Raw genomic sequence first — 144,179 nt, 5'->3', positions numbered from 1 at the left:
AGAAGAGCCCCACTATCCCCTTTAAGGGTACCCCCAAACTTCTATCCAGGAAGTTTTACCTCTTAGAGGTTCCGCCATTGCCCCACAACATGGATCTGAAGACCAAGCCTTTAATATGGGCTGTGGGGGAATATTCTAGACCTTAACAACAGCAAGCACAGCAGCCAGTGTGATAATAAACCTCTTTAGTTTATTTTCATAAGTAGACTCATTTTACCAAGGAGATACTGAAGATTATAATTAAGTATTTCATCCCAATTTTTAGACTTTAGCAACTGCAATTGTTGACTTGTATCAGTGGGCCACAGACCTGGTGACTGAAACAACAGAAGCTTATTTCTTTTAACGGTAGAGGTGCCAAATCCAAGGTCAAGGTGGCAGCATGGCTGGTTTGTCCTAAGTCCCCACCTGGTATCCTGAAACCAGCTGATATCATCTCGTCTTCCTGCAGGGTGTGTGTGTGTGTGTGTGTGTGTGTGTGTGTGTGTGTGTGTATGTATCCCAGCTTCCTTTCCTTTAGGGTAGAATTAGGGTCCATCCTAATAACCTAATTTTTGCTTAACTATCATTTTAAAGATCCAAATATGAGGTACTGGGGTTAGGACTTCAACATGTGAACATGAGGGAATACGTTTCTTTCCATTATGGGAATTCTTCTGTGTTTGTTACGGGAATTCCATTATGGGAATTTCCCATTACGGGAATTCTTTTGTGTTTGTTAACTATGGATATCATAATTGAGTGACAATAGCAAATTACTGTATTGACCACTGAAATAGAAGCCACCCTAGGTACCTCAAAATAAGAAATTTGTTTCAAGGAGATGGTTCCAAGGGGCAATGGAAGAATTAAGAGACTAACAGAAATAACTCAGCAATAACTTCACGGAGAAAGACATTATTATCCTGTGACCTATGGGAATGAGAGGAAGGTGGTGGTGTCTCTGGGACAGCTTGGGGCTTGGGGCCAGACAGTGGGTCAGTTACTGTGGTCCATGCTTCAAAAGCTATTGTACAAGGGATGAAGCCATACAGGGAAAGGGTGGCAAGGGGGTGCCTCTGAAATAGCCAGTCTAGCATCTGAATCTCTCTTTGTGTATTGTCTGCTTCTGGCTGGACTGCCCCCCAAGAATGAGGGCTAAGGATCTCATAAAAGTGGTCCCCAATATTTCCCTCTCACAAGGAACCAAGCAGGCTCAGAGCTATCAGTCAAGGGCCAACACACCCGCTGCTTAAGGAGTGTTTATTTCACGACTTGCACATTGTATCTTTGCATAGCTGTTTCAAGGGCCTTGTTCCATCAGCAGTTAAATCCCTTTAAGAACTGCGGAATAGCGACATCTGAATTGTTTACAGCTGGTTTAAAGCTGGGACATGGGTGCTCGCGTGTGTAAATCCAGCGCTCCCAATCACAACACACACTCCACTCCGTGCTGCTGGACTTGATTTCCTTTGCAGCATTGTTTGGATGTGCTTAGCCCTGGAGATTGTTCTCCAAATGAGCCAAGGCTTGTAAGCAGCTTTGAGGCTGCAAAACTATGACTTCCCTGACAGCTGCTTGCTTCACTTGTTACCTGTCTTCTGCATATTTTCCCCCTCCTATCCGCAGCTTTTGGAGGGAGGAACAGATCCTTGCAGAAATCAGTGCCTCCTAGCAGCATCAGGGCCGCTCCCGGAGTGTAAGTGGCGCCCTTGGTAAAAGCAGGGGGCGGAGGGAGACCCAGAGTTCAGACTTCACATGGTTCAAGTCCTCTGCAGCAAAGAGCAAAGGAGAGCCCTGGGATGTCAGCACTGCTAACAGAATCGTTTAGAGTGACTTGTTTTCCATGCAGAGTTTCCCAGGACCCGGCTGTTTTGGTTTGCTTAATGTGCTTTGCATTTTCTGCCGTCAGACCCCACTGCATGGTTAATGGCACAAGTTCCAGGAAGCTTGGGGATTTTGCCAGAAGACATCAGAGACACTAACCTTGTCAGAGCAGAAAAAGACGACATACTTACAGTACAGTGAGACTCTCAGTTCCTAAGCCCCTAAAGCAACTGGGAAGCAAGAGACTTGACGTGGACACTCTAATCACGCAGCCAGGCTTCTCCCAGGGCAGTGTCTACCAACCCTCTCCTAAAAGCTCGGATCAACAGAGGACTAATTTCAAGTAATTGAATAAACTACAGGTAATAGCAGCAATTATCCTAGGGATGGAGCAAGCAAGTAGCTGTGTGCACAGACAGAAAGGCACCCAGTCTGCTTTTCCACAGGCACTCTGGAGTACGGCAACCATGTCCAAAGGATGGCTAGCCGATAAAAACCCTTCAGGGTATTTTAATTAGTAAACATAATTCAGTTGCCATGCCCTCAGAGAAATATTATTCTCATAGGATCAGCGTTTGTGAGTCTAAAACAAGATGAGTTCAAACAAGTTATCCGGCCCTCACGTGTGCAGCTTTTCGCTGATCAGGAGCCAAGGCTGGCCAAGAGCTCATCCCACCCCCTGGTTGGTCCCTGGGAAGTGGTGTGTCTTGCTGTCATCACTGATTGCTAAGGGTGACATGTATAGTTGTGGAAGTTTACTTCAGCTTTCTATACGATGCCTGGCGCAGGGCAGGGGAGAGTGATTTCTAGGAAGACCTTTGAATTTGCAAATAAAAATGTTTGAAATATGTTGCCATCCATTTTAACGAATACTGTGTTGAATTTTTTTTAAACTTCCCATCTTAATAAAATCATAATGCGAATAATGATCTTTTGTCCAATCTATTTGCTAATGCTGTCCTAGACTCTTTGGGGAAGGAGAAATTTAATCATAAACAGGAGACAGGATACAGGACTTTGCATTTGGAATGCCCCAGGGCTCTGTGGAGGTTGCAACATCTTCTTTCCAGTTTAGGGATCCCACAAACGGCTGGCATTTAAGATAGATTTCCAATTGGCTACTCTTTGGAGTCAACTGCATGGCTTAATTTTCTGGTCACCTTGGTGTGAGGTGCAGCTTCTGCCCTGGAAATTTTTTCGATCCCTCCAGATGATTCACGTGTGCAGTCAGGGTTTGAGGGCCGGCGATCACTCTCAGGTGAGTAGATGCTGAGGTGTTTTCATCTTTATGTGACTAACAGAGGGGACAGGTTTCACACTTTCTGAGGGTACAAGTGGACCACACGGATCCACACAGCTAACCTTCCTCCATTTCCCACTCACACTTGACGATTTTCCTCCCTGTGCCTTTATCCCAAGTCCTCTCCTAGCCTCTGAGTGAAATGCTCCCCATCCCATCCCCTGCTCTTTCCCATTCCTTGTGGGCTCTCAAGAGCAATTGGTTTTAAAGAGTATCCCTTATAATTAGTATGAGCATACCAGCATAAAGTAATGCAAATATCGAGACGTTTCAGACATGTCTAACGATCTTGTTAGAGATGGTATCCCTGCCTTTTGTCTAAGCTGGCACCAGATTCTGGGGTCTATCAGCCTCTCCCATGACTTTCAGTTCTGTTCCCCTCTTAGATGAAGAGCACATAAAGACTCTGAGACCTCAATCAGTGTCTTGGACTGGGGAGATAAAACCCTGTTGATAAAGTTCTGGAGAAACATGAGGACCGGGGTTTGATTCCCAGAAACTATGTAGAAATAATTGGTCACGGGTCTGGGGAGATGACTCAGTTGGTAAAGGGCTTGCTAGGCAGCCATTAGGACCTGAGTTCACATTCCCAGCACTGCTTACGATGGTATGTGGTTGCCATCAGAGGCGGGGAAGTGGAGACCGAGGTTAGCCGGGGCTTGCTAGCTGAACTAGTAAGCTTCAGATTCAGTGAGAGACCAGGCCTCAAAAATTAAGGTGGAGACTGATGGGAGGAGGTATCCAACACTGACCTCTGGCCTTCACACACACACACACACACACACACACACACACACACTGTATACCCTTAGGGCACAGATGCTCACTTCACGACCTTTTGTGTGTGTCTGCCTGACACCGAACTCCTTTCCAAACATTACCTCTACTGAAAACTGTATTTGAGATTGTGAACAATTCAAATCTAAATGAACTTTTGGGGGTCTAGCCTACGTGCAAGTCATAGGAAGCCAATACTCACTGTGCAGTGCAACTTTTTCAGAAGAAAGAACCCATAATATGGATCAATCTCCTATTCTGAACCTGAACAACAAGCCATGAAATCAATAAATCAAGGTACCAGGAGTACTACTCTGAGCATAATTCATAATATCTAGTTCCAGCATGAGTATTAATATTCTATAGATTTCTAGGAGCTGAGGAGGTAACGTGAATTTGGAGTAATACTGACTTATAAGGCTAGAACCCCCAGACAAAAACACTAAATAAAATGTAATCTTTTCAATAACTCAACAGGATGACTATTACTCTCATCTGACAGATGGGTAAACTGAGGCAGAGGATAGCAAACTGCTTTTCTACAGCATAGCATTGGGCTTACAAACATCTAAGCTGTGGTTTTCTGTGGACACTGAGACCCTTTGTGTCAGCCACAGGACACAAGAGTAAGCAATGGCTGCTGAGTCCAATGTTACAGCTGCAGGTTGAGAAAAGAGAAGCGCTGGCCTCGCCATAGACGTTCCTAGTGAGAACTTTGTCAGAAGGTGCAAAGCCTTGTGTATGTGGTGTGTGTGTGTGTGTGCATGTGTGTGTGTGTGTTATGGTGTGTGTATATATGTGGTGTGTGCATGTGTTTGTGTGTGCTGTGGTGTGTGTATATATGTGGTGTGTGCATGTGTTTGTGTGTGCTGTGGTGTGTGTATGTGTGTGTGGTGTGTGCATGTGTTTGTGTGTGCTGTGGTATATGTGTATGTATGTGGTGTGTGCATGTGTTTGTGTGTGCTGTGGCGTGTGTATATATGTGGTGTGTGCATGTGTTTGTGTGTGCTGTGGTGTGTGTATATATGTGGTGTGTGCATGTGTTTGTGTGTGCTGTGGTGTGTGTGTGCATGTGTTTGTGTGTGCTGTGGTGTGTGTGTATATATGTGGTGTGTGCTGTGGTGTGTGTGTGTACGTAGGTGGTGTGTGATGTGTTTGTGAAGTCCTTGGCCATCAGGTACATTTAAATTGAAGCATCTCTGGAGTATGAATGCCGTGCCTGTCTGATTTCCCACTACTAACTTTGCTCATGTTAGATATATCTGTAGAATCATGGCTTTGGAAACAACTAATTTTCCTACCTCCATTGTCATAAGATGCTATGAGCTTTGCTGTTCATGAATTTCAAAAGTCAGCTTTAAAAATCAATTCTCTATCTGAAAAGAACCCCCTTTTAGAAATAGATGACCAGACCCTCAATGTGAATAAAAAATATGTTTTTTAATGATTAGCAATTTTATCCAAGTGAATGACAATTATTTTTAAATGTATTAAATGATAATTTCTGTTCTTATCTTTTCGAGTACAATGATTTGTGTTATTTGTGGAGGGGGTGATAGTAGTTTTTGCATTGCATCACCCCAGGGAAGGAGATAATTCCTGCTCTACTAAAACCAGTCCTATCAAGTCGTGCTGTTTCTTCTGGAGGCCAAGGAGAGCCAGTTAGCGTCACCACATTGCGAAGGGAAGAAATTAGGGACCAATGAGCCATGGATTCAAATTTCTACCCTTGAAAAAAGTATAGGTCAACAATTTTGACCCACAGTCCTATGATCTGGAAATCTCTGAAAACCCATTAGCATTCCTGTAACTCTCAGGGTGAACCTGATCTGACGCCACCCGTGTTATTTGTGATCCTTGAAATTATCCTTCTTGGGTTGGTGCGTCCTGTGGCGAGATAGTAGGTAGCATGCTTGATTGCTGCTTCTGCTCAAACCCTGCTGTGGGTGTCATAGAAAATCCAGTCCACATGGAGCATTCTCAATAACTTTTTAAAAATGAGAAAAATTTCCAAATTCCAAAATTCCCAAACCAGGCTTCAAGTATTTCAGAAAAAAAAAAAAACACTGCATATTAAACCAAATTTCTCCTTATGTCAGTTTATTTTTTTTCTTATCCCCTCCTCTCTCTGTGAGTCTCTCCCTTCATTCTGTAAAATGGGGCTATCGTTATCGACACTTTACAGGCACCCAAAGCACAGAGAGGTCCTATAATCTGCCCAGTTTGCACAGTTCTTAAGTGACTGAGTTCTAGCTTGAACATCCTTCTGTTCTCTGTTCATTTGCCTGTGGAAATGTACTCTGGGTCAATGGGGGCACAAATGGATGTTATGGGGAGACAGTGTGGTTAGGCGGCAAGAACTCTGGGTTCCAATGCTACAGAATTGAATTAAATTCTTATTCCACTGATGGTTTGATTTTTGAGCTTCAATTATAAAGTATGCATGATAATGACTTCTTCTCAGGTGGTGGTTAGGACTAAGTGGATTTCCACTAGACTGACATTTCTAAGTCTGAAGATAAAAATATTCATTTAAAAAAAAAGCAGAATAATGGAGACACTACTCGTATACTTCTGGTGGAGTACACATTGGTTCAGCCTGGCACACAGCTTGGCAGTTTTTTGTGAAGCAAAATACACAGCTACCCAATGACCCACAAATTGGACTCTTTGAGAAACCTGTGCACACGCACACCAATGTCTGTGTGTAAGGATGCTTTCCTCTGAATCATTTGTAATAACTCCAAACTGGAAACAAACTAAATATATACAGTGATTATGGAATAATCATACCACAAAAATACATATAAGAAAATCAAGTGAGTTAATTTCAGACACGCACAAAAATGCACCTAAATTTTAAATTCACTCTGGAGAGAAAAAAGCATGTTTTAGGAGAGTATATAGACAGCATGACATTCTATTTTTAGCATGTGTATGTATACGTGGCACATGTACTTTTGTATAGATGTTCACATGTGTGTGGTTGCACGCGTCTGCACGGAGGCCCGCAGCTGATGTTGGGAACCTCCTTGAGGGCTCTTCACTTTGTTCTTCGAGGCCGAGTCTCTCAGCAGGACACAGAGCTGGCCTGCAGGGCTCCTCTGCTGTCCAGCTTACTCCAGGAATCTGTTCTCTGCCTCCAGAGCACGGAGATTACAGGCAGGCCGCCACGCACAGCTAGCAGTGTGTGAGATCTGGGGATCCAAACTTAGGTCTGCAGACTTGTGAAGCGAGCGCTTTATGAACAGATCCGTCTTCTCAGCCCCGAGGCGCCATTTAAAGAATGGTTTTATGTGTGCAAGCGTTTTGTTTCACGAATGCCCCTGTTACCATGTGCAGACCTGGTGCACACAGAGGTCAGTAGAGTGTGTCAGATCCCTTGGGACTGGAGTTACAGATGGTTGTGAGCCTGCCATGTGGGTGGGTGCTGGGGATTGGACCTGGGTCCTCTGCAAGAGCAGCTAGTGCTCTTAGCCACCAAACCGTCTCTCTAGTTCCTGACACCATTTTTATATAGGAATACAACGAGAAAATTAAAATTTATTTTGCTTATAAATATAGCCACAGGAAGTTAAATTATTTTTTTAATGAGTAAAAGAAGGAGAAATTAAGAATCAAGGATGTAGTTACTTCTGCATGGGGATGGTACAGAAGGATGAAGTGGGGAGCATTAATGCTTTATTTTGTTAGTGGTATAGTTCAGACATTAGCACACAGATAGCATGTTCTAAAAAATGTTACATACAGTCTTTTGGTAACCATCAAATATTACATAATATGAAAGTGCCTTATTTAATAGAACTAAATTTTCTGAAGAATGCCATCTTTGCTCATCCTGTTTCCAGAATCTTGCTCAAAAGTAAGCGCTTGATTTATCAAAATGTTAGTAATAGTTGGTTAAAAAGCAAAGAACGAAAATTTACAGTCTACTATAAAAATTTTCTATGAACAGCAGGTATTATTCATTAATTAAAGAGACACTTTCTCATAAGAAATGTTTTGTTATCACTCCCTCCAGGCTAAAAGGTTTTAACCAGTGTTGTTGTGAGGAAACGCCTGGCACTGAGTTAGTTCTGACCACACATTGGGTCGGTGTCCCCACACCTGAGTTCTCTCCGCCATGTTTCTTCTTCGGGTTTTAGGAGAACTTGTTCTCCTTGGTAATATCTGACGATGCTCACAATGCAAGAAACTCTCGTCAATCTGCAAACCCTGAAAATGATGAAGAAAAAAAAAAAAGGAAAAAGAAAAGGAACAGGCCCTCTTAAAACACCGTTTCCTCCATTCCTCTGGGAAACACCGGAGGCGGCTGTTAACACTTCACCACCTCTAGAGACAAGGAGGGGAAATCGTGAGTGTGCAAAGGCAAACAACACGCGTTTGTTTATGGTTTATAGTCAGTGCCAAAGCTATGCCTTTCACCTGCTACCGTGGAGGCCCGCGAGACAGTGGCCCTGAACTTGCTTTCAGGTGGCCTGCTTTGACAGTCTTTGCTGTGGCTTTTGCTAAAGGGGCTGATCATCCTTTTAGGCCAATTTCTGTATCTTTCACAATCTCTTCCTGTGCATCCAGGCATCGGGTCTTTTCTCAGTGATAGAAAGGACGAGGTATGATAGAAATGCTTTGTGTAACTATCAAACAATAATTAGGATTTAGTGTGTGTGTGTGTGTGTGTGTGTGTGTGTGTGCCTTTCACGACTCTACTCTTTTTCTTCCTCCAAACAGAGGCAGTTCTGAAGTGTGGTCTGTTTACACCACCCAGATATCAAATTGACTTGCTAATGGTAACTCTTACTTGGTATCCATGGGTTACTGTGTCATGTGATTTGACATCAAGTACAGACAGCGCTGATTAGGAGCATCCAGCTCTGTCCGACTCCGTGCATCACTGAACCATCTGGTCATTTATTCACTAATAAGCCCCTAATGGCCCAAATATTCACCGGCCTGTCATTGTGACATGGCATAAAATGCCTACATCTTTCAACTCGCTTTGACATGTTTCTTGTTTCACATCAAAACCCGTCATTTACAGGAAAAGAGCTCAGAGGGGTAAAAACTTGACCTAATCTACAGTGTTAACACAAAGACAGGGGCTTGGCGATCTGGTACCCTGACTGAAAGCATGTAAATGGGCAGGAATTCATTTTGTACATTTTTTCCACTCTCATTTTACAACATTCTTTAAGTTTGGTATCATCCCTAATATGGGATTTTATGTGGGCTCTGCCTCGAAATCGCGAACCTGTGTCTGTTTAAATAAGAACGAGCGCTTTAAAAGGAAAAGCCTTCTAGGAGACACCAGGCTTGCCTGTTTACATTTAAATGTAGGGGGGGGGAAATACAGCGTGGCAGGGGGAGCAGCTCTGCCTAGTCCTCAGAAGACTCGGTGTGTTGTTCTGAGCACCATTCTCGTCTGCAGACAAAGCTGCCTTTTCTCCTCTGTTATCTTTGCAGGTTAGAGAAATGAGAGATTATTCACGTGTGGGTCATTTGACATTACTGCCATAGCAACAACGAGAAGGGGGGGAGGGTTCCCTACTTCCAGTTAGCAACAAAGCAGGGCCCAAGTTCTGCACATGGACAGACAGAGACCAACAGAAACCAGACGAAAACCTGAAGAGACGACGAAGTGGGTGGAGTGAGGCGTGCTGCCACGTGCATCAAGGTGGAAACCTTCCTCCTTAATTGGGATTAAAATACAGTTTAACTCAGCATCACTAATTGGTTTTAAATCTATAGCTGTTGCCAAACTGAGATTTTTTTTTATGCTAAACCTGTGCTCTACCCCCCATTCTTTGTCTTAAAAAACAAGCTCTAAACACCATGCTGGCCTAATCTTCCTTTGACTTCCTCTACAGTACACCCCATTCCCCCGTTTTCTCTTCAAGTGAGAAGGCTAGAGGAACACGCAAACCTCAATGAGAGTATTCTCTAAATTTATACCACAGCCGCGGAAACTGAAGAAGAGGTGGTGGTGATGGAGAGGGCCGATGAAGGCTTGCCAATTTGGCGTGAAAGATAGCAGAGAGCTGGGTATGGTATGGTATGGTATGGTATGGTATGGTATGGTATGGTATGGTATGGTACGGTATGGTGTGCTGTGGTGTGGTACGGCATGGTACGGTATGGTATGGTATGGTATGGTATTTCACTTCTGTAGTCCCAGGAATGGGTAGAGTAGAACAGGAAAATTGCCATGAGTTTGGGGGGCAGCCTGAGCTACAGCGAGGAATTGCCTAAAACAAACAAACACACAACATCAGCAACAACAATAAACAACCAAAACCCAAACAACAACAACAACAACAACAAAACCTACAGCTGTCTGGTTTCTTGGTAACTGTGGAGCCTAGAACTGCTGTGGAGCCTGGTTCAGATGAGGACCACTTTGGGCTCCACTGTCACACCTGTCAAGGACAGCCCGCCTTGAGTTGAACCCAAACTGGAGCCTCCATCTCCCTCTTGCTCCAAATGAGATGAGCTAGAAGTGGAGCATCCACTGAGGGGAACAAGGAGACTCATAAGCGCACCTTCCTACTCTGCTTTCCTGACTCATGGCTGTTAGCGTTGGCCTTTCAGATTTTCACGGCTGTCTTCATTTGTCTTTCTCCTGGTCTCCCTGCCCCCTGCCTTTTAAAGATCTGATGATAGCCTTTGCTTTCCTTATTACAGTTTAATTTTAGTTTGGGGCGCTGTGGCACAGGAACGAGTGTCATGCTGTGTGTGTGGATAGAGAGGACAACTTGTAGGAATTGGGTCCGGAGGTGGAATGCAGGTTCTTAGGCATGGTGACAGTCACAGTTACCCACAGAGCAACCTTGCCAGCCCTCGTGGCTGGTCCTTATCTCCTCTCTGAGATGGGGGAGCGCCAGGAATGAGGAGTGGTTTTGTCTTCATCTCTGTTCCTGCAGAATCGTGAAAGGGACGGGGAGTTGTTGGCTGATGTGAGCCCTGCACTCTGCAGAGCTTGCAAGGTGCGGTGTAGATGGTAAGACGGGAAAGGTGAATGGGTAAGAACTTATGACTTTCTTATATGCAGACGGTTTGCCACCCCAGTGGGTGTGGCTAGAGTAAGTAGTCTCTGTATGCTACACTCTCAAGACTCTACACTGCCTACCGACACCACCTGAGAGTCAGCATGAGGGGAACCCTATGCAGGAGACCGCAGAGCTTCAGAGGATTGGCATGGCTTGCCGGCAGCCGTGGAAACCCACTGTGGTAGTTCTCTCTACCCCATGTTAGGACTGAGAAAAATCAAGATTATTAAAATAAATTGGCCGAGGATAATTGTTCTTGAAATTTCCTGGGTTATCAAGGTCACCTGGAGGGCTTGTAACAGATTTCTGGGGTTACTGATGAGGTGCAGGGTGAGAATTAAGACTCTGCATGTTTAACAGGTTTGTAGGGGCTGTTGGTGGCGGTTCTGGGATCACACCATGGGTGGGCCTTTCCTTTCTTGTCCTCTTGAAGGAGATGGAGACAGTTTGAGCAGTTTGTTTATTTGACAAAGCATCCAACCAATCTACATTCAGTTTCTCTAAGAAGAATCACACACTCTGTGGCCTTTCCATGAAGAGCCATAAACTAGATGTTTCATCATTGCATCTCCTTATAGTCTGCCGCTCACACAAAACCTAGACGGGGTAGTGGGAGGAGACGGAAGCGGGAAACACTTTAGGGAGCTATGGAAGCCAGCGCACGAGAGGATTTGGCAGTGTTACTCAGGCGGTAGTTACAAACTGCTGGAAAGAGCATGGCTTGAAGACATGCTGAGGATGTGGTCTCAGTGACACGGTGGGTGGCTCAGTAATACACAGATGTGACACATGAGGGGGACTGGCAGGGAAGGATGGGCCTTAAGGGTCCCCCTTAGCTATGATATCTGGGACCGGCCATGGGAAGATGAGGTCTATGATGAGACGGAGAAGGCGTGAGGTCAGTTTTGTGATGTGACTGCTGAGCATCAGCAAGCTACGACCGTGGTGACGTGGACCTTAGAAAAAGATGAAGACGGAATTATTTTCTAGTCTTTCCAAAGGTCTTAAGAACACCAAAGCAACATGAGCACAGATCTCATACTTATTCAATAAAAAGTTTATTTAAATTTTAGTAAAAGTACATTAGTATCAAAGGGGAAAATTTAACTGTGTTGCCTTGAATAATTTTACTGTTTCAATAATCTTTTATTTTTCTAAGTTGTGACCAAAAGTCCCTTTAGGTGACACAGGCTTCCATAAAGCCACTAAGTACATTCCCCTGCACCTGCTGAGATGTGCACCTGAATTAAATCAAAGAAATGGGGATTGATTACGGAGTCAATTTTCAATTACCCATACTAATAGAGCAGTGGTCTGGGTAATCCCAAACTGTGGTTCAACTAAATCGCTTACATTTGCTTTTGGATTACATTATTTAATCCATTTATAACACTTTGATTTCTAACTGCATTTTTCTTTTGTGATCCTAGCATTAATTTTTACCCTCTGGGACAGAGATACAGCTCAGTGAATGAAGGTGCTCACCACCAAGCCTGATGATCCAAGTTTGAACCCAGAAACTCTCAAGGTAGAAGGAGGAAACCAGCTCCAGACATTGTCTTCTGACCTCCACAATGCTCCATGGGACATCACACACACACACACACACACACACACACACACACACACACACACCACACACACGCACACAAAATCATATACATATACACACAAACACAATCATATACACATACACTCACAAACACATACACATGTGCTCATACACACAATTATATACACATGCATGCACATACACAATCATATGCACACAAAATAAATTAATATATAATAATCTGTACCCTCTGGGTTCACACTAAGCTTTGGGAAAGAAAATGGCCCAAATATGCAAAAGGTGAAGTGCACAGCACTTGTGAGTTTTATAGATTTTATCTATCATGTACACATTTAACAATTCAGATGCATAGGCTTTTTACAAGATCATCGAGGCTGGAGATCACAAGTCACCGTCAGTAACTCACTTCCCTAAGATTTCACCGCTAGAAAATGAATTTCCTGTCTGACTTCAATCCTTCTGCTGAAATACAGAGTGCTGTCTCCCTCTTCCCTTGTTAGGAATCATAAATAAAGAGAGCACGCCTCTCCGCGGACTTCATCTCAGCACACTGATGCCTCCTCTGGGTTTCAGGTGGGTCCTGTGCCTTCCTGTGTGAGAGGAAGCAAAATGTACCATCTTTTCTATCAAAGGATTAAGTAAGACTCCTTTAAAAGAAAAAGCTGCAAAGAGGTCACTTGGCAAAAATTCAAATTTTTCCAGGGTTGGCACTTCTTAGAATCAAAATAGGTGCTCAGGTCTCATTTTTCTCTAAAAACTGGGCCACTTTGGTGTCAGGTGATCACATAAGTCTGTGAGATGTCATTCTTCCTGGCTGGTCACCAATGATCTCAGCTTCTTGCTGTTGGCTGCAGGCCTCTGTCATTCCTTTGGCCTGAGTCTGTCCACAGGGCTCTTAACATGAAAATTGGCTTTCATCAGAGCAAGCAAGAAGAATAAGAAAGCTAGAAGTCAGAGGTTGTTTCTTTAACATAATCTTGGAAGTGACACCCATCACCTTTGTCATTGCTTATACGTGAAAGCTGAGTCACTAGGGTCAGTTCCTTATCAAGAGGACATCATGGAGACAGTAAGGCAGGGGTTATTAGGAGCTAATCTACACATTACCTCATTAATACCTTTTGATACTCATTGATACCCTTTGGAAGGAGATAAGAGTTAATCCCATTTACAGATAAGGACACAGATGCTCACTCTCCATACATAGCAAACTTGGGGCTCAGCTTGTTTCTCTGACTTCATCACACACATGCTGGATCGGTACCCCATGCTATCTTCAGGGAATGGCACTTGTAAAGTCTGTTGGTGCAGTGAATTTCATAGCAGAGATCTGAGTCAACCCAGCCCATGGCTATGCTGAGATAGAGCTTCATCTCTCCCTCACCTCTCTCCCTCTTCCCACGTTTAGGTGAAATGTCTCTCAGTTTATGCTTGTGAGAGAAGGTGTTAAGCTGGAGGTAGACGATTCTGGACTGTTCGGGTGCCTACACATTTTTGTTTGTTTGTTTGTTCTTGTGAAAGTTAACTAGCTCCTAAATCACTATCCAGAATTCTTATTTTTTACTGGTCTTTCCTATTCTTATCTCACATTGCATATTAGCACTGAAGATCATCTGTAAGATAAATATACTGGGGCAGGGAACCCACATGGTTAAGAATCACACACACACACACACACACACACACACACACACACAGATGGAGAAGGGAGGAAGGGAGTGAGGGAGGGAGAGGGAAAGAGAGAGAGAGTTCTTGACATGTTCTCTAGGAGCTAGCCATTCATTTTCCCTAACCAACAGAGCTATAAATCTGATCTGTGCTCGGCTCACTGTATGTATTTTGCTTTATGAAGGCATAAATCACCAAGATACAATTTGTGTTTGATTTTTTTGGACACTTAATTTGCTTAAATGTTCAGCAGTTCATAGACATAAATTGTGCTGGGCATAGCTCCAAGTGGAATGAGCTGGGAGTAAGAAAGCTATACATATTAGGATGTAATTCAGAAGAAAAATCATCCTGGCCAGTCGAGTGAGTCCTCTTTAGAAGTTACTTATAAATAACTTTGCTCCATAGGCAGAGTAAACACTTAGTACATACTTCTAGAACTGGGAACTCGGAAGTAAGCTTAAAGATCCTGGCATAGAATATGCTTCTCTGTATGTGTATAATGCGTGGAGGATAGATGTTACATGTTTGAAAATGCTACATTGATTTATTTTACATATATGGGTGCTGTGTGTGCAGGCACATCTGTGTACCATGCATGTTTCTGGTAAGCGAGGAGGCCAGAAGACAGAGTCAGTTCTTCTGGACCTGGAGTTACAGATGGTTGTAAGCCACTATGCAGATACCCAAAGTCTGGAGTTCTCCAAAGCATGCCAGACATGCTTCTGGTATATCCCCTGAGCAGGAGTTCAAAAAAAAAAGTGATGCTGGAAGGATCTAGAACCTAGAATAAGTCAGCCACGACTGTGGGGGTCCTTCCCAATCTTTGTGAAAGGCACTGTTCCCAAGCTTCTTAGTATCCTGTAGCCAAGGTGGCCCCTCAAAGCAGGAGCGGATACATGATGGCAGCTGGTGTCTCTGGACAGCTTCTGAAAATAATGAGCACCCAAACCCAGGCTGCATTGTCTTCGTGTTGACCATTCCTGTTGGGAGCAGTGAGACCCCAAATCCTGAATTTCTTGTAATCCCCTGATCTGAGTGCCTATAGCTGCTCTGAGCATGAGACCTTAAGAAGTTCCTGATGGCAGGAGAGTGGTTTCTGGTGGGTTTGGCTGGGGCGTGGCTATCTCTATATAATCTGCCCCTGAACACAATAAAGGAGGCATTCCTGGGGAATTCAAGGATGACCCGTGTCGTTGTCTCTCTGTCTGTGTGTGTCTGTGTATTTTAACCTCCAGCTCCTTGCCCTAATCTTGCGAACTGGGTGCCTGTGCACAGAGCGCAGACACGGGGCGCGGTGCGCGGCACATTCCACTCCTGCTTGCCTTTTGTAAGGGAAGGGAAAAGAGGGGTCTCCCTCTGTGAACCTGACTGTGTGCGTGTCTCTGTGAGATGGTAGGCATTTCTCTGGCTTCCAAGCTGTGAATTTTTCTGATAAAATTCATCCCTTAACTCAGCTGTTCTCACATTTTTCCTGTCATCGGAATCGTTTGAAAGACTTGCTAGCACACCACTGTTGGGTCCCTTCTCTAGAGTTTCTGATCCAACTGAGAACTGACCTTTCTGAGGAATTCCCACGTGCAGCCAGTGCTCTTGGTCCAAGGTCCTTACTTTCAGGAAATGTAGAACGAGTAGTAAAAGCCCAGAGACAGAAATTGGGGTTCAACCCGAAAGCCCGAAAAGCAAAGCAGCCAAGACACTAGGGAAGTCTTACCTCTACCAAGGCTGGGTGCCCGCAAACTAAGCAGACTAAGACTCTCTCTTCTCCCATTTTATATTCCCTCTAGTGCTGGGATTAAAGGCGTAACTCCCTAGGACTGGGATTAAAGGTGTGAGTCACCACTACCACCTGGATTTGTTTCTGAATTGATCTTGTGTATCCCAGGGTGGCCTTGAACTAACAGAGATCCCTCTGTCTCTGTCTCCCAAATCCTGGGATTAAAGGTGTGTGTCACCACTGCCTGACCTCTGGTCTTCAGGCAAGATTTATTTCTCAAAATACAAATAATATACCACCACATTTCCCCCTTTTTGTCTAAAACAAAAAGTATAGTATTTCTTATAAATAATATAAGAAAAACTACATATAATAATGTTACATTATTATAAAAATCATATTACAGGGGCAAGAGATACAGAGTAATGGCTAAGAAGGCTTGCTACACTATCATAAGGACTCAAGTTCCATTCCATACACCCACACTGGGTGGCTCTCAGCTGCCTATAACTCCATCTCCTAGAGATCTGACCACCTCTCTGGTCCTTATGGGCACCTGCACATGTGTGACCCAAATTCACACAGGCATATGCACATATACATGAATAAAAAGTAAAATCTTTAAAAAGAATGCATACTTATTACATTATTATGAACTTTGCCCTATGACAAGGCAACGGACACAGTGCCAGGTAAATTTAATCCCTCTCGGAGGAACTACTTTCGCCTTGATGCATTTATTTTTAATATGCATTAAATGGGGGCCAATTACCTTTTAGCAAGTTCTGGCTTTCTATATATATAGAACAATATCAAGTTAACTTAGGAAGGAAGTCAAAAGAAATGTTCCAAGTAGTCAACAAAACTGTAGAGCCAGGACATGTCATGACAATGCATGTTAGGGCAGTGATAGGAATGTGGCCGACGTTGGGGAAATACTCGCATATTTCCTGGCATATACAGTGAATGTAATAAATTCTTAAGATGCAGCTGTTGGGTCTTGCTGGCTAGTAGGAGTGTTCTCTAGTATTAAGAACTTGGGAAGCAGACAGCTAGAGTCTGGTCACTATGAAGGACTGTGTCTGTGTGGATATAACTGGTGGGAGCCATAATCAACTTCCCCTTAAAGAGGATAGAGTCTTAACAATATTTTGTCTCCCCCTTTTTCCCTTCTGCCATTTGGTCATCTTCACTGGCAGTCTTAAAAGGCAGAGTTGTTTGTTTGGTTTTTACTGTTCTTGTTTACACATTAGGTCATCCTTTAGGGCTAACATGCCAAATGCAGATGCTCAGACCAATGCATCTGTACAGCCAGAGCTGTAAACCACCAGACGCTGGTCCACAGATCTTACAAAAAATAACCCTACTCTTCAGTCTTCAATTAGCTGAGCTCACACATTTAAAAATTGCTACTAGAAGATGCTTCTGTGCGGAAGTGACCACACAGCCCATTTCGTCTTGCTACACAGTAATTTAATCTCTAGAAATAATCAGTTGTTGTTATAGCTGAATATAAACTAAAAGTATCATTTGCCATTTTCCACAAACTTGTCATATAGAGAGCAATAAAACTATTCGACCGCTTATGCAGCTTACAAATTCATTCTCTTCCATAATGTCTCACAACGAGATGGTATTTTCAGGTCCCGTGCAGGTCACAAGTGGAGGTCTGGAAATCATTCATTCTGCTATAATTTATACATGTTGCCAAATTGCTACTTTCAAAAACAAATATAGAACAGTAAAAACCTAGTTAGAACATTTCTGGAATTGTCTTTATGAAAATGCCTATCCCCTGACAACCCGCAATAATTTTCTCTAATGAGATAGCATTGTTAAGAAACACTGTAGAGCCTTGCAATGGACGCTGGTTTTTGATTCAAAGTTTTAGATCAGGCTTAGCTGCAGGGCTTATATGAACACCCATCACTAGGCCCATTCCGAATCAGTGGACCTGGATCAGGAACAAGAGCTTGAATTTCTTTTATGTTCTGGAAGCTCATGCTGCAGATCTTCTGATCACACAGGAAACACCTGTCTTCGGCTACTCTTTTTGGCTTTTTCCCTTCCTCTTTCCTGTTCCAAATCATCCAATACATCTGTGCCTCAGGTTTGTGGCCTGTGAGCTATCTTTTGTTCTTGTTCCTTTTCATGTTGGCTTTTCTATGGGTGTGAAAACCCATTTCTCAGAATGCCTGAGAAAACTCTTGCAAAGGAGGAAATGTTGAATTCAGCTCATGGTTTCAAGATTGTGATCACGGTCTTGTTGCCTTTGGGCATGTGACAGCACAGTTGACGGTGGTGGGCATGTATGGCTAAGGAAGGTGGTCGCCTCGTGGTGGCTTGTAAGTGACAGGGAGAAAGAGACATGATCCCAGTGATCCAACTTCCTCCCGTTAGGTCCCATTTCCTGAAAGTCCCACCACTTCCTGATAGCGCCATGGGCTGGTAACCAAGCCTTTACAATAGAGCCCGCTAGGTAGATTTAAAGTTAAAACCATAACAATGACCCTTCCCAGCATAATCTGCATGTCCTACCTAGTCATCCAGTCTAGGTACAGAGTCGTATCCACTGGGAACTCCCTCCCAACCTCCAGTTAGAACAAACCACCTTCCTGTGACTCCCGAATCTATCACAGGCATGTCTGCTGAACACTTTTGATGATTTCCTTCAAGGTGTAGGCTTTCTTGCAGTTTTCAAGTTTCCTGAAGACTCTTATCTTAATTTTTAAAACCCATAATTCCTGACAGTTTCTCCAAGAAATGAACAAATATGAAATCTTTAACAGTGCATTCGAGTCAACGAAAACACAACTTACGGGACAATACCGCCCTTGGTCCTGGGGCCTTTGCGGTAAAGCAGACCTAGGCAGAGGAAAGAGCCTGCAAGTCATGACACAAGTTACTTCACTGTTGGACGCCATGATGGTCTCATCTGTTAAAATAACTCGAGGACAATCCTATGTTCACTGTAGAATTCAGAGAGATGACACAGGTGACAAGAGTCACTCAAGAGTCACGTTGATAATTTCAGTGCTTGGTATATATAAATGGAATTCACATGTTCAACTCAAGACTAAAACCTGTAATATTGTTACCATCCCATTGAAGAGTACACCTAGTATGTGTAGGGATTTTTAATGTGCTTTTCCTGGTAACTTAAGTAACTAGAGAGCCATTCTTACATGAACTTGCATGCTTGACATCATTATGGCCAAATTGCTCATTCATTGGGTAAATTTTAGTGCCTCAATGTGCCCAGCACTTTGTGCTATACATAGGCAACACCTAGCCTCTGTCCCCATGAAGTGTAAGGTTCCATAGGGAGCCTGGCATTACGCACACCATCAGTGAATGACGGTCAGTGTGTGTGCTGCCTCGTGAATGCTCCCTCCTTATGAATTGTGCACTTGAAGCTTCTCCGAAGACTGCACACAGTTGATTTCATTGCCAGAATCTCCCAGTTGCTGCAGGCTTCCTCTGGGAAGCCCTTTCCATAATGAAGGCTGATGTGTTTGACTCGGTTGATTCCTGAAGAATACAGCCCCATCCTTCCTTCCACCCCTGCATCTCCCTTCCACTCTGGCCCTTTCTGACTTGTTCTTTCCTAAGTCTTCCCTGGATGGTCCCTTGAATGGGGGTGCCAGCACATTAAGAACCCAAGCAAAGCATTATCTGTGTTCTGCTCTGTGACATTCATGTCTAAGGAGACTTACCTTCAGCAGGTCTACATGGCCCCTTTCATAAGCAGTGCCAGTGCTTGCATAGGGGTTGTAACCCTTTTATAACTTTTGTGGATATGACTTATCATATTTGACAGTGATCCTTAGTACTTTCCAGGATTCCGGATTACAAATAAAACTGAATAACTATATTGGTATTGAGTTTCCCGATAATATTTTTAAAGATTTATTTCTTTAATTGTGTATGTATACCCGCACATGAGTTCAGGTGTTCATAGAGGCCAGAGGTGTCAGATTTCTGGAACTGGAGTTACAGGTGACTGTGAGCCACTTGAAATGGGTGCTGGGAATCAAACTCAGGTCCTCTGAAAGAGCAGGACATTCTGCGATCTTAATAACTGAGCCATCTTTCTCACACCTGCAAAAATTTTTTAAATCATAACTTTTTTTATATGTTTCATGGAATTATGGGGAAAAAGAAAATTAAAACTTTAAAACTTATCTCCAATCCATCTTTTAGGTCTAACCACTAAAATTAATTCAGTTTTTGTTGAAATTAACTTAACCATTTTTTTTACATTGACTTTCTATAACACCATAGATTCTATAAGACATGCATTTGTATGAGGTTACTATTTTTCTTTGTTCTTACCTTCTTAAAAGACTTCTAATTTTAATGTCTAAAAATATTCTACTGAATGAGAAGAAGTGTATTTAAAAGTAAAAAGAAGCTCGGAGCTACTAGCAGGGGAAGTACTGCAGGTACTGTTCACTGTGGAATGCTGGACTCGTGGAGGAGGGACAGAGCTCCAGGTTCATGAATTAACAAGAGGAGACTCCTGAGGACTCGTGAATTAGTTACAGGTTTCTCCGCAGTATAACCATTACAGCAACCAGCTTTATTTGAGAACATAAGGGAATCGAGCATGGCTTTCGCCATGATTCTTTCTGTGGTTTGGGTGATGGGCAGCTGATTTTTTAACAAACGCACATTCATCCCAGAGAGAAGCCTCATTTTAAACTCTTCCTTGCGAAGCTCGCGTTTGTGAACACTTTACAGGGAAGCAATTACTGTGAAACAGTGGAAGAGGGGCCAGGGGTTATTTCTCCTTAGACTTTCCCTTCAAACGTAGACATATTTGATTTTGTGTCAAAATTCAAGCAGGGAAGTGCTTGCCAGCATCAGCAGTTTCTTCCTCCGTCCCCATAGGAACTCTCTGAAACTTGGTTTGTCGCAAATATGGTAATGATTCTCTATTATCCCACACACTTAGTATGATCACTGTATACTCACTGCTGTGACCAAGTACCTGGCAAACAGCCAATGCAGGGAGGATTAATTTTGACTCACGGTTTGAGGGGCTACAGTCCAGCATCACAGAGAGGGCATAGTGGCAGCTGGCTCCATGGTATTGAGAACATGTGGCAGCTGCTTGTCACATGATGCCAGCCAAGAAGCAGACAGACTTAGCTGGAACGCATCAGGCTTTGAACCGTAAGCCCTTGTCCTAAGGCCTCGTGGTCTTGCACCTCCTGTCTAGGTCTCATGCCCAAAATTGTCTGCAGCCTCTCTAAAGGATGCCACCAGCTAGGGTCAAAGTGCTCAAACACATAAGCCTAAAGGGATACATTCCACATTCAAGTCATGACACGTGGTATTTTATACATATCTATACGTACATTTTATACATATCTACGGTGTTCTGAGAGAAAGAAAAAACAATAGAAGCAATTTCCATTTAATCTTGTGAATCAAGTCTATTTTGACCTCTGTGAAATTCGACCACTGTAGAAAATGACACAGGTCAAGAAAAATTTAAAAAAAAAAGCTGTTTGGATCTATGTACGTGCCGTGATGTGCCATTGCCATTGATAGTGCTAGCTGGAGCAGTGTTAAGCTTCTTAATTAAAATTTTAACAGACAATGGGTTGACACAAATGGCAATAAATGAGAATCTGCACAGCAATACCATCTCTTTTTTTGCACTCTACGTTTTTCTCTGCTCCCCTCCCTTCCTCCCCTCTTCCCTTCTACCCTCTCCTGTGACCCTCACACTCCCAATTTATTCAGGAGTTCTTGTCTTTTTCTCCTTCCTATTTAGATCCATGTGTGTCTCTCTTAGGGTCCTCTTTGTTGTCTAGGTTCTCTGGTTTTTCTTTGCTTTATGTCTAAAAGCCACTCATGAGTGAGTACATATTATATTTGCCTTTGTGGGTCTGGTTTATCTCACTCAATATGTTCTTTTCTAGAGTCATCTATTTGCCTACAAATTTCAAGATGTCATTATTTTTACTGCTGAGGAGTACTTCATTGTGTAAATGTACCACATTTTCTTTATCCATTCTTTGGTTGAAGGGCATCTAGGTTGTTTCTAGGTTCTGGCTATTACAAATAGTGCTGCTGTGAACATAGTTGAGCACATGTCCTTGTGGTGTGAATGAACTTTTTTTAGGTATATACCCAAAAGTGGTATTGGTGGGTCTTGAGGTAGATTGTTTCCTAATTTTCTAAGAAATTGTCATATTGATTTCCAAAATGACTGTACAGGTCTGTACTCCCACCAGCAATGGAGGAGGATTTCCCTTACCCCATATCCTTTCCGGCGTAAGCTGTCATCAGTGTTTTTGATCTTGGCCATTCTGACAGGTACAAGATGGAATCTCAGAGTTGTTTTGGTTTACATTTCTCTGATGGCTAAGGATGTTGAGCATTTCCTTAAGTGTCTTTCAGCCATTTTAGATTTTTCTGTTGATAGTTTTCTGTTTAGGTCTGTACCCTATTTTTATTGAATTATTTGTTCTTTAATGTCAAGTTTCTTGAGTTTTTTTTTTTTTTTTGTATATTTTGGAAATCAGTCATCTGTCCCATGTGGGGTTGGCGAAGATCTTTTTCCATTTTGTAGGCTGCCGTTTTGTCTTGTTGACCATGTCCTTTGCTTTACAGAAGCTTCTTAGTTTCAGGTGGTTCCATTTATTAATTGTTTCTCTCAGTGTCTGTGCTACTGGTGTTATATTTAGGAAGTTGTCTCCTGTGCCAATGCGATCAAGTATACTTCCCACTTTTTCTTCTATGAGGTCAGTGTGGTTGGTTTTATGTTGAGATCTCTGATCCATTTGGACTTGAGTTTTGTGCATGGTGATAGAGATGCAGGGATGGTTCAACATAAGAAAATCTGTCAATGTAATCTATCATTTAAACAAACTGAAAGAAAAAACCCCACATGATCATCTCATTAGATGCTGAAAAAAATCTTCAATAAAATTCAACACCCATTTATGATAAAAGTCTTGGAGTCATCAGGGATACAAGGAACATTCCTAAACATATTAAAAGCAGTATACAGCAAGCCAACAGCCAACAACAAAGTAAATGGAGAGAAACTCACAGATATCCCAATGAAATTAGGAAAAAACAAGGTTGTCCACTCTCCCAATATCTATTCAATATAGTACTTAAAGTTTTAGCTAGAGTAATAAGATAACAAAAGGAGATCAAGGGGAAATAAACAGAAAAAAGAAGAAATCAAACTCTCACTATTTGCTGATGATATGATAGTTTACATAAGTGACCCCTAAAATTCTACAAAATTAACTAAAAAAAATCAGTAGCCCTCCTTTATACAGATGATAAATGAGCTGAGAAAGAAATCAGAGAAACATCATCCTTCAAAATAGCCACAAATAACATAAAATATTTTGAAGTAACTCTAACAAAACAAGTGAAAGACCTGTATGACAAGAACTTTAAGTCTTTGAAGAAAGAAATTGAAGAAGATACCATAAAATGGAAAAATTTTTCAAACTGTTGGGTAGATAGAATAAACATAGTAAAAATGGCAATCTTACCAAAAGCAATCTAAAGATTCAGTGCAATGCCCATCAAAATCCCAGCAAAATTCTTCACAGAGCTTGAAAGAACAATACTCAACTTGATATGGAAAAGCCAAAAACCCAAGATAGCCAGAACAATCTGTACAATAAAGGAACTTCTGGAGGCATCACAATCCCTGACTTCAAACTCTACTACAGAGCTACAGTACTGAAAATAGCCTGGTATTGGCATAAAAATAGACAGGAGGACCAATGGAACCGAACTGAAGACCTGGATGTCAGTCCACACACCTACGATAACCTGATTTTTGACAAAGAAGCTAAAGATATAAAATGAAAAAAAACATATTCAACAATTGGTGCTGGCATAACTGGATATCAACATGTAGAAGAATGCAAATAATACCATTTTTGATCATTCTAAATGTTACGTTTACTGTCACACCAACTAGCAGGATCTGGAATTTATGTCCAAATATTTATAAAGAAAGTTGAGACAAAGAAGTAAAGTTTTGGATACGTTTGCTGGAGGTTTTCTAAAGATTTATTTTAAATGTGTGGTTATGAGTATTTAGCTGCACATTTGTATGTACACCACATGCATGCAGAGGTGTGGAGGCCAGAAGACGTACATATGGTTGTGAGCCACATGTAAGTTCTGGGAACCAAAACCAAGTACTCAAAAGCAGCAAGTGCTCTTAGCTGTGGAGCCATCTCTTCAGCCCTTGCTGAAGGTCTTGCCAAGAAAACATCACTTTCCCAAACTTGGCTGCCATTTTCATGAGATCTCACTGATGTGAACAATTGGAACTTTTGCTCCAGGGCACAAAATTTACTCAAGATTGTCATTCGAAAACTTTGCTCACTAAAATAGGCAATTGGTTATCAACCACAGAGGATGTAGTTTTATCTTTCTTGCCATGAGATGAGGCAGGTGGTACAGTCATATGTCCCTCCTTTCCTTTTTTCTTTCTTTTCTGAGCTCTGCTAGCATCTTTTAGAGATTAATGATCCTTTAATGTTAGTGATGCAAAATTAACCTCTGAACCCTCTCTCCATCTTCCCACACCCCCCCCATTTATGTGAGAGCATTATTTTTTGGTAGGGTTTCACTATGTATCCATAGCTAGCTAGAACTCATAGAACTGTACCTTCCCATGCCTTCTAAATGCTGGGATTACAGATATGTGCCATCATAGCTGGCAAAACTGTGTTCATTTCAAATGTTTACCTAGAGTGTAGAGCTTACCCCAGCACTTCCAATCCGTATTTCCAAAACTGAACTTCTTCTTTATTAAGCATGCTCATCCTTCTAACATTCTGTCCCTTTGAATGGCAGTGTCACCTGCCTTGAAGAAGGTGATTCCCTCCTCCGTTCTCTCCACTGCTTCCTGCACCCCGATTAGCAAGCATATACACCTCTCCCATGATGTGATTTCTCCTAGTCGGCCCCTTCTGTGCTTTGCTGCCGTTTCAGGACCACAGGCTCACAACAGGGGTTTGCACCTCACATGATATGGTGATCTTGAACAATAAAACCAAACACAACCAAACCCATTTGAGGTCACACTTCCCAACTGACTAAATCAGCAACCTAAGGAGAAATCAAGACTTCAGACATTTAAAAATCTCCCCAAGGGACTATAACCCTGCTGCCATACTTGAAGACTCCTGATCAGATTATTTCTAGCAACAGCTCCGTGTGTTTTCTCTGCCTCTATCTCTCTCCAGCCCAAGCCTTCATCTCCATCTCTGCCCCTCCACAGACTTTCACTTTTCAGTGCTTTGATCAGGGCAATGCCATGGCCAGTGTCCTCACTGTCTCTCCATCAGTGCTTTCAGGATAAAGTCAAGTTCTTTACTCAAGTCACGAATCCTTTTAGAACCAGGACCCACATCCCCTGCCTTGTTTCCTGTTAGCTGTCCGTGTTTGTTGTAGTCATATTCTGGGCACAGTCTATGTGGTCCTGCCTCGTGGCTTAGCTTCTTCTGTTCTCATCTGATAGGTTTCCTTCATCTTTGTATATGACCCAGGATGCACTTGGCTGCAGGTCACAGTGGGTAGGGGCTCTGTTGACGGAGCTGGTTTCTCTGTGATTCTCTTACTAGATGTCAAGACAGCAGCCGTTACTCAAAGTACCATACCTGTGGGTCCATGCATAAAGCAGAAAAAAGACACAGTATGTAGACATAAATCAAGACTCGGAGCCAGGCAGTGGTGACACATTCCCTTAATTCCAGCATTCGAGAAGCAGAGGCGGAAGGAGCTCTGTGAATTCAAGGCCAGCCTGGCCTGCAAAGTGAGTTCCAGGTCAGTCAAGACTGTTACACAGAGAAGCCCTGTGTTGAAAAACAAAAACAAACAAACAAGACTCATAAATCCCAAACATCCCCTGGTGGAGCTCCCTTCAGTATCCTGAAGAAAGGCTGGATAGGGCAGCGTGATATTAGCAGGTTCTAGATTGGGAGACAGGCTCTTTCTCAAAAGCAGAGGGGATGCAGGAGGGCAGGGATTGCCAGGAGGAACCCAGGGAAGTCCTACATTTTTGTCCTTTCCTCCAAAATTTCCTTTAAGTGCCTTTTTTTGTAAGAATAATTGCCCGAGCTGCACCAGGCAGAAGTCACATCTGCCCAGATGTTTCTGCTCATACCTCTCACGGTTCATTGCGAACTTCCGCTTTCCATGCTGTTTCTCGTGCACACGGCTTCCTTCTCGTATTGAATTATATTGAGAGCAGGGCGTCTTGTTCAGTCATCTTTATATATCCCGTACCATCGAAGTGACTTCAAAATATTCTGTTGTAAGAATGATATTCTGGCATTTATTACTCTCGTAACGTTTGTTTGGCTGGTGCCGTTTCGAGCTTGCTTACAATATTTGTTTTAAGTGGCTATTAGCCAACAAAGGCTGCTTCATGGTGAAGGCAAGGGTTGGGTTTCTGCGGCTCCCTGGCTGTGGCCCCCAGTCATCTGCTGGGAAGTCCAGCCAGCCCTCCCACTTCTGCCGGCCTTAGAACCATGCCCGGGACAACAAACGAGCTGTCACATCTGATTACCTTTAATATATCTCTCAAAATAGTTGGGGTTCTCTGCCTAGACGGTAAGGCTGGCCTGGCTCTGATGCTGGCTGCCTGCAGGGCTAATGAGAAAAGTCCCACCAGGGGTAGCTCACCCCTACCAGGTCCCTCCAGGGAGGGTCAGTCAGGCGGAGAAGGTGCTACATCTTCCCCTGCTCAGGGAGACATGGTTTCAAAGACCTGGCCCCCACAGGAAAACAAATGGGAACAGGTGGGAGGGGGCACTGGGGCAAGGCAGACTTATTAAAAAAACCAGTAATAACAATAATTTTCAAAGCATTATTTATTTGTGACTGAGAGGACTGGGTTTTTGTTGGCCCGAAGTGCCAGAGGGTGGGTTCTTTCCACAGCGCTGTGTTGTGGAGCAGAGCCCACCTGGAGGTTATGTGGTGGCAGCCTTGAGGCCTAGAGAAGCACTTTAGGTACTTGGTGTGCTTGCCTAGTGAGCACTGGTTTGAGCACACGCAGCCCTTGAGAATTGTGGCTTCTTTGTTGCTTATAGACACGAGAGAATGAACTGTAGTCATGTGTGTGTGTGTGTGTGTGTGTGTTTGCAGGTAGGGGGATGTAGCTCTCAGGTAAAAGTAAATGAACAAGTGATCTGGTTTGTTGAAAAAATTAAAATATTGTGACTATGTTAAGAGGATATCAACTGGAAAACTTTAAATGACTTAATTGGCTTTTGGAAGATGAGGCCTCAGAAATGCATGATTTCTCTACATTCTTGATAGAGGGCTTTTCCTCTTCAGCCTTCTCCTCAGCTGCTATGCTTAGAGGAGCTTTCCTGCCAGCTTGCTGAGGGCCACGATTGCTCCCTGTCGTCCGCAGAGCCTGCCGTGGGAGGGAAAGAACAAGCCCTTGTAGTAAAGGGGGGATTTGATTAGTGCCTGGCTTCTACTCACTTCCAGGGACTCTGTAAGCATAGGGTTCACCTGGTTCAGTCTGGGAACACAAATAAACCATGGGATGAAGCCAGTATTGGAAATACCCCAAATCCAAAATATAGCATTCGCAGAGTGATTAATATGTATGAGGTCTGGAGTAAACAATGCTGTGTCCTCTAGTGCACACTGTGACCAGCCCTCTGAGCTGTTACTATTTATTTTGCAGGTGAGGTTGAGACAATTAGGTCCTGAGTTTTGAACATTTTCTGTAGGATGCATGTGTGTTGAGACAGGGTAGTTCAAGCTGATTTCTAATTTGCAATGTGGCTAAGCATAGCTTTGAACTCCTGCTTCTCCTGCCTCCACTTCCAAGTGCTGAGATCACAAGCACGGGCCACCATACCCAGTAATGACTGGACTTTAATGTACCTCAGAACGACCAGAAAGGTTTGTTAAAATGCAAATTGTTGGTGCTCCTTCCAGCTTGTCATTCAGCCGAGACACTGCATGTTCCATGTTGAGCTAATATATCCGCTCTTCCTGAGTCCCTAGCCTGCCCACCTCTATACCGGAAGGACAGCATCGCACCCCTGGGTTTCCAGTTTGCCTACTCACCCTTCAAGGCAGGTTCCCATCGAGCGATACTAATGCTGCCGTCTAGGGAGCACATTTGTGAGCAGCTGTGTCCAGACTCTGGACACTCGGCCTTCCTCGGTAACTTCTCCAAATCAGAGCCTGCCGCGTGAAGCCTGTATCTAATGTGACAAAGAGAAGATGAAGAAAATAAGGTCATGTTTTTTTTGTTTTTCAAGGAAGGAGTTCAACAAGTGAAGAAATAATGGCGCTTGAGTGTGATAAGCATCCACAGAAAGTTCAGTGGAAACTAAAAGAGAACGTGACCAGGCTTTCTATTGCGTAGAGCGTATCTGTAGACTCGTCAGCACAAAGGTGTGGGCTGATGAGCTACACGAGGGGGCGGGGCCGGAGCTGGGAGAGAGCAGCCGACCTTCTTCGTGAGCCCTTCTTTGCTTTTGTTTCGGCCTGGTTTCTAGCTCAGCTCGGGGCCAGATCCCTCTGGTTGGTGACTGTGATTGTTTCTGGCCTTTGCTAACTGGATCCCTTCCTGCACACTCTCTCCCCCACACCTGGTTTGTTCAGGCCAATCCTGGAGACGCTGGGAGGAAGGCTAGCTCGCTAGACCCCTTCCTCCGCAATTGTTCTGGAGATTGAAAGAGGCTCCCGAACTTTACAACCAGTGAAAACTGTCGCCAGCTTTGCAATTCTGGCCAACATGTCTATGCTTTGAAGTCTGGTCCCTGCCTTTTACAGTTCTATTTTTAAAATGTATTAAAGATGTTTAAACGTGGCAGAGACTTCCAATAAAAGCCGTGCGGCTTGAGAATCAGGATGCTGGTCTCAATTTAAAGTGCCTGTTAAATAATAGGATACCCATGTAAAAGGGGCTCTCAAGGACTGACTACAGCTCTCATGGAAATCAGGCCCACTCACCAATGTCTCTGATAGGATTTCAGAGCCAGCATGAGCCCCCCCCCCCCAGCCCTCCCCTGTTTATGCCACGAAAGTGCTTTTTCATGTAAAGTGATGGAATGTTTTGTTTGACTTGATACTAGCAAAAGAAAAAAAAAAAGAATGGGACAAAACCAGGAAAAATCTCAAATAAAATATTTTGACAAATTTTTTGAGTGAAAATCACTCCAGGGCTCAGCGAGTTCTTACTCTGCCAGTCTAAGGTCAGAGACAGGTTCACAGAATCATAACTCTGAGTATTATTTGGGGACTTGTCACTCTTGACAGTCGGTCTATTTTGTCTTGTGAAGTTTATTGGCCCTTTTAGGAGGCTACTAAAAGGATGAGCTGTGGCTCCTGACCTGTGCCCCTCCATCGCGGCCCTCTCTGAAAGAGCGTGGCGGATTCTGTTTCCGCCTTGCCGGCTTTCATCCTCATTGTGGCCGCCTTTGTCCCGTCTGTACCTGTCTGCTCCAGCTGGATTCAGCCAGTAATTGTCTCCACAGCCTCGCCCAGCTTCTCCTGGAATTTAAAATCTAGATTGTCGACATACTTCAGAGTCTCAGACTCTCACCCACGGACTATAAACCGGCATCGGCCGAGGGTGTCTGGAACTGTACACGTTTCCCAAAATAAGCACCGGCACTTCCTTCTTCCGGCTGTTTCCTTCTTTGCTTTTCTTCTAGTGATATAGCAACTAGCTATGCAGCTACCACCTGTGACTAGGAGACAAACACCAAGAGAAGTTAGTCCTTGGTTCAGTCACATTGTTACATTTTTGTATGTATGTATGTGTGTGTGTATGTATGTATGTATGTATGTATGTATGTGTGTATATGTATGGGCGTATGTATGTATGTATGTGTGCATGTATGTATGTGTTTATGTATGTGTGTATGTATGTGTGTGTATGTATGTAATGTTTTGATGTATGTGTGTATGTATGTGTATGTATGTATGTGTTTATGTATGTGTATATGTATGTATGTGTGTGTATGTATGTGTGTGTATGTATGTATGTGGGGGATGGGGGTGCATGTGTGCTATGGCCCTCATATGGAGGTCAGAGAACAGTTGCAGGAGTGGGTTCTCTTCTACTGCGGGTCCGGAGATCTACCCCAGGCCGCCAGGCTTGCAGCAGGCGCCTTTACCCCCTGAGCCATCTCCCTAACCCTGATCTGCCTTTTTGACCTATTAAACGAGTATCTGCCAACTACAATTTCTAGACTTCTCATTACAGAAGAAAACAAAATTCGTTTAAGCCGTTTTCCCTTCTTATTTATTATATGACACAATCTGCACAATTTGTGGTAGCTGCTCAAAGTGGTTATTTGCTTGGGCACAGAACCAGGCTTGGGCACAGAACCAGGGTTAATCCCACAGATAGGGGCTAACAGTAACCTTGTCTCGTGGGACTTTCTGCTGTGAGTCCTGTGCGGCTACTTTTATGCCAACTTGGATACAAGATAAAGTCATTTAGGAAAAGGAAACCACAGTTGGAAACAAAAAGGTTTCCACAAGTTTAGAATGTGGCGCATTTTCTTGACGGATGATTCCTGTGGGAGACCGTCTTATTATGGGTGTTGTCACCCCGGGGCTGGCAGTCCCGGGTTGTATAAGGAAGCAGGTTGAGCAAGCCATGAGGAAAAAACCAGCACACAGCACTCTTCAATGGCCTCGAAAGCAGCTCCCAGCTCCAGGTTCCCACCCTGTTTGAGTTACTTCCGTCAGTGGTGAGGGACTTTTTACTGTAGGCTGAGATAAATCGTTTCCTCCACTGGTCGCTTTTGATCATTCTGCTTTCTCATAGGAGTAGAATCTCTAACTAAGGGGTCTGCAGATCACAGCGTCGAATTGAACTATTCATGCGCTTTTCTTGAGAAGATGCCCTTCTAAAATCTTCTACAGCATCCATGTCCTAGTGCGCAGGTGGCCCCTTCACAGTGTTATGTTTGGGGAGGATTCCCTGGCAAGACTTCTCATTACGTACCTGTCACTCAACTGGGCCTTTGCTGTATTATGACCTTTGTGTGGCTTGACGGATAACCTCCTCCAAGTAACAACTTGTGCATAGATCTGATCACTGTGAGGAAAACGAAGAGGGCTTTTTTTTGTAGTCATGGAAAGGGCTTCTGGGAAAAAACAATGGAATTCCGCCCTAGTCACTCCACCCCTACACCCGTTTTAGTCTTAGAATCTTTAGGCGATGCCTCTGCTGGACTCAGTCTCAACCAAGGTCTAACAGTAGGAAAAGAAAATTAATATACACACGAGGGAATTCTCCATAAAGAAAAGCGGCCTCAAGTGGACCTCTTGTTTAATAACAACACCTAGGCCAACCTAAAGAACTGCTGGATCTGATGCAGTGTGGAACGGCTTTGAGACTAAACCCTGAATACGTCAGTGTGAAGCAGTGTCCACAAAACCAGATCAGCAAGGGAGCCGCTGTCCATTCAAGAACCAGCAGGCCGGGTGGCACCTACAACAGCTGGCATCTTGTGGCTTCTTCTCCGCGAGTCAACTAGAATCAGGTCTGGGCTTCTCTAGAATGAGGGAGTGATGGGGCTCTAGAAGGATACCCTTGAAAACACCCTGGATTCCTGCCGTCCTGGTGGATGGGAAATCAAGAGAATGTAATTCGAAGAGTGAAGAATGGGGCCAGGTTTGTCTCCAGAGCTGGTGAAACAGCTTTGCAATAGAGCAAAAGCCAGGGACAAGGTCATGACTGAAATGATCAAAATAGAAGCAACAGGGATTGACCTTGAAATGCAATAGCATATTGTACCAACTCAGATGCCACAGGATCTTTTTCTCCCTAGAAGTGGAGACTCTGGGATAGAAAATTATATTACAGATAGGGTGGGATACTGAGAGAATTTGTATTATCTTTAGTTCTGTGTCATTCGGTCTGACTTTATGTGCCAATAAATATTCATAGTGGCTAGAAGCAAAGATAGTATTAACCTCCTGGCACTGTGAGAGAGAGACGCTTCAGCCAAAACGCTAATGAATTTTGCATTATTTTCCAAGGGTCCATGGACCTTGGATCACTCTGATTCCGGTACTGGAAGAATCAACATCATTATGCTGAAAATCTAAATTGCACACAGAAGATGGTAAAAAAGTGAACTCAGTGAAAATAGATCTGATGGTTTAATTGATATTTGATTTAATAGGCAACACTGATAAATATCAAAGTTTTAGGGTTCTAGTAACATTGCAGTACTTTGAGTTACTCATCTAAATCCACTCCAGATTTGTTTAAAAAAATTAAATTATGACTATCTAAAAACTCTTCAAAATTCAAAAGACATTTAGGTTTTTATTATTTTTTGGTATAAACAAAATAATTTAATTCATCAGAATGCCTCCAGAATTAATTGGGGGAGGAGGGACTAATGGATTTGAGCAGTTATAAAGCTATTCCAAGCACTCTGCTGAGAACTTCATTTTCCTTCTTTTAATCTCCATAGTAATTACACGAAGTAGGTATTATTATCACCATTAAAATTACTATTCATATTTTAATCGATGAATCAGAACTGTACACATTTCTGAGGTACTACGTGGTGTTCTGATGCATGCCTACTCTCTGATGTGGAATTATTCGTCCATCACCTCGCTCGCGCCTGGAATTTGCCCTCTCAGTTGTTTGGAGATGTGCGCAGACTGTTATCGAGTATCTTACTCTACTCTGCGATGCGTACCAAGCCTTTTCATCTGGAGCTTTGGGTCTTTGGCCAGTGCTGGGTGTCTCGCCCAGCCTCTGGTGACCATCATTCGTTCTGCTTCTGGGAGCGCAGTTTTACTGGATTCCGCACGCTAGTGAGATCACGTGGCACTTTCCTTTTGGTGCCTGGCTTATTTTACACAGCACGATGTCCTCCATATTTATCCTCATTGCCACATATGGCAGGATATCTCTTTCTCTAAAGACTGAATAATATTCCCTTGTTCGGGCAAACAACATTTCCTTCCTGACCGCCGTTAGAGGACACAGGTTGGTTCGGTGGCTATCGTGGATGGTGCTCCAATCAACGAGAGAGCTGTCTTTCAGGTGTACTCTACCCTGCCTCTCCCATTCTTGCAGAAAATTTTCAGTTGGGATTAAAGAATCATCCACAATCTGCACTTTCAAAGTTCTATCAGAAAGAATAATTTCCAGACATACATGGTTTCATGACATTCTTATTATAGAGTTTTAAAGGAAATATCTTGAAACTTTAATGGTTGCCCTTTATCACGGGAAGAAAAATCTATATCCATCTCACCTACTATGGCAAGCCCCTCAAAGCTTTCTAACTTTGATTCTCTCTAGGATCTGACAAAAATCTTCTAGGCCTTTCTGGAAGACACTTGACAAATGTGCTGAGTATCTGGTAGAAAGCAGAATGTTAAACTCACTGGAGTATGGCCAGGCCCCTTCTCAGGCTGAAGCTCGCACCTAAAGTATGCAGGCCTTGGCTGCCTTGAAAACTGCTGACAGCCACTGCTGCGTTCTCATGGTATGAAGTCCGCCATACGGTCATCGTGATTTGTAGCATGTGTAAATAAGAGCTTGAAAGTCTCTAAAGAGAATGCATACTACCCTAGAAAGGGTTTCTCAACCACAGTAATATACTGAGCTTTAAATTCTCGAGTAAAAAGGTATTCAGGCTTAGAAGGGTTATTAACTATAACAAAGCTGTTTTTGTAAAATAGAATTATAGAAATGTAGTATTTACCAGCTTATTTTACTTAGCATTTCAAGTTTCATCCATGTATTAATAGTTCACTTTTTATGGCTATTGTATGACTAGACAACACTTTATTTATTTATCTATTAAGTGGACATTTGGGCTGTTGCCATTGGCCACTGATAAGGATAAAGTCATTGTGGCGAGGACTATGAAGATATTTTTATGTGAATGCGTGGTTCTCCTGGGTATGTGGTAGCTGTGTTTAACCTTTTGAGGAATTGCCAAATATTTTCTCCAGCAACTACACCATTTTATCCTCACCAGCAGTACGCGAAGGTGACAATTTCTGCGCACCCTTGCCAGTACTAACTTCTCTTGTATTCCCAGAAGAATTTTAGAATCAGCATGAGCATTTCAACTTCTGCAAACAAAAATCTTAGAAGAGATTACATTGAATCTATAGATTAGATTGGAAAGTATTGCTTCTAGACATTACTAAATCCTTTTAAAAATTACTCAATATTTTGATCCATGAACATGGGATGCCTTTCCATTTATTTAGGTCTTATTTAACTTTATTAAATGATGTTTAAGTATATAAATCTCAAGTTATTAAAAATCATTTTGTTTGATACTATTAATGCCAGACAGGTTTCTTAATTTCATGTTTCAGATTATTTGTTAATAATGTATAGAAATGCAATTAATTTTCATCATCCTATTGTGTTTTATAAGCATATCTTGGAGGCAGGAAAAGTTGTCAATCAAAGGTTAAGTGGCTGGACTGGGGTCCCAAACCCTCCACTGGAAGTCTTGCTGGTTACAGGAGATGGCCAGTTCAGACTCAGTATCCCCCATTGCTAGGAGTCTTAGCTAGGGTCACCCTCATAGATTCCTGGGAGTTTCCATTGCACTAGGCTTCTAGCTCATCCCAGAGATGCCCCCTCTTCGAGTGGTCTTTCCCAGTACTCTCTCCCTCCATCCTCCCCCACCCTGATCTCTCCTGCTCTCACGCCCACCCCCACCCAGACCCCCACCCCTGTCCACCTGTGATGTCTATTCTATTTCTCCTTTACAGTGAGATTCAATTGTGTCCTCTCTTGAACTTTCCTTGTTACTTAGTTTTTTGGATCTGTGGACTAGAGCATGGTTATTCTTTAGTTTATGACTAATATCAACCTATAAGTGAGTACCTACCATGTTTGTCTTTCTTATTTGGGAGTGCACATCCTAACCTGTGTGTGGAAGTCAGGAGACAGCTTGAACTAATTGTTTCTCTTTTTCTACCATGCAGGTCCTGGGGTTGAACTTGTGTCATCAGGCTTGGCAGCAGGTGCTTTTGCCTGCTGAGCCACATCTGGTGAGACATTGTTCACACATTTTCCTTTAGCTTTTAAGTTATGTGTCTGTTAATTTATCTAGTATGTTTAAAACATGCAGCTTAAAGCTCGGTCTAGAGAAGACAATATCTGAATTTTATTGGGGACAGTGATGATTACCTAGTGATGGCTGTTTTGTTGGGGTCGTGTTTTGTTTCTGTGCATGGCTGTTTTGTTGGGGTCGTGTTTTGTTTCTGTGCATGGCTGTTTTGTTGGGGTCGTGTTTTGTTTCTGTGCATGGCTGTTTTGTTGGGGTCGTGTTTTGTTTCTGTGCATGGCTGTTTTGTTGGGGTTGTGTTTTGTTTCTGTGCATGGCTGTTTTGTTGGGGTTGTGTTTTGTTTCTGTGCATGGTCATCATCTTGTTTTCCAGTGCGCAGGTCATTGTTTCATGTTTGTTCTTTACATGTTGTGCAAGTCTCAGCTGAACACTGCCTAGACATTTTATCTGAGACCCTATAACAATTCTACTTCTACTCTTTCCCCTCTTTCCAGTTCTGTTGATGCTTTTATTTGCCATTGGCTGGTATTATCTCCTCAACAGCATCTGAATTAATTCTGTAAAATCTGTGTTCCTTGTCAGGTGCGGTCGTTGAAATCTCTGTTTGGTTGGCTCAGTGGTCAGCTATTATGGGACAGATTTTCTTAATTAGAAGAATTGATAGCCCCTTGGTCCTTTCCAGGGATCTCTGTGTGTCTTTGTGACCACATTTCCAACACCGACTCGGCAATTGACGGATTACCTTCATTTTTGCCAGGTGTTTCTGTAGACAGACCAATGGAAGCCAGGGAAGACAGTGTAGCATGGTCCTATAAGTGGATTTCAGATCCCCAGAAATATATGGGGACATTAAAAGTTCCTACTAATATTTAATTCTCCAGTATTTTTCCTTTTAGCTTTTGGTTAGCCTGTTGCTTATAGTAACTGTAGCCCATCTCCCTAAGCACTTAGGAACTGAACCGGTAGCCTGTCACTATTTTCAGTAATCATTTTTTCCAGGGGAAAAACTGGGCACTGGACGTACCTTGAGGCAGGTCAGACTAAGGTAGTTTTGCAAATGTGGTTTTCCAGGGGCCATCAACATGGGAAGTAGCTACCATGCTTTAGGAGCAGCGGTTTGAAGATCGTGAGGCCAAGGGCTGCCGAGCTGATGGTTTTCACCATGATTATGGGCTGAACGTTTCCACAGCTACCATGAAGAAATAGACAGGCAATTGTGATGTCCTCTTTCTTAGCTGCTTTGCTCATTTCCGTGTGTCTCACATTCTGAATGTGTCTTTCCCTTGATGTTGCCTCTGCCTTCCTGTCTCTAGGGTCATTAATGTACATCACTGTCACCTTCATTTGGTTCTCTGGGTCTTGAAGTCCAGAATTCTCTTTCCTCTTTCTGGATCATTCTTTTTTTTTTTTTTTTTTTGGTTTTTCGAGACAGGGTTTCCCTGTAGTTTCTAGAGCCTGTCCTGGAGCTAGCTCTTGTAGACCAGGCTGTCTGGATCATTCTTTTATGGTTTGGCATCACATCTTCAGTCCAGTAGTGTTTGCCATTGAGGTTGTCTGCTTATTCGGGGGTATAAGGTCTCCTGCCTTCTTGACATCATGCCTGGCAACTTGTACTTTCCTGCTGCTGACTGCATTGTGTTTTTGCCTGGGGTTTCTCTGCAGATGGTCACTATGCTTGTGACATTTCTGTGTCTTGTGCATTTACCAATAGTCATCTGTTGTTGCTGTTTGGGATGTTACTAGAGAATAAGAGAGACAAAAGATGAGCAATGTCCCACTAAAAGGAAGAGGTTTGCGTTTTGGGGGTTTGTCTCTTAACACCAGCCAGCGGTTTAATGCTCTGTAGCCTGTTAATTTTGGTACTGATATTTTCATTTCCATTATGTCCGTTCTTACTTCATCATCTTCCTTTTGAGCTTTCTTTCTCTTTTACAGAACCTATTCCTTCTTCTCTTCCCTCATCTTCTCTCCCTTTTTATTTTCTTTCCTTCCTGGTCCTCCTCATTTTCTTTTATTAAAAAAAAAAAATAAAGGTGAAGAGAGTTTGCTTTGACTCTCAAAGCAAATTGCCTTCACAGACCTGCTCTTTCTCTGCGCTGTCCAGAGAAAATTCCTTGCTTCTGTCACTTAGTGCCCCAAATGCCCCGTTTCTCTGCTCGCGCAATCACGAACAAGCTGTTTCTCAAGAGTTTGGTTATTTTGACTCCTCTTGACCCCACTCCCAGGCCTCTTGAAACTGAATGTCTACTACTCTCGATTGTTTTTAACATCAGCAAGGCTGTGGCTGATCTGGCAATGCTGGGGAACCTCTTCTCTCCATTTCTTAATGCTTTGTGCTCTTTGAAGAAATTTAACACGTTTTCTTTACAGATTAATTTTTTTTTAAGTGTTTGGGTATGTTGTTTGCCTGTGTGCCTGTGCACCAGGTGACTGCGGGGCTGGAGGGGTCCAGAAGAGAGAGTCAGAACCTTTGGGACTGGAGTTACCGAGGGTTGTGAGCCGTCACGTGAGTGCTGGGAATTGAACCCTGGTCCTCTGAGAGAACAAGTGCTCTTAGCTGTTCTTCTCTCCAGCCCCAGCATATTAGTTTTTAAAAACGCCCGTGTGCTTCCCATATTATTTTTGTCCTTGTTTCATGCTGTATACTTCCTGCCTCTGCCTCCCGAGTGCTAGGATTAAAGGCCTGCGCCACCACCGCCCAGCTGCTGAAAGGTGCTTGCCTTGGCGTGACTGCCGTTTTTCTCAATTGTAGGTACATATCTCTCTGTTTCCCTTTTGGCAGGCAGTGTGGTTTGTGGCTGCACTGCACTGTTGGAACTTTGTTTCTGTGTGTCACTGTAGCACCTCAGTGGTGAACGTTATAAAATTAATAATTGTATTTTTTTCTAATATTTGAAGGTACAGTAAATTTAGTCATTTTTGTCTCCATGGATAATCTGAAGCCATTTTCACTGGCAAAAATATAAAAAGACACCAATTTCTCAGAACAAAATTTAGTTAATTGGTAGCATTTCTTAGCCTTTATCTTGTTCTTGCATTTCAAGGAATAAAATTCCCTATGCACACTCAGACTTCAGCCCCCTTTGTGCATAGGGCGTCAAGGAAGCTCTAGTGGGGAAAACTCCAGAAGGTTTCTGTTCAAAGGGACTTTTGGGAGAGTAAAGTTGAAGCTCCAGAAAGAGAGTTGACTTTTTTTTTAAATAAAATTTAAAGCTCTGAGTCCCACTAGGAGAGGTAGACATGAGAGTCACAATGGCCATTCAGAATAGATGGAGATACAATGCTGGGGGTGGGGGTCACTGCTACACCAGGGGCTCAGGCTTTCTGTTGCTGACTTCTGGGGAGCTTAGAGCCACAGGCTCCAGAGGGAGGCCAGGGAAGCCGGGGAGGGAGGGAGAGTGGGGCTCCCTGTGGCACTCTCTCCGGAGTAGGAGCATGTCAGTGTATTAATAGCTGGCACATGGGCAATGGAACATCAGCCTCAGGCCCTGGATTCAAATCCCAGCGTGGATAGGCACTTAGTCACCAACATGTCCCCAAAACTGATCTATGCTCCCATCTGGAATAAGTGGATAAACAGGCAAAAAATAAACACACTTCAGGATAGGCTGAACCCAAATGGCCCTCCGTGTATGATGACACCAGGAGACTCTCAAACAGAACTTACAGTGATTACCCTTGTCCTCTCTCACAGAAAGACAGAAAAAGGCACTTCGGAAAAGTAATTTTGCTCTTGTTAGGAAAAAAAATCTTGCTAAATAAGTCTGGGTGTTTTGGGGAGCTGGTTCAGTCAGGAGTGGGGTGATGACAGCAGCAGCCCTATTGATACAGCCCCTTACTCGCTTAGCTTGAAAACTCCCTATTTCCTGATGGCCAAATGTTTGCAGTGCCCCTTAAGGACTGAAGTGTAAAGCAAAGAGAGGCGAACATTCCTTTTGGGGGGGGGGGGGGCTCCTAGCTAAGACCCAGTTTTCTATCCCTGGTATCCGCCTACCATCCCCTATGCAAATGACACAGTTAATATGCAGCTGTAGGCAACATCCCAGAGCCCAAAGGACCATCCTGCCTAAGGAAGGAAATTCCTTGAACGCTTGCTTGCACCCTGGCCTCGGCAAATCACCCCAGGCATGCTTCCTCTTGCCTTTCCCTACTGCCTCCAGTCTTCCCGGCCTGGAGGGGCAATCATCACCCTTCCTTGTCCAGTACCATCATTACAATATTGTTATCATCTGAGCTGGAGTCTGACACTTTATCTAAGACCTTTCAAATAACCCCTTTACTAGGCTTCGGGACCAAACCATTCAGGGCAACTCTCTGCTCTGTGCTTGTCAGCCTTAATAGACTGGATGTCACTTGAGCCTGTAAAAAGTGCCTGCTTCTCAGCTGTCAGTCAGTCCTGGCGGTGTCAGCCGAGAGCATGGCTGGAGCTGGCTGGATTAGAGGGTAGTTACCATAGCTGTCAGACTCCTGACAGCCTGACACCCACACTCCCAACTTCCTCCTACTGTGTGTGCTTTCTCCCGCGCTCTCTGGACCTTTCTTAAGGTGGATTTTTCTGTTGGAAACAGATCATGATGTGGCCAGCATCTTTAGAAGTTGGGCTCTTTTGTTTCTTGTCCTGATTTTTTTTAAAAGGATTTTTAAATAAAGTCCTTTAAGTAGCATTTGTATTTCAGCAAATGTTTAGAATCTGATTTCAACGGTAATGTCATCTCCCTACACTTTCCAAGTTTACCAGGGCTCTTTGTATATTTGAGCTTTCATTATTCCAATTATTTAACATTGCAGACTGCTCCTCCTCCACGGTGTTTATTTCCTCTGCCCTCTTTGACCATATCTTTGGTTTAGCCTTCTGTGTTAAAGGCGAAGCCCAGTGAGTGCATTTGCATGTGTATGGGGAAACATGTGCGTTATAGAATATGTGTACAGACTAAACACTCTCTTTTCATCTACGAACATTGCATAGACAGACAGACAGACAGACAGACACACACACACACACACACACACACACACGGAGTCATCTAAAAGTCAAGACCGCCAGAATAATTTGGCAACTTTCCAAACCCTGCCCTAGTTGACACACACCTTCAGAGTGGCAGCCAATTAGCGAACAGAATTCAGAATTCAGGCCTCTCTCCCTGTAGACCTTCTTTTGGGTTTTTTTTTTTTTTGCCAGGTCTTTTCTTTCTCTGTTTTGTTTTTCCTCCTCTGCTCCTTTTAACATTAAAGCCTTACCACCTTACAGTCCCCAGGCTGAATACCAGGTACGCAGACGAATGTGACTCCACCCTTGTACACAAATTCAGTTGCCTGCCCGCATTCCTCAGGTATGTTTGAGATTTACAGGCTTGCAGGCCTGGCCAGGGAGCGGAGCTTAATTAACACATTCATTTACTTAGCTAATAGCCAAGGCTGATTTGCTTTTATTAACTCAGGCTCTGGGACCAGAAATGCAGCTTGGGTACAATCTTAAATTTGTACGGTCTCACCTGTTATGGGAATCCAGGCTCTGCTCTGAACCCAGCCTTCCGCTCACACAGGCCGAAAGGGTGGGGGTCTGGTGCTTTGTGAGTTCAGGGAACTTGCTTAGCTCCTAGGAAAGTCATTGCATCTGGCTGAGCCTCAGTTCTCTAGCTTGAAACGATACTTATCTGTCAACCTTATATGTCTGGTCTATGGTCCGAATGCGACTATATGTATGAGCGTATGATTATATCTAATGTTTATGCCTGCATTTAACCTATCTATGTGCCTGTGAGAAGTACTTTCTGGATTGTGAGGCTAATAAGTGGCATGGAGATGATAAGAGGCGCGTTCTGTAAAGTATAAACGGGACCAGCACTTGATATTATTATTATTACTATTATTATATTATTATATTATTATAATATTATTATTATTATTACTATTACTTAGATTATTATCACTTATTATTATCTTCTTTTTTTCTTTCTTTCCCTCTGACTCCCCACGCCTGGGCATTAACCCCATGGCTTCCTTGTGCGTACAGGTCAAGCATTCTCCTACTGAGTTCTACCTATTCTATGCCTTGTTCTTGTTCTTCTAACACAAACCATGGGGTTTCCTTAAAAGAAAAATAAAGGCTTCCTAGTAAAAATAACAGATTATACTTTCATTATACTTATGAACCCACACTCAGACCAAGAGTCTTTAAAATAAATACATTAAAAACAGTCTTTAGTTGTCTACCTCGGTCATCTTTGTCGCTGTAAGAATGCATGATTTCAGACCATACATTTTTTTTTTTTTTTTTGGTGAGCCCAGAAAATGGTCAAATTTAAATTATCTGTCACCTTGCTAGATAATTTTGTACTCCTTGTAATTCCAGAGAGTTGACAAAGTAAAGCTCAAATAAGAGCCTGAAAAATAGTAAACACCCTGGGGAATCAGTGGTAGCAGTGGGGTGGGAGGGACAGAACATACAAGACCTCTATGTTTTCAGTGCCAAAGCTGGGGGGCATGACTTTTCCCCCATACTTCCTCCTTATTCACTCCCCCAAACCCCAAAACTCCAAAATGTTTTTAAAATAAAAAGACCCTTATATTTCACCTAATTAAATGCTGGAAAACAGCCTTCAATATCATTTACAAGCATTTAGAAGTTTTAATTCAACCATGTCTCCCACATCCTCCCTGGCTCCAATACACATTCTTTATTGTGTGCGGCTGAGGCTGCCTGCTCAGTACCACAATGACCCGAGGTGCAAACACTCAGCTCCTCCGGTGGAAAGCACTGCATCTCACAAATAAGTAGGTTGTGAAAATGTTTATTTGCAAACCAAGTTTTCTGGCCACATGTTTCCCCCCCTGAACTTCTCAGGCGAGGATTCCATCCATTCTGCACCAGCAGTCTAAATGCCACCTCAAGATCCCCGCTTTCCGGTGCCTCATGAACGGAGACCTGCATATTACAAGGGAACCTGTCATAGGTGAGGAATTCATGGCTGAGGAACACGAAGAAGCAAAAACCTCCGCACCGTTTAGCACCATCATTAGCCGAGTCAAGTTTGGGTGAAAACCTCCATTTGATTTTAACCATAAAGTAGTAGGAATACTCTTCATACTCTCTCTTGACTTTACTTTGGCCTAAATTGCAAAGCAGAGAAGCCCTGAGACCATGTCTGCGCACAGTGCTGGCAGTGTGACTCGGGTACACAACAGTGATTCTTGGCTTCCCATCCTGACCTTTGAGCCTCGTTTCTTCCTCCATCTGTAAGACATGAAACCGTAAGATTTATACTCATTCACTTATTCTTACATTTGCTCGTTAATTTGTGTGATAGGCATCTAAGGGTCTACTGTGGGCCAAGCTCTCAGCCAAATGAGAAGCTGCAAAGGTAAACATCACTTGGCCTTCTCAAGTGCAATGGACAAATGGGTCCACATTCATGGCTATAGAATCAGATCTATGACAGAAACACGAAAATGTGATGCTGGGATGGGGCTGACGATAGGTTCCGCCATTAAAGAGCACTGGCTGATCTTCCAGAGGACCAGGGTACAGTTTCCAGCACCTATATAATGGCTCATAACCATCTGAAACTCCAGTTCCAGAGGATCTGACACCTTCTTCCAGACCCTGGAAGCACCTGGTGTGTACATGGCGCACAAACATCCCGGCAGACAAAACGCACAAATGTAAAAGAATGTTTTTCAATGTGATCCTGGGAGCACATAGGAAGTAGCATTTTCTTCTGTTAGAAATATGAGGGATGTTGTCCTAGGAAGGCAGTTTGATCTGAGCCTAGAGAAGCAAGGAAGAGCATTCTATGTCTGTGTAAATATTTGTGTGTGATTAGAGGGGTGGTGAGTTGGGGACAAGGGGTAGAGTGTGGGGAGGGAGTCCAGGCAGGTCCAGGGAAGGAAGCTGGCATCCAGTCTAGAGAGCTGTGTGTGTGCTAGGCTTTCCTAGGATCTGGTGAGATGTTTTGCTTGGTTTGGTTTGGGACACGTTCTCCCTTTGTAACCTAATCTGGCCTGGAAATTGCTTATATGATTCAGGTGAGCCTTCTCCTGCCTCAGCCTCTGGAATGCTAGGATTATAGACCTGTGACACCATGCCTAGCTTCTCTGCAAAATTTGAAAAGAAGAAAAAGGGGATTGGCTTTGACTTGTAGAGAGATCAGGCTGATTACAAGATGAAGGACTAATCTGAGACAAGAATTAGCCTGGTAAAGACAGACAAAAACCTTCAGGAAGGCAGAGGTGGAGAGCCGGGGTGAAAAGACAAAGCCGGAGACATGGTTTGAGGGTAAGGTGAGTGGGGTAGGTTCTAGTTTCCGACTTGGATGAGCAAAGTTGAGACCAAAGTCACTGGGTGGCAAGGCCACAGGGACACCATTTTGAGGGGACGCATCTCAGGTAAGAGGCAGGGACACAGGGAAGGCGGGCTCATAGTTGGAGAAAGTTAGGTAGATCTTGCCCATGGAATGTTTTTTATGAAAATGTTGAGTAAATATGGAGCTTCAGAGGGAGCTCTCAAGGTGGGCTTGGTGGGTGGAGCCATGGTGTGGGCGGGGTTGCCTGCTAGGCAGGCATCAGTAGAGGACTTGACTGGATTGGCCAGGAAGCCTCTTCTTCTGTGTTCCTGACAACACCTGATGTGAGAGAGAGAGAGAGAGAGAGAGAGAGAGAGAGAGAGAGAGAGAGAGAGAGAGAGAGAGAGAGAGAGAGAGAGAGAGAGAGAGAGGAGGCCTTGTGGAAGTGGGCATTCTAGCACAGTGGGAGCTGATTCACTCCCCACCCCCCACCCCCGAGAAGTCAAGTTCCTTAGCCCAGAGGATTTCCAGTAACCCCAGGGAGGGGAGTTCGGTTACTGAGTACTGAGTGCAAGATGTCTGAGGGTACGGTGGGGTGGGGCAGGGAGTGGAGGAGGACTTGAGGCTGTTGGGGTGAAGGGAAACGGTGTAGCTGTCTGGGAGGGGGGTAAAGATCACAGGGTTATCGGGTTCCCACATTAGGGCTCAGGTCACACCTCTTGGCATGCGGCTTTATTTTTCTTACCACATCCTTGACTGAAGCTTGTAAATCTGTAGGCCTGTTCCTTCAGCCCACTCAGACACCCATTCAAAAAATCCGTAACGATTTGAAAGAGCTAGCGTTTGTCATCTCCAAGTATCCCAGGTGGAAAAATAGAGGCCCCAAGTAGCTTCAGTTGCCGGGTTTTCGCTCTGAAGTCTCTCCCTTCAAACTGATTGCATCACTGCCTCCTGGAGTGCTCGACAGGTAGGATACCCCTCTTGCCTAACCCCGTTTCTTTCTTTCTGCAGGCAGAAAAATGACGAGCTGCCTGCAAGCAGCAGCTGAGGCACCCGGAGACCCGGAGCTCTGCACAGTTTCTCGCGCCCCCTTCTCTAAGCCACACCCGGCGCCTGCCTGGGCTGAGCCACGAGAGAGGCATCCGTGATACCTGATGACAATCATCTCTGATTAGAGTACCACTGCACAGCCCGGGCGAGCTGGGCCGCAGCTAATTAGGCATGTGAGGTCAGTGTGCTGTTACCGGAACTTGCTAACAATAGTAGCTTTTTCCACCGCGGGAGAGTCATTGTCAGCCAGGAACCCCTCTCTCCATCAGTTTAGGGACAAGGCTGATATTTCTTAAGCACTACCACCACGACACATTAATGCATTGGTGCCGAGAGTCCCTTTCAGTTCATGTTCCCACCTCTGTAAGCTGTCACTTTTAGACATGGTAGTAAAATCTGGTAATATTCTAGGTGGCCTAATCCTTTAAAAGAAATATCTTTGTAAACATTTCTTGGCAATGTTTCCAGTCTAAGAAATGAAGCTAAGATTGGCGTTGGCATCTGAAATAGAGAAGCGCATGACATGATTAAGGTTAATGGAAATAAAGTCCACGAACTCTGCTTATGCCACTAATGTTTGATGTATTGTTCACAAACACAATGAACTTAAAGATACAGATCCAGTTTCTGCTATAAACCACCTGGTTTTGAAATCATTTTCAAAAATTTTTTTTCTAAGATTTCTTTCATTCCTAGAGAGAACGTCCATGTAAATTCTCATTCATCTATTGGGTGAAATTGTCTGACCATTTTAAGATACCACATAAGATTAGCGAATCTTCCTTGTTCTTTATAGGCAAACGTATTTTCTCTCAGGACAGACGACCGGGGATGCTGCGGGGTAGACTGTAGATGGACCTCTGTATCTCGTGCCTACCATTTCAGCATGCCTTGGTTACTGAGAAAACTCTGAGACAGTTTATAAAGCCAGTTCCATCCTGGGGTACTTTTGCCAGAAATCCAAGCCTTTGCAATAGGCTCATTTAAAAAAAAAATGTCAACCTGACCACCTACTTTTCAAAGTTCCCATTCAAGTACTGGTGATGTCAGTGTTACCAAGGTCGTACTCTTTCCTGAGTCAACACCAGTTTCTTGGACTTTCCAAAAGAGAATTTGAAATAATTCTAAAAGCCCAAATATTTTTATATAGTGGATGGCTTTTCACCAACTCTAACATTCAACATTTATAAGCATTTTAATTTATTTCCCAATGAAAATGGAAGGTTATACATCTTGAAAATATGTGCTGTGTTCTTACTACCACCACATACAAGGGACCTCTTTGGGGAATATGGCTATTTTCAATAAAGCCTACTAAGCATGTAGCATTTAATTTGGATGCTACTTAACATTCATTTATTTATATTTAATCATCAAAAACGTTTCATAGTGGGTTTCAACAAACTCTCTGCTCTAGGAACTCAATAATGACTTAAGCCCGTTGGCCCATTTTCGTTTACATTCCTAATTGAAACAAACCCCACTTTGCCTCCTTAACAAAAGTGGGTTTTGTTTTGTTTTGTTTCCACTTCATCATGCAAAAAAAATTCAACAACTACCTCCTGGCCAGGTGAAAAGTGGATTGCCAGTCTCTGGTCTGGAGGTAAATTTTACAGCTCCTTTAAATCCGTGGAAGCGGGTCCCGCTTTGGAAGTGCTGACATAAACCTTACCCGCTATGTTATCGGCATGAACGAGCCGCTGTAATAAGCAGTTATTATGTATGTGTAAAGATAATGAAGAGGCCATGTCTGAAGAGAGCTAATGTAAAATGCTAAGCAATTATAGTTGGTTACACAATACAGGTTAATATTCCTTCATTAGCAGGATGTTTTTTTTTTTCTTTTGTCCTCAGAACTAATGAAAATTTTTGAGACCTGACCATAATGATAAGCAGCTATTCCCACACCTTTGTGTCAAGCTGTTGCATTATGCCATCCCTCATAAACTTTTGCATAGCCTAAAGCATCTATTAAAATCCTTTGTAAATTCATGAAACAAAAGTGGTGGGTTAGGGAGTCTAGGGGGAGGAGAAAGTAAGGCTGCTTATATGCAAAAAGTCAAAAACCACAGGGCCAATACAGATCTTGAACCAAGAAGGGCTTAAGGAAACAGCACGGGGAGTAATTCTTTCTTTCAGCCCAATGGGCTCAAGCGAGGGGCAGGTTTTTGGTAGCGATCTTGAAAACAGAGGCAACAGTGTTGCGCAGAGTAATTAACAGGAACGTTCGTGGTTAGAGGAACATCTCGTCCAATGGATAGGGTCAATGCCCCAAACGTAAAACTAGTCTGATCTCACCAAGATGCTAAATTGGAAGGATTTAGGGGTTGCTCCCTAAAGGAGAGACTGGGGGTAGTGGAGAGGAGTGGGGGCTCAGGAGATATGTAAAGAATCCGTTTGGTATTTCAAATGTTCTAAATTAGCTTTTTAAAAAAGAGAGAGAGAGAGAGAGAGCACGGAAGAGAGACGGCGAGACTTCTTCCAGAAGCGGCCATGGAAAACTGAATAAACCACAATAAGATTGCCCTTTCTCTGTTATAAACTTGGCATTAAGCCTGTCATGTTCAATGACAGCCTACGGGGCCTCATGCTTTACCCTTTGGAATTTGAAAGATTGGCAGGTGTCATGATTTCCTTAACATAAAAGACCTTGCAGATAATGTGCCCCGTGCACACTTAGACTCCGTAACTCCACTTGCTCTGTCTGGGTCTCATCCAGTGAGCTTGCCACTCAGGCTGCAGGCTCTGGAGCTGCCCAGCAAAGGATCTGGCCTGAGGACAGTGTTTCCCGCGAGAGGAGCTTGCGGTGGAGGCTGTACCTTCTATGACTCTCCTTAGCAGTCTAAACATGTCCCACATTTACAATAATGAGCTGCCTTGTAGAGAGGGGCTCTCTGAGAGCATTGCTACTTTCCTTTTGAAATGTTGAATGCAAACAGAATGGCTCTCTCCTGACTTACGGCTACAAACCGGGTCCCGTTTTAAACCATAATCCTCCCTCGTTGCCACCTCCTGCCCCCAGCCAGATCCTTCTAATAACTCCGAAGGGGGAGAACATTATTACGATAGAGGAACACAGCCTCTCATTGTGAGCTGAGGGCTCTGTGGCAGCTGGCACCCTCGATGGCACCTGTGTGCCACCACCTAACCTCACTTGAAAATAAATGTAGGAGCCTCTTCAGGGCACTGCGTTGCCAGAAGAGAAATCTGACGTTTCTCCGCAAACGGCTATGAGTTAGGCACTAACCACTAAAACGTTTTTAAAATGGGATTTCAGCCAAAACTGATCTCACAGATTTTTATTTTTGTTTAAGGAAATCAAACAAAATGAGACAGACTGCTATGATAAATTTTCACATAAACTCATCATCTGACTTGAACGTGTGCCAAGCTCACAGTCAGTCTAGATTTGGCTGTACCTGCTCACTGTTCACTTCCTATGCCCACGGCTCACTACCTGCCCACCCTGTAAGGTGGGAAGGAACCCTCCCCCTTCCTCCCCCCTCCCCCACCTCCACCCCCCTCCTCAGGCATCATTAGGTCACCACACACTGCAACCATTCCATGTGGGCTAGCTCCAAACCATAATAATTTGCCTTATTTTTTTCAACAGCTCTAGGAAGATTTTGAGCTTTAGATCCTTTTAAGTTTTGTGGAGAACCCACGAGCTGAGCACTTGTAAAGCTGAGATCCCACATTCAAGAAAAGTCCCAGGTTGCCTTCGCAGGAATTCGGGAAGCTGGGGTTTCTTCCCGCGAGTTACTCTCCTATCGTTTGTAAGCCTTTGCTTTTGGCATTCAGATAAATGATCTAGTTCAGTAGATTTACAAACCTACTCTGTGCTAATCACCATGGCAGCGAGGGAAACAGGCAGGACCAAGCAAGGAAAAAAAGGTGGAGAAAATTTATCTCCCTTCTCCCACTGGTCCCACCCTTTGCTGTACACTTTGCAAGGACGATGTTTTTCTATTTCCTTTTATATTGTGTTTCATACTATATGTGCAGGAACTTTTCTGTTTCAACTTTGATATCACTACTGTCTATTAATTGCCCTTAAAGATATATTTGCTAGATCTATTATCTTTACATGAACTATGAAGTGCCCCAAAGCCACTGGTAAAGAACACCAGACACTGCAAGGAGAATAAATAGTCCCCATCCTTCAAGACAGGATTTCTATGTGTAACAGCCCTGGCTGTCTTGGAACTAACTCCTGCAGACCAGGCTGGCCTCAAAATCACAGAGATCTGTCTGTCTCTGCCTCCAAGTGCAGGAATGAAAGGCGTGCATATCACTATAGCTATTTAGCTTTGTTTGGGCTTTATAAAATGTTATGTCATATACGCTCTTTGGAGTTGGATTTTCTCATTCAACCCTAAGATTCATTTATCGTGTGTGTGTGTGTGTGTGTGTGTGTGTGTGTGTACCTATGCTGTTACGTCGTTAATTTTCCCTACCACGTAATAGTCCATTTGGTGACCATAACACAATTTCTTATCTACCATTCGGTCAGTGGATATTGGGTATCGAGTATTTCTGCTTGCTTGTTTGCTATCTTTGTAGACACTGAACTTTATCTTTGGTTTCTGGTGCACTTTGAAAGAATTCCTCTACATCTGATAGTTTTCTCCTCCTAAGAACCCCACCAAATAGCACAACAAACCCCACAAACCGTGGAGAATTTTTAAAATTATCTTTTCTACTAACAAGGCCAGTGAGTTCCTTGGACTAAATTAATCTCATGAATTAAACTAAAAAAATAAAGTTAAAAACCATTAACTTTCATGAATGTAGGGCAATGAGGTTTGGTAATGCAACCACAGGAAGATTTTATGCCAGGAAAGTGCAAAGCCCTTGAACCAAGAGAAGGTATCAGAAGTTTCTGATCTGAAAGACCCCAAAACCTGTCAAGGCGCAATGCTGACAGTGACTCAGTTCCATCAGCTGAACTGAGGTTGCCTCAACAGACAGACAGTACAAAAGGAGATGATGTCATTTCAAGCCAATGATTACATGAACTTCAGTGGGATGGAGGCCTTTCCCCCTCCCACAGTGTTGAGATGGAAACCAAATAGAACAAAATAAAACAAAGAGGGAAGAGAGGGAAGATCCCACGCGACTTCTACCTTTGGTAAATAAATGGACATACATGTTTGGGCAACATCCTTCAGAATTTTCTGAACTATTATCTCCTTTCTACTTTGGCTAACATGCTACCTACTTACAGCAATTAGTGCTTCATAGTAAGGCTAACTAACTGTTGCCGGGCCCTGTAATGATTTGCCAGGCTTTCCAGATACAAGCGCATAATCAATGTTTTCCAATTACTTCTATAGTGCAGCCACTATTTCAAATAAACTAGATAATAATACAAACCCATTACTGGAGCTGAAGCAGCAGAGGCATTTAATTGCAAGGCACTTCTTCTCAGCTTTAAAATTTTTCACGCTAATGAAGTGTCATACAAAAAAGTTGTATTGATTTTTCCACCACATGGCTTCAACCACAAATATGTAATTATCCCTTTTATATCTAGCTGGGGGATTAAAATAATCTATAGTATATAGCCTTTGCTTATCCCTGATGGGTTTAGAAGTGCTTTTACCCTTTTCAAAATATGCCAGCCCTTTGATGAATGAACTTTAGGCAAAAATGTTGGCTTGATCTGTTTCCAACCATCTGCTTTTTAAAGTCGGGTTTGTGTGCAGGCTTTAAAGTCTAAAATCACAAGCTTCCAAACTGAAGTGCATTCTAGTAAATTCTCACATAATTCCATTCACCGAGAGCATCATAGATATTTCCTCCACTACAGAAGTCAACACGGGTGTGTGCAACTGCCAGGACTTGCGCCTACATTTGCATTGCCCCGTACTTACATTTTTTATTTCCAGCTAACACTTTATAACCGCATTATATTTTTAACAGGAATACAAGTTGCCTCTGCATTAATTGGAGCCAATTCTTTCCAGGTTTTCAGGTGGGAAAAAAAAAGTAACAATAACCCACCGGCATTAAACTTCTTATTTTCTCATTACAGTTTGGTCAATAAAGGAGAGCGGGAAAGTGTTTTCTTTATGGAAAGAGAAGGTCATTAAAGAATAAAATGAATTTTGCAGAGATCAGGAATTATTGTCAAAGCACAGGGCTTTTTAAAATTACCTCATCTGTCTGATCTTTTTACGTATAAATCAGTCTCTTTAAACTTTTTCTTTTACCTTTCTTAATTTCCTTTTTTTTTTTTTTTTTTGCTGAGAATTCTTTGATTGTACTTTAGCATCATCTCAGCTTTGACTGGTAGATTCAAAGAAAGAAAGATAGCTTAAAATCTTGGGAAGACTGCCCTGTCATGGCCACCTGTCACCAAACTCTCCCAAGGTGCAAGGACATAGGAGCTGGCTCACTGCCCTGAAATTCCAGGGTGTGAGCATTTCCCCCGTGTGTGTCCCATGGTTAGGGAACACCGGTAGTCAGGTTAATACAGTATATTTCAGACACTGAAAATTCTGTCAAGCTGAATGTGGACATTAAAGATGCTAGAAGTCAATACCAGAAGGCCTTGAAGCAACATTTTGGTAACAAAGAGATACAAAATTATCACATTTATTGGCGTTTTCCACCCAGGTCATTGACCTTTCGATTGTGTCCAGCAGAGAGAAAGCACTAACTGAACAGGTGTTCTAGCCCAGGAAGAACCAAAACTAAAAACAAATCCTAAATTGCGGTAGGTGTTTTCAATCTCTGCTACATTTTCTTCATTTTATTTAAAAGAAAAAAAACTTGCAAATAATTCCCTTTTAAAAGTATCAGTTGTTATATATACAAATGTACTATGCCATATAAATTAGAGAGAATGTAACATAATTACATATTTAAAAAATAAAATAATGGATTTTTTAAATCAGTTACGTACACTATTTGGATCCATCCATACTAAACATGATGAAGTTGGACCTGGTATGAAGGGCCAAAGGGAAGTGAAAAAATGGGTACAAGCAGAGCAGTTTGGGGGCCAGCAAAGCTGCCATTTATTTTTAAATTAGCTTACACACAAATGTTATCAATTTCTTTTAAAAGTATGCTTAATCACCTTCCCCCATGCTATTTTTCCTACCTGGAGAATTGGTTTTTTCTGGCTTTGTGTTGCTTATTTTTCTCATATTTAAAACATTGATATAATTGCCATTAGGGAGCCGAGAGGCAGTGGTTATGCCCGTGTGTGAGCTCTTTGGGAAGTGTGCTTACATTCATGCCCATGTGCTCTGTGCAGAAGATGTACATCCTACGTGAGGTAAAATGCAAGAAAGAAATATGGTCTCAAGCCAGATTGTTATCAGGAATTGTCAGGTACACAATAGTGAGATTTCTGTCAGAAGGGAAGGAAGGATGCACCCTACAGTGTGGATTTCAAGTCCGAGTGCGGCTGGGAGAGGTGTGTGTTTCTGAGATGCTAGACACCATTACCTGACAGTCAACACCAAGCGATTAGAGTCATATTTATTGATGAAACTTTCAGCTCCCAACCTGCCTGCCACTGAGTGTGTATCATACAGCTGTCAGCAGAGCCCGGGCACCACGCAGATGAGTGCTTGTGACATTGCTCTTTATAATTTATGAAAACAAAAGGTCTTGAAGTTTGGAGGACACCAGAGTAATTTTAAAGTAGTCCCCAAGCTAAATTATGGTCTTTTTTTTAAAAAAGTATTTCTTTGGCTTCTGTTTTGTTTTGATTTTTGTTTGTTTGTTTGGAAGATCAATTGCAAACCAAATTAGAACCATAAATACAGCTATTATTGACAGGATTCTAATCCTAACATGTGGGTTACATGTATGACCCACTATGGGCTGTGTCTGGAGTGTAATGCTCATAAGGTATGGGGTGGTTACTCCAACATGTGCTTTCTTAAGGGGTTTATAAGTTTGAGGCCATTCAAAATCATTCCATACTTTTCCTTCTCCACAGTAGTGTTTTGCATCTCCAGCCTTGTTTGGTTGCTAGAAGATTTGAACTGAAAACCTAAGCCAAAAGCAAAATGACCTGTGTTCCCTGTGTCAACTCTTGTGGTATTTCTTGATTGGACTAGAAAGTCAGCAATGACCCAGAACTACAACTTAAGGGAGAAACCTGAGCAATAAAAATCAACAAACAAACAAACAAACAAAACAAAATAAAACAAAACAAACCACTGCAGAAACGAAAGCTAAGTCACTCAACACTGTGGGACTTTTCACCCACCCATAACACTTTCAAAAGGTAAAAGTCCTCAGTATGTGGTACACTTGAATCCGAGCATTTTGTCAGAGCGAGCTCTGTACTCAAGTTTTTCAGGAGTTCCAACTTAACCAAGGGAAGGTTCTACAAGGATGCTAACTAATTGCTTATCTTCTGGTGTTTGCTTTGTGATAAATAGATGGATGGAAAAGGGGATGCAGACAGGAGAGAAAGGTCATTGGGCACCCATCAGAGTGAGGATAATGTTTCCCATATCACCTTTTTTGGTCTAGGATGCTATGGACCTACCTTTGAGACAATGTGAACTAATGATACAATGACATCAGACAGCCAGTGTGCACACCAATCATTTCATCATTAAAATTAATGTAGCTTACTGGGGTTTTTTTTTTTTTTTGCACCTTTAATTCTAAACAGGAAGCAGCTTATGTTTCTGTTTTACCTACAAGGTAAAAATAGCCAAGGCAGAACTGCAGTGAAGACTTAAAAAACTAATGACTTAAACCTCTAAGAATTCTCTAAATGGGTGCTCACTCAAATCACTTTTCCTGGATGAATGGGGCTACCCCTCCCTTCATCAAAGCAGCCTGTCTTTACATCAAATGGAGACTAACACAGAAAACCACAACTGGACACAAAGCAGAGACCAACACATCATGGTGAGCCCAGACCCAATGGATACATCTATGTCAGAGCTCCTGCATCCATGGTTCAAGGAACACCACAGCAGAGCAGATGGAAAGATAGCAAGAGCCAGAATGCCAGGATGTCTTCTCTGACACCCTCTCATAAATGAGTGTATAAACAAGACCAGAACAATAGCAATAGTAATGGATGTGCTAACATGGAAGAGGGAACCACCCTCATATATCGATTCCCAAAGAACACCCACAGCACCTCTCCTCCCTCAGCTGCTGTCCCTGACAGGAAGGTCAAACCAAGGCCACAGCCTTTCTCCCTGTAACTAGCCCTGCCCCTCACAGGTAGGGGGAGGTACCTTAAGGAAGTAGTGGCTTTCCAATCCCCGTGTGATGAACTCTGGTCCTCACCCAACAGATACACACCTCCCAAACTCCTGCTGTTGCAAGTTCACATTGAAGGGTGGGACTTGTAGATACAGTTGGGAGATTATGACTTAAAGCAGGGCCATGTGACCCGGGGGACATGTGTCTGTGGAGCGGATCTCTTTCTCCACACAAGTGGTTTATATCAGTTTCCTGTATATATAATATGTAAAATGAGACCCGCAGGTGTGAGGCGAGGACCCACTGGACTCCAGCGGTTGGGGTTTGGAAAGCACAGACCACAGGGCTAGCACCCAGGAAGCCCTCAATGTTGTGATGATTATAAAAACTGTTCAGGGCAAAAGATGTGCGTGCGTATATGCAGGTGTGCACCTTTCCGGGTACCTCCAAGACTCATGGTCTATGTGCCTGGGTCACAAAGAGAGAGGAAGAGGAGAGGGAAGCCGGCATGAAGGTAAGAAAGAAGAAAAAAAAGCAAAATGTCTTAGCATGTGGGCTTCCTCCATTAAGGGTGCATTCCGTGCCCCCACGCCCCTTGACACCCTCTAAACTGTGGTGCCCATTCTCAGGTGGGTTACTTCCACTGTCGGTTCAGCCTCAGGTCTCCCCCCCCCTTGTTCGGATCTCCCAGGGATGAAGCCAGAGAGGAACATGCTGCTCGGGGTTTGAGATGAAGCCTGTCAGCCAGCATCAGAGCTGAAAATTACAGCTGATTAAAGGAATAAAAAACCTCTGGGATCATTCGCTGTTCCTGAAATTGACAAGCGAAGGTGCTACCCCTTTAAACGCCTGGTAGGTCTCTCCACTCGGAGAGGAGCTTTTCGGGAGCCCTGTTTATAACCCCGAGAAGGAGAAAGGAATGAATTCACAACCTTTTATGAAGCTTTAAACGCTTTATTTTCACTCTGCAGCACTTTTTTTTTTCCATCTTAAAAAACAAGAACAACAAAAACACTAAGAAACTTTGGTCAGAGCATAAACCGCATACTTTGCAAATAGCGCCAAAGCTTCCAAGGCGGAGGAAGCAGGTAGCGGCGAGTCCCCACACCTGCAGCTTGTTTTCGGGGCACAGGGTAGAGGCGGTCAGCCTAACAATGCTGCAAAGCCCTGATTCCCTTTCTGAAGGAGCCCAGAAAATGAACTCCTACACAGGGCAAATAAAAGGAAGCCTCATACTACCCGACAGCCACGCTAATATAATATAATGCCCTCTAAAATGTCTCGCGAGAACCAGGTTCTCAATCATTAACCTCAGGGATGCAGCCGAAGCTCGGTACCAGCGGTCTTATGGAGCATGGCGTTTTGGGGACTCAAATCTTCCTACTATACACTACATTTTCTGTTTGCTGCTTTTTATGGGAACACACATTTTTATTCTTTTATGGATGTTAAAACATTTATAAGTGTACAAGGTCAATGCAGAAAGCTTCTGCATCGAAACTGAAACCTTACAAGTAGCCACAAGGGATGGATTAAAACTAGGAGAAGCCAAAGTGAGCGTTGTAAATGTGTGGTCACCATTTTAGGATACTTCCAGAAAAGCAGTGGTCCAGAAGATCAAAGTTGACAGTCCAGAAGAGCGTCACAGGAACTTATTTGGGAATGAATAAATTACCTTTGAAAGCTGAGGGCCCTCTTGGCAATGTTTTCCTTCAAATATCAGAGGACCATCAGCTTACCAGCCCTCTGCAAAGGTTGTCTCTGGTTAGTCTTTTACACTGTTCTATAAGAGATGAGGCTGGGGTGTTTGCAAATATCTCAGAGAAAATCAATAGACTCAGAGAGTTGACTAGCTGGGTTGTTTGGAACCATGAGAACACAGTGAGCAGAAGAAGAGAGAGGAGAGCTGTCTAGTTTAATACAAACCAGCTTTCTGTAGTTGGCTATAGGAAGTTGCACAGGAAGGGGCTCAACATGTCAGCTTTCTGTAGCTCGGTGTGGAAGGTCCTTCTGTTTATGTGTTGCTTTTATTGGTTAATGAATAAAAAACTGCTTTGGCCTACAGCAAGGCAGACCTTAGCTAGGCAGGAAAAACTAAACTAAATGCTGGGAGAAAGAAGGCAGAGTTAGTGAGAAGCCACATAGCCCCGACAGACACCGAACTTTACCCCATGAGCCACAGCCTCATGGTGATATGCTCTCTAAAATCCAGTAATCGGTCAGATACACACATGAATGTTTAACACTTTCCTATGACCTGCCTGGGGTCTCAGAATCTCCTCGTTCATGCACAGACTTCCCCTTTAAAACGGTCCGTTCTCCAGCAGTCTTCTCTCTGTCCGTAGTCACAGATGTTGAGGCAATGCCTAGATCACGTCAACCATTCCCCTAAAAAGGTTGGGGTTCTGATTTGCATCTGTGTGACTAGAAGTTGTGAGTTTGTGCGGGTCTACTAGTGTAGTCGGGTGAGCAAGTGGGCCGGCCCAGAGACTGGTTTGTCTCTTGAAAATAAAAATCTGGGGATCACAAACATGCTCCTGCCTTCAGGGGGAGTCTAGTCTACATAGGATACAGGGACCCAGTTAAAAAAATTTAAATATCTCTATCATGGGTACAAGAGTGGATTTTTGTTGATACTTTACACAAAGCCCTTTCAGAAGGGTCGATTTGTTGCAGCACCCAGGATAACGGCTGACCCACCTCAGATCTCCAGCGTCTACACCTGTTGCATGGCGCATACCTAACGGCTGGAGGATCATAATTTATGCCTAGCAGCTTTCCTCTTTTGACTTTAGTTTTGATATCACATCATGATTCAAAGCTTGGAGCCCCATAAATTTTCTCCAAATGTGTAGTAATTCCTAGGTGCAGTCCAAAGTTATGATTCATTTACACTGGAGTGACAGCATAATACCTAGGTGTCAGGATCCATTAAAACTGTTCAATGTCTTCTGTTTATTTTTAGAACCAATTGAGACTTAACTGATGGTGAAAAATATACAGTCAAGTGTGTTTACTTCACCTTTACAAAGAATCCGTTATAGTCCCAATTAATTTGTTATTCCTGTCACAACAGGTACGAGAAATTTCAAAACTGTCATTATTGCTTCTGCCTTTCCAGGCCTTGTGTTTATTTTTAACCCATTCGGAGGTTTATGTCTATTATGATCTAAGGCTCTCTCTCTCTCTCTCTCTCTCTCTCTCTGTGTGTGTGTGTGTGTGTGTGTGTGTGTGTGTGAGAGAGAGAGAGAGAAAGAGGGAGGGAGAGAGAGAGAGAGAGAGAGAGAGAGAGAGAGAGAGAGAGAGAAGAATATTTAAAATATAGGACAGGTTGCTATTTTCATTTTGTTAAAACAATAGCATACATACTCGAGACAACATAACCTCATTTGGATTCTGCACTTAAATCAGTTTTCTTTTTTTCCAATGTAACATAGTCTCCTTTATTCTACCATAAAAGATTTTTTTAGAGTATATGGGGGCTTGGTCCTGATAGGGTAGGTCAAATAGCCAATAGTAGAATGTGAAATGCTCTAAATGTAATGACCATCACCGAGGTATTTATCTACATGATAAACATGGCTTTTCTTATTGTTTCTGAGCATTTAATATGTGTATCTTCTAGTGTAAAAATCTTCACTGCACAGAGACGAGTGCCTGCTAGCTCTTTCAGCAAAAATCACATGACTCTCTGAAGGCATAAGTGTTTTTCTGTAATCATAAAATATAAACCATATACAATGGCATTTTATGATGCGCAGACAATAGCAGAAGTGAGCATAAGATGGCTTTCATCTCTGAAAACCCTAGTTATACTCTACGCAAACGTGATGAGAAGTCCAGACATAGGCAGGGAACAACCCACCACCCCCTGATACTCTGCAGAGCGGTGGATGAAATCCCTATCGTTGCAAACTGGTGGTCAGTGCAGTGCTAAGCGCGCTTACGTGGTGGTCAGTACTAAGTGCGCTTCTGAAATGTCAGAGTTGGGGTGAAGAAGGATGCTATCTGTTGAGACTCCAGGGTGGGTCTTATTTTTGCTTCCAATGTGTGTTTGAAGTTAGCTATATGTCTTTGGATTGGCATTAGAATCTCTCTGAGTCTCAGACTTTGCTTAAGCAAAACAGAAATGCTGCTGCTGTTCCCCAAACCCCAGGTGTGTGGCCAGAGAGAAATGACACAATACCGCAGAAGCGGCGAGCACAGCCCCAGGCAGAGGACAAGTCTGCATGTTGGTGATTACGCAACAGTTGTCAAGAATACCAACAGGAGGAAGGGAAGGTGAGGCCACGGGTCTGCCACGGTGGGTAGTTCATTGGGTTCGGAGGGAGTCAGTAGTTTCAGCTCTAAAAGAAGTCCAATACTGGAGGGATCCTTGAAGAGAGACACAAAGAACACAATGAAGAGTGCTATGTGCTTAGAGTAGGGGACAGAGGTGCACTCTACTGACTGAGACAGCCAACAAGGCCAGGTAGGTCAGGAAAGGCTTCCAGCCCAAGAACCCAGGGTCCCTGGTAACAGTATATTTCTGCTCCCACATGTACAGGTTTGAAATTCTTCAGCGAAGGAGTTGTAGACAGACTGAATTCGACAGGAAAGCAAGAATCAGAAACCTGATCAGTTGTCCCAGATAATTCAACAGATACTTCTAATTCAACTGAGAAGCGTTTATTAGTAAGAAGTTGCTTATGACTCATTTTTCCTCTGAGAGGACTTGGGATGTCTTACACTTAGGAAAGGGGACTGAAGGAAGCAGGAACGGGTCTGGAGGAAACAAAAGTAAACTCTAGCGTGTGTCTCAGGTAAATGAACCATTTTACTTGAGTGGCGGGACAACCAAACAAGAAGTGAAGCCTAAGAAAGGAGGGAATGAAGGAACTCCCCCAAGGAGCACAGCTATTTAGTCATGAAGTTCAGAAAGCTGTATCTTACCTAAGAAAACCTGGAGATGCTAACTCATTACTGAACAACAACAAGAACCCTGTCTTCTATACAATTTCTTTGAAAATCTCTAACCTTATGCAATCAAGAGGTACCATTAACCTCAAGCCCAGTATAGGAGAGACTGTCCCTGGATGTAGCCAGAGAGGAGGCAAGGGATGCTGAGGGATGCTGGTGAACAGATCCAGGGTGCTGACAGAGACAAGAAGAACCGTGGCTGTGGGACTCCTCCCATCTAGCCTATTCTTGACAATGGCAATAGAGCTAGGAAAAGTCTGAAGAGATACAGGTGAGTCTCAGCTATAATAAAACGTAAATATTCAACCAAGTAACAGTTGTGGTCAGCTCACACTGGCAGCCACAGAGCTCTGGGTGTGACTGTCTGATGTTATAATTGGTGACAGTGAAATACGTGTAAAGAATATCCATTATAAGTTAATACGTGTAAGAATATCCATTATAAGTTATAGTAACGTGTAAGAATATCCATTATAAGTTAATACGTGTAAAGAATATCCATTATAAGTTAATAGGGGAAGATTAGTGTTACCTGTGGTCAGATAACAGGAGCAAGTTGCAGTTTTTCTTTTTCTTTTTTCTTTTCTTTTTTTTTTTTTTGATTTTTCGAGACAGGGTTTCTCTGTGGCTTTGGAGCCTATCCTGGAGCTAGCTCTTGTAGACCAGGCTGGTCTCGAACTCACAGAGATCCGCCTGCCTCTGCCTCCCGAGTGCTGGGATTAAAGGCGTGCGCCACCACCGCCCGGCGCAGTTTTTCTTTTCTCACACTGAGTACCACCAGTGGATGTACTTCCTAGGTCAAGATCAGAAGCATCAAGACTCCACTGTGCCTGCTCTAACTCCACACTCCAACTAAGGCTGCCAGTGGTTTTTGCTGAAATCTACAATTGTCCCTGCTCTTCAACTTACTGATTCAAAATCTGTCTTCCCTGTAATTATCCTTCAGAAACACAAATCTTGTCCTGCTGTGCTGGGTGTAAGACTCTGTACTTTCCAGAAGCAGCAGCAGCAGCAGCCAAAGCAAAAACACTCCTCGGAATAGCACAGAAAATTCTTCCTGCTCTGGGTTTTGGCCTCTTTCCCATATAAGATACCAGGTCCTACCATGCTATTGCTTCTGGTCTGCATCCTTCAACCCATGTGGTACCCCATGTGTAGTGTAGCTTCCAATAGCACCATGCCCTCCCTTGAAAAGGTCTGTGTAGCCATTCTTACAGGAACTCCTGGCCAATTGACTTCTAATGCTCAAGACTCATGCTGGGTGCAACATCTTCTCTGACGGTCTGTGTGACCTGCAGACCAGACCTCTTGTTAGCATCCAAGCTGCAAATAGCCATAGCATATATTATTTTGCATTGTGATTATTTATAGACATTTGATTCATATTCTTTCTGCCTCTCTCCTCCCTCCCTTCCCCTCTTTCTTTCTCTCTAATTCTTTGGGAACAAGGAACTGTCTGAATGTCTGATAAAAAAGTGCAGTCCCCCCAAGAATTGCTTTAATATATAGTTGAAGTAAAACTGGCTGCATGGTATTGAGAACAAACGAGGCTGTGCACTTGGATGGAGCCTTCAGTTGTGAAGGGAGGGTGTGTAAGCACCAAATATTTCCAATATAGCTCTCCTAATCATGGGTGTCAAGGCTCATTAGTTGTTTAGAGTCCCTGAGGGACTTGACACAGCCAAGACTTACTCTACAAGGATCAGGGAAAGTATCAGCAACGCCTTCAGCAGAGCAAACTCTTCATTCACATGAAGTCATCACTTACAGCTGTGCAACTTGGGGAAGGCTGCTGCTCGCATTTTAAGCCTCAGTTTCTTCTTCTATGAAATGGGAATAATGGAATACATTGTTCATTGGATTGAATGGATTATTAAACTACTATATATATATATATATATATATATATATATATATATATATATATATCAACATTTTATAATGCTGGCATACAATTGTTGCAGCTGCATCATGTCTCACCACATTGGCAAAGCCCTAGCCCCCAGGGTTGACTGGAGTTGGAGATGAGGTCTATTACAGAGCACTTAAGACTGTGTCAGGTGAAGAAGCTGAGGCCTGGCCGGACTGGACTAGCGGTCTCTACGAGAGAGAGACACCAGAGTGAAGTGCCTTGCTGTATAAACTCGGGGTTCAATCCCCAGAAGCCACATAAAGGTGCCGAGTGTGGCTGCCAACACTTTTGTCATGGTGCCGGGGAGGCACACAGGGAGGTCCCTGGGGTGTGATCACTGAATGTTCAGCTCAGTGAGAGACTCTATCTCAAAGCCAAGGTGGTGGCGGCACAAGTCTTTAGGCCTAGCACTCGGGAGGAAGAGGGGGCAGATCTCTGAGTTTGAGGCCAGCTTGGTCTAGAAAGGAAAGGAAGTTTCAGGACATCCAGGGCTACACAGAGAGGACTTTGTTTCAAAAAAAAAGCCAGAGAGAAAGAGAGGGAAGGAGAAGAGAGAGAGAGGGATAGGGAAGGAGAGAGAAGAGAGAGAGAGAGAGAGAGAGGAGGAGGCAGAGAGACGGAGAAGAGAAAGAGACGGAGAGAGAGAGAGAGAGAGGAGAGAGAGAGAGAGAGAGAGAGAGGAGAGAGACCAAGGTGAGTTGTTCTCCAGCTTCCACAATTGGACCACATACACCTGCAAAAATGTGTTGTGCTTACACACACACACATACACACACACACACACACAAGTGTGCGCACACCCACAAATATCAAGCTTATTCTTTCTATTTTTCTTTCTTTTCCTCTCTTCCTTTCTCCTCCCTTCTTTGCTTCTCTATTTCATGTGAGGTGACTGTCCTACGAGCCAGAAACAGTTCCTCATCCAAAACCAAATTAGTATTTGATCACACATTTCTCAGCTCCAGCCCTGAGAGAAAGACCTTTCTGTTACTTAAGCTGCCCAGTTTACGGTATTTACTCACGGTGGTTGGAGCAGACTAGGATAATAAACTCAGGGTAAGTTTGGCCACCATGTTAATATTGTCATTAGTTCTCAGCCTGTATTTCCCACCAAAGTGTCTCACACCATTCTACTGGCCTCTAGGTGCTTTGTTTTGATTGAAAAACTGCTTAAGCAAACAAGTCTATGCAGTATTTTTTTTTACTGCTGCCGTTTCAAAGCAAAATTTAACGTTAAGACTTGTGATGGTTGTAATGACCCAATGTGAAGGAAGCCAGTGCTGTGCCCACTTTCTGAGGTTTCCCCCTTGTAGCCATCAGGGGGTGATGAAGGCCTTGGGTTTTCTATGCAGAGCAAAATGCCCCAGCTGACAGCAGACTATCCTTTCAATTTTGAATAAAATGAGGGGAAGATAGCTAGGAAATTCTGCTCTTTCTGCTTGAGTGAATACCTGTCATGCTTCTTACATCTACCGCAGCAATTAACACACACAAAGCTAGATTTGCTAAAGCCTGCGCTCCCCAATGGGGGTGTTAGCTTATACCAGCGCATAGCAAAGACCTCTCTGAATGTTTTTAGTAAGCCCGCTTGTCCCTGAGCTCCTGTCTGCACCGTGATGGGGCAACTTCTGCATATGCACGCAGCTCCCCCAACTCCCATTCGTTTGCTTTTTTATCTCATCCAGGCTTTCTGGGCACTCACCTGTAGACACAGTCAGACCCCGGCCGCCTTGGAAACTGCCCTTCCACAGATGCATTGCTGGCCAGGTTAGTAGACAAGCGCATCTCGGCAGAAATGGGAAGGGTAGCCAGGGCTGTGGACCATTCTTTTGCTTTCTGCTTTCTTTTTCCTTACTGAACCAAAACCAGATCTCCAGACTGCAAACCACCGAGGATGATGATTTCAGTTTTCCCACCTCTATCTAGATGGCAGGTTACTCACCATGGACAGGTCTTGATTCTGGCTCCAGTGTTCCTCTCTCTGCCTCCCAAGGCCGGGGGGCCCCCTTTCTGACCTGGTATCCCCTCACTGCAGCCCAGAATCCCCTTCCCTGTGTTGTAGCCCTTCCTGGATTCATCGTCTTGGGGTCAAGCTCATTTCCAGCATGTAGTCTGTGATCAAATATTAGTAGGGATAGAATTGCTAATAAGATATTGAGTAATACTATAGGGGCCAGAGGTTTTCCCACCAACAGGCACTGGAGAGCCTCTATCTCAAGAGCCATGAAGACCGAGGATTTAGTGGCTCAACGAGTCACAAACAAACTGCCCTTGAAGATGTCCTTCAGTGCTCACGTTTTGCATTTTGCCTCAATACAGCCGTGACCCACTGTTACCGTTATTTCCTACAAGAGAGAGTGTGAAGGCATGCCCTCACCCCGGACTCTCATTCTGGATTTTCGTTTCTAGATTATGCCTAGTCTAGAAATATTAGGTAGACAATTTCAGGAGATAACTCACAAGTTTCCAAGAATGTTTATCACAGAACAGGCTTGGTGATTGCTTTGTCTTCACTATCTTATTGGGTTTAATTTGTAAAGTAAACTTTACTGTAGAATGCAGACACAGTGCTCAGAAGGAGGCTTGGTATTATCTGTAGTTTCCGACACTGTTTAGGTTCTCAGAATGCATCCCCGATAGGGGGCCTAGCACATAGCTTGGGGGAATGAGGATGGACTTACTCTCAGCTTTAAAGAACCCCTTGCAAACTCTTCTGCTCGGTGCTATTGAGAGGCGATCTAGAAGGTCTTTTCATTTTCATAGTGGAGTGTGAACCAGGGAATACGTGTGATAAGTACGTAAGGTGTGAGATGGCATTACGTCCAGCTCTTATTTTCCCGGGGAGGAGATGTCATTTTTACCAGGTCACCCGTCTAGATTGACCTTGGTTCTTCTGACCTCCAGATCACTGTTTATGCTCTCTGATTTCTAAGAGCAACGGCCCTCTCTGACCCCGCCTTGGGTTTCTTGCCTGACTTCTTCAGAATCTGGCCTTCCACTGGACTGTTCTCTCCCTGCTAGTGAAAGGGAGCCACTCACATTTTTCGTACCCTGATGCTGCAGGTCAGAGTACAGATAGGACTGATCACCATTGTCTTATTTATTAACAGACCACTAGGTTCCAGGTACTATACAAGTCATTTTCTAAATGGCAATTTAATTTGTCGGTGAACTTTCAGGGTCCGTAGAGCCTCAATTCTTTGAGAGAGGAAACAGGTGTGGAGCCCATCTCCCCTAGCCATATTATGGTCAATGTCAGACTCCAGGTGTTCAGCAAGCTGCGTACTAAGCCCCACCCCGTGGCAACTTTTTCTTTTGCAAGGTTGAAGCTCCAGGTGTTCAGCTCTGGACAGTTTTGAAAGCAATCAAGAACCATGGGTACCTTTCTAGATGTCAACTTTTCTCTTTCTTGTTACCATGGAACATCCAACACCCATCCCATAACCTCCCATATGATCCAAAAGGTATCCAGAGGATCCAACAGGATGTAGCTTGCCTTTCAAACCCATCCAGACGATGGCCCACGTGAAATGAGGAGACATAGCCGAGTGGCCAAACAGTGTTTGAAGCTAATGATCAGAGTCTTTGAAGCTTCTTTTGGACACCAGGTCATCACACTTGCCTGTATTTGTGTTCATTCATTAGTATTTGTTATCCCCGGGCCAGGCAATGTGGCCTAATCACTGCAACATGATTGCTAGCATCAGCTTTAATTCCCAGGTCATCTTATTATCCAGAGATATTTGTCATTATTGTTATTCCTGGAGTCAGTGTCAGAAAACGGGGAATAATTTGATAATCCTGGGAAGAGAAAGATTGAAAATGGGGCTGGCATAAAAAAAAAACATTGGAACATCTTAGTTCAAATTGTATGGAAATTATTCTTTTGTATTGCAGTTGAGGCCTAATCAGAGCCCTTTCTGGACTCCCGATTTCAGGGTAAGCCAAAAGACACGTTTCTGTCTGCTCACACAAGCAGGCATGGTGCATACTCTCTCGAAGGAAAGGACTGCACCTTACTTATCCTTGCCTCCTGGCACACCTACTATGTGCTCAATAACACCTACTATGTGTTCAATAAATGTTTGCAAAATTAAGTGAGACTTTTCTGAGAAAGCATAAGCAGCACAGGGAGTCAACTGGAGAATAATACACACAAACCAGTCAGAAAAGCTATGTGGGTCTGTAGTTATCAGAGAAATGCAAATCAAAACAAAGAAGATATTCCATCTTTTCACCTGTAAAAATGGGCCAAGATCAAAAACACTGATGACAACTTATACTGGAGAGGTTTGTGGGGTAAAGGAACACTCCTGCATTGCTGGTGGGGAGTGCAAGCTGGTACAACCCCTTTGGATGTCAGTGTGGTGATTTCTCAGATAATTAGGAAGCAAACCTTCCTAAAGACCCAGTAGTACCACTTTTTGGGTATATACCAAAGGATGCTCATAGTTCCACAAGGACATGTGCTCAACTATGTTCGTCATAGCCAGGACCTGGGAACAACCTAAATGCCCCTACACCAAAGAATAGATAAGGAAAATGTGGTACATTTACACAATGGAGTACTACACAGCAGAAAAAAATTATGACATCTTGAATTTTGCAGGAAATGAATCAAGCTAGAAAACAACATTTGAATGAGGTAACCCAGACCCAGAAAGACAATTATCACATGTACTCACTCAGAGGTGGCTTTAAACATAAAGCAAAGAAAGCCAGCTCACAAACCACAATCCCAGAGAACTTAGACAACAATGAGGACACTAAGAGAGACATACATGGATCTAATCTACATGGGAAATAGTAAAAGACAAGACCTCCTGAGCAAATTGAGAGCATGGGGACCCTGGGAGAAGGTTGAATGGGAGGGGAGGGACAGGTAGAGGAGCAGAGAAAATTGTATAGCTCAATAAAATCAATAAAAAAGGAAAGATATGTAGAAAGTTCATAAGCAAAGAATTATGGTTGGGAAAACAATTTTAGCATCACTCCATGTGTTCTTTCACGAGGGTGGTACCAGGTGACCAACCATAAACTGGGTGGCTTGTACCAAAATAAATATATTCTTGCACAGTGCCACACTCTCTCCAGAAGCCGTGTTGACAACCATTCTCTGTCCTGCTTCTGACGGTGGCTGTCATTTCTTGGTCATTGCTGTGAGTTTGGCCTTTGTGTTCTTCATTTATCTCTTTCTTGGTCCACCTGGAAAGACCACAATGACCTCATCTTGGGATTTTTAACGGCCAGAATCCAGTACCAGCTACTTTTCTGTTGGGCGGTAAGACACTATGAGCAAAAACGGCTTCTAGAAGGAAGCATTTATTTGGGCTTCCAGTTCCAAAGAGCTAGAGTCCATCGTGGCAGGGATGGCGAGGCAGCAAGGAGGAAGGCACAAGAAGCTTGCTAATCACAGCTAATCACACTTCTGTTCAGACACAGGGTGTGTGTGTGTGTGTGTGTGTGTGTGTGTGTGTGCGTGTGTGCAAGGAAGTGTGGCAAAATAACAAACCCTCAAAGCCCACCCCCAGTGACACTTCTCCAGGAAGGTTCTACCTGCTACAGGGTCCATAAATTCTCACAACAGTACCACCAGTTTCCGTGAGCCTATGAGGGACTTGTCTTACATAAACCACCACACTCCTCTTTCCAAGGAAGGTCATGGTCAGTTTCTAGCATGTGTACCTACCTATGGTATCAGGAGGGGGTACCAGTCAAGCAACCAGACCTCACACGATGCCAAATACTCTATCAATGGAGCCCAAGACTCAGGCTCAATGTTGACTTGCCTGGGCATCACCAAGGAACAGGAAGAAAGTTGATGAGCATCGTGGTGAGAAGGGAAACACTGGGGTAAAGAGTAGGGTATTATTTATTTATTTATTATTTATTTTTTTGATTTTCGAGACAGGGTTTCCCTGTAGTTTCTAGAGCCTGTCCTGGACCTAGCTCTTGTAGACCAGGCTGGTCTCGAACTCACAGAGATCCGCCTGCCTCTGCCTCCCGAGTGCTGGGATTAAAGGCATGCGCCACCACCCGCCCGGCTAAGAGTAGGGATATTTTAAGACTGTTTTTATTAGACCTTCCTCACTTAAGATGGACTTTTTCTCAGCAATCATTTCTTTGCTATATATGCAGGGAGAAGAGAAGAGAGAGAACACTGTGGGTAGGAGGAGAAACTCGAACAAAGACGAAGTTCTATGCATGTAAAGACAGGCAATTAGCTCGCCTTTTTCAGGCCTTGAGGGCTTTTTAAGAGAAAGCGTAGAGCAAAAGGGTAAGAAAATCTACCTCCTGTCCCCCCCCCCCCGCCCCATTGTGCTGAAATCCTGGAGGAAGGAGGTGCGCAGCGTAGGGGTAGGGAAGGGTGTGTGTCAGCTTCTTATGGAGTCTGGAAAGAGATCTCTTCACGGGATGCCCCACTACCACCTGAGAGTGGCTGCAAAGAAATCAGATGAGTCTGTGCGGTTGCCCTCTGTCCTGCCCTGGCTACATGATGGGTCTGGAGTGCATAGCGATGGTTTCAGCCATTGAAAATGGAAACACTCTTTTCCTTACAAGTGTGTGTGAGGGTTAGCAGTCATGCAAACATGTATGGTTAAAAGGGACTAGGGAAATAATTCGACCGATGAATTATGCATCTTGCAAGCATGGAGACCTGACGTCTGTCCCTAGCACCCTTGTTAAAAGCTGGGAACAGCCGTGTGCTCTTGTAATAGCGGCACTGGAGAGGCAGAGCTATGCGGGTCCCTGTGGTCCACTGGCTAGTCTAATCAGAGAGTTCCTGTCGAATGAGAGAAACTTTCTCAAGAAACAAGGTAATTTCCTGAGAAAATAAACCTAAGGTTGACTTCTGGCCTCCATACCCATGCTCACATATGGGCTCATATATCTACACAAATACATGACCCCCATATATATAATGCATATATACATATGTGTGTATGTATATATACATACACTCACACCACGCATGATGGGTTGATTTTTAACTAAATATTTGGAAAGCAATTGTAGCATTCAGACTAGACAGCAATAGTCTAACATCACTAACATAACCTAATTGTCAACCTTGGGAAACAGGGTATCAATTGTCTCAGGTTCCAGAAAATATGTCCTAAACATTGTCAGCTTCACAGTAGGCTCTGAGGTAAAGAGGTGGAGGCCTGTAGCTCTTCTTGAAGGATACATCCACTCACGGTACTTTCTTTGCCACACAGCTGACCACACCCCAGGAAATCCCTTCCACCACGCTCTTCTCCTTGTTATTTTTTTATGTGATTAAATATTTAATGAAGCCTTCTGATTTTGTGGGGAATCTGTCTGAACCTAACATTTACTACACCTTTGGTTACTTCCTTGACAACACTCTGTGGTCTGTTTACTTACAGAGAGCCCTGCCTTCATCTATAACAGAGAGAATATTTAGGTCATGCCAAGCATTTTTATTTTTCTTTGTCTGATTACTAAAAAAAAAAAAAAAAGGATTGTACAGAACAGGAAATAGCTAGATAAATAATGTGCTGACACTTTTCTGCAAGGCATCTATTTTTAAAAGAATTTTCCCTGCTTTTGTGGTGTTATATTCTTAACAATAACGGAGGCTATTCCACTATTATGTTCAACAATTATTTACATATTAATTTCTCCTCCACATTAGTGGGTGTTACACTGCTAAGTTCACAGTTAACATTCTGAATAATTACTCCTTCAATGATGAAGACATTGACGGCCCATCTTAATAGAATTAAGATAATTTCTCATTTATCTTTTCCCTACTGCCTGGAAGTCTTGCTCAAGCAAAGATGGGGAGAAAAAGGACACAGTAATGACATGGGACAGGGGTGGAGATCCACCTTCTCTGATAAAGAAAAGTGAGCTTGATTTGCAACGGCGCTCTACCGTCTTGAGAGCTTCCTCCCGTTGCCCGGCCAATCCCTCCACACCTCCAGCCCAGAAGCCTCCCAGACAAGCGACAAGGATTTTTGTGCATGCGCGGTTGTCGTCTATCATGGATGTCTCCGGGTGGGCGGGAGAGGTGCCGCGCCACCAGCAGCCATTCATCCAGCCCTTTGCCGAACTGCTCCCATCTGACCCCAGCAGCAATAATGCCACATCAAGTAGGCCAACTACCCAGTTTAGCGGCCAGAGCAGAGAGCACAGGCTGGCTCCAAGATTGAGTACGCTGCCGCAGCCCCTGTAGTCCCTGGAGCTCAGTGGGCTGATGTCGTATTGATTGGGAAACTTTACCAGTAAGTATCACAAACAACAATAGCCAGGTCAACGACCCGTGATGCCTGAGTATGAATCCCCCAGGGGCCTGTGCTCTGGGCTGAAGCACGCTATCATGATGTCTGAGCTCAGGTTGGATAAGGTTTCCCAGGAAGGAAAGAGAAGAGTGAGAAGTTACTGTCTCCAGTGACATTTAAGCAAGTCCACATGGGAACAGAGTGAGAGACAATGGTTTAATTATCCCAGCTTCCAACGGCTACAAAAATGCCTGTCATCCTCCCTGTTTATGTGTTCTCTAAGCCTTCTGTTAATTGCTTTTAATGCTTTCGGGGTGTCTATGGTGCCTAAATTCATTATGCAAACACAGGTTGTGTTCAGAGAAATAAAAACTAAGTATTTTCTTATACAATAGCTTTCATTTTAATCTGCAAAATTAAGAGGACTTCAATTTGACCTTTCACTTGACTGCTTATTAGAAGAACCCCATGAGGAATTGTGGTGTGTGTTGTGTGTGTGTGTGTGTGTAAGACATGTGTTTCAAGGGTATTTCTGTATACAGAGATTTCTTTAAAATTAGTTGTAAATGTTCCTCGTGGTTAGGAGTGCTTGAGTCAAGGTATATAAACAGTCCTAATACAAAACACAGATGTAAAAACATAGATTCCTGAAGGAAAGAGTGTAGCAGTTGCCCAGTCCTGATACATGAGTTGCATGCATGTGTGTGCACATGTGCGTGCAAACACACATGCGCGTGCAAACACACATGTACGTGCACACACATGCGCATGCACACACACATCTGACATGACTGCTGTAACAACAGTTATATCTCATGAATACAGGACAGGATGTATCTCTACTCAAAATCATATTCTATTCTTGGGGAGAAAGATAAGACTATTTTTCTTCTTGGATCTGGACTGACACCTCTCTGGCCTACTTTCTCACCAACCCCAACACGGAGCCATTCATTCCTTACTCTGAACTCTTTTATACATACCTCTATCATCATGCTTATAGTAGTGTGTATATGCTAAACTCTCTGCTATGTATATATATATATATATGTTAATATATGTATATATTGTATAAGCTAAACTCTGTATATATATGTATATACTGTATAAGCTAACTCTCCGTATGTTTTATATTATATAATATGTGTCTATACTAGTGTTACATGTGATCCTTTGAGATGATAGTGTCCCATTTAGCTAATAATAAAATAGGAATGTATGCATATATTGCATATGCTAAACTCTCTGTATATGTATATATACATATGCATGTATATATTGTATATGCTAAACTCTCTGTCCTCCTAGAACTCACACTCAAGAAAAAATAATTCCTATTGTTCACCTCCACCTTCCTGCCTCCTCCCAGAGCTCACTGCAATGCCCTATACAAAGTAGGTATCCAAGAAATCTGTTTGAGCCAGGTTGTAGTGGCGTTGTACCTGTAATCCCCGGCACCAGGGTGGCTGACAACAGCAGTTCCAGGCCAGTATGGTCCACATAATGAGCCTGTGAGCCTGGACCCTGTGTCAAACAAAACAAAACAGACACATTTTATACTCCATCGCTGAACTCGACATGACAAATTACATCCTTGTCCAAAACAGAAACCCAAGCTGTAATTCTCTGTTACCTGCAGGACTTCAGTTTTCTGGCTACAGCCATGTCCCTCTCTGAAGACAGGTTTCTTCCTTTTGGGCAGCTTGAGTTGTATCTAGACAGAAAGCCCCAATGTCGTGGCTTCTAAGGCTTCCAGCCCATTACTTGTGATGCTTCAAGCATGAGTTGAGGATCTGAGGGTGGGCACGGAGTTAACCTCAATATGGGATCTAGAAGGGGAAATGGTGAGTGAGATTAGACTTAGCAGATTCTGGAATGTTTCGTGGCGGGGCTAAGTTTCACTATGAAGTCTCAGCTGATGATCATATATACTATCACATCTGCCTCATAATTTTTTAAAAGTAAAAATGTTTATTATAAGAAGTTAAAGAACAACAGAAGGATCTTGCTTCTGAAGTTGCTCTTTGGCATGCCTTTTTTGTGTTGTGGCAATTCTTCATGAGGGCCTAGACAACGTTGTTCTATATTCTACTATACCTAGTAGAAGTTGCTTCCCTGGGTGACCAGTACCTTTTCCCCCTCAGCACTACAGCCACTGTGTGTCTCAAGGTAGTATCAATGAGGAACATAAACCCCATTTGGGAGTCATGGCAACAGACAAATCTCAAAAGATTCCAAGTCTAGAATAACCTTTATCATTACTTCAATTCAATTCCATGGCACTGTAGTAGAGACAGTTGTACCTTCATATGCATACCTGGCCTTGAGGGCTAGAATTCCCTTGAAATTTAGCTGAGTACACATGGACCTACCCAACTATGTGTCTCAGGGTCCCTTGCTGCTAACTATGTCTGTGGAACTCTATGCTACTCAATAGAATATGAGTGGAGTGATGTAAGTCAATTGAGTCTTCCAAAAGTAATTGACATTTTCCTTTCCTTTCCATTTCTTGGGGTAGGAAGTGAGTTGGATGGCAATGGTTTGATCTTGCAGATCAGAGCAACCCTTTCCAGCAAGGCATCCATGAATGACGATCCATGAATTAAATGCAGCCCATTCCCCTGCATTTTCTTTCCCATTTTACTTTTCATTCCCTGGTTTTCATATGGCCTATTGGGCTAAGTTTTAAAATATTTAACTGTTTAAACCTGAAAAGAATACTCCGTGACCCATGAAAATGATGTGAATTTCAAACTCAGTGTTAATAAAGTTTTATTGGAACATAGCTGCACGCATTTTTGCAGTGCTTATGGCTACTTTTATGTTCCAGTAGTAGAGCTGAATAATTAAACCAAAAACCATATGATTCATAAATGCCTAAGCTATTTCTATATGGACTTTTGGAGAAAAAGAATTGCTGACCCTGACCTAGACAGCGATGCTTCAGCACGATGAGCGGTGCTTGGGCCCTCACTCCATGAAAGCCTCTACTTGGCCTCCTGATAAACTGTGTTTGCGTGTGTGTGTGTGTGTGTGTGTGTGTGTGTGTGACTCTGCCTCTTGACCTAATGTTTTATTTAATTAACACAAACTCGAGGGTCACAGTGTGATCAAATACCTGCAGCACATGTATTTAGGTCTATAAAGACACAAGTCATTTGTGTCTGCTCGTTTTGATTAGGTTACTATCGACGGCTGTGATGGTCAAACAGGCAAATGTGAATGCTACCTTCTTCTCCCTCGTTGATGCAGTCACCTCTCCTTTCCAAAGCCTCTTATGTACTTGATGACATTGGAAATGTGTTTTGCAGCAATTCTTACATCAAAATGTGTAAGGAAAAAAAGATAGGTTTGTTTATTGATTTTTCTAAGTTTTCCCCCCCCATATGCAAAGATGCCAAGAATTTCATGTATTTGGATGTAAATATAAAACTGTGGGTGGTTTTTTAAAAAAAATTGTTATCTGGTGGAGATTGAGCCTTCCAGAAGTTCTACCAATTGTTTCTCTTATTCTAGAAACTGGAGCTGAGAACACTAATGCAAAATCAAACTCGTGCACTCTGCGGAGAAAGAAAAAGAAAAAAAGAAGATCAGACTAAAGGTTTTTTTTATATATATATTTTTTCTGCGATGTGATTGGCTTCTTAATAACATAGGAAAGCTGGGAGTACAATGATATACTTGGTAGCCCTTCAAGATTTCAGAGAACACGTGTTGCTAATGGCTTTTCTACTTCCCCGCCTTCACTCACACGTAGACCTACAGACAGAGCACATATTGAAGCTGAGTGCCCAACACCACAGCCAATTTTATAGAAAGAGATAAGGGGCACGGTCTTACAGTTAGAAGCAGTTCGTCTTTCAGTGCCAAGGGGAAAGTGTTTAGTAGGTATTTTATAGGCAACATATCTAATACACCGTAAGACATCTGTAGTTGCTCAAACTAAAAGTCCTCTACTAGAGATGAGCCAACTCTCTGAGTTCTGTGAATGTGTGTATATGTGTGCATGTGTACAGCTACAGTCCCTGGACAGCCTTCTTTGAGAGTTTTATGGGAAACAGTTTGGGTGATTGGCTCTGTTCCCTTCCCAGAGAGACATCCAGGTGAGCACCAGATGAGGTGGACCGGGCGCTGAGTTCCAGGCTCAAACACACTCCTCCTGACGGTCTGAATTTGTCCCGGATCCCACCCATCTGGCCTCAAGTTCCTTCTGCTTCCAGCTGAACGGGGTGTTTGGAGATGAGAATGGAGGTGAACACGTCATCTAACGCCTTGATAGCACTGGAGAGTCAAAGGTGACCTGGCCACCCCCTCCCCGAAGGGCAGATGTAGCAAGAGAAAGCCTGCCCCTTTCTGAACAATATCGCTCGCCGATGATTTCACAGTTATTTCTTCAACAGAGGAGATGAGTGCCTTAGAAAAGATCTTGATGAAGTCATGGTTAGGAAAATAAAATAGGCCCCCCCCATTCTGTGCCTTCGGGGTGTGCCGAAGACCCTGTGTCCACAGATGAGAAGAGCAGGACCTTGGCGGTGGCACGCCATTCTGCCACCATCTCCAGCCAGCTTTAGGGGCTGTCAGAGACCCAAAGAGGAATGTGTCGGTTCTCTCCCTAGCTCACTTAGTGAGCCACCACATTGTAAAGTGGTCAACAGTTCCTGCGTTAATAAAATAAAAATTAACTTTCCTGGGTGTATATGGTTTATCACAGTCACTCTGCATTAATATTTCCTAATCACAGTGACCTCAGCCTGCCAGAATGCACAGGCCCCTAATCCTCACTGCGATGTGTTCTCATTAGCAACGCAGCTTTGCCACACCAGTGGCGGCAACCACACACTGCCCCAGGCACCGCTGGAATTAATTACTTAGAAGAAACACTGCTGTTTCAAATTGTCATCTTGAATTTATCACTTGCCACTTAATGTAACTCATCTGACCTAATACCTTCATCGTGTCACCAGGGGCCCTGGCACAGGTTTCACCAGGGTAATAGCGGGGGGTTCTGTAGGCCTAATGTGGCCAAGTAGCCCAACACACAGCTGCTGGCGGCCTGGTTAAAATCCTACCCTGGAGGAGTAACATGCTAACAATGCCCCTGGCAGATTGCAGATTACCCAGATGTCGTGTTCGATCTGAGTGAAGCTGGGAGGGATTCGAAGGTGGGCCCAATCCCTCCCGTTTCTGTTGCTGGAAGAAGATAATCTTTTACTTCCTTGGACGGGATGGAGCTCACCGTTTGCCTTGTCCAGGCTATGGTTCTGAACATAATGAAACTCACTATTCACCTATGGAAGGAAAGGCGGGTCTGGGGGACCCAGACCTGTAGTATTAGGTCTGGTCTTCTTCCCTCATATACTCTGAAGGAATTGCTCATTAAATTGTCTGCATAAAGAAATGGGATTTCACCATTTGTTGCATTTCCCCAGGAGTCGGAACGGGATCGCAGCGCAAGGAGAACTCAGTGCTGTCCTTTATCGGGGCTCCATGTTGCCGTGTACTTGTGAAAACAATTCAACAGCTACTTCAAAAAAAAAAAATGCGTGTTCAGTGGTAGCACCCTCAATGGTGGGATTAATCATTTGGTTTCTTTCACCAACTCGGAGAAATTACTCAGTATGAAAACCCAGCTTTGCTATGACGCGCTCAATCAAATTGTTCATTTGTGAAACGCCAGACATTTGAAAACCTCTCCACTTGCGCCATTACTCCCGTTTAAAAGTCGTTCAGTTCTGTTACAACTCTTATTTTAAGATAAGACATATATATATATATACTGTAAATGCTTAGCTTCTAGACGCTTTACGTGCACAGCTGTGCAACACCACAACATAATGACAGAGCATGAATATCCGGCTGATGGAATAAGGAGTGAGATGGAGTCACTTGAATCGCTCCAGAGACTACACCGCTTCCTTTGGTTACCATGCTCTGCACTATGCATAGTAAACTTTGGGAGACGTATAATGCAGTATAAACATTGATAGTTACACAATCGTGTTGTTTTAGAAAGACTGTTTATGGCGAAAATACAAAATGCTTCCCCAGAGTATAGTTAAGACCTAAGCCACCATAATCTTCCTGGTCATACAGCAGGAAATCTAAGACACCAGCGCAATAAACCTTAGGAAACAAAGGTTTTGTGTAGCATTAAGTGTCACGATATTAAAAAGCCCATATTACTTCCAATTGCTCTTCTAAGCCTCTTTTTAACAGCCCAGAAAGTTGAGAGTCGTTATGAGCAAACTAGTGTGCTGTGTAGTGAAGGGTGGGAAAGGTGAAATCAAAGCCCCAAGTCACTGGGCTTAAGGTTGTCTTGGTGCTTTTGCATAAAGGGGAGTCCCTTTAACCCTTCCCCCTTTCTATCTTCTAGTGTTGTCTGGGGTGTTTTCTGCCAAGGTGACCTAAATGCTGAAAAGAGTGTCAGAAGGCTGGGCCGCAATGCGCGATCGGCTGTATGGCCCACTTCGCAGGCTCCCTCTGCGGGCCTGGGATGCTGTGTGTTTATGGTCAGCTACGGCTCTAATATAGTCCCAGCTCCTACCATACACCAAATTCTTCATCCCAGAATGTTCATTCCAAGTGGTATTGGAGGGACAATGACCCCAGAGGTGCAGGTTCCTCGCAAATACCAGAGAGTCGATTTTGTGAGCTTTACAGAGTAGCTAACGCTCTGAGGTTGGCTTATTAATTCCCAGTGATGATGAACAAGTGGCATTTGCCTGGCTAATCCAGGTCTCATGGCATCTCTGAAAGTTGCAACCTAACGGTCAATAAGTACAGGGCCTTCCATTTCTGTTACACCTGCTAGCTAACTCCCCAAACTTTCTCAAACACAAATACTTTAACTGAACCTCTTTGACGTGATATTAATGGGACAGAAATACGTTTTGGAGACTTAAGAAAACTAGGTGCTGATAAAAATGATGGCATCTTTTGAACATAACAAGCTCTCTCCTTTCTATTGCTCCGGCACAGTCATTGGGTTGGTGGCACCAAAACTACTAGGCAACCATTTACACTCAAGAGTGTAAAGAGGAGCTGGAAGTATTATCAATAAACACTCAGCTTCCGAGGCTCTGTGAATTCCCAGACTACAGGTCCTTCGCAACGCTAACACATAAGGAGCCATAATATAACATGATGTGTTTATAAAGGTCCTGGCGGTTTTCTTTCAGCCTTGGTAGAAAGCCTTCCCTCACTCGGCAGAGATCTGAGGACCGAAGAAGTCGGAGACCACATCCATAGCCTGCAGTAAATCCTTGTGAGCCAGGTTTTCTCTCTCTTTTCTCCCTCCTTTTCTCCTCCAGTCCCTTTGCTTTGTTTTATTTGTTTGTTTTTCTGTTTTGAGAGACGCCTTACAGTACAACCCCAAGGCTGACCTGTCACTGTGTAGCTAAGGCTAACAAGGAATTTGTGACAATCTTCCTGCTTCCACATCTGCGTGCCGGGATTGTAGGCATGTGTTACCAATGAGCAGAATGTCCTTTCCCCTGCCTTCCTAGCGTGTCCAAACAGTTAACACTCGGGGTCCCATACCCTCTGCAGGAAGGCCTCAAGGCAGAAATGCAAAAAAAAAAAAAAAAAAAAAAAACCTTTTTGCTGATCTTTTGATATTTTGAAATGACTTAAAATAATATATTTTAAAATCCTGATTGTTGGCACTAAAAATATCCAAATGCATGCTGGGATTCCATGGCATTTAGTGCCGCTGCCTTCTGAAAAATCTAAATCCTAAATGGCTCATCACAATGTTCTTGGTAAACGTGGCTTTATACTTTTAAGTTGCTGGTACCAGTGAGGGGAGATAAAGAAAACATAAAGCTATGCTTATGTAGATGAAAAACCCAGTTACCTGGCAGGATAGTGGGGGAGCTCTTTGCGGCTGGATTGTTTGGGGGACGGACTTATAACAAAGGGGACCGTGTATCATCTGCAGCTGAGTGTTCTCGATTACATCTATCATCCTCAGGGAGTCTCTCACTGCGACGTGTATATAGGGATGCAAGATTGTTTTGCCTTCCGATGAAAGTCATGAGCATTGTAGCATTTGCTTTGCTAATAGGAACTTTGCCGTCTTTTATCCGTCTACCGAAATAAGGCACATCCATTCATAATCACCGAAGTGATTGTTTTCTCGACCGAGGCATTCCCTTTCATCTTAATATCCACCTTCATCATAATTAACCGTAGTAAGCACATAGTCCAAGACTGTGTGGTCCTAAGTACCTGGTCATATTGAAATTCAATAGCAAATATATTCAGTTGCCTTCTGGTCTGGAAATATGATTACAGAAGACATATAGCTTCTCATTTTTTTTAATAAAACCAATTGTAAGGAAAAAATTATACTCCATAGGTTAAGAACCAAGGACAAAAAAGGTATATCATCTAATAAAAAAACCAAAACCAACCGAACAAACAAACCAATCACTATGGCCCCAATGTTAACAACAGTAATGCAAATAATGGCTTCAACAAAACTTGCTAGCACAGGAATGGGACATCAGAGCACACAGACTCAGGACAGACATAGGCAGAGTTTCTCTGTTGAGCAAGGACTGTGTGGCAGCACCGTGAACACATCTTAGTCTATGCCAGTCTCCAAGCCCACCTCCACTGCCGCCCCTTGGAGTTATTCCTAATGTCTTATTCGGTAATAGGAAGAGGAGCATTTCATGCAAAATCTTTTTTATTAATACCTGGAAAACAATCTACCTAAAAGCCAGTTCCTGGTGCTCATTACTGTGAGGCTGAGCTCATCTCAGCAGCCATTGTCATGCAAGCACCGTTGTAGGTAATAATGTGGCCTTTAATGACGGAATGATGGACCTGCCAGACACTTGCTCCTGCCATAGACTGCTTGCATTTCCCTGCTGGAGAGCACAGAGATGCCCATCTGGGAGTTATTAACATATCCTCGTCAATTCAGAACCGACTTTAACATAATCCATATTTGTTGGAGAAAGTCCAACATCAGCTTGAGAACAGCAGTCACGTGCCTCGGTGACACATTTCAAACAGCACACACCGAGCATGCTTGGGCAGCTAAGCAATTCAGAAATGCAAATAGCTCAAGCACTCTCCTGACTAGATAAAAAGGACAAATCCCTTTTGGCAACAGTCTGGATGTCCTCTTCACGTCGCAGGGAAATAACCAAACCAGGAAAGGAACAAATTTCAGAGACATTGATTTAGGTTTGGTGGGTCACCAGAAAAGATTCCTTTTTTTTTTTTTTTTTTTTTTTTTTTTGGTTTGTTCCATTAGCATTGGTGAAATCAATCTCAAATTCAACCTTGGGCTTCCGTAGTTGTCAGGAGAGATGCTTGCTTGGGATGCACGGATACAGATGCTCTTACACTAGCAATGTTGCGCATTGTTCTCTTGCTTGTTGACATATGTAGAAGCACACATCTCTCCCTTTAAAACACAGCAGAGCTCTCAGCCCCATGTTGACATCACCTTGTTCTTGCTGTGAGTGGATTGGCTGATGTATGCATTCCTGGAAGATGGATTATGACCCTAAACATGAGAGTTCTCACAAAAGCAATTTATATATTTAAAAAAAATCATGTCACATTTCTACCAGCTATGTGCAAATGGGGCAATCCCAGCACTGCTTCAGTGACTTTAGCAGAAAATACATTTCGCTGGCCAGACTCCTATGGTTGATAGACAGGTTTGATATTTTCCATAGGTGACAGAAATTGAAGAATTAAAAAAGCATTGTAATAAGTCCACTATTTTCTATTGTTACTCATTTTGGTGAACCTGTAACGAAACCTTAATTTATGTGATGTGCATGAAACTCACATATAGATTCTTCCTCTGAATACCAAGTAGGGACCCCCCAAGGGCTGGGTCACTAGACTGCAGTGTGATGCCTCTGTTTAGGTGTTTGCATGTGATAGATGTATTGTGGTTGTGGAAAAGAGTACCTTTGTTCTGAAAAGATACACAGAGGTATCTAAGAACGAGGGCTTATAATATCTACAACTTTCTCTTCAATAATTCAGTAAGGAAACATAATGAGTATATATTAAAAAAAGATATCAAACGCAGCAAACTGTTCATAGTTGACGCACAAAGGTGAAAGCTATATTTCTTTCTTAAACCATTTTGGCAACTTCTTAGTAGAAGTGAAATTTTTCAGAGTAAAACTTAGAGATAATAATGTAGAATTAAAAGAAAATTACTGTCTGGAAGCTTTCTTTTGTTTATCAGTCTTTGGTTAATAAGGACATATGCCTAATTTTGAATAAGAAAAAATGATTGAAAGGAGATGACAAAATATTTTAAATGACCATTTTGAAGGGAAATAACCATTCAGAGGGACCAATGCATGAGAAACAAAGAGACCAGGAAGGCTGCAATAGAAGAGGAGAAAGAAAATGGCTGACTGGAAGAGACACACCTCAGGACAGCCTGAGACAGGGCATCCTTAGGAGCAGCAGGGGCTGCATGAAGGTGGGGGAGATGACAGAGAGGTGTCTTGCAGGGGACAGATGACAGTAGGTGTCACTTTCTTTCCGCAGCAGGACCATTGTAGAAATGGCAGCAGGCAGTTTCTTTAGCAGAGATGGAGGCACTTAGTTGGGTCATAGGACACAGTTCTTGGCCCTACAGGAATGCCATCTGCAACCTTAGGGCCAGGAAAGGGATGGATCAGATTCCATTAGGATGTGATTGGGCAGTGGTTTGTGGAGCTGGGTGGTGTGTGTGGGGGTGTTTTTAGCTTTTTGAAATACTTCTACATTTTTGGCTTTGGAGTGTTGTGAACGTTTTAACTATGAGTATGAAAATGATAAAAGAGAAAACTATTGACCTTTGTGAAAATCTGTAGCTGGTATTTAATCAATCCTGGTGAAATGCAGAAAGCAATGTCCCTTGAGGCCACCACAGTTACACAGCCTTGGCTACCAGCCTAGGGTGCACTTGTGTGTAGCTACACCCATCCAGAATAGAGGTCTAGATCTAGACACCTGGGGATGGAACGGGGCGGGCACCCGGGAGGAACCTCTAGGATGGCCAGGTGTAGGCAGTTCTACTCCACATCTTGGTTTCACTAGCTTGGTAGGTCACAGCGGTAAGTCACTCTCATAACAGAAGCCTCGGGGATCTCTCAGCTTTGAATTCTGTGAGGAAATTCCCCAGCACAGTAGCTCAAAAAATTCCATGAATAGATCCTGACACAGCCAAGGGAGGGGTAGGTTTCTTGTTTCAAAATAAACTGAGGTGGGAAGAAGTTTAAGGATGCCGCTTGCATGTGTTTTGTCTTTTAATCCTCTCCACAGGTATGAAATAGTTTAGAGACATTCTGCTTGTTTACTGGGAAAGAAGGCGCCTCCAGTAGTCTTTCACACTTTACCATAAAGACCAAGGACTCGGAGTTAAAGGGAGGGCACAGGAGTCTCTGTCTCCTCATCAACATTGTCATGGGCGCGATGTGTTCTGGGCTTTGCCTCCCTTCATTACTGCCCTTGGCATTCATCTAAGTCTGATTATGTTTTTAAAAAATGTTGGGGGATATGACTTGCTCTGGACCCTGCAACTGTCCTGATGTGACACAGGGCTTGGATGTTTGAGTTTTCTGCCCACCAGACAGACCTAGAACTATGCTCTGTAGTTCTCTCCTGTAGAGTTCAGGACATTTGGCTTCTTTGATGTGGTAGCGTTTCGCATGTGGGATTCCATACAAAGGAGACAGTGGGATTTCCATGTGGGCTCCGGGGAAAATGTCAGATGACTAAAAGGAGAGCCATATTAGCTTGAGAGCTGACCATGGTGTACTAACAGTTATGTCCTAGGGAAGTCATCTTTGTTCTTTTAAATAGAGCAACTATTCAACGCAGAACAGCAAATGAGGGGCCTGCTCTCTCTCACAAGGGGAGCCTTGCTCAGTTCACACTGTGAGGTAAATGCCTGTAGAATATTGCCAATTCAAGCTAAACACCTGCCTCATTAGGGTTATTTGGTATTTTATTTGAGACCTGAAGTTCTCAGAAAAGCACAGCAGAGAAGGAAATACAGTCGATTGCCTGGAATAAGGAGGTACCACCTCTCCACCACATGCCCTGGTTTGGGCTGTTTTCATTTTACAGTCCCATGGAAGGCATATTTCAACAAATATCTAAGGGAGGGGCTAGGCATAGTCACATTTTAGGTTTTCAATGTTGGCATAAAGCTACGTGAAAAATACCCCAGAATATGTCTTCATTCTAATGTCTATAGTCAACTAAACTGGAGTCATAAAACAGTGGGACCCAAGGATGAAGGAGAAAGCAGGTGTGGCCAAGAATAGCTTTGAAAGCAGCCCAACACATAAACCCCAAGATTTCTTAAAACACTGACATTTCTTCATGATTCTTGTTGTACTCTTCTTAGACATGAACTTTGGACCTGTGTTGTCATTTTATAATATCAACATGCCTGCTGGGACATGGAATTCTTTCAATAATCATAGCAATCTAAACAATGGTCTGACGGGGAGCAAAAAACCCATACCATAGAGATCATGTAAGAATGTGCCTTTCGCTTCTTTAGGGCTCTGCAGAGCCATATTCTGGTGATGTCTGGTACCAGATTCAGGACTTCCTCTCAGGAAGATGTGGGAAGTATTCAGCTGAGTGGTGTTTGAGAAGTTAGATGAGTTGGCTGTTTGTGGAATGTTCTAGGGTGATCCAGCTGTCACAAGGTGTTAGCATGTGGGGGATATCATACACAGACCATCTAAAATAGGCGATCTGCTTTGACAATGTAGATGTGCTTGGATATATTGCTTGTATTCTAACTGCATTATAGGGCCTCCTAAGATCAAATAAATGAAAAACAGAGTTTTAGCATGTTGTTCTACTGCTATGGTTTCCGTGACATGGAAACATCTGCTTTATCTCTTAGCTCTTCTGATCTCATCTCTGGAATGCAAAGATGTAACACACAGCTTCTGTAGCTGCAGTGTATTCCCCTAGAGATAAAGTCACACAGAATAGTAGGAAGATGACACTTCTAGACCTCAAGGATGACTCAATAAATGTGTCAATAAACAAATCAATAAATATGATCACCATATCACTATCAAAAACAAAAGAGTAAAAGCACATGACCATCTCAATAGATACAGGGCAATATTTGATCAAATTCAACATCATTACATGAATTAAAAAAAACCCTCTTAGTAAGTTAGATAGACAAAAGGTGCATAACACTATTTGTCTTAGTGAGGGTTTCGATTGCTGCAAAGAGATACCATGACCATGGTAAGTCTTTTTTTTAATTTTTATTTTTTTTAAAAAGAAAGCAACCTATCCTTTTTTCATTATGCATACCAATCTCAGTTCCTACTCCCTTCCCTCCTCCCATTCCCTCCACTTACCCCCACATCCCATCCCCCATCCACTCCTCAGAGAGGGTAAGTAAGGCACATTGCTTCGGGGAAGGTCCAAGGCCCTCCCTATTATATCTAGGCTGAGGAAGGCATGCATCCAAAAAGAATAGGTTCCAAAAAAGCCAGTACAAGCAGTAGGGATGAATCCTGGTGCCACTGCCAGTGGTCCCACAGTCTGTCCCAGCCATGCAACTGTCAACCATATTTAGAAGGACTAGTTTGGACCTGTGCTTGTTCCTTCCCAGTCCAGCTGGTGTTGGTGAGCTTCCATTAGCTCAGGTGTCAGCATCATGGTCTTGACCTCTTTGCTCATATTCTCACTCTTCCTACTCTTCAACTGGACTTTGGGAGCTCAGTCCAGTGCTCCGATGTGGGTCTCTGCCTCTGTTTCCATCAGTTGCTAGATGAAGATTCTATGGTAATATTTAAGGTATTCATCAGTCTGACTACAGGGCAAGGCCAGTCCGGGAACCCTCTCCTCTATTTCTTAGGGTCTTAGCTGGGGTCATCCTTGTGGATTCCTGGGAATTTCTCTAGTGTCAGGTTTCTTGCTAGCCCCATAATGGCTCCCTCAATCAAGATATCTCTTTTCTTGCTCTCTTCTCTGTCCTTCCTCCATCTCGACTATCCTGTTCTCTCAAGTTCTCCTTGCCCCTCCCCTTTTCCCTCCTCTTCCCCTTCTACCTTCCCTTCTCTCCCCACCCTTGTTCCCAATTCTGTCAGTCAATTTTGTCTATTTTGACTTTTCAGGTGGATCTATATATGCTTTTCTTAGTGTTCACCTTGTTACTTAGCTTCTCTAGAATCATGAACTATAGGCTCAATATCCTTTGTTTATAGCTAGCATCCACTTATGAGTGAGTACATACCATCTTCATCTTTTTGGGTCTGGGTTACCTCACTCAGGATGGTGTTTTCTAGTTCCATCCATTTGACCATGACAACTCTTGTAAAGGAAACATTTAATTAGGGCTGGCTTACAGTTCAGAGATTTAGTCCTTTGTCATGGTGGTGGGAAGTGTGGCAGCCTGAAGGCAGACATGGTGCTAGTCGGGGAGCTGAGAGATCTACATCTGGACCCTCAGGCAACAGGAAGTAAGTGAACTATGTGCCACACTGGGTGTAGCTTGAGCATATGAGACCTCAAAGCCCACCCCACAGTGACACGCTTCCTCCAACAAGCCACACCTCCTAATAGTGCTACTCACTATCACCACACATTCAAACACAGGAGCCTTTTGGGGCCATACCTATTCAAATTACCACACTGCTAGAGGATATGCATGACAAATTCACAGCTAACATCAGAACAAATGGAGAAAGGAGAAAGGTGTAAAGCAGTTCCCCTAGTAACACGATTAAGACAAGGAGTCCAGTTTCACAATTTTGTGGTACTAGGGTTACTAGCCAGAACATTTAGGCAAGAAAATGAAACAAAAAGTTTCCAAACTAGAAAGGAGGGAGCCAAATTGTCTGGAGAAAACATGATTATATAGCTACACAAATCCTACAGACTTTACTCCCCCAAACCATTAGGATTAATGAATTTAGAATATTGCAGAGTATAAAACCAGGCTACAAGTGCCAATAGTATTTCTGTATGACAATAATGGACTGTCTGAACAAGACATTAAGCAAGCAATCCTTTTTGCAATCGTTCAAAAAAATCATAAACTACCTTGGGAGATGCCAATTCCATCCTTATAGTTATTTAAATGAGATTCTTTTGTCCCTATTCTCATAAAAACAAAGGACAGCAGTCCTGCTACTGGCACACTGGCAGACAGCTTAGCCTTTGACGGTAGAGATGATTAGTCTTAAGCAGGGACAATGGTACTCATGCTTTTAGAATCCCTTTCAGGAGGCAGTGCTCTGTTGGTGTGCCTACTTCAATAGGTCTGGGGCAGCTAGCAGTCCCACAGGTTCCCAGAGGAGCTGGTACAGATAGTTTAGGGACAGTACTTAGAAAGCCATCGGAAGAGGTCATGCTGCTATAACAAAAGATCCCTAAATCTCAAGGGCTTACAACTCCAACGCTTTATTTTCCATTTATATCTCATGCCTGCCAGTTGGCCAGCTACAGCTCTTCTCCACATCATTTCTTGACAGACCCCAGCATGACTGATAAGCCTCTAACTGAAACATTGTCAGGCTCACAGGTGAGGAGAAAGGGGCTATGGGAAATTGCTGCTTGGATGGGAAGACTCTGACTTGTATTTCATTGGCTATATCAAATCACATGGCCAGACTTGCTCTTGTAATCAAATGAGAGGTCAATGAATTTTGTGATTAATTATACAGACACGCCTCCATTCTCATCACAACTTATCTTTTCCTTCGTAGCAAATGAGCTCCGGGCTTTGGCTGAATACCTAGATATACAGAATAAAGCCTCATTTGCCCAGCTCTCCTGCAGTCAGGCGTGACCATGTGAATATAGTCTGGTCATGGAATGAACAGGCTGCACATATGCACCCGTCTCTCTCACTTTAAAACCTTCTTTCTCCCTCCAGTTGCCGAGTGTGCCGATGCTACCCCTTCAAAGCAGTAGGTGGTAGAGGCAAGACCACTCAGAAGATATGGAAGGCATGTAGAACAGCCTGTCAAGCCCAGCCCACCTACCCACACTTTACACACGAGATTATCCCACTTTGGCTCATCACTGTTGTCGTGGTTTGCTGTCACTCACATCTGACCGTAACACTAACCCACGGGCCGACAGAAAGGCTGCCTTTTGAAGCCTGTTCATTTCTGTCCACAGCTTCTTGTGTTCCATTTGCCCTTCAGCAATTTTCTAAGCTTCTGAGTCACGTCTTCTCTTCACCGCCCTTTTCTCAATACTAACAGCACAATGAGACCGTCCGCAGGAAGAGTCAAACACAGCTTGACTTCTTTCCAGGAGCAGAAACTATGACCCGAGATACACAGTCTGGTTGTGGACCATGTGGCAGAGTAAACGTTTGCTTAGCTAGCGCTTTCCTGGGAAGCTGCTGAGATGAGATTATTGTTCTTGCAATACCAGCGAAGCTCATCATTGCCAAGCCCTCCTCTGCAAAACGTCGGCGCAGTTTTGGCTTCTGGTTTAAAGCTGTCTGCATGCCACACGTCTCATTCAACCACACGGATAAATATTGCGTCACAAAGATGCCTGAGGTCCTGCGTCCCCTCCTCTGTCTTCATTCTTCCCCTCTTCCCCGGTCTGTTCCCATTTAGCCTGTTTCTGTCTTCTTCCCAGTTGAGCATCCCCCCCTCCCCCAACCCCCTTCCACAGACAGAAGGAGCAGGTGGAGAATAGAAAAGAGATGGGTAGTAACGAAGGCCAAAGGTTGAAAAGAGAAAAAAGGTTGAAAAGAGAAACAGGAAATGAGCCCCAGGATCTTCACCAAGATCTGGGAGATACAAAGGCTTAGGTAGGTCTCGGGATACAGCTTAGTGGGCCATGAAGTACGTCCTACCACCACACGGAATAAGTAATCAGATGTGGTTTGTAAACTATCATTTTCGATGTTTACTTTTGAGGGTGGTTTCTTCATATGGCGAGGAGCTAAGCTGGAGCCTTGCACTTGCTCGTTTTAAGTCAACTCGGCACAAGCTAAAGTCATTGGAGAGGAAGGAGCCTTAACTGAGAAAATGCCTCTATAAGATGTGGTTGCAGGCAAGCCTGTAGAGCATTTTCTTAATTAGTTATGCATTGGGGAGGGTCAGCCCATTGTTGGTGGGGGCACTTCTGGTTTGGTGGGTGTGAACTCCTGGGTTCTATAAGAAATCAGGAGAACAAGCCATGGCGTACAAGCCAGTAAGCAGGATTCCTCCATGGCCTCTGCCTCAGCTCCTGCCTCCAAGTTCCTGTCCTATTGGAGTTTCTGTCCTGACTTCCTTCAGTGATGACTAATACGCAAGTGTAAGCCAAATAAACCCTGTCTCTCCCATGTTGCTTTGGTCTGGATGTTTCAGCACAGCTGTAGTAACCCTAAGACACACATGAACATCTCTACTCGTCATACGAAACTGAATGTCCCAAGGCAAAACTGACTCTCTCTCTCTCTCTCTCTCTCTCTCTCTCTCTAAATATATATATATGTGTGTGTGTGTGTGTGTGTCTGTGTGTGTCTGTGTGTGTGTGTGTGTATGCAAAACTAATTTTCATGGTCAAACCCAAACAGATGTGAGAATCACTACATCCAATTGATCTATAGAGTCACAATTATTGGCACATTAAAACCTCTGACGGTTTCTTGAGTAAAGAAGCCTGATTGTTAATATGGTGTACAAAACATCTTATTAACTTGGGTCTTGGAACATAATTTGGGAAACTGTCTTAATAGAAGAAAGATTATTTTAAAAAACTCTTACAAAACTTTAATATATTTCATTATATATATATATATATGATAAATAATGACTTGGTACGAGTCTGCACTGTACAATGATGATCACGAGCCAATTTGTTCAATCTTGTTCACTCTGTATGTTACTCCCCTAGAATTTGCTTGTGTTACGCCTACAAGTTTGTAACTTTGATGGACATGTCGCTATTCCCTTTCCCCTGCCCTACTGTTTCGAGAGTGCCCTTTTCAGATTTCATATACAAATGAGAGGCTACAATGTTACCTCACTTAACATCATCACATTATCTTATGTAAGAGAAGTTACTGCAACCTGGACTTTTGCATATATTCATAACCTGTTGGCATCTCAGTGGAACCACGCAAGAACGAAAACAGAACACAGCTTAGTATCACCGCCAGTGGTACAAAACATAACTTTCAGGTTATAGCAGCTATCGGAAGCCCACAGTCTACTGCTAGAGTATTTACTTTAGAAGTAAAATAAATCAACTGAAACAGAGTCACCACAATCAATGATTAGTAGTAAGAAAGAAAAAGAACGCTATCCTAAAATATTTGGACTTAGAAGAGGCACCGAACAAGAAGGAAGATGAGTCAAACCAAGTTATGCAAAAGGATGAAAAGGAACAAGGCTGGAAGTCTACAGGGCTCCTTAAGCATGACATTAGCCTAGGGCTTTAGGAGCTCAGCCTCCCTCTCCGCCCAGAGGCACTGAGAACGAGAGAAAGCTTGGGGTTTAGCCTCTGTTCATCCCCTTAAAGCCCTGTGCTTATTACTACCATGTTTCCCACAGTGCATTGTAATAATTAGTTTGGGGTGGTTTACCTTATTACACTACAAGTTCCCTGAGGGCAAATGTTCTTTCGTACTGATGATTACATCGCTAGACACTTCAATAGTAGGCTCATAGTGGACATTGGCTAATGCTTGGAAAGTGAATATCTTGGAGAATTTCAGATGTGTATAGTACAAGCACAGCACAGCCGAATCTCAGTGAGGTAAACTGGTCTGAGAGGGTTTACAATGACATCAATGATTTGACCATTTCAATGCTGTAGAAGGAAAAAAAATGTAGATAAGAAATGTCTAGGGGAGGAATAATGGTTACCTTTGGATGTGGTGTTGGATTATGATTTATGGGTCAAGTTCAAATGCAGACTCTGGGTGTAGTTTCAGATGATCTTCCTGGAGCTGGTGAGAGAACATTTAACAGACCACTCTGCATGGTGGCTCTCTTGAACTGTGATTTTAGAAACACAGCTCCCAAACCTGGCTTCCAAGTTCCCAATCTAAATGTTAGGATACCCAAGGTGATTTCTATTTAGCCCCTAATAGATCCAGACTGCCAATCCTAAGATTTTGATTTAGCTTTCTCAGGTGGACCTTAGAAAGCCAAGGTCTTTACAATTCCTTCTCTGGTAACTGACTCTACCATGAAGCCAGGTTTGAGAATGCCTGCACCGACTGTCCCTGGGGTGCTAAAATCTATCTACAAAATGGCATCAGGACACACACACACACACACACACACACACACACACACACACACACTGGATCCCTCAGAAATGAAAAATGTATACATGAAAATAAAGTTCCTAAATGTTTTGCTTCAACTGATTAAAAAGTTATGCAAGATCAGTTTTAATCCAAATGACATTAGTTTGATTTACAAATTTGTCAGACAAATATCAGTTGGTATATTGCAGCAGCCGTGACCACCTCCAACTGCAAGGGGGCACCGTTGACCACCAGTGGCTTCTGCAGTCCATCTACTCTTTGGTTATCTCCTGAAGCTCCCCAGTGTATCAATTCTATGAGACATTATTTGAATATTTAAGAATAAAAAGGTTTTATATTCTAATGGAAAAAAGCATGTAGATAAAGCCCATATAGACACAAATATTTGCATAAATTTGTAAACAAACTTCTAAGAATGTTGCTGTTTATTTTATAACATCCAAAAATTCCATCCAAAGTAGATTAAATCAGGGCATGAATGGTCAAGGTGAAATGGCAAAATTGTTAAGGAGGAAAAGATTTTATTCTAAAACCACAGTCAATCCCCTGTTTCTAGGGCTGTTTCTGGGGTGGGTGAATTGGCTCAGGAATCAAGGCACTTGCCACAAGCCTAATGACCTGAGTTTGATCCTCAGAACCCCTGTGCTAGAAGAAGAGAACTAACTCCCACAAGTTAACCTTTGACCTCCATTTGTGTGCCAGGGCTCATACCTACATGTGTGCCTACAACTAAACATAAATCAACAAATATACACATAAATAAGTATGCAAAATCAATAAGTATAAAAATATTGAAAAAGAAAAATATTCTATTTCCAAAATTTGTGAGATTCCAAATAGACAGCAAGCAATATGTGGAGTTAATATTATTGTTCACTGACATCTACCATGGTTGGTGCCGGTTGGCCATAGGAACCATGAATGTGTTTTATCTAAGGAATAGCCATTTATAGATAACTGTCCAGAAACACACAACTGTGGGGAAGAGATTGTTTCCCAATGTGAGATTCTCGTGTGTTTCCTTGGGAATTTGAGCTTTAAATGAAATGTAGAACTCTTTCCAAACTCTTGAACTGGGTATAGTAATAGCCACTTTTTGAAATCTAGAATTGAGTAATTTCTAAACTTTAAGCCAGGCACCTATTTTTGAATTCATTAGAGTTACACCCTAAAGTTAACCCTGAGGTGTTACAGGCACCATTTTGCTAAAGGTCCATGTGCTCATTTCCTGGCTTTTCTTTTTTCTTCCTTTCTCTTTCGTTCTTCCCTCCTTCCTTCCCTATTATTACTGTACTTATTGGGTACAGTGTATGCTTTGGAATATGTATTTATTGTAGGATGATTAAATCAAGCTTATTAAGGTGTTCATTACCTGACATACACAAATCCTGTGTGCACACACACATACATGGATGTGATGAGAACATTTGAAATTAGTTCTTTTGGGTTGGAGAGGCAACCCAGTGGTAAGGTGTTTGCTTGCCCACGTGCAAGGCCCTGTGTTCAATCTCCAGCATTGGGCTCCATTCCATCTATGCTTTTAGGAAATTCCAAGTATATAGGATAATATTACTAGCTGTAGTCATTATGTGTATACAAAAGTTACTACTCTTAATTAATTGAAACATTGTACCCTTTTATCAATATCTCCTCTACTCCCAGGAGGTAGTTGACATAAATTGTACTCCCCACTTCTGCCTGTCACATTTTTAGATTCCATACATAAAAGAGAGCATGAATATTTTTCTTCTGTGTCTAGTTTCTTTCACTTAACATAATATCCTCCAATTTTATGCCATGTTATTGCAACTGACAAGATTTCCTTCTTTTTGAAGACTATTATTCTATTGTGTATAGCCACTATAATTTCTCTATGTAGTCCTTATATAGCTTAGGATCTCGGCTATCATGATGAAGCTGCATAGTGTGGGAGTACTAATTTCTTTTCAATATACTGACTTCATTTCTTTTTGATATGTGCCAGAAGTAGAATCGGATTATATGGTAATTCTATTTTTAATTTTTGGTAAACTTCCAGGCTGTTCTCCATAATAGCCATATAAATTTGCATTCACAGCAACAGTGTACAAAGGTATCTTGTGCTCCACATTCTTGCTAGGTCTTTCATCTTTTTGACAGAAGCCACTCTAACAAGGGGGAGGTTATATTTATTGTGGTTTTAATTTACATTTCCCTGATGTTCAGAATGCTGAGTGATTTTTCATGCACCTATTGCTCATTTGTATGTCTTCTTTCAGAAATGTCTGTTTATAGCTTTTGCCCATTCTTAAAAGATTTGAATTATTATTTGATTTTTGATATTGAGTTGTTTGTGGTGTATGTGTGTGTCTGTGTGTTCACATGTGTGGGGGTATATGTGCATGTGTGTGCATATGTAGGGGATGTATGCACATGTATGTGCATGTAGGGAGTATATGTGTATGAGTGCACATACATGTGTGTGTATTAGCCCCTTGTCAGCTATATGGTGTGCAGATTTTCCTCTCGTCTTATAGGTTGCCAATTCTTTCTGCTGATTGCTTTCTTTGCTACACCAAGCTGAAGGGTTTTAGTTTGATGGAATCATGCCAGTTTATTTTCCCTTTTGTTGAATGTGTTTTAGGGATTAAATATATTATTTAGGGAAATTATATATTTATTTTAAAAATCTGTGACCAAATCAATATGATAGAAAATCCCTCTATGCTTTCTTCGGAGTTTTATAGTTTCCGGTCTTATATCTAAGTTTTTAAGTCATTTCGAGTTAAGTACGTATCCTTAGTAATATAAAGACCCAATTCCATTTTTTTGCCTGTAGTCTGACAGTTTTTCTTGCAGTGTTTATTGAAGACTATCTTTTCCCCACTGTGTTCTTTGGGCACCTCAGTTGCCAGGTGACGGCGGCTATGTGGATTTTTTTCCTAGATTTTCTTTTCTGGCCTTTGGTTGATATGTCTGTTTGTACAGTACTTTTCTGTTTAGGTTATCATAGCCTCTGAAGTTGAGATCAGATATTTAAATAAATACATCCAGCTTGGTTATGTCTACCCAAGATTCTTTTGACTATTGGGGATGTATGTCTGGTTCTTTATATATGTCAGGGTTTTGTTTTTTAAATGCTGGGTATATTATTAGAATTTTGATATGATTGCATTGAATTTAGAAATCATTTTAGGACATTTTAATGATATTAATTCTTCCAATAAATGAACATTGGTATCTTTCAATTCATTGTTGTATTCAGCTTCTTACATGAGTGACTTACAGTGTTTATGATGTAGGATTTCCCTCTGTATGCTGTGATTACCATTGATAAATAAAGGAACTGCTCTGGGCCTATAGCAGAGCTATAGGGGAACAGAACTAGGTGGGGAAAACTAAGCTGAATGCTGTAAGAAAGGAGGCGGAGTCAAGAGAAGCCATGTAGCCACTGCCAGAGACAGATGTGCTGAAATTTTGCTGTTAGGCCACGACCTGGTGGTGATGCACAGATTAATGGAGATGGGTTAAATTAAGATGTAAGAGTTAGCCAATAAGAAGCTAAAGCTAATGGGCCAAACAGTGATTTAAATAATGTGGTTTCTGTGTGATTATTTCAGGGCTAAGTGGCCAGAAATGAATAAATGGCCTCCTCCAGCATGTCTAGGTCATGGTCTTTGACCTTTTTGATTAATTTTCTTTTCCTGAGTGTTTTACTTGCTCCATGTCACTGTCAATGTGATGGCTAGATTCTAGGATCCTCTGCTCTTGCAAGCAGGCTTCTGGTAAGTAACTCGATGTAAGGAACTCAAACTTGCCAACACCGAGTTACCAAACTCTCTTTTTGCTCTCATCTCAATGTCACATGAAATTTGCTAACTTCAGATACCCAGTAATCATTTAAAAACTTTTTAAATGTTTAATTAATTTTCTCTTCATATGCTATCTCCTTAACCCCTATGTTAAGAAAAAGACAATGTCCCATTGTGACTTCTAGTGCTCAAACCTCTGCAGTCAATGACTCAAGCAGCATCTGAGGAATGATCTCGGTAAATGAACATGTGGCTCCAGCCATCCCCACAGATCTCAGTGGAAGCCCGACAGCCTCAAAGGGCAAGTGTAAACAAAAGCTTCTCATTAAACCTGAGTTTAGCATTAGTAAGATTGTCCAAAGATTACATTTAAAGATAACTGAAGTGTTACTATATTCCTTTGGGCAGCCCAGCCATGACCCTAATTAATGTGTCTAGGAGGGACATACATTTCTTCAAGTAATGGGTGGTTTTGTTTGGACAATTAGACCAAGCTGACAAGGAAATTTTCCATCAAACCAAGTCATAAAAAGTACATTATTCAGAATTATTATGAGTTAAGCAGTATTTATGACCCGAACTTTACAATACTCTATTATCAATCATTACCTGCCATTAAGGTATGCTAACGTGAGATCAAAGACAGAAACCAAGCTAAACAAACAGTTGTGTCTACCAGGCACTTTAGTGCCCTTGCTTTCAAGAGAGGCAATGTCCCCGAACTCCAGGCTGGACAATTTGCATTTCACTGGAAGATGCAAATCCGCTCTGCTCTGACCAGGCCATGATTATAAAAATTCCGTGCTTGCTATGCAGTTGACAAGACCAAGCTGGTTTCCAGGGAATCTCAGGAAGAGATGAGAAATAATCACAGCGAAATGTGCGATCCAAAAGTCCCATTTTGATGGGCATCGGTAAAGATTCACTGCCCTTTCATTCGGCAACAATGCTGCCTCGGAAGTCACTAAAAATGATATCAGCCGAGCAGATCTAAAGGGGAGACCAAATGTTTTCAGACAGGCTGTAAAACCCTGGCAACTGCCTCCTGAACAAACACTCGGAAAGCTCAGAAGTTTAAGGCAAGCCTACAATGCCCTGGCTTTAAAGGAGATTCTTGTCACCATTTTCCCCCTTACTCTAGAGCCAAGAGCACAAAGGATTCTTCAAGGTACCACTCCGCAAAGGACAGTCCTCTGCTCTCAGTCTAGAAGTAGGTGATTCCATCCTTTCTGAACTAATGCTTTCACTAGTGCCCACTGACCTTCTTCCTTGTATCTTAAAGTTGTTCAAGAGATGGCTAGGACTTAGCCTCAGCTAACAGATTTGCAAACAGCCGGGCAGCCCTGCGTTGTTCTTACCAATTACAGGAGGTTCTCATTTGGGAACCAAATGTCCTTACCGATCTATGTCTGTTTTTCTGATCAGTTTAAGGGGGACAATACATGCCCATGGCAGAGGAAAAGACTTCTTATTATTTTCTTTGCATTCAACGTCAAGCACTCATACAGGATTAGAGAGAGAGAACACAAGACTGGGCATGATACGAGCTTTGAAACCTCAAAGTCTACCCTCAATGACACACCTCCAACAAGGCCACACCTCCTAACTGTTCCCAAACAATTCCACCAACTGGAGCAAAACATTCAAACACATGAGCCTATGGAAGTTATTCTCATTCAAACCACCACATATGCACACTCCTGCTGGTCTCAGAACTTAAATCTATTGACATCATGAGAGGCCAGATTTATTCCTATGATTGCATAAGAACAATAATCCCTATCTAACTCACTGTTATTTTAGGGTCTTAGCTATAAGCAGATGATCTGTATTTAAGTCAGCACACCTGGATTCAGATAAAAAACTCTTTTTAATTTTTTACTTATTTTATAACATCGTAAATGTCATGTATGTGTGTATGTGCATAACCATGTGTGTGTGTGTGTGTGTAAATGCATGTATGTGTGCATAAATGTTTTGTAGCTACAGATATGTATTTGTGTTTGCAAGTGCACATGCTTGGGTATGTCTGTGTGCCCATGTGGAGGTCATAGATCAAAATCAGCTTTCTCTATTGTTCCCCACTTTATTTTTCGATGCACAGACTGTTATTGAAGCTAGAACTAACTGATTTGATAAGACTAGCTGTCCATCAAGTTCCATGGGTCCTGTTCTCTCCACCTCTCCAGCACTAGGATTAGAGGCATGTGCTACCATGCCCAGTTTTTTTTTTTGTTTTTTTTTTTCTTTTTTTGGTTTTTTCGAGACAGGGTTTCTCTGTGGCTTTTGGAGCCTGTCCTGGAACTAGCTCTTGTAGACCAGGCTGGTCTCGAACTCACAGAGATCTGCCTGCCTCTGCCTCCCGAGTGCTGGGATTAAAGGCGTGCGCCACCACCGCCCGGCCCATGCCCAGTTTTTACACGAGCTTAAAAGATCTGAACTCAGGTTCTTGTACTTGTGTTGTACGAATGAACCAAACATCTCATGCTATATTTAAATTTGTTCCCGAAGCTCAGCTATTTGAGGTGATGGAGGAATCTCTACCTAATTGATGCTCAAAATACCCTGGGTTCTTTTCTGTTAGTCTGTCTGTAACTGTACCTGGCTTGCTTCACTAGGTTCTCTTTGCCTGCACAGAGAGTTGGGTTCCCTATGCCCCTTTTCTCCCAGACTCTCAAGGTTGCACACTGATTTTTTTTGCATATTATCTATCTCCTCTCAATTTGTCCTTCCTCATTAAATGGAATTCAGTGACATCATCGTGACTTACCCACGTTACTAATGACCACCCCAGAATTGCTGGGAAAATAATGCTTCTATAGACAGACAAAGACAAAGAAAGGGGAGCTTTGAGCGGTAATGGGGCACACAAAAGAGTATTTGGCTGATGGATTAAGATGTGGATCTGAATTTAGGTGAGAAAGCAGGACCTTGTGATAGGTGTCTTTACGTTGCAGTCAACTCATGGATTGACAACTCCATCCTTCTACAAATGGGTGCAACGAGTTCCTTTGTGAAGCATCCGGCTGGCCTGTCTCATCCCCATCACCATTTTGGATGTCTCTCCTCTCAACATCACATATTGCCTCTACGTTTATTCGCTAATGTGCTACACCATTGTGGAGGAGATCAAGAATCTTAAAGTTTTCTTTTTTATTTCCACACACTGGCTGCACCAGTCTGTTACACGTTTCTTGATATGGTGGTCTTGTGATAAAACTCTTAGGACTATTAGAGCCTTTCGTAGGCAATCCTGTGAGGAGACATCTTTCTGCCTTTTGTGGGGTTGTTGAAATGATGGCATAATCCCAAAGCAGCTGTCTCCATGAAAGAAGTCCATGGGCTCAAGGAGAAAAGCAGTGAGGCTAAAACTCAAGAGAAAGGGGGAATAAGTTTCTCTTGCCTGTTGAAGGTGGCTTTCTATTCTTCGTGGAGCTTCAACCAGGAGGCAACATTTCACAACAAAGCTTCAGAAACCTCCAACTCTGTGATTCACACGAATTTGAAGATGACATCTTAATTCCAATGCTTGATGACAAATTCTTTTGCTACTGATATATTGGGGCGCTGTTGCCCTCAACACATCCGCTGTGTCTATGGGCATTTCTGAAGACCTGCATAGATTCTTCTGGAGATTCTCGCTGTTTTTGTTTCACTGACAGTGAGGATACTCGACAATGCGTCAGATTGTGTGCAAAAGTTCCAATAGTCTCTTCCATGAGTTATCATTAAGGACGCTCATTTCATGAAAAGATTCTTCAGACCAATGAATTACATCACTCAGAGCTGCACTATTTCCCAACTGCAAGGACCAGGAATTTCTAAGCTTGCTGACCCATCCAACTAAAGTACCCACATTCTAGATACTTCTGTCTCAGGGGCCAGAGAAAAGCTTTCAATAGATGAGACGGTTCCTTCTAATCATAAAGAAATACTTATCCAGAAAAGCTTGAACACCACAGTAGGCAAGCCAAGTTTTGTTCATGCTGCCAAGGTTCCATGGGTGTTCTGCTTACAGATTCAACAACCATCCTGGAAATTCTAAAGGAGGTCAGGTCATGCACTCTTCACACCTGTTAAAATTGAGGAAAAAAAAGGTTGAGAAAGAGTTCTTACCACCTAGCATCATGACAGTATCATCTTTTAGTATTGTAATTTTAGGACAAGGAAAAAGATCTCTAGCTAACTAAGAAATAGAAACAGTCAGCGTACAACGGTAAGTCAATGGTTCTCAATGGATAGCCTAAAATGGATAAAACACTTTTTAAACAATACTATTTCACAAATCCTTTTCTGTTACCAAGAATTGGAAGTAAAATAGAGTCTTCAAACATGTGTGAGTCACACAGTTGAAGGCTCCTGAAGTTTTGTTGTGAAATGTTGCCTCTGTTGAAGCTTCTCACTGTCCGTGCCAGGGACAGCGAAGAGTGCCTGGGAAGAAATGGATCACCTCCAGGAATCAAAGCATAAAACGTTGACATCTTGAGCAGAGCCTCTAATCTGGGGACCACTGCATGATTTCCCAAGCCCTTGCTTTGAAAAATAAAGAGCATTAAAATTTCTCCCTCCATTTCCATCTACTGCACAAATCATTTAAATCTTTAAGAGAAAAATAAGGAGAGTGTGGGAAGAGCTGGAAGGGTGGGGATGGGAGAACGTAACTACAGTATTAATATATGAAAATCTCAAAAAAGATTAAAGAGAAAAACAAGAAATAACCTTCTAGCCTTTTGTGGTCTCATTGGAAATATGATTTCACACAATGTGTCCTCATTAAAGTTTGTCAACAGAAAATTATTTTCGAGACAGGGTCTCATGTCACATAGTCTAGTCTCATAGTCTCTATGCAGCTAACGTTGAACTTATGAACTTAACTTTGACCCTCCTGTCTCTATTTCTCAAGTACTAGGATTATAGGTGAGCTGCCACAGCTTGTTCATGTGGTACTGGGGATCACACCCAGGGCTTCATGCATACTGTGCAGGCACTGTACCAAGCATGCTCCATCCCCGGGCCCAGGAGCTGGTCACTGACATCAGTCCTCCCATCTTTTCCCAATACTTTCATAACCGTCATGCTTTCTGTCAAGTTTATGCTTTGAAATGTTCCCTATCCAGAGATAACAGACTTGAGGAGATCTTAAAATCATTTTCCTGCATAAAGTCTATAGGAGAATTGCAAAGGCAGATAAGCTGTTCTGGGGCCATGCTGAGTGTCTTGTAATTAGTAGAGGGGACTCTAACAAGTCGCTTAACATTTCTGAGCTCATCAGCAAAGTAGAAATCAGACCCCAGAACTATCTCAAGGCTAAAATAAGAAGATATGAGGAAAAAATAGCATAGTGCCTGGCCAGTCAGCAAGGGCTCAGTAAACAGAGCCACCATGGGTTTGCTTTTGAACCATACAGTATGGAATCTGAAAGACTTTCCTTTTTATTTCTGAGAAACAGATTAAGAATGTGTAGCTATTACTCATATGTCCTATAGTGTTGTGGTATGAATCACAATGCAGCGTTACTTGAAACGTGAAATGTCGTGTGCATAGGCTCTAGCGATTTCCCAAACCACAATCATTTGCTCAGAGGACTGAGACAGCCAACTCTGCTTCCAGGGACCAGGGTGTGCGCTACCAAATACCAGGTGTCATTGCTGCTGCTGATCAAGCGCACAGAACGGGCTCTGCCACAGGGCCTGACATTTACTTGATGTGTACGATTCCGTTGTTCAGCCCCCACCTTTATTTTCTTGTTCTGCTTCTGGGAGGAGACACTTGACAATTTAACACTAAATTATTTCGCTGTGTGAAATAATCAAGGACATTGAATTTTAAATTCAGCCCCCAAATTTCATAGGAATAAAGTCAACATAAAATGTCAGTTCCAGTAAGGACTAACATTTTTGATAGAGCTACTCCTGCCAAACTTTGTTCTGATCCATCCATGTCTGGACAGATGAGGGGAGTGCCTCCTCTGTCCAGCCACCTTCAGACAGGAATGCAGTGACTCTGTCTGGAGACACACGTGCTTAGTTATTATTGGACTTCATTTCTACCAAGGAGAGCCAAGTATTGCACTGCTGTTCTGGTTTGAATCTTAAACGTCCCTCGTGAGTGCATGCTTTGGATGCTTGATTCACCACCAAGGTAGAGGCAAATCTTTTAGGAACTGGGGCCAGGTAGGGCTTTAGTAGCGCTGGGTCTGTAGAGTTATACCTGGCCCAGGGTTCTTTCCATTCCTGTGAAGTCTTGATTTGCGATGTAAATAACCTCAGACTCAATGAATCCTCAGCCACAAATGGGCCATAATGCCATGCCTTCCCTACCATGATGAACTAAACCCTTCTAAATACATGACTTAAATACAACACCCCCTGACACACACACTTAGCTGCTTCTGTTGGGTATTTTGCAACAGTGGTTAAAAAGTGTATGATTTGCCATTTGGAAAAACCATCCAGTTTGGGCATCACTATGCAAAATTGTTCTGCAGAATGTTGATCATGAAATTACTTCCTGATCTGGCTTAAACACATTTAGATTTTTAAAAAGATGATATAATAGGTAGTATCGAGCCCTTGGTTATCCTAAAATACCAGAGGTACCAAATGCTTACATCTAAGAAGAATGTGATCTATGGACATGGTAAGCCTCAACTGAAATATTTTAGCACTTCCTAGAGATGGAGGTAAGCTCTCTAAAAGGTATGGCTATGCCCATCCCTTTGTCGATAACTGCAATCCAGATGGCGATGATCCTCTGACCAACCTGGAGTTTGAAAGGCAGAACTGAAAGTGGTTTTCAGATCCAATGGTGCCCCTTCCACAGGAAGTCTTCATTGCCCCAGGATTTGAATGACATGCTTCTGATTAATCAAGTTGAGCAGTTAATTGCGGAAGGATGCCTGGGTGGGTCCTGTCTGCACAAGATGAGAAAGCCTTCCAATCATGCAAATGTATAAGGCGCTCAGCAACTAAACAAACTGGCTACACTCTCCTCTCATTTCAAAACGAGTGTTTATGAAGAGTTTGTCCCAGAATCTGATGTCAGGCTGTTCTTAGTTCTTCCAGGGTCATAAGAAGAGCGGATAGGATAAAGAGGGGGGAAAGCAAAACAAAATCCTCCATTCACCAACCCAAATTGCATTTTTAAATTCTTCTGTAATTTGATTCTTACCCTGCTGTAACCGTGATATTAATTTATTATGGATTTTTTTCTTGTTTTTCGAAACAGGGTTTCTCTCCTTAGCTCTGTAGACCAATCTGGTCTCAAACTCAGAGATCTGACTGTCTCTGCCTCCCAAGTACTGGGAATAAAGGCATGTGTCATGACTTCCCAGCTTTATTATAAATTTTTTTTAATACAGAAAGACTTTTCAAAGAGGAGATTTTTAAGTCATTATTTTTTTTTAAAGCATAACTTTTAAACTTCAAGAGTTTTCAGATCCTTTAATCTATATTTAATTAGCAATGGCTTTTCCTCAGTCATGGCTTCCTAGTCCCTATAAATATAACTTGGGAAATTCTGTCAAAGGGTGAGGCAACATTTAGCATATAATTTTACACTCAGCTTCTAATTAATGTTTGTAAATCTTTCCTTGGGTTTTTGTTTGTTTGTTTGTTTGTTTTGTTGTCAGAGGGGCACTGCCTGAGAGAGACAGAAAGTTGAAATTCACTGCACTAAGCAACCCGTCAGGGGTGAGAAATAAAGGCAGGGGCAGTTTGGTAGATAGATGGCAAACATTACTTCTCCCACAATTAGCCCCAAAGCACACTGTCTTTGCAAATAGACAGCTCATGTTGTGCTGGTAAATTTTATGTGCTACCCTGTTGGGGCCAAGAGGACAGAGAGCTGGTTCAACATCATTTGGATATACTTTTATGTGGGTGCTTCTGGAAAGATTGGCTTTTGAAGTAGATGGTCTTCCCCAAGGTGGGAGGACATCATTCAATCTAGGAAGAAGCCAAGAAAACACAAAGGTACAGTTGGCTTCCTGCCGGAGGTGAACCCAGTACTTCAGGTCCAGCCTGGAGTGGGACCCGTCAGCCCTTCAGCTCTGACTCTGAGCCTCACAACCAGCTTTCCTGAGTCTTGGCCTGAATGTTGGGGCACTTCTTAGCCTCCACAATGGCATAGTTGTGACTTGGCTTCTGTGTCTCCATTTCTCTGAAGAACCCAGATTAACACACTTGTATTCCGTTAGTGTGCCCAGCTTTACCTGGTGTAGCTAGCCTTCATTCTCTCTCTTCTAGAGCCCACTTAGAAAAAGTCTGCTTGGCTCCGCATGCCCGACACTTTATTGGGATTACATGTGACACACTAATAGTCTTCTTGACAAGTTTTGGATTCACACTTATGCCCTGTCCTCTTTGCCTGCTCTCCTGAGAGTGGCATCTCATGACTCAACATAAAATAGATCTTTTCTTTCTCTTTCTCGTAACACATCAGGAAGTCTTGTAGAAGGTTGTCTCAAGGTCTCTGGCAGATTATTTTCACCCACATTTCCCCTTCGCTTCTTTTTTTTTTTTTTTTTTTTTTTTTTTTTTTTCCGATACAGGGTTCCCCTTCGCTTCTTAACCCTGCAAGGTGTCTTTGCTCTAAAACATGGGCCAGCGACTCTGGTGGCCTAGTGCTAAGTGGCATAACTTGTCGCCACTGTGAGGATACATAAACTGTATTGTCTGTGTATTGCCTGATACTGGGCAAGCACGTTTACATGGGTGCTTGTTTACTCCTTACCAAAGCAGATCAGAACAGACAAAATGAAGTCTTTTCCATCCCTTTCTTATTCCAGTTTTTTCTTTTTTTTGTTTTTTTTATTTTCTAGTTTATTTATTTTTTATTAAAAATTGCCATCTCCTTCCCTCCTCCTTCCCCTTCCCTCCCCTCCCCTCCACCCATACTCCCACTCCCTCTCTCTCCAGGCCAAAGAGCCATCAGGGTTCTCTACACTATGTTGAGTCCAATGTCCTCCCAACTCCCTCCAGGTCCAGGAAGGTGAGCAACCAAACTGATAAGGCTTACACAGAGCCTGTCCTTGTCGTAGAGACCAAGCCCATCGCCATTGTCCTTGGCTTCTCGGTCAGCCTCCACCATCAGCCACTTTCCGGGCATAAATTGGGAACTTGGGGGTGGGGTGGGATGGGGGCAAGGGGAGATGGGGAAAGAAAGGCATGAAGGGGAGGATGGGGAGAGCTTGGGGGAAGGGGATGCTTGGGATATAGGAAGGGTGGACATGGGAGCAGGGAAGCATATATCTTAATTAAGTGAGCCATCTGAGGGTTGTCAAGATACTTGACTCTAGAGGGGTTCCCAGGTGTCCAGGGAGATGCCTCCAGCTAGTTCCTTGGGCAGCTGCGGAGAGGGAGCTGAAAAAGGCCAGATCCTATAACCATACTCATGAATATCTTGCATATCACCATAGAACCTTCACCGGGTGATGGATGGAGATAGAGACAGAGCCCCACACTGAAGCACCGAACTGAGCTCCCAAGGTCCTGATGAGGAGCAGAAGGAGAGAGATCATGAGAAAGAAAGTCAGAACCGTGAGGGATGCGTTCACCCACTGAGACGGCAGGACAGAACTAACGGGAGATCACCAAGTCTAGTTGGAATGGGACTGATGGAACATCCGACCAAATCTATATCCATTTTTTATGGGTGAAGAAGCCTAAGATCGCCAACTTCCAAATATCCTCAGTAAAGCAGCAAGCTCCTAATCCCCGGGTTTTCTGGCTGCCAAGTTCATTCTGCTTTCCAGAGTTTTCTCCATGAACCAGGTGTCACCATGTTGGGATCTTATTTTCAGGTGTAGATCCTCAGGCCTCACTTAGACCTGAGCAATCAGAAACCATGAGGGTATGGTCCAGCACTGTGTGCATTAACGAGATGACCAAGGTAATGCCATCCTGTTCTGACTCCATGTTTGTGTAGATAGTTCTCGACCCTCTATGACCCTCCCCCTAAAGGTCACATTAGCCTTGGCAACGTATTTGAGATACCGATGGCCTTGACTATGGCCCATATGTATAACCAAAATAACTGGGAAGTTATCTCTAAAATAACCACTGTCAGGAATAAACGTTTCATGGTTACTCCAACCCTAACTTGTATGTATCTTTGTGGGTTTTTTTTTCTTTAAAAATACTGTATCCTTGAACTTGGGCCCTAAGTGACTTTTTGGAGGCTCGAGCCCACTCTTGGTCTGGCCATCAAAAACAGGATTAAATTTTTTTTTTTTTTTTGATTTTTCGAGACAGGGTTTCTCTGTGGTTTTGGAGCCTGTCCTGGAACTAGCTCTTGTAGACCAGGCTGGTCTCGAACTCACAGAGATCCGCCTGCCCAGGATTAAAATTTTTAATTGACTTAATCAGCATGGGTTATCAACAATGATCTTAATGTCGATCATTATAATAATAAGCTCTTTCAGTAACTGTAATGGATACTTTTTTTTAAAAAAAAAAATCTGGTCTGGAAACCACGCAGAGAAACTTTAAGTCAAAGGTAATACGTAATTTTCTGGCAGAACTGTTAAGACAGGTGTGATCTATTTCCCAAAGATGGACTGGTTCTCCTCAGCTGGAGTCCTCTGTTTAGCCTTGGTGGCCAGGAGAGTCCTGTACACTCAGGCCCCTCCAACCTTGAGTGAAGAGCACCACTAAATCTTAGACTAAGATCTTTGCCCTTCCAACAACTTTGGGGAAAAAAATTAAATTAAAAAGTCTCAACACTTAAATTTTGACCTAAGGAGCTGAAGAGTTGGCTCAGTGGTTAAGAGCATATACCTCTCTTCCAAAGGATCAGAGTTCGATTCCTATTATCCACATGAGGTGGCACACATCAGTTCTAGAAGATCCAACTCCTCTGGCTTCTGATATCACTTGTACACACATGTGTGTGCATATACACACAGACACATACAAGACACACAATTAAAAATAATAAAAAATAGTGATATTTAATATATTCATCAGTCTGACTACAGAGCAAGGCCAGTTTGGACACCCTCCCCTCTATTGCTTAGGGTCTTAGCTGGGGTCATCCTTGTGGATTCCTGGGAATTTTTCTAGTGCCAGGTTTCTTGCTAGCCCTATAATGGCTCCCTCAATCAAAATATCTCTTTCCTTGTTCTCATCTCTGTCCTTCTTCCATCTCGACTATCCTGTTCCCTTCTCCCCTCCTCTTCCCCTTCTGCCCTACCTCCCCTACAATTCTCCCAATTTTGTCAGGCGATCCTGTCTATTTCCCCTTTCTAGGTGGATCTATGTATTTTTTTTTAGGGTTCTCCTTGTTACTTAGCTTCTTTAGCATGAACTATAAGCTCAATATTCCTTACAGCTAGTATCCACTTATGATTGAGTACATACCATGTTCATCTTTTTGGGTCTGCATTACCTCATTCGAGATTTTTTTTTCTAGTTCTATCCATTTGCATGCAAATTTTAAGATGTCATTGTTTTTTTAGCACTAAGTAATACTCTAATGTGTAGATGTGCCATGTTTTCTTTATCCATTCTTCGGTTGAGGGGCATCTAAGTTGTTTCGAGGTTCTGGCTATTACAAATAATGCTGCTATGAACATAGTTGAATCTTCATCCAGCAACTAATGGAAACAGAGGCAGAGACCCACATCGGAACACTGGTCTGAGCTCCCAAAGTCCAGTTGAAGAGTGGGAGGAATGATAATATGAGCAAAGAGGTCAAGACCATGATGGATTCACCCACTGAAACAGTTTACCTGAGCTAATGGAAGCTCACCAACTCCAGCCAGACAGGGAAGGAACCAGCATAGGACCAAACTAGTCCCTCTGAATGTGGGTGACAATTGTATGGCTGGGGCAGATTGCAGGGACACTGGTAGTGGCACCAGGATTTATCCTTACTGCTTGTACTGGCTTTTTGGGAACCTATTCTCTTTGGATGGATACCTTGCTCAGCCTAGCTATATTAGGGAAGGCCTTGGACCTTCCCCAAAGCCTTGAGTGCATGGGGGAGGGGGATAAGGTGGTGGGACGGTGGAGGGAATGGGAGGAGAGGAGGGAGTGGGAACTGGGATTAGTATGTAAAATGAAAAAAGATAGTTGGTTTTCTATTTTAAAAAGAAAAGAAATTAAAAATAATAAAAATAAATCTTTAAAAATGTAGCCTAACAGAGACCAGGACATTCTGATCCCCTGCACAGATGCTGGGGAACCAGTCAGAAGGAACGGACTGAGCATCGTTGTTGCGTTCTCTTCCCACCTACCCAGTGCAGGGACATGCCGTATATTAGCAGGTTTTTCACAACAGACTAATTCAGATTCCCCTGTCAGACAAATCCCACCTGTGAGCACTGCTGTCTACACCACATAACACCACATAGATCAAGAGCTGGGAGAGGCCAGAGTCATCAACATCATAGCTTTCCATAAAAGTCAATTAATGACAGAAGCATATTGCCAGGAATGGCAACAGAGCCGTTATTTATGGTCCAGGAAACTCCAAATGTAGGAACTTCCCTTCTCTCTTCCCCCCAGCCCCAACAATACCCACGAGGAACTTCCCATTTCAGTAACTTAGTGACCCATTTGCCAAGTCAGCAAGGAAACGGCGTTGGATGACATAAAAATTAATACCACAGCTGAATATCCGACATTCATCCCAAGAGAGATGGACCACCCAATAGATGCTGCCTGTTCTCTTCTATCCCTGTATCTGAACACGTTTGCACCTCACATTTTTGCTGTTGTTAACAGTTTCAACCCTCCACCTTGAATCCCCCCGAGGAACTCTTGTTGCTGAAAGAGCTTGTAGAAAGGCCCCCTCCACATTCCCCTGCAGGGCCACCACACACAGGCTTGGCCAATCACTAAGGTAACAGCTTTTCAGTAACACATAGTTTTTGTTTCGGGGAGGCCACGCCGCTTAGGGCTGAAAGGGTACATCTAGGTTCAAGCTCCGGGGAGATATTCTAAGCCTCTCGGTTCGGTTCCTTCCACCATCTCGGATGCTAACTAGTACCTTGGAGGTTGCTGGGGTGTTTGACGTCACACAAGGCACACACTTTAGCCCCTGGCGTTCACTAAGAGTAAAGTAAGTGTTAATGGGATCGTGGCTTCTGTTTCCTTCCTTGTTTCTCTCTGAGCGCCAGGTACCCACACACAGCTGAGGTCAAGCCTAGGCTAGCATCCGGCCACATTCCCTGTTGTACACCCCACGCAGACTTGAGGAGGTGGCGTGTGGTGAATGCAAGCTTTAACTCGTGGAAGGATCCGTGTGTTATTTCTTCTGAAGGCACCCACAACCACTTCTGTGTTTTGGGAAGAGGAAGAAAACTGCTCCAGCCAGGGGCGGGGGCGGGGAGGGGAAGGAGGAAGGGGGAAGGGTGATGGCGGAGGCTGCTTTTACAATTTCCACCTGTGGCTTGAGTTTTCCTCTTGCTTCCACCCTAAGTAAACCAATAACACCTTCTCAGAACTCAGCTTTCGTTTCTTTGTTTGAAAAGGACTTAATAACAGCCCCCTACCGCCTTCTCTCACAGCCCTCAGAATCGGAATAGGTGACGCATATCGAAGCCCACAGTTTAAAGCAGAACCCCCCCCACAAAAACATACATGACAATGATACTTTGGTTGCCTGAGAAAGTAAGCAGCAGCGGCGGCGGCGGCGGAGGCGGCGGCGACTGGCCTTTGTGCTCCTACAAATTATGAGAAAAATGACCACGGTGCTGCGCGGTTATTCTGCTTGTGTAAATGAACAGTCATCTCAGCAGTAATTTGTTAAGTAGAGAAACAGAAATCCTTTGTGAAGACAGAGGATTTTTAGAAATGTTTGATTTGACCCGATCCACCGTAGTCCTTATGGCTACCCAGCTTCCCCCAACGGTTTGCTTTAATTGCATGTCACTGCTAACTTCCTTGTAAAGAGACAGGCCTCTGCCTTTCCTTCTAATTATCCAAATCACCAGCCACCGTGTGTGGCCTTACCTAAGGCTTTTAACCAGAAGTAATGTCACTAAATCAAAGTGAGTGGGAGGTGTCCCTGTTGCAATGACTCTAATAAATGTTACATGACATTCTTTTAGGCCTGTTGGAGCTATTCTCATCGGCGGGGCGCCCGGGTCTAACAAGATAGCTCATCAGTTAGGAACAGTCAGAACCACGAGCCCAAACGCATACCACCTTTTGTTGAAGGAACGAATTTCCTCTGCGAAGAGGAGACCTCTCCTGCAGTCCAGGCTGTGAGAGGAAGATATGAAATTGAATGTAACTATGTAGCCATTTCTAAAGCTTCCTCAAATCCAGTTGCTGGTGCACAGGTTGGTATTAGATTAATAATAGCTACAAGCAGCAAGTATACTAGGATTTTCCTACAAGTGAAAAACATCTTCATGTACATTACGCAATGTGACCTGTGCATTCCTGTCTGTAGGTACTGTGGCCCCACTATAGTCGGGAACACTGAGGCCTCATGAGCATAAGTCATTTGTAAAAACTCAGTTCCAAAGACAAGCAGAGCATAGGAGGGCCCGATGAGAAGGAGGGCACCAAGAAGGCTGGGGCACCCCTGCCTGAATTCTCTTTCTAGGTGTGCAGTTACTTGAATATCAAGAACATACCATGTGCATTTTGAATATTTGGAGCCACATGGGAAGCTACTAAATACAAGAAATAATGTGTCCTGGGCAAAGCCAGTAGCTTCTCTAGTGTTTCTACAATTTTACAATTGTATGCCGGAAACGGGGAGACCTTGTAGTTTTCAGGTACTTAAAATGTTTGGATCTGTCTTGAAATAGAAACATTTAAGAGTACAGACACCAGGGCACCAGCTCTCTTGTGGAAGATTTGGTGTTTGAACACGCACCGGGTGATAAACCGTGATCGACAGCTGTAATGGTCTCAGGAAGAAACAGCCCTCACGGGCTCATATATGTGAACCTCAGTTGGTGGCGCTGTGAGGGAGGTTATAGAGCTGTTAGGAGGTGGAGCTTGGTGAGAGGAAGTATGTCAAAAATCCGTCACACACAGATGCACATACATAAACATACACAAATGCAAATTCTCTTAAAAATATTTTTAAAATGAGCAATAACTGCAACAGTCTCAGCGTTTCTTTAGTGGTTACTTTGTACCAGGAATTGTTATTTATCTTTAAAATTCATCCTTGGTGGGATAAATCACTACCCCCCCCCCCTTTGCAGACCAGAAACAGATTCAGTAAGTGGAAAGATTGGGAGCCAAATGTGAATGATCCTCCAGAGACTTCACTGTTTTCCCCGAGGAAGAAGGGGTCTAGGGCTCATCCCCACATCATCCTACCACAGAAAGGAGAGGGACCAGATATGGAGGGAAATGGTCAGAAGGGATAGCATAGGTCAAAGGCATAGCAAAAAGGAATTCAAAACCCAGTGTGAGAGCCTTGACTTCTTATGTTAGGTAAGTCAAATTTGACCAATTTGACACAAGCTGGGGTGATCGGAGAAAAGGTGACCTCCATTGAGACAGTGCCTCCACCTGTTGGTCCTATAGGCAAGTCTCTAGGACATTTTCTTGATTAATGAATCACAGGGGAGAGCCCAACTCACTGTGAGTGGTGCCATCACTAGGCAGGCAGTCCTGGACTCTATACTAAGTCAGGCTAAGCCTAGACTCAAGGCCCAGCATCCCAAGGCAAAATAATAAAAAGATAGATAGATAGATAGATAGATAGATAGATAGATAGATAGATAGATAGATGATAGATAGAGTCCTGCCTATTGGGCAAGAGAACATTTGTTCACTTGCAACAGCTACTGGCCTTCCTATACGCTCAACAGCCTTTTATTTGGAAGATGGTGGCCCTCAAAGATGGGGGAGAAAACAAGAGAAAGTTTAGTCAAAGCTTGGTAATGCTTTGGCCTGGTGCAATAAGTTCCTTTTTCTCTTGTTTTCTTCCAGCCATTTCCCACCCTTGATTACTAATTTTACACCCAAATAAAAAGACACAGTTCCTGCTTCTCATTTCATAAAAATGGCAAGAACAAGTTAACCTTTAGGTAATATGGATAAGAAAAGGTTAATATAAGTGGGATGAAAACAGAATTTTCCCCACAATCTTAATTTCGCGGTGAAATCCGAAGCTCTTTAGGCTAGATAATTGTTAGTTTTTCTGGGGACTTACTGCATTACCCCACTTGGAAGCCCATTAAGAATTAAAAACAAACATGTCAAACAAGAACGGTTCCCTAATTAATACTAAGCTATTTGTGGAAACATTCTCGAACACCAGACTTAGTATTATTGTATATTATACTGTCTCTGCTTGTAAAGAGTCCAATGTTTCTTCCAATGAGAATGCAGACCACTACAGACAGCTAAGGTTGCACAACGTAGCCGTCCATTTCACACTCCACAAGGCAAGGCTGATGTGTCCATCCTAAAGATCAAGGAAGCCTAGCTACGTTCCTGTGAGAGAACCGATAAATAAGCACATTGATTAGCAGAGACGTTCAGAAGTGTATGCATCTAAAGAGACACTTAAGGCCAGAATTCAGCTCTCCAGGAGGATTCCTGGCTCCCTGTTCTAAATACAATACTGTAGGGAGATGGAAGAAATTCCGCTTAATGCTTCACAGATCTCTAGAAGTGAATGCTGGTGTTCAAGGGTAGAAACAAAGCCAACCACAAATACAGAAAACCCAAACAACCATCCTGACCTCCACAGCTCTAATACAACCTTTCCATAAGTCCTCATAGTTTTCCTAGAACCAAACCAAAAGTTTTCCAAGAAACAGGATCTACCTGACTAAAGCATCCAAGTATTCAGAGTGTAGAATACCATAGCAACCAGAGAGGATGTGAGTACTGTCCTGATGTGCTCATTTATGAACAGGAGGCAGACAGTTTTCAGGGACCAGAAGCTTGACTTCCTGCCATGACATTGTCACGTTCTTCCCATCTCAGTCACATTTGGGGACATGGTATCAGGTGAATTTTAAAAAGACAAAAAAAAAAAAAAACCCAAAAAACAAAACAAAACAAAAAACCCCCAAAAAAACAAAAACAAAACACCCCATAAAGTCATCTAGAAGTTTCACAGAAAATCGTCTCCCGTGGAAGGGACATTGCACAGGGGACAAAGAAGAATTGGGGGGTTCGGTCTTCACTCCCACCCTCTCACAGACAATGTTGCCATGTGGGGCAAGGCAGGTAAAAACAGAACTCACACACTTCCGGATCTCACACTCAGTAGAGGACTTAGCAGCAAACACATTGGTCCAGAAGACAATTCTATGTCTCCCCAAACTCTAGTGTTTTAGGTACTCCATAACAGTTTGTCAAACTATAATTACCGGTTTCAGGCACCAAGTGTAGCCTCTGGTCTGAGAAAGCGAGCACACGTCTTTGAAAGTGCTTACCAGGGTTCCATGCCTACTACACTTAAAGCCTGCAGCCTATTAATGGAAACATGGAGAATAAATGGCGGGGGAGGGGTAATGGGAAGAAAAAGTATCAACACAGATTTTAAAAGTCATAAAATGCAGGTTTTGTTCTTCAAGTTATTAAAAAAAATACCATGCCAGTCTGTGGTTTATACAATAAAATATAACAATGAGGACCCTAACAGTTTAGCTATATCATACAGGATAAAGAAATTGCAGCCTGAGCTTGGTAGAGACACCTACCAAGGACAGCTGACTAGAGTAGTGGCAACACTTTGGGGACGGGTGGCACAGATGGCACAGATGCAGAGGAGCCATGGCTTCATCCTTTAAAAGGTTGAGTCTAAGGGCTACCTTACGTCTGGGCTCACATCTCCAGGGCAGACTGGACTCTGCCCAGCTACTGGAGAACAGCCCCTCACTGCATTCCGTACCTTGCGTTCTCCACTCTAGTGCTGGCTGACTTTGTTGGTGATCATAGCAAGGATTTTCTATTAAAGATAGAATGTATGGCTCAGGGTAATTTTGATTTACAGGAGCTACTTCTAACATCACTCTGTTCCATTTTATGAGATAGCAGGAGAAATGAGGACCTCCATGTAAATGTTGCATATAATAACAGTATACATAAAAAACAACCCATTTCCAGTCAACATTTGGCATGCCTGTTGAGTAAAACCCCATTCTTATCATGTGTTATGTGATAAGAAAGGACTAGGCTGTGTGTTTTTAAAATGTTTTTAAAATGCTTTCTTTTCCCAGCTTTTCATAACTGAGATGTCGAGCACCCCAGGGCTCAGGAGGGGAAGCCGCATGGCTTTCTGTAAGAGCCGCGCACAGTAGTCTGGACGCTCCTTGAAGTTAATTGCAGCGCAGCTCACTAATGAAACTTTCCATCTATTAAATCTTAACAGGCATAACTATAAAAAATGGCGCCAAGCTTGTTCCTGCTCTGGAATGTCCCAGCCAGAACTCTGTGACTTTTACCCTTTATCTTTGTAATTACTCTAACTATTTCAGAGTTGGCGTAGAATCAAGATCTAAGAATGCAAGAGTCGCCCCACCCCCGCAACACACACATATGAGAGTCCTTTTGAATTTTTTTCCTATTTTTTTTTTTCAGGATGGGAAAGGCTTGAGATGGCCCTTCAATAGGTGTAGCAACAAGTGGCTGGCTGTATCAATTTCTCTGTCCTACAGGGGTGTCCGGGACACCTGGATTTCCTCTGAGTTCCATAGATGCATAGATGATGTCTTCACAGCTTCAACAGAACTATGGCTTCTTGGCAAACTCATTTTATGTCTTGTTTTTAATAATGAATATATTAATAGGAAACAATTTTATAAGTAATATCAGAATGGAGAAAAGACATCAAAATGATTAGTTTTAATGATCGCCCTTATATGTCGGGTGACCATTACGAATTTTACACTAATTTCTATTTTCTTAACTCTTACTAACATTAAAAATACATACTTTAGAGATAACAACCTGAGAACGCTAATTTATTTTAGTATTGATCCTAAGCTTTTGCCTTAAATCATAACAGCTAGAGAAAGGAAATGTTTAACTCGGGGACGAGTCCAGGGATCAGATGAGGCCAGATTCCATGCATAATGCAGCGCAGTAGTCTATAAATGAATGCCTTGCTGCAGGGAAGCGCATTTGTAGCATAATGCCCAGTGGGCATGTTATCCCACTGCTATTTCCTCTGCACGAGGCAGGCTGCAGCCAAAAGGACAGCCTGTGCATATATAGCTTTGGCTAGCATAACTACGACATAAAACGTGTTAATTAACTTCAGAAAAGTAAGTTTTGATTAGGTTTCTAATAACTGCCTCGCACCTTGGTGATAGCAGAGATCTTCTGAAAGATGCTGAAGATCACAGTCTCTCCTCAGTCATGGTCAGTGCTCCCTTTATGCGACTGTCCCTTTACAATGGGATACGAGGCATGATGTAGGTGTATCGACTAACGAGTATGGTCTCCCTAAGTGGGACCAGGATACAGACCACCTGGATTATTATATTTGCTCAGCAATCTTGTTAAAATTCCTCAGCCCACTGAATCAGAATATGTCAGGGTGGCAGGTGGGGTGGGAGTTGTGTCTGCCCATCTTGCTAACTCATTCTGGTCAGGTTTCCAGGACCAAGCCATGCAGGACGTGGGAGAGGAGGAGGCCTCCAACTCATTTTCCTTTGATTTCTCTATGTCCTATAGCCAAGGTGTGTGGTGTCGTCAGCAGGATATTACCAGACTTTCACCAAGTATTTTTTTTTTTAATATTTTGCAGGGCAGAAGTTTTAGTGCTCATCTTTTTTTTCTCACGATATAAATTTCTGCTTATATTTGGTTTTATTTATTTTTCTCTCTTTTTTGGACTGGTTTGTTTGTTTTGAGAACACATGTCTTTAAGGATATAGTGCAAGTCTTTTCATTATAATCTAACACTTTAGTAATTCAAGTTGCAATTGGCCACTATTTGACTTAAATTACAACCAAGTTGAAGAATTAGAGGAAAATACTCTTGACTTGGAAGAAAAGTTCAGAGAATTGTCCTGGTTACAATAAACCTTAGTAGGTATAGGGATATTCATATTATTTGTCTCATATTGGGTGAGTTGCAGTATTTTGTGCATGTGAACAAAAAGGTTCATTTTATCTAAATTGCCAATTATTCATAAATAGAAATGTTCATATTATTGCCTTGGGATTCTTTTGATGTTTGTAGTATCTGCAGTGAGGGCCCTTATCTCTTTCCTTAATGTTGGTTTTCCCTGTTGTTTATGCCACCCTTGTTAAAAGTTTGTCAATCTTGAACTTTTCAAAAAGCCAAATCTTTGCACCTGTCTTTTCTATTGTATTTTTCCTTTTATTGATTCCTGTTCCTTACCACTCCCCTTTGGTGTTATTGTATCCTTTTTCTAGGATCCTGTGTGGAGGGAGTTTAAATGATGACGAGCCATTTCTCTGCTCCCCTTATATATGCATCCATTATTGTACATTATTCTATGGTCTTGGGTTACTTATTCCTAATTCTATTGCATTGTAGACAGAGGATACATGTTAAATGATTTCTCTTCCTTAATATGAAGCTTTTAAGTAATTCTTGGCATGACTTATCTTGGTGTGTATTATGATGACATCTGAGAAGAATATTCTATATCATTAGACAGGATGTTCTACAGGCACGTTCTTGGCTCAATGTGCGCTTCAGTCTTTTGATATAACTGTATTTGTGGGGTTTTACAATTCATCATTCAATTCTACTAGTTTTGCTTTACGTGATTTGAAGCTTCATTGCTTGGTAAATAAACAGTTGGGATTATCAGGTATTTTGGGTGTGTTGACCCTTATCTCTTTGTGGAATGTTGATCACAGCTTCTAATAATTTTCTTTGCTCTGAGAAGCCTCCTGTAAATATAGCTATTCCTACTGTTTTGGGATTAGGGCTTTCATGGAATATATTTTTTACTATCTTTGTGCATGCAAGGTATCTGTATCATATTTGAATATCTATATCAGATCTGTATCATATTATATTCTTTTTAAAATATTTATTTATTTATTATGTATACAATATTCTGTCTGTGTGCATGTCTGCAGGCCAGAAGAGGGCACCAGACCTCTTTACAGGTGGTTGTGAGCCACCATGTGGTTGCCGGGAATTGAACTCAGGACCTTTGGAAGAGCAGGCAATGCTCTTAACCACTAAGCCATCTCTCCAGCTCCCTCATATTATATTCTTGTGAACAAGATAGTTGAATCATTTCTTTTTATCCTCTCATATTCTTTTGATTAGTAAATTTAGTCTACTTATGCTTCATGTAATTGTTGACATGCTAAGACATAAATAAATCTTTTTTTTCCTTTTTAGTATCACTGACTTCTTTGGTTTATTTGATTTATTTTTCCTGATTTTCTATGGGATATTTGAGTTTATTTTTTTTATAATTTAATGGTGTGTGTGTGTGTGATTTGTATCTATGCATGTGTACTTCATGTGTGTGGCACACATGTGGGGGGGGGGGCTCTGAGAATAACTCCAGGTGTTCATCCTCACCTTCCACCTTGTTTAAGACAGAGTCGTTTGTTGTTGGTTACTGTGTGTGCCAGCCTAGCTGCCCAAAGCTTCCGGGGATTCTCTTGTCTCCACCTGCCATCTCCTTCTAGGATGTTGGGATTATCCATGCTAACTGTTTTAGGCACTGCTCTGTTGCCGTGAAGAGATACCAGGGCCAAGGCAGCTCTTATAGAAGAAAGCATTTATCTGGGGACTGGCTTACAGGTTTTAGAGGCTTAGTCCATTGTCATCATGACGAAAATATGGCAGCAGGTATGGCGAGCATGGTGCTGGGAAGTCTTTAAGAGCTGCATTATGGCTGGCAGGCAGAGAGGGGGAGGTCAGGAGATTGAGCCTGACTGGGCTTTTGAAACTTCAAGGCCCACCCCCAGCGATACACTTCTTCCAATAAGGCCACTCCTCCTCACCCTTCTAATCCTTTCAAACAGTTCCACTCCCTGGTGACGAAGCATTCTAATATATGAGCCTCTGGGAGCAATTCTTGTTCAAACTACCACACTCACCCTATGCCTCCAGCTTTTATGTGGATTCTGGGAAATGGAAACCAGGTCTCCATGCTCGTTGCATTGCAAACATTTCTATCCACAGAGTCACCTTCCTAACCCTTGGATCCCCTTCAATTTGTTCACTGTGCTTCTGAGTGTGCTTCTTATGTACTTTGCCCCACATTGCAATAAGTAAACACAACTTTATCACGGTCTACTGATGGCATGATTTCATAAGGCTTGTGAAATACAGAAACATTGCTTCCTCTTACATCATTAAATTAGGATATGGTTGTCTTCAGGTCTCACACACATTTGAACAACATTACAAGTCAAATTTTGGTTTTAAACTATCAAACAATTGAAGAATCTCAAGAGGAGTTTGTACATACTGGGCTCTTTCTTCTTTCCTGATGCCCCAAGTTTTTCTTGCATTGCTCCTTTCTGATTGGAAAACTTTTCTTAGCAGTCTTTTAAGACAGATCTGCTGAAGACAGATTCTCTTAATTTACTCTTATCTGAGAAAGTCTTACATTCTTCTGCATTCCTGAAGGATATTTTCACGGACCAAGAATTTTGAATATAGAGTTCTCTTTCAGTGATTGAGAAATATGTTGCTTATTTCTTAACGGTTTCTGATGAGAAATAAAGTGAGCATAGAGCAAGTGCTGGAGTGTGGTTGTGATACCCAGTTTTACTCCATTGAGTAAAGGTGTACGTGCAGATAGAGCACTCATACATTAAACAGACAAATAAATAAATAATAAACATTTAAAAATATCTAGAGATGAAAAGATCATTTGGGATCATTTGGGCACATTTAAGTCTGCTGACATATTCCTACAAGAAGCATACTGACACAGATTCAAGAAGGCTTTTCTGACCCTGCACCAGCATCCCTCTGGTATTACCCCCAAGGGTAGGGAGGGGATGTGTCATAGGTGCTGTGCAGGAATGGAGTTGGTAGAAATGAGTGATTGATTAAATGGCCTCAGAGGGGAACAGTAAAAAGTCAAAGTCAACATCACTCCTGGGGCAATAATTTAGGTACCGGTACCTGCAGCCAGCCTTTCGCTGTTTGCCAGCCAGCTCCCAAATAATAACACCAAGACTTCTTAGTTATCATGAGAGCTCAGTCTTAGCTTAGGCTTGTCCTACTAGCTCTTATATTAAATTGACCCCACTTTTATTAATCTATATTTTACCATGTGGCTTTTCTCTTTCTCTTATTCTGTATGTCCTACTCCCTGTGTCTCCATGGCATCTCCCGTGTGCCCTGATCCTCCCCTCCCACCTCCTCTCTCTCTGCCCAGAAGTCCTACCTGTACATCGACTGCTTAGCTATTGGCTGCTCATCTTTGTGTTACACCATTCTCAGCAACACATCTTCACACAGTGTACAAATGTCCCACAGCATTTCCCCTTTCTTTGGGTTCCACCAAAGACCCCAGAAGGATATAATATTACCTGAGTAAACAGAAGTGCAGTTCAAGCTACTCTCAAAACTATAGAAATGATAGAGACATCTGGCTACCTGGTCAGTTACCCAGTTTTTTTCTGCAACAGTGGAACATCCATCTTTGGCCTATAGGCCTAGAATATCTGGCAGACATTTTTTATGAAGCAGGAATTTTGAAGAACTGACTCACCTTGTCTTGACAAAGCTTAGCAGTCACTTTTATTTGTGTCCCGCATGCCCAGTTTGGTCAGGATACCATGAGCAGTTGAGACAAGGACAGTTTCTAGCTAGCTTTGCCACAGTGAAACCAAACTCCATATGGAGGTTCTTTGATTCCCATCATCACTTCATGAAGCAAGTTGGCTTTTTTATTCCAGGAACAGATGTGCCTTGCTGTCATGAAAAACCTTAAATGGCATATTCTACAGGCCTCTGAAGCCTTTGAAGACCATCTATCTATCTAAAATATATGTTAACCCTGAAAACATACCTAATATGACTACAAGTTTGATTATTATAGATGACTATTAACTATTTTTTAAATTATACACTATATTTTTAAATGAGCTACATAAGCATAATACCCTGTTGTCTGGGGGTGACATAGTCTTTAGGGAACCCTGAAAATTGAGATAATGGTCAATTCCTAGGAAAACTAGTTGTAACATTTGGTGTTCAGCAACAGAACTGTCCCCATGCAGAGGAATCAGTATATAGGCCACCTGTCTTGTAGCTTTCCTTGGTTTATTTCTTGATGTCTGTAGCCAGGATTTTCAGAAGGTCTCCCCTGATCAAACCTGATCTCTATTAATCTGGAAAGTATCACAGCCTTTCATTTTCGGTGGAAACAAAAGCATAACCTCTCTCCTAACATGATATATTTTCTGAATTTCATTTTAAAGTTAAGATATCCCTAAAGTATCTAGGCTGGTTTAATTCAGTCATTCCTTTTCCAATCTCATTGTTTCTCAGCAGCTGTCATAGCCTATCAGCATTCAAAAAACTCAAAGTCAACACAACAACATCCAGAGTCCTTGTGTATTTCTCATCTTTACATGGCTTTTTTTATATTACTTGCTCTCCTTAAATACTTTATTATTTTTAAATTATTTATTTTTCCTATGACTATCTATACCCATTTTTTTTCTTTCTTAAGTACCTATGCACATTTTAAAACACATGGTACCCTGTTTTGGATCTGCTTTACTGTGAACCTATAGCAGTCTCTGGCTGCATGAGCCAGACCTTAAACTCAGTGTGTGGCTTCGCACTGACACCTGTCTTTGTCACACTGGGGTTACACATAGCTTTATGTCCTATGGACCCTGGCCTCGAACTGGTCTATTTGTCCCAGCTTTGGGACGTTTCTGGGTCCATGCTTCAGTAGGCATCTCTACCTAGTCTCCTGCTGCTGAGTAGCATGTTACTTGCAGCTCATAACTCCATTTGAGTGCTTGGTGGCAGGGCCTCTTAAAAGAGCCATGCCTCTGTATGCGAGCCTATCAGACAGACCACTTTCTCAGGCCCTGTGTAGAAATACAAGTCCTGCATTGGGTGCCATATGTAGATGGATTTTTCTTTGGGCCATCAGCTCATGGAGACTTATTATTAATTATGAAAGCCTGGCCTTAGTTTAGGCTTGTCCTCCTAGCTCTTATAACTTAAGTTAATCTGTTTATTCTAATTTCCTTCAGTTGTATGACCCATTATCTCATCTCTCTGTACATCCATGCTACTTGGGCCCTGGAAGGCTGGCCCCCTTTCCTCTCTACCTGCCTAGCCATCCTCTGCCTTGCTATTAGCCATTCAACTTTTTATTAGACCAGCCCAGTGCCTTAGGCAGACAAGGTAAAGCAACAATACAGCGTAAACAATTGCAACACATCTTAACATAGTCAAACAATTATTCCACAACACAAATGTAACAAATTAGTTAAACAAATATTCTCTTCCATAACAGGTACCATTTTCTATGATAAGAAGTGCTGGGAGAGAGGCAAGTTTGAGGAGAAGGAAAGATTACAGGAGGGAGGTTAGCCCTAATGTAGGTGACTAGCCATGCTCAGAACTGGAGAAGGGAGAGATGCCACAATTATTACACAAAACCATCTGCCTGCATAAATGGATTTGCAGCCTTACCATCTCCAGTACTGGACCAGTTATTGAGATTCAACTTTTAAAGTATTACCTGAGCTGGCATCATCAGCCCCACTGGAATATGGAAATGTGCAAAGGAGAAACCTTTCTGGAAGTAGCAAGCAGTTGAGCATACTGTTCTGAAGGTGAGAGATAGGTCTGCTTCCTGTGATCCTGGCATGACTGAGTTCATCCAGGGAAAGAGAGCTCAAGGCAGTAAGTAGAGGCCCAAGGACCATTATCATTGAGAGACAACAGAGGAGAAACTAGAAAAGTAGATGGAGGGAAAACAGGCAGAGAGGTTGGAGCAATGACAGATGTGTAAAAGAAAGGCTGGTGTGTCTGTCAGGGCACTGCACCTTGGACCCAGGATTCTGTCCTGCGGAGCTGCCTGCCATTCTAGGGTGTGCCTGGGCTCTGCTATTGCCACCCTTTGCTCCAATGTCCTTTGCTCCATCTCTGTCTTCGTTGGTAGAAAACATAGTCCTTTTCCCAGAAAGACGATGACTGCCACAGATGATAAAGTTAAGCAAGAGAGTTTAGTTCTTAGAAGAAATAAGAACTGGCCCCTGTCAGACCTTCTCTGTGAGAAGAGGAGGGAAATCCCTGGAGAAAGCATACAGTTACTACCACTTCCCATAAATAGGTAGGGCAGAGCAGCACTGAGAGATAATTGAGGCAAATAGACGTGAGGGACCCAAGAGGGGACTTTGGCACAAGGAACTCAGTGACAGCACAGGAAGGGGAGGGATGGGAAAAACTTGCAGTAATCTCTCAACATAAAAGCAGATTCAAATGTTTGGTGCAAACTCTTGCGGTATTTTTGCCTGCTCTACAGAGTCAAAAGACAAAGTCTTCTTTAATTAAATAAAGGAATTATGATTTACAACATCATCTCCCTTTCTGTCTTGAATGTTTTTCTCTGTGTAATTTTAGAAACTTTGTGTGGTGTGTATGTGTGGTAGTGGTGGTGCCTATGTGTGTGTGTCTGCGTGTGTTTGTGGTGTATTGGGTGACATATGTATGTATAGTATGTGCATTTGTGTGTGGGGGGGAGGTATGGGTTTGTGTGCATATGTGCAGAGGCCACAGGATGACAGTGGTCCTGTTCTATGATTCTCTGTCTTATTGACTGGAGACAGGGTTTCTCATTGAACCTGAAGCTAGGCTGGCAACCAGTAATCCCCAGTGATGTTCCGGTTTCCATCCCTGACACTGCTGGTGTTACAAGGGCTTGTGACCATTCCTAGCTCTTTACACAGGTGCTAGGGATTTGAACTCAGGTCCTCGTGTCAGTATAGTGAGCACTCTTCATCCACTGAGACATCTCCCCAGTCCTCTCTGCATTTTAAGGTTGATTGTCTACAGACCCAATAAATCAGATAACATTTAACTAACAGTAACTACACCTGACATTTACTAAGCACTCATAATGGGTCTTGTTCTTTCCAAAATACTTTCTATAATTTATCTAATTTAATTTTCCAACAAGCCTATGACTTATGCATGGCTGTATCAGCTAGGAAGAACACCGCACTGCTCTTGATGGTCATCCAAATAATGGAATCCGGGTGTGTGTACTCATGGGGAATAAGACAAGGTGATGTCAGAGATGTAAGAGAAGCTCACTTTGTGCAGGACCTTAGAGCCTTGTTTATTAGGGTTAAGCTCAGCTGCATATAACTTTATCAGTCCAAATAGTGCTTTTTTCTTTCACAAAAGATGTGATTATATACAAACCAGAGTTGTTTTAGAGCTCCATAATTTATAGTTCTACCAAAGCCCGGGGGGGGGGGGGCTTGTCTTTATGCTCCATTGTCTTAGCTATCCGAGCTTCCTTCCATCCATGAGGCTCCTTGCCACCCTAAATGGCTGCTGGCTCTGAATAACCACATTTGTGTAGTAAGACAAAGAGTGAAGAAATAAAGACTGTCTAAAATGTCCCCAACCCCACTTGCAAGCTAGTCTTGCTGGCTCTAAGAAGTTACTTTTCATCAGCTAGAATTCAGTGCCATTTGCGTGTGAGTATAGAAGCCATTACCTTGCCTTTTGGGTGGCCATGGGTCCAGCCTCAGTCACAGTTTCCAGAGAAGGTAATTGGGCTGGGTTTCACATAATCTATTGCAAACCATTATAAGACAGGCAGGCATAGCTCTGAAGCTTTGACGAGCCCCTGAAGGACACTGGACAAGAAATGAGGTGATTGGTTCTGGGCTTTTGAGTGATCATGGGATGCTAACATAGTTATCACGAGGGCAGAGACTCTGTTGGCTACGCTTGACTCTGCATCCGCATGCTCAGCACCACTCCAGAATTATGGAGGAGGAGCTGGTGGAGATGGAAGCAAGAAGAACACAAGTAGCTACAACAATGAAGGTCTGAACCCAAGGAATAGAAGTGGGGCTAGCACATTGGCTCAAGAGCACCAGAGAACCCACGAGGATGTCAAGTTTAGACATGAGAAAGGTATCAAAAACTACTCACGCATTTCCTATTTACAGTTTGAACACCTGAGATGATGGTATCCAACCAGGAGGACGACTTCAGCTTAATGAACTTCCAAACTCAAGGAGGGAAATTGGAGGAGACTCTACTGAGTAGCGAGTTGAGACAAACTCAGTTCTGGAAGTGGCAACACTGCAATGTCCACCACCCCAGTGGCGGTATCCAAAGGGAGCTGGCACTACTCCTTCAGATCACAAGAGAGACCTCATTTACATACACAGATCTGGACTCACTGGCCTGACACGATGGGTAGAAACCCCACCATGAACACGTGTTTGTGTTACAATCAAATGCAAAATGGGGAGAGCAGACAGGGTATAGCATGGGAGTGGGGGTTAAAAGAACCATTTCCTTTAAGGGTGGAGATTCAGAGGAAACGCTATGAGGGAAAACAGTCCAGAGAGGCTAAGGGAAAAGTGAAGAAAGACACAGCTAGGAGGCTCTAGGAGGTGAGGAGGTGAATACAGACACAGGGAAAATCCGTGTGTGTGTGTGTGTGTGTGTGTGTGTGTGTGTTTGCGAGTGCGAGCTTGTGCACGTGTGCCTGTGTGAGAGAGATTCCACCAAGACATGGAAAATACTAACTGAACTGTTAGTGAATCTTACAGTTCAAAGCCTCTAGGTGAGTCTGAGTGCAGAGCAGTAGAGCAGGGGGCATTGCCCGGTGACTTGAAGGAAACGAGGAGCTGGGGCCAAGGGAGCTAGAGGATTCTTTTAAGAAAGATAGAACAGAAATGTGGAAATGGAGTTCGTTAGAGGCTGGCATGTTTTATACAAACTCAACCAAAGGGATAAAATAGTTTAGCACTAAAACTCACTGTGTGTGGGAATGACTTAGTTTTAGATTCAGCATATGCCCATTTATGAAGTACTGACTTTATGCTAAGAAGTGTGCCGGCACCTTCACACACTTGTTACTTTTATATGTAAAGCCAGCAAGCATTCTTTGTAGTGGGCGAACCAAGTCAGAGGATACTTGCCTTTCTGGCAACAGGGTAAGAGTTTCCTAGAACATGTTTTAACAGCCCAAGTTCAAAAAAATGTTTTCCACAAAGCACGCACTTAAGTCTTTCTTACCATCTACGTGATTATTACCCACTGGCTTGATCTATTTAATAACAGCTTGGCCAGATACATTGTGTTGTTCTACTAGTCCTCTTTCACTGCATTTTTTGTGGCTAATTCATTTGGGAAACAGTTTGAAAATGCACTGCACTCACTTCCCCTGTGGTTAGGCAGTTCCTTGTTTCCCACCCAGACTTTCCAGATAGGAACCTACTGTGTTAAACCCGCTGCTGGGACACACAGACCCAGCAGCTCTCTTTGGTCTCTGTTGATTCTTATGGTTTTGTTTGTTGTCTTGTTTTGTTTTCAAGACAGGCTCAAAGTGAATCATAATTACTAGCAAACCATTCACATTGCTTTGCTAATGGCCTTGGCGATTTTCGGCTGTGTCAGGTTACAGTAGCTGATCCTCACACTAAAAGAAAGTAATGAAACCCCCCAGTTCTTCTTACCTCTCGCCAACTGTCTTTAAGGCTTACCTCCTGGCCTCTTTCCGAGTGCTATAGTTGTTCCTGCGAGCCAGCCATTCTTCTGGTTCTTTCCTGGGCTTGAATTCTGATCCTGCCTCCCTTGGATGATTACAATATCCTACCACTGAATTACACAGTCATGTCCTGAGTTTTTTCTAGTAATTCCTTTGCAAGAATTGCAAAGCCATGGATTGCACAACGGACCCTTCTTCCACATCTGGAAGGGGCAGAGAGGCCCCCGTGTAAACAATCCCTTTTTGCCATCCCTCTTGGCCTTCTTGGCACACCCCAGAGTGTTACATCATCGAAAACAGAAAACTAAAAGTAAATTCTGAGGAGAATCTTTTGGTTTTAGTGTCCAGACTATCAGAACGGAACAACTTTTATCCCAGTCACAGAGATGTGAACCCCTTCATTGCAACGCTGACCTTTATCTGTCCCTTCTCAAATGAAAGTCAGACATTCTTGGATTGTAAAGGCCCATAAATCCACTGGCTCCCATGTCTATTTTAACTCCACAGAAAAACTAACTTTTTTTTTTCAAACTCATTTGTTTCATATCAGCTAGTTCCTACACCGAGGCCATTCTCTGCCCCCCACTCAGAACAAATTCTGTTATTTGATTTCCACATAGTATAGTGACCCTAAAGATCATTCATAATACCTCTGATGCGGCAAATACAGTTCTTTCCAGTAGCCAGGTAGAGATGAATGTGTGACCTGTACCTCCTCCCGATTAAAAATCTCCACTGAAATACTGAAGTCACAGCACAGCCGGCAAGTCGATACCCCGATGGATCAGTGCTTTTTAAAGGTCAGTGAGTTTCTTTCTCTGCACATCTCAAAAACTCCCACTGAGGTAGGTGGGAGGGGCCAGTGGAATTTCTGAGACGCAGAGGTCAAGACAGACCTACAGCACTCAGGACACACACACAACGTCTATGCAAACCCCATGCTCATGGGACTTCGAGGGGACCTTCACTTCTAGAGGAGAATCGCTGTTTTTTATAGTTCTCTTATGAGGCTGTGACATTTTCTGCATGAGGTCGTAGCTTAACGTCTTGAGTCCCAGCACTTGTGGGGCTGAGCCATGAAAACCACCAAGGGATTAAGGCCAGAGTGGAGTACGGGGAGTTCCAGTCTAGCCTGGGCAACAGAGTGAGATGCAGTCTTAAATACAGAAAGAGAGATGACATTTTCAAATTCATTTCTTTTTTAACTGAGACGCTATTGACAGTGGAGATAGGGGCATGGTGGATGTCAGCCAGAACAGAGTTTGAGGCCATATTTCCAAAGACAGATGATAAATGACAGGCAGAATTACTAGCAGAGAAGAGAGGAGCCAACAGATCATGTAGACCGTGCCTCTGATGGTCCTTATGATCCAGCAGAGCAGGCCTGTAAATCCCTAGTCCCCAACATTTACAGAATCCTTTGTTCACACTTAGTAAGGATAGAGGATGACAAAGACAGTCTAGTAGTTGGAAATTTTAAGGGGAACCAAAGCAAAAGGAAATCACCTTCCCAAATGCTTCTGGGTTTCTTGGGAATCTTCCTGTAGCCAGGAAAATTTTCTTGTCTTATCTCCTATAAAAAATAAAGGATCAAGGGATTATGGATGGAGAAAAGGCTTTTGAGCATTTTCTGCCTCCTAGTGGGACTCAGTGCTGAGACTGGTAGGATGCTACCTTTTTCTGAAACCACCTGCGTTTTATTATGGTGGTTCTAAATGTTTGAATATATCCATATATTGGACATATAAGTATATATGATGTGAGATTCCCCTCTGTATGCTGTGAATATGTTTTATTACCATTGATTAATAAAGACACTGTTTTGGGCCTTTAGCAGGGCAGAATAGAGCAAGGCAGGAATTGCAAGCAGATAGAGGGGAGAGTAAACAGAGTCAGATGCCATGTAGCTACTGAAAGAGACAGATGCCCTGGAACCTTACAGGTAAACCATGAGCTTCGTGATAAAATTCAAAGTAATAGAAATGGGTTAAATTAAGATGTAGGAGTTAGTCAATAAGAATCCTTTGCTGATAGGTCAAGCAGTGTTTTAATTAATACAGTTTCTGTGTGATTATTTCCAGTCTGAGCAACTAGGAACAAACTAGCAGCCACCGCTTACATATGTGTGTGTGTGTGCGTGTATCAATCACATATATATCTCATTTAATTACTCCTCCTCTTTCAAAAGTGTATGCATTACAGACACCACTCCTCCCTCATCCTTCCTTCCTGATACTACCCTTCCATTTCTCTCCCATAAGAGCACACAAACCACGACGCCAGGGGAAAACAGTAATTTATTTTCCAAGATTGAGATTCCTCTATTAGTTAAGTTTTCTGTTCAACTGAAAGTAAGCCTTTGGGCTTCAAGTTCTCCCCATTCCTCAATAGATTCAGAATGCTGAGGGAACACACACATTTGCTTTTCAGATCATATTTCAAAGGGCATCATGTCTCACTGTGCAAGTTCTGAACACAGGCAGGGAGTGTAAATGACGCTGAGTGCAGTGTGCCCTAGAAGTTAAGATAAAATTCAACAAAATTCTTATTCTCTGACTATCATTTGTCACCCCTACCTCTAGGTAAAAATGGGGAAATAAATTTGGTTGACTAGGGGTTATTATTAATTAATACCAAGGATGCTTTAATCTAAAGTCTAAAATCTTGGGCACATAATTTTATTCTTATGAAAATATAAAATAAAATAAAAGCAGGGTAAGAAAATGTCTCTGGGTTTAAAGCTCTTGTCATGAAAGTATGAAGGACAGAATTTGGGTCCTAGGACACCCATAAGTAGGTGCCCTAGCCTGTCTGTACCCAGCTCAGGGGATTAGCTCTGAGGCATGTTGGCTACTAGAGCATCGAAATGTCAGTATTCAATGAAAGATGCTGCCTCAATACATAAGGTAGAGAGGCACCAAGGAGAACATCCAGTGTCAACCTCCACATGCACACATGCCCATACACCTGAACACATGTGTGTGCCACTCGTACAAAACACATCACACACATATGCAAAAATAAAAATTCTTATTTAAAGAAATCAAACTACTATTGTTCTCTATCGCCATACAAAAGTCTGTCTCCTCACTCGTTTCTAGTTTGAAGGTGACTGGACCAAGCCTGAGAAGAGCACTAGATCTAAGCCATAACAACACGTCAGATGAGACTACATTAACATTTCACTGTGGGAATTCTCCTGCCCCTGTGCTCAGTCATGGACTTGGAGTCACTGCGGGGCAGATTCCGTGCCGTTGACCAGTGTTGTGACCTCCCGCTGGTCACTGACAGTCTCTGTGTGGTGCACAGCCTACTTGTAAGGGATCTGCAGTCCAGCACGGCTAGCCACTAGGGCTACGGCAGGACAACGCAGGAGTGACTGAGTAAAGTACTCCGTGCAGGGTGCCGCTTACTGCAACTGTTCACCGTCTCTCTGGTTACCTCGCAGGCGGACTGCGCAGTCTCAGAGGTCCGCAGACCAACTGCTTCAGAATTACCTGGGGCAGTTCATATATAAGCTGGGTTCCCTGGTTCCCCTCCCTAGCATAGTCTCCAGGACGTCTGGGGAGAGTTTTAGAAGAAAAACATCCGGGACTCTCCTGTGCCCACGCGTCTGAGAGCCACAGCCGCTGCAGTTCTGAAAACATCTATATTCGCTAAATTTTGTGTGGTGCTTGCGGCGATCACGGGGTCTCCTTTCAGCTGGTGGCCCTTTCTGTTTAGATCAAAGCAGAGTCCCTTCTTCCACTCTATAAGTTCAGGTAACCCCCTGCTTGGGTGTCATGAACACTTGCCGTGTGCGACTGCCAAGCTTTCGCACCTACAACATCTCAGTTTTATATTAGATCACTCTCAGAGATGCCCCTCCAACTCCAGAAGCAGAAGCAGAACGTCTCTCTCTTTCATGCTCCCTGCACCTTGCCCTGTGAGTCCACGTGTGGACATAACGTTTGTGTACACACCTATTCCAGATCAAGAACATTTGGCTCGTGCTCGGCTAGACACTCCTACCTAGACTTCAGCCTACACGCAAGAGGCCTGAGGACAGAGGGTGGGTGGGGGTAGCCCAGCCCCTGACGCTGTGGTCAACAGCCCTGACAGTGTGCAACAGCCTCGGTGATGAGGAGAGCCCCCACTCTGGCCCCTGCCAAGATTGCACAGAAATGTCCTTGATAAGGTTGGGGGAAAGTGGCTTGCGAAGCATTAAGATGTTCTCCAATTATGCTAAAAGGTGGAGAATCTTAGGAATATTTGATAAGGTTCAGCAAAGAGACAAAGACTCGGCTAGCATACTAACACACCAGCTTCAGGCCGGAGATGGCCAATCCACTTTTGCAGAAGTGATTGCTTCTTCAATATGCCTGACCTCAGGCTCTAATAGGCAATGCTGCTGCCTTGACCTCTCCTTGCAGAGCGAGGAAGCCATCTCCAACTCCTCTTCCATGTTCTGCAGGCGAAAACAGATGGAACTGAGTGGGTGACTTAATACTAACAGACAAAACAATACCAAACCTGGGGTGGGCGGCCACGAGAGATGGAAGGACGGCAGGAAAAAGAGAGACACAGGCCGTGGAAGTGGGTGGAAAGACGCAGGTGTGACGTTGTGAGGGAGGCAGGCTCTCTCTCTTCCTCTCTCTCTCTCTCTCTCTCTCTCTCTCTCTGTCTCTCTGTCTCTCTCTCTCTGTCTCTGTCTCTCTCTGTCTCTGTCTCTCTCTGTCTCTGTCTCTTTGTCTCTCTCTGTCTCTGTCTCTCTCTCTCTCCACCCTTCCCCTTCCTTCCATTTCACCCCTCCCCCCTCTTCTACATGCAAAATTTCTGCATGCTCTGCATGCATTAAGCCTCAGAGGGGAGGTCAACAGATCTGGAGGTAAGTTCAAGCCAGGGGTGCACCTTAGAAGCTCTTCTGTCTGAGGCACGGGGGTCTGCAAAGGGCTGAGTTCTCAAAACACTAAAGGTAGCTGAAGGACTTGACTACCTTGAAAGTCTCTTTCAGCCACACGGTCTGTTCTGAGACTACTCAACTCCACTGCAAAACCAACGCCATCAACCAGAGCTCCGCAGCTCTCCCGTCAACCCCTTCACCATTCTTGTTTCATCTGTGTCTATACCTCTGGCTAACTTGGATCTCACTCTGGTGAGCAGGCTGGCCTCAAACCTGAAGCCAACCTCCTGCCCCTGTCTCCTAGGTGCTGGGGCTATACTCGTGCACCGCTATATCCAGCTTACCTGCCCTGTATCTACCCACCACTTTTTTTGTTTGCTTTGTTTTTTTGGAGGGGGGGCAGGGTTTCTCTGTAGCTTTGGAGCCTGTCCTGGAGCTAGCTCTTGTAGACCAGGCTAGCCCCGAACTCACAGAGATCCACCGGTTGCTGCCTCCTGAGTGCTGGGATTAAAGGCGTGTGCTATCACCGTCCAGCCTCCACTACTTCTTTTAAAAACACAAATCTTGTATGTTGTAATATGCTCCACCTCTCCTCCCTGTAAGTATAGGTCTTAGAAAACCCTGGCCCCCATCCTTGCCCAAGAAATGGGATTATTGGTCTGACGTAATCCCATTCTCATTACAAGAGATGCTAATTTGGTCAATGAGACATGCATGGCAATCTTCATGAAGGCTCCTGGCAAGGGCTGGGTGGGTGGGGATTCTCATTCCCAAGGGAATAAGCCATGGGAGGAACGCAATCCTGTAGCTCTAGAAGATTTTGGCTTTGCTGTGAGGTCCGGAATGGCTGCAGCTGACCTAGCAGCCCGAGGTTGAAGGGTGATACTGTCCCACTGAGTCACTAAACCCTGAAATCTCTCCCCAGCTCTCAGCTAAAGGAGCACACTGATTGGATAGAGACAGCTGGAGTTGCAGCCCAACTGATTGCTTTCCTCTGTGTGTAAATGATGGATAAATAGAAATACGCCTCCAGGACACAGTGGTGTGGAGTCTTGCCCTCTGCAGCAGTGCCCATTTGTCTAGTCCTTGAGAACAGTCATGATCTCATTTCTAATCTCAGATATAGCATTGCTTTTTGTGATGTCTTCGTCCAGCAGTAGCTGTTTGAAATGAAAGTTTGTGTTTCCTGAGGAAGATGCTTTACCTGGAAACCTTTCATTGACCTAGGATGTAAAATGTACAGAGGTTTTTTTTTTATTATTATTTTGTCTTTTTAATTTTTAAAACATGTCATACATGGAAATATGCCAAACATCCTATGTACATATTCCCCTCACACTGCAGAGATTTCTATAAAGAATGGCATCATTTGTACCAGCTCCCAAGACTTTGAAGGACCTCAGAGCTACCTAGCATCTTTCCTGGAGAGATGTGGGAGTCAAAGAAATCAAAGGATTCCTTAAATATCACCCACCTTGCCCAAGACTACAGGTGATTTCAATGAAACCAACCACAATAGGCAGCTACTGTCAATCTAATTTACATCATATACTTTACATTCTGTAATTCCAGCCACAGGGCAATCCTAGGGAGTGGTTATTCTCTGGGAAGAAGGAGAGGGAATGCTTAAGATATTAAATGTTGTCTGCAACTTACTAACCAGTGGTGCTGAAAAGCAGCAGAGATGACTTTAAGACCCAGGGCAGCATAACTCAGAAGCGAACACACACCGAGCGAGCTGCCAGACCTCATTCCAGCAGATGCTGGTAGACCCCGATCCACCAAGGCTACACTCTCGTGCAGAAGAAAATGGAAATTAGAGTAAGGTATTGTGTTTTAAACTTTTATAGCTCTTCATGGTTATTAAATTCTAACCAATATTCTAGAGAATATTACAGAGGAAAAATGAGCCTTGTAATATGGTCTAAACCTACTTAATAGTTGTGTATATTAAAATAGCATCGAGATAAGATATAACTGGGTCTCCTCGAAGCACAGCATTATTTTTTCCAAAGCTTTAAACGACTGTTAGAAGCGAGAGTATATTTCCCTTTTATTATTCTTAAAGTATTAAAGAAAAACACCTTGACTTTATCCTTTCTGATCTCTCCTATTTATCAGGCTGACATTTTGAAATTTGGGTTTGCTATGAAAATAGCTTAGTGGATGAAAGAGCATTGTGTTGGGCCAGTGTCTGTTTTGAGCACCATGACTCCCGCCTTCATTGTTCTGTTTTGCTACAAAATTACCATGGCTATTTTTAAGCCTGAGCTGTAGACATCTCCTCCATGAGCCACCCCTTCTCTTGGCTCACTGGTCCCAACGGCCTTTCCAGCCCTACAGATGAACCATCCCTCATGTAAGATTTCTGTGGCTTCTCATCTATCTATAATTGCTTCTCAAAAAACTAGAAAATTATGTTCTACATATTCGCCCTCTCAATCTGCAGTACCCTCTAACTGAGGCCATAACCTGCCATCTTAAACACGCTTCCTCTGTATCTGGGTGACGACTGCAGACTGACTACTCTTCCCAGAATTCTCCTGTTCTCATCGCCTCACCTATGCTTCCTGCCTGGTTACTGGCCAATCAGAGTTTTATTAAAATACAATTGACAGGGTAAAAGACCATTATCCCACAGCAGAGCACTTTATCCCCCTAGGAGTCATATGAGAATCACACAAATCAATACCAAAAAGCTCATAAAACTAAGTAGGTATGAAGTACTCCTTCTTGGTAAGTACCAAGCACCATGCGCTATGATGAGCATGATGCATAAATTATCGCAACTAAATCTACAACCCACTCAGCCTAACCATGAGTAAACTGAGACTCAGCCATGGTAGGTGAATTGCCTGAGGTCAAAAGGTGCTCTGAGGAGCAAAGATAGAAGTCCAGTGCAGGTGTCCACCAGTGGAACCCACTCACCTTAGAACTGCTCCACGGAGCTGACTGCGGAATGGGTCACACGTGCTGTGCTTTGACCCAGGTGTCCTTGGTTCACGGAAGTGGCTAAAAATGCATCTCGTTCAGAAAACCCTCTAGCTAGCACCGTGACCCGCCACAGAGAGGACAGGGCTTTAGTTACCTCTGTTTGTTCTTTCCTTTTACTTCCCGGGCCATGGAATTTCTCTGCCAAAGGAAACAGGAAAATCACACGTCCCTGGACTGGCCGCAACTTTATTGCCATGATCCTGAGTTACGTTGAGGGTTGAGATCTTTCTGGAGTCCTACAAGTACATACGGAAACAGAGTCAAAGACAAATGCTTCTGCCTCTTAGTGGAAATGGTATGGAAAGAAATCCTGAAATTTTTCGATAGTGAATGAGATGATGGAGCATCCTACTGCCTCCTCCAAGAAATCAAATTCACCTCAACTTCTGAATACAGTCCGGGTACAGAACACACAACAGGAAAGAGCAGGAGCCAAGATTTTAATGGCAGATTTTAACTCCTCTGGGGCTGTCTGTCACACTGTGAAGTTTTACATTCTATCGAAGAGAGTCTCTTTGTTCAGAAAATGAATGTGTTTTATCACGAATTTTTGTATCGTTATTATAATCAGAGTAACATAAATTGTGAATATCTGTTAAGTAGACACAACTCAAAAAATAACAACAAAATAGATAAAACAAGGTCTAACTTTTATTGAGTGCTTTCTGTATGCCAATTATTTTGTGTACATTAATTATCTCTCTTAATCCATATACCAGTTTTAAAATAGCATATTTTAAAAATTGCTTTTTACTATAGATGAAAGAGTTAAAAAAAACTGAATTATCTTGCCCAAGTACAGACAGGACACCTTGTTTTTCAGAAAAAAAATTGCAATCCCTTCCCTAGACTGAAGTCAAGCATAACTCAACAGTGGCCCATGTCTGAACTACATTTCCCAGCTTCCTTTGCATCTTAATTAAATCACTCCCAAATCATCAGCTGTTAGATGCAAAAACACAGAGCTTCTTGGAGACTGGGAAACAACCATGAGACAAAGGAGCCTCTTCCCTTAATCAGATGAGGGGAGGTATTCCTCTTGAGAAACACAAACATTGGGTTGTTAGGCAAGACAGAAATACAATTCTGTTGTGTGTGTGCCAAGCAACTGTTAATTCCGAATCTATTTGATACGGCAACCAGGGTTACCCAAACTAATATATAAGATTACTCTGGAAGAGCCAGAAAGAAAATCAAGACATTTCAGGCCCAGAGCATGCCTTCTTAACTGCTGTGGGAGGGCCCCTGGGAGAGGGGCAGGGGCTTTTCCCTGAAGCCCTGTCCCTGAAGAAACGTAAAAGGAGATAGAGGCCCTACGAAGGGCCTGGTTTTCTTGTGTCTTGCTGTGTTGCGTTTAGCTGTGACTATAAAAACCAACCAACCGACCAAACAACAGCAACAAAGCATCATCTTGAAATGTTGCACACAGAAGTTTGTATTTCTTTTCCCTCTCAACTCCGCTTGGGAGGGGGTGGGTAAAATAATTCTTTATGATACATTCTTCAATGTATTAGGTAAGGTTGATTCTCTAGACCTGAGAAACATCTCTCTGGTACAATCGCATTCAAACCCCATAGCCCTGCCTGGAAGTTGATACCAGCCACGGCTCTTGATGCTAACTAAACTCTTCGGATTTCCCAGCTCCTTCCTCGGGCCACCCCCACACTTCCCCTAAACCATCCTAGCTATCTGGACCAACGCATACCTTTTTTTTTTATTAGCTAAATTTCCTAGATGGTTATGATTTAAAAATCTCTGGCCTCAGAGTGCTATAATTACCTCTTGATGATGTAATTAGTAACAAAATTTAAAAGGGTATCATGGGACACCTAGAACCTTTCCAAATGCATCCACCTCATTTATAAAAGGTTTCGAAACACTTCACTGACCAGCTTCCTCATAAAAACGGGGCTCCCAAGGTGACAAAATTCACTTCCTCCCAGCGAACACTGTACATTGACCTATGCAATAATGTTAGGCTGAAGAATATTATGAATGTTGTCAGTGACCAGTAACTCACAAGTGCTCTCATTACCTTAGCCGTGACGGAGGCAGGTGTGCTGAAGTTAGCACCCTGGGATACATTAGACATGATGTAGGGAATTAGTCATTAGTCCCCATAAGGCGGTGGTTTTTTTTCCCACTATGGTGATACAGAGGGTTTAACACAAGAGCTCCAGTGTGGGAGCTAAGCCATTCTCTGGCAGCTCCGGTGCCGTCTAATGAGACCTCAGCAGCCAGCCCTGGGTTCACATGGGATGGCAATTGTCGCCTCAACCCCGCTTCCATCTGCCACCCCATCACAGTGATGGTTGCTGAAAGAGAACCAGGATGCAGCCCTAACATGATGCTATTAGGGCCCATGGAAGCAGCTAAGGGACCCACCCAGCACACACGTCTCCAGCCTGCTGGTGTCTGTTTCATTTCTCCAGCATGTAAAACGTTATGCTAACCAATGAGGGAACCCGGTTCGTAACCAACTTGGCACATTAAGGAGAGACTTCAGTGGGAGCAGACGCGGCAGTGCTAACCTTAGCAGTGAGATTCTGCTCTACGATGGCAACTTCGCCTCATTAGGGAAGAATGGGTGGGTAAATCTCAGAAGCCTTTTGTATTTGTCAGAAGTTTCTAGATTTTACCAAGTATTCCAGTGGCCTTGGGGATTTAAATGGAAGTTAGAGGTATAGACGAGCAAGCAGAGAGTGCACGTTTTATTGAAAGTCATTCAAAGGCTTGGAAGGGAAGAAAAGAATCGCTCACAGGAAGAGAAAGGAGACAGAATGACCTGTGGCTTACTGAGAGGGAGAAAAGAACCTCGGTGGAGAAAAAGTTGCTGGATGTAGAAGGAATTAGGATGTAATCTTGCTAACTGGGAATTTAGGTAGGAGCAAATCAGAAGCCCCAGACTGAGGGGAACTGGAAGGCTCGGCAGGACATTTCAAAGGCCCTGTGCAATCTGGACTGGGGAGTTTGGAAGAAACTGTGGAGACAAAGGAAGGTTCTTGCCATCTTTCAGGGGTTGTTTTGGACATCAATAGCCTTTTGAAGTGGAAAGCCTAGTTTTAACCTTGGGGTCACATTTCATTAGCTGTATTTTCTTAAGCTAAGAATTTTATCTGTTCTCCTCCTGAGAAAACAGAAATAACCTCTTATTTTACCTCTTGGGGTATGGACTTTGTACAAGGCAACAGAAAAGACTCTACTCTGGGCCCCGAAAGAACAGTCTAGAGACAAGGAGCCAAACTTCAAGTCCTAGTCAGACCAATGGCTTGGCTCTGCGGAGTACAAATCTGCTGTGGTTTAAAAAATGTATTCTATTTTTTTAAAATGTGCCTGTGCCTGTGTCTAGGTGTGCACTTGAACACATCTTCTTGTGCCTCTATCCAGTTACTTTCTGTTTCTATGAAAAAAAACACCATGACTAAAAGTGTTTATGGAAGAAACAGTCTATGTTGGCAGAGAGTTCCGGAAAGATAGGAGTCCATCATGATGGTGAGGGAGGCATAGCAACAGGCAGCCCGGGACAGGAGCAGGAAGCCGATAGTTCACATTTACCATCAGTACAAAGTGGAGAGGGTAAAACAGGATGTGGCAAGAGTCTTTACACCTCTCAGGGCCCACCCACAGTGATATAAAATACAATACAATACATACATACAAGGCTGAACCTTCCCATAACCTCCCCCAACAGCACCACTACCTAGGGACCCAGTGTTCAAGTGTCTATGGGAGGGCATTTCTCATTCAACCTACCTCAGTGCCCACGGAGAAGAGCCGTCTGAGTTCCTGGACCTGGTGACGCAGGTTGTAATGAGCCACCAGGTGCTGAGAACCAAACCCTGGTCCTATAGAAGAGCCACAAGCACTCTTGACCACCAAATGACTCTCTTGTCTCATAAAAATTGTTTTGAAGGCCTAAGGATTGATAAAAGCAGTCTGACCTTATGCACTAGGTGTTCTGAGGAGACGCTAGAATGCATTGTAAGAATTGAGGAAACACTTACTTGACAAAGTCCATCCTGAAGCAAGAACCATGCTCAGAGATTCCCTCAGAGGAAAAGTGGCAACGACATACAGGACTGTCATTATAGAGGCGTATCCAGTTCATTTCTGGTGAATAAAGACATGATTTTTTTTTGGAAAGAGAGCCATGTCCCATCTCAGCTTGGGACCTATCAGATGGGTATAAATTGCCATGGCTCTCTTTTCAGCTCTCCGCACTGCCTGCTCACTGTGGTAATTCCCTCACATACATTCCAATGATTGGTGGATGGCTCCCTCCTGCCAATATTATTGCAATGGCCTGCAAGGTCTCCATACTGCTGAGGCACCCCATTCCAGCACACCCTGAATACTGTGGCCAGATGTACCACTTCCAGAAGAAAACGATTCTCCATCATTCAGCCAAACTCCCTTACCTGCCAGTTTCAAGGGCATCCAAGATCCGCCCCATTCACCTTTCAAAGCTGCTGCTGCTTAGAACTTGTTCTTTGAGCCAAGTGACACCCATTTTCCAAACCTGCTACTTATTCCCCCTGACTTTGTCTTTACTGTGTCCCTCTCGTTTTGATATCCAGACCAAAGGTATAATCTTAGCTGTGCTGTATACCGCCTGTATTTGTGTTGGACAGATTTCTTATAAGAACACCCCTTTAAAATGAGCCACCTATCTTAATCCCTTTGAGACTCCTTAAATAAACCCCCTTTGAATTTTCTCAGTACAGTTATATTTTTTTCTTTGTAGCATAATCATTTATCTCTTCTGTATTCTGGCTTCTAACCTGCAGATTCTTACGGTCTGGAAACCATGTCTTACCTGTGCTTCCCTATCTAACTCAAGAAGTGTCCAATGTTTCTTACACAGACAGATGTGTCAATGGTTAAACACAAGAAGTTTTCCCTTTCTTCCTTTGCTAATGTCCTTCTACTTGAAACACTCTGCCTTTCGCCCCCAAATACTCACCAGACTTCAGACTCATGATCAAGGTTCATGTGCTCCATGAAACCTTCCCCAAAGTTCGTTAGCTAGTGTGGTGTCCATGCACCCAAGCCAGATGCACAATCTGCCCATCGTCTGTTTAGAGAATAGTGATATTACCTCTCCAAAGCATAATCTTAGACTGGAGGTCCATACATGGGATTGGAGACCACGGACCCTCTACAATGAAATGCAATTTTTTTAATGCCAAGGTGCCTGAGAAGATCCAAAGTTCTGTAGCTCAAAAGAAGTTAAGAAAGCCACTGTTCTCAGAGGACCATTAGTTCTTTCCTGGAGCAGAGGTGGAGTGTCCTGGACATCTTTCCTGTTTCCCTCAGTGGTTAGACTCCTCCTGAGTTGCTGGCAGCCTGTCCTTGGAGAGATCAGTGTCTTTTGACTTCCCTGGTCCCTGGTGCTCCCCCTGAACAGGCCCCAACCCCAGAGCTCTTAGGAAGCGACAAGGAATAATCTCAGGGGTGTGGTGAGTGTGTGGTGAAGTTGAAATGACGGAAGAGCACCTGGCCTCGGAGAACTCCCTCTGTGCAAATGAAATTCTGAGGAGTTGGAACAGACACTATCAACCTGCATAAAGGCCAAGAAGGAGTGTTGGGCAGATCGGGGTAGTTAAAGAGTAAACCCATAAAGGAGCCGGTCAGGGGAGGAGGCCTGATGTGGCCCTGGAGGCTGTGGCTGAAACCTCATTTTATCTCATCTCTTCCCTTCTTGCTGGGCCCAATCCAGGCACCTTGGTGCCTCAGCACAGAGCATGGGAACCCACACGTGTTGGGTTAATACCGGATAGCCTTTCCAGAGCACAGGGCTCTCAGGGACAGAATTTCCACTTGAGGTTGAGCAGCAGGCCCACGTCAGCCCTTGCCAGCTCTGATGTTCTTACGGGAAAGGAAAACAAAAATCAATGGAGTCTCTCAAAGTTCCAAATGACGGCTCTCACTGTTTAACAAAGGGGTTGATTTAAAAAGGAAACCAAATCAGGGCAAGTCCGAGATCGGTGCCTTCTGTCTTTAACAAGCTGCATTCTCCGGGGTTTCTCTTTCCATGGAGGTTCTTGTCACAAGCACCGCCCTCCCAGACGATACGCCGCAATTGCTAGGCTGGTTTCAACTAAAGTCTCCTAGGTAATGATGATCCTACCTTACCTGGACAAGTTAGGGGCCAAGGTGGCCTTATTTGCCTCTGCTTTCCATTAGCAGGGCTCTGCCTGTGTAGCATCCGTTTCCTATGCCCCCCCGAATCCACAGAGGATTCATGCTTCAGTTCTGCATGTATTAAGAATGCAGCCATAGCAACTACTAGCATTAATGAACTATTTGCTTATGCAGTAATAATTAACTTCCATTACATTACTTTGTGTGATTACTTTCTTAATTGCCTGAATTATGCATCCATTTAATATTTAATAACCATTCTCAGAAATCAGACACTGGTAAAAAACAAATTGCTCACAGTTTCCTCGCAATAATTAAGCTCACAAGAATAAATGAAACCTTTTAAAACCGAATGCCTTGTGATTATATCCTTGCATATAGAACAAGATCCTAAATTAGTTATTTATTAAATCTAAATTTAAGTCCAAATAGTGCATTTTTCACTTTCGCCCCGGGAAATCAACCCATATTCTACCTGGTATCAACAACAGGATTAAGTGCTTCCCTTTTCTTTGGGAGTCACAAACTGCATTAATATTTATTACCATGCAAAATTCAAAAGTCCTTAAAATATTGTGTGTTTATTATTTATTTCAAGTTGGCATCTCTTTTCTACAAGGTAAGTAAGATATTCAGCTGGAGACGAAATCGTTGTGAAGTGAGATCAATAGCTTCCCATTAAGACGGGGCCATTGCAGACCCTCCCGTTCTTTCCTGCCTCCCAGCCCCCCTTACCCGCGTGTGCTCATATGTGCTATCTGGGTTTTAACCAAACAGGAAATCCCCAGCAATTTATTCTCATATATTTCCACTCACGACCAGGCAGTTTGAGCTCCTTGTCTTCCAATAACCAACAAGTACTCTCAGAGTCACACACACACACACACACACACACACACACACACACACAGCAGCCCTTCTACTGGTACCCAAGTACAGCTACGTGCTGATCTGCAAAGTGATAATGCTATTACCCTATTGTGCGCCCGCTTCCGCTCCCTCTGGCTCGCACAGTCACCCCCTGCTTTATCAAATCAAGCCTGCGAGTGCTTTAGCTCAGGTTTTCGTGGTGAGTACATTCTATTGAACCTGGACAAGACAGCTTCCCCCCCACCCTCTTCCCTGGAATGCTTCTGCAAAATTGTTCTGCCGTTCCACATTGATTATGGCAGCCGTGTACAGCCGTGTTTACCTGAACCATAACCGTGTTATGCTGAAGCTACAGGGACACGGGGATGTTATTTACCCTGTGCATACATAATCTACATGGAATAATGTGTGCCACATGGAAAGGAGGAGGGGAAACCTTAAAGCTTTTTCCAAAGGAGTTGGTCCTAAAAACTAGGTCTTAGAGACGATATGCAAAACGCCACGTGAATAACTCGGAATAACCATGTCCTCACCTGAGACGATAATGCCTTTTTAAGACTCTGGAAATAGCTACAGGGAAAAGGCTACCATTGGGGTGGGGGTGGGGGCTGATTTGTAGAGAACAGCTGGAATTTAGGGTGTCTGGGGCAACAATGGCTGATACTCTGGGTTCCTAAACCCAGTTAAATTGATGCCCCTCTCCCCGACTGTTGTTACAGTGGGCAGAGTCATTAGGATTTGCTTTTTAAATGGAAGGCAGAGAGCTGCTAGCAAGGCAAGGTTAAGAGAGAAAATGATAGCAGCGTGTTGATGCTCCACAGACCTTATGATGGTTTCCGTCCGTCATTATTTACGTCTGGCTAGATGCGTCACGGCAGCTACCTGCCAGCACTTTAATACGAGGCTCTTGTTTGCCTCGGCTCTTGTGCAGCCAGACTGGGGCACTATTATTTTTGCGTCACTACACTTAGGTGAGGCTGGCTTCCATCTTTCAGTAATGACACACAAAAGGAATAAAAATGGTTGTGTCCAAGTTATTATGTATGCGTGTGTTCTAAGACGCTTCGTCAGCGTGATTCAGAAAAGTAGAAAGATGAATTTAAAAGCATAAACAGGCATCTATTAGAGGGTCAGCTTAGTTTTATTTGTTTTATTTGTATTTTAGGGAAAATTATTTTTCTTTGGCTTTGGTTTGATGTTGTTCTCGAATGGACTCACATAAGGGAAATGGTGTAAACAGAAAATAAATATTTGATCAATTTTGCTCATGTTATTTAATGTCATTTTATATTATCTTTATAAATCTTATTATGTCGCTACAATAAAGGCGCACACAAAGCTTTTGTCTTATGTCTGCATTACAAACACCGTAAAGGAACGCATTCCAAACAGTACGTTTATCTGGAGACTGCACATGTGTGGACTTAATCACTGTGATTTTAAATCTAATGCAGGTTTCTTTTATGTCCGGAAAAAGTGCCATTATCATACACACGAAATGGATTTTTAGACTTCTTTAGCTGAGATTTTCTTGACAAATGGAGGAGGTGTTTCTCCAAACCTACCTGCCCCTGGTAGGAACAGAGACACATTAGCTGAGAATGCCAGGGATGTTAGAATTTACTGACATGGTTTTGTACTGAAAAGTATAATGTAGCATTAGTAGGAAGCAGTTTAATAAAGCCAGAATAGATCAGGTTGATTTTCCTCCCTTTGTGCCCTAAAAATACAATAAATAAAACCATATGTTAGTATGGGTGAATCAATCTGCAAACACATTTGAAAATGTAAAAGCACATAAATTTATGCATTATAGCAATACTGATAAACGCTTTGCAATTCTTCCTTACATGTATCCATGTATCATTTAGCACAAAAGCTTGAAGACATGCCATTTAAAAATAAAAGACTCCGTAATGCCTGTTTGCTTTTGCCAGGATTCTGTATTTAAGGGGTAGAGAACGTTGCCATATTTAAGAAGAATGGGTTACAACTCGATAATGAGGAATTCATTTAGGAAAAACATGGAAAATCTTGCCTCCTTTCTGAACTGTAAGCCCTTGACAGATGTCAAACTCAGTGTTAAGGAAACAGGTTTCTGCCAAAAGTTCAGCATCCTTCTGGAGTGGCTGGGGACGTTCCTGACTTGATCTCCTTATTTGGAAAGATTCATGTATACATTTTCAAAAATCTGCACAAGCTTTGTAATAAGAGAATTGTGTTCACAGAGACCTTCCCCTGTTCTAAAAAATCAGATGCCAGGGTTGTGAGCTGAGACCTTCAAGCCGGAGCGTTTATGTCTGGGCACATTTTATAAAGTCAGCTACGGTGCTCTGTTAGGCCTGATTCAAATGGCCTGCGTATGCGCACATTTCTTAACAACACTGTGGAATTTGCATGTTTCAGCAATGCGACGGCCACAAACATTCAGAGGAATGTGAAATGACACCTGTCACATCCTCTTCATCCTTGAAAGCTTTAACATCCTTACAGCGGGAGCATTAAAATACTTTCTTTTTAAAGAGGGCTTGCCAGAGGTGGGTTTTCTTGCCTTCTTTCCCCAAGCTACAGCTCAGCTGTGGCAGAAAATGAACAGTAGGTGGCAGTGTGACCACTAAACTGCTTCCCGGCTTCGTTAACTCGACTGTCTCCAGCAGTACTGAGAAATGAATGTATTTTTCCATTCTAAAGAATTCCTTTTATAATTAATCTTGAAGTACATTCCTAAGGTCCAAAGACACAGAAACAGTGCGCTGATTGCATCCTTAAGTGCACATCCCCAGAGAAAAGCAATTTAACTCGAGAGCTCTGTCTCTCAGTCTCGGCGTCCCCTCCCCCATTTCTGCTATACCAATTTTAATGTGCGCTCTTACGCAGGTTTGGAGCTGAGGACATGATCAGCTCATTCGCGGCTGTGCAACCCATGCTTGGATGTCTTTGTGTGGGTTTGAAATAACCTTCAGGAACTTTGCTTCCCTCGTCCTACAGGTAGATAATGTGGAACACTTCTCCCTCTCCCCCCACACCTTTTTCTTAACCTGGGAAGATTAGCTGGTTGATAGGGAAGAGTTCTAGAGAGGCAAGTGTCTGAGACACTCAAGTACTGCAGGAAGGGCCTGCTGCGTTTGCTGTGGGTCCTCACCACAGAGAAGAGGATGCCAGACACAGGACAGCTTCTGTTAGTATTTGGTGGACGGGCTGATGGGCAGACAAAATGCGGATTCTATTCACTTTTCTCGTCTGCCCCGCGGTTTTTTTTTTCCTGTTGTCTCAGTTGTCCACAGACAATGAGAAATCTGCAGTCTTCACTACCGTCCTTCCTGCAGATATGACTGTTAATTGCTGTCACCACCAGGGCGACACAGCAGGACATGGCTCCAATGGAGTCTGTCTGGGATGAAGATGATCTTCCTTTCCTAGGGGTGACTGACCACAAATGTCTCTAAAAATCCAAACTCATGCTGCAGAAAGGGCAAACTATTTTGATGCCAATCTAAAAGCTGTGTTGACGAGACTGGTGTTCACACTGGCCCGTGCCTTAGTTTTCCCGCCTCCAATGTGGGGAGACAGTGATACCTAGTTTCCGAGGATGTTGTACGAATTAAAATTATTGGTACATGTAAGAAGTTTAGACCATTGTCATGTGCATGTTGTAGTCTTGCTGAACTATTTATTGCTAAAATATCACATTTAAAAGTATCCTTCCCGTTTACCACTAGCCTTGACCTAACACCTTTGAAAACTATTTTGTCTGTTGAGGCTACACAAACACTACGCAACCCAAGCTAGTCTGGAGCTCATGATCCGCCTGCCTCAGTTTCCTCCGAAGAAGGATCACAAATGCTTTGGTTCACCCTCTGTGTGCAGCTCAGTGAGACTCACTGGGACCGCAAGTGGTCTTGGTGGTAGAAGAGAGAGGGTTTGCATGATCAAAGCCCAGGAACCCCTAAAATGCAGACGAATGTAAAATGGGATCTGAACACTTGACTTCTCTCAGTCCCACACCTTCCCCATCCTCAGACCTCCTTCCTTTCTCCCTCTTTTCCTTCCCTCCCCTTCTTCCCTTCACCTTCCTCTTTACCAGGCTTCAGGGGTAGTCAGGAGATAATAAACTTGAATTTCTCTGCTCCCACACCCTAATCTGACGAAACTCAGAGAGCCCTTTCTAAATGCTGGGAGCTGATCATCAGGGGACACCTCAGGACGTGCCCACTGGTTTCACTGTCTGTCCTCAGCTCTGGACCACAGGCCGTTAGATGACCAACTTCACAGCGATTCCCTCGAGGAGGAGGCATTGTAAGGTAATTTCTTTTTATCTTCCTTCAACATGGAAAACTGTAGCTTGTCAAAATTCGTGTCATATCCCAAGGGAACCGAAGTTCGGTTCAAACGTCAAGAAGGAGGTGACTCAAGCTGCGTTTACAATCTGGCAGTTTACTCCCTTTGAACACAAGCCCTCAGATCGGATTTTCTGGTTACGGTAATAAGTATTGCCTAATGTTCCTGAGAAGCAGGTAAAGGAAGAAAACCCCTTTGTGAGCCTCCCCATTCATTTCCTTCCTTCCACGCAAGCGCAGCGCAGTATTTTTAGTAAAGAAATGTGAACTAATCAGTGTCTTAAAGTGTGAATCATTTAGGTAGTTTCCTTAGACATAAACTCCCTTCCCTCAGAATCTTCCTTTCTTAGACTGAACTCTTTGAGGAAGGAGGTCAAAATATTAAGTTTGAGCAATTTAAGTAAGAGACATTGAGTAATTTAAAAAGGAGGCATTCAGTACAAGACTCATTCGTTCAAATTACATGAAAATCTGAGGTAGTGTGTGCAATTAGGAGCTCTGGAAGTCCTCGGGCAATTTCCAGTGAGGGTTCAGAGAATGCTTTAATAGAATATGACAAGGTTCCTTTTGTTTTTCATAAAATATTGTACTCCCTTTTGAAATGTAACAAATCCTTAATGAAATTACAGCCTGTTCATTGTTCGGGTGTACTTTTCATGTTTTAAGAGATCAACAATGTCAAAACAATTACTGCAAATTTATGATGGACAAACCTCCAAAGGCTTGGCAGTTGGTTAGTCCAAACCCATGAAGCTTCCTGGGAGCCAAGGGAAGGCACTGGTGAAGTCTCACCTGGCAGGACGCTCCTAGGAGAGAAAAGGGAGCCAAATGTAAGGTTGCTGCACCACAGAGAGGACTGGGGTCAGGGGAGAGTCAGCAGGATCGGTGTTGCTCCTTCCCCACTTCCTGTACCAACCCGGCGCTCTCTACACATGCTTTCCTCGGTGGTTTTCATCTTACTTGTTTATTTATTTGCTTGCTTATTGGATTGTTTATGATGAAAGTTGTTTACTGCCAAGACCCAGAAGAGTTCTGAAACAAAAGAAAAGTATTTTTATAGCTTACACCGGTGCAGTAATGTCTGTGGTTAGTTTCAAAGTCACGACTTTTGCCAAACCAGAAAACAAACACTTTCCTTTGGTTCTTACACAGTGGGGACGGGTTCTGGTGACCCAGTTATGACAGTAACTGTACATGCTGTACCCAATGCCGAACACATGTCTTGTGTGATTCATTAAACACGTAGGAGACTGGAGGAAGAAGACAAGAAAATTAACTTTATAAGGAAGTCATGCCCAGACCACCTCCACGAGCCACCACTTCTTGGTGGTGAGTCACTACAGCGCTACTTACGCTATACTGTTATGGATATGTTATATATATATATATATATATATATATATATATATATATATATATATATATATATATATATATATATATATGATGGTGGTGATACAACCCAAAAGCGCTTTTCTAATGTTTTGGCCTTGCTTGTATTCTTATTTTCTAAGTAATGAAATTCAAGAGTTGCAAAAGGTATGTCTTTCCAGCTTCAGAGAACAAAACCCAAAAGAGGACCCTAAGTTAGATTTGTGATTCTGACTGATAGCGACAAGACCCAAGAAATCAACATGTGGAAGAGATACTAAAATATGTCAGATATGCTTAAGAGAAGCAGAGCCCTCCATTCGGGTTCACATGCACACACTACACACATGGGAACGAGACAAAAGACATTGATTTCTAGTAGTTCATGTTTAAATGGTCATGGTCTTATTTGACTAAAATTCAGAATGAGCTGATGGTCTTCCAAATCCCAAGCACTATATAATTTATCTCTATTGACAGCATTTTATAAACCAAAACACTGAGGTGGAAAATGAGCAAGCAGGTGAGTAACTTATCCCAGGGTAGTCTAGGACCAGTCTGGCTCAAGGCATAGCACCACCCTGCTCTGAGGGTCTCAGTCTCACAAGACAGGTCCCTCCCAGTTTCATTTGCTTCTATAAGGAGTCCTATGTTGGGTTGGAATTCGTCACTCTGTGATGTCAACATCTGATAGGAATACATGAGCAAATGTCGCCTTTCTTTGACAAGTGAAAGACTAGATACACGAGAATATCTACCATGGCTGCTCCAAGCTCTCTTCCTTCCTTTTTCTATTTGTGATGGCTTTACTCCTATATTTATGTTGCACTTTAACCATATGCACCTTAAGAGGCACAGTGACCTGGGAGCCAACCCTGGCCCAGAAACAGTAGGACAGTCACCTGCCTAAGTCAAAAGACTACGTGAGTCGAGACTCAGAGTTTAGGCACATGAAGAGCTTGTGAGAGTGAGACTCTCATTCCTCAGATCAAGAGTGGTGCGGCCTTGGGGCAGACTGACCCAGCTGGTCTTAGGCTGCCTTCCGAGATGCAAAGGTTTGGAAAAAGCACAGCAAGGTGTGAAGTAAAAGGATTCTTTGAAGGTTCCCTTTACCTAGATCATTCACACACTTTTCCATCTGTACCCTTTTATAATAGAAACATGTTGGGTTTGCACCCAGCAGAACTGATCTTACTAATTGTATATAGATGTCTCTTCTGTCTCAATGATAGGAATGTGTTGGGTTTGCACCCAGCAGATCTGATCTTACTAATTGTATATGGATGAGTCTTCTGTATCAATGATAGGAATGTGTTGAGTTTGCACCCAGTAGAACTGATCTTACTAATTGGATATAGATGTCGCTTCTGTCTCAATGATAGGAATGTGTTGGGTTTGCACCCAGCAGATCTGATCTTACTAATTATATACAGATGTCTCTTCTGTCTCAGTATCTCATTCTGTGAGCAAGGGAGAAGGAAATAGAGAAGATGGAAGAAGATGAGGGAGGGCAGAAGGGAGCTGGAGGGACAAAGCAGTTATAAAATGTAAGAAAAATAGATCCACTTGTAATTCTCCTGTGAGACCACTGAGGACTTTTGTCTGCTGGACACAGTGAGACAAGCAAAGGGCACAGCTCAGCACATCGAGGAGAAACAGTCCAAAGTGACTTGTGCAGGGTGGCTTCTCAGGTACATGCAGGGGTGCAGTATTAGTAATGGGATGCTTCACTGCAAGGGGGGACAATTTACACTTAAAGAAAATGCATTAGAATAGGAAACGCATGCTATTCATATGCATATGTGTACATGAGCATGTGTTTGAATGTGTGTGTGAAACTCTCTGGATGTAGGAAAGGAAAATAAATATGCAATCCAGTTACCCTGCTTTTATGCATTGCCAGACAGTGAAATATATGAACTTTTATTACTGGTGATCAATAACTTTTATCTACCTATTTTTATATCAACTTTAAAATAAAGCTACAGAATTCGTGGGATATTATAAAAATAAAGCACAAGAATCTTCTAAAGTATTTTTAAAATGCAATTTTGGACACCATATCAAATGTGACTCTCTGCATGTGTGGAGGAAAACACAAGCAGATCAGTTATATATGTAGTAAGTTTAAGGAGTTGGATATTATGTTATATATCTAAGTAAGGGAACAGATGTGCTACAAATGTAGGAACTAGAAGTGAGGTGGCTTAGTTTTTAATATCCTGAGCTTTACATTAAGGAAGTGCAATTTAAACTTGAAATTATAATTGTTATATGAAAGTTGAAAATATTCAGTCTTTTAGCTAAAGATTGGTTTGGAAAGGAATCATTATATTT

At 43.0% G+C, this 144,179-nt stretch overlaps 1 long non-coding RNA gene across 1 annotated transcript; it reads right to left on the bottom strand.

Annotated features, from left to right (window-relative positions):
* Positions 1 to 70,032: 70,032 nt before the first annotated feature.
* On the bottom strand, positions 70,033 to 121,426 carry LOC119819437. Its single transcript, XR_005286264.1, has 3 exons — positions 121,240 to 121,426; positions 70,224 to 70,419; positions 70,033 to 70,114 (listed from the first exon to the last, which is right to left on the bottom strand). It is a non-coding gene; the product is annotated as an uncharacterized LOC119819437 (long non-coding RNA).
* Positions 121,427 to 144,179: the final 22,753 nt, after the last annotated feature.

The sequence above is a fragment of the Arvicola amphibius genome, chromosome 7, assembly GCF_903992535.2.
Source record: "Arvicola amphibius chromosome 7, mArvAmp1.2, whole genome shotgun sequence".
NCBI lineage: Eukaryota > Metazoa > Chordata > Mammalia > Rodentia > Cricetidae > Arvicola > Arvicola amphibius.
This window is presented reverse-complemented; position numbering and strand designations above follow the sequence as displayed.